The 144179-nt window shown below is 45.2% G+C and overlaps 2 protein-coding genes and 2 pseudogenes across 2 annotated transcripts in view; 1 reads left to right on the top strand and 3 right to left on the bottom strand.

The window, feature by feature from the left end:
- Positions 1–46757: 46757 nt before the first annotated feature.
- Positions 46758–112383, top strand: PRR5L (proline rich 5 like). The gene is made up of 9 exons (XM_090262571.1): positions 46758–46930; positions 65743–66033; positions 67432–67512; positions 81041–81089; positions 92431–92488; positions 96853–96944; positions 100805–100945; positions 105883–106009; positions 111586–112383. The coding sequence occupies exons 2-9, from the start codon at positions 65870–65872 to the stop codon at positions 111978–111980; spliced, it is 1107 nt and encodes a 368-aa protein (XP_090118697.1). The 5' UTR covers positions 46758–46930; positions 65743–65869; the 3' UTR covers positions 111981–112383.
- On the bottom strand, positions 99065–100274 carry LOC150017960 (small ribosomal subunit protein eS1 pseudogene; annotated as a pseudogene).
- A 20918-nt stretch (positions 112384–133301) lies between the features above and the next one.
- Positions 133302–134555, bottom strand: LOC150017958 (NADH dehydrogenase [ubiquinone] 1 alpha subcomplex subunit 1 pseudogene; annotated as a pseudogene).
- Positions 134556–134981: 426 nt separating this feature from the next.
- TRAF6 (TNF receptor associated factor 6) overlaps positions 134982–144179 on the bottom strand; it is a 10709-nt gene continuing 1511 nt past the window's right edge. Inside the window, exons 2-6 of the mRNA XM_090262536.1 lie at positions 142194–142344; positions 141338–141496; positions 139690–139761; positions 137645–137722; positions 134982–136052 (exon numbers count right to left, since the gene is read on the bottom strand). Of these exons, the coding sequence (XP_090118662.1) occupies positions 135183–136052; positions 137645–137722; positions 139690–139761; positions 141338–141496; positions 142194–142344 (1330 nt within the window). The 3' untranslated portion in view covers positions 134982–135182. The remainder of the gene's footprint in view (positions 136053–137644; positions 137723–139689; positions 139762–141337; positions 141497–142193; positions 142345–144179) is intronic.

Genomic DNA, 144179 nt, shown 5'->3' with positions numbered 1-144179 from the left:
CACCTGTGAAAGAAGTTTTAGGCTGCACCAATGTCCAAGGTTCAAAGAGTTAAGTGTGTCTCAGGTTTTAGAAACGTTTAATACATCAAAGATAGTTTTGTCCTGGTCGCCACGTTTTGGTCAGAGACAAGCTTTGCTTTGTAGTGTTGCCAAATGCTGCCTCTTTTTGAAGCAGCAGGTGAGCCAAGGACAGACAAGCCTACCCTTCAGATGTAATCAGACAGAGAAGGCTGTGCTCAAAGCAGGGAGGGGTCTGGGGACCAGACATCTGGCTCAAGTCCCATCTCATCCCCAGTGTCTTTTCCTGTATTAAAAAGCCAAACACCTCAAAATAGGGGCCCAGTAGCAGCCAAGCGTCCCTGCCCTTACCTGCATTGCCAGTTACATCTACCTTGAAGAGACGAGATGGAGTATGGATACCGTGAGTGCAGGAGCTGCAGATTGGAGGTTCGAGGGTCCTGCAGTGACTAGCGTTGCCAAATCCTCCTAGTGCTACCTGCATGGGTGACGAAGTGCATAGGCACACCTCAGAGGTAGTGCAGGCTCCGATCCAGGCCACCGCAGTAAACGGAGTTGTCATCTTTGTGCTGGCGGAGGGTCTTACCTTCAATTGGTAGAAAAATGTTAACATCTGTGGAGCACAATAACGTGAGGTGTGCCTGTAGAGGTTCCGATCATAACCACTGAAGCAGACCGAGCTGAAGTCCCGCTCTGCTTCTCACCAGTGCTGTGTGGTTTTTATCCAGTTACCTACCTTCTCTGTGCATCAGTTTCTCTTCCATAAAATGATCATAACAGCACCTACATTATAGGGTTGTCATGAGGGGTTAATGTGTTGATATGGATAAAGTGACTGTTTCATAGTGAGTGATAGTGAAGTTTCATCTCAAATACCCTGTAATGAGTCTTTTTTTTTCTTTGCTTAGCACCTAGTACTATAGAATACTTTATTCTGTCGAATCGTGTGGTTGGCAAGAAGGAATTGAAATAAGCTCCCTGTCAATGATTTATGGAACTTGGATAGAGGTCATTTGGTCCCTTGAGCTTGGGCTCTGTGTCCACACAAATAGTCTCTGTCTTTGCTTTGTAACACTCTAGACCTTGGCACCTCATTGAGTTACCCTGAAAGCGTCTCCTCGCACCTCAGTGAGAGTGGTGGACTCTGCTAACAACCTCCCAGTGAGGTCTGAGGAAGGGGTGCCCGGTGGGTACTGCAGTGTGTACACAGGCACACACCTGCGTGCACAGCCCTGTCAACTTTAACATCTTCTTCAGGATTTCTTCCCTCCCAAGTCCCTGCTTGGCTATGCTTGGAGGGCTTCCTTCGGTGCCCTTTCCCCCACCCTGCCTCTAATGTTGTTCTCTTCTGTCTGCCCCTTGGGAACTTCAAGTTCCATACTGCTGCTAAGCACAGCCACTTGGCCCCGTCCCAGCTCCAGCGCACAAACTTACCCAATCAGACGCATCATCGCCAACGTCTCCAGCTTGAGTCATTTGACGTACCAAGATGGTGCTTTCCTGAGGGGCACCCAAGCACTTTGCAGTGCCCCTGCCTCTACTGAGTCCTTGCGCTCTGTCATTGACTCCCTCTGTGACAATGGGCAAGTTACTCAACCTCTCTGAGTCCCAGGTTACTCATCTGAAAAATGAAGAGTGATAGAACGGGCGGGGCTGTGGGGAAGACGAAGTGCGCTCCTGCCCACAGAACAGAGAACAGTGCCCAGTGTTCCATAGGAATGCCATCTGTGCTTTTCAAATAAATAATAGCTGGATCTCTCACAAAGCATGAATGGGATTTCTCCCAGTTGGTAACGTTTTATGAGACGTGTAGAAGGCACCATGCAGCACAAAGGCATGAACACTTACATCTGTCTAGATGTCAATGGGAACTTCTGCATGTTAACTAATCATTCTTCACCTTAGTTTCCTCCATTGTAAAATGGGGATGATAATAATACTTATATGGATGTTGGGAAGATTAAATGAGATGATGCATGTGAAAACTGAGCCTTGTCCAATATAAGTGTTTAGAAAACTGTAGCTATTATTATTAAAACCTTATGCCTTGCCTTGAACTATTAGGGTAGGAAAGTGTATTTGCCTCCTTTCCTGGTATAAAATTCAAATTTGCAAAGTTCAGATGAATTTAGGAAACCTCACTGCTATTTTACTGAAGGCTTTAGTCAAGACAGAAATTACTTAATCTGATAGCTTTAACTCTAGAAATTTTAAATCACTACACAGTTCATAAGCTTACTAATGATTCTCTCTTGACATTCGGTTTAGGGAATCTTCCCTTTTTTGGTGCTGTTAGCTTTGTAGAAGCTTCCTTTCATCACCTATACAGTAAGAATTAATTTGGGGCATGAACTAATAGGTCAGCATTCCTGACCAGTGTTTCCTTTGATGTCGTGTCAATTGTGAGCAAATGACGATATTCCATGAGCAACTAGTTATGAAGATGGAACATGCATGAGTAGAGTTTAGTGTTGGGATCAAATAAGGCTTGTAACAAATTTAATATGACATTATAAAGGATGTGCAAAATCAATACAGTGCCAAGGGGTGGCTCAGCCTGAATGCAATTCACACCGATGACAGTAGTTACCTTGCCCCAAACATGTCCTTCCAGGATTAGCTACTAGAGGAAGCCGTGGGTCCATTAGGAACAGAAAGCATCCAGGGTTTCTCTTTGGGGATGGAGCCTACATGACCAGGAAACTTGTCTTAGGACCAGAACATGATGAAACCCACCTCTTGCTGGTCCTTATTGGGGTCTGACTGCAGGCATTTTATTAGTCTAGGCCAGGGGTCAGCAATCTTTTACTAAAAAGAGCCAAATAGTAAATATTTTAGGCATTGAGGGCCATATGATCTGCGTTGCAGCTCCTCAACTCTGCCATTGTAGGGCAAAAGCAGCCATAGACTATATGTAGACTAATGTTCTAATAAAACTTTATTTCAAAAACAGGTGCTGGGCAGGGTTTGGCCCATAGGCTGTAACTTACAGTGCCCTGGTCTAGGCTGAGGCTCTGAGTGGGAAACTGGAGAAGAGGAGAACCCAAAGCAACATTTTCCTGAGGTAGGTTAGCATCTGGGTTGATGGGTGAAATAGGAGTGAGGGAAGTTGGGGCACAGGGAAGCTTCAGATCCCCTTTTCTCTTCCCCTCCTTTACCGGGTTGCCTAGCTTTATGAAGACAACCATCCAGGAAGGCAGTACAAAATGGGTACGAGTGTGGGGACTGACTGGGATCAAGTTGAAATCCTAGTGCTTTCTGGGCTTAGCTGTGTGACCTTGGGCAAGTTTTTCTACCCCACTGAGCCCATCTGTAACACAGGATGATAGAACCTGTCTCATAGAGCTGTGAGGATAAATGAACTTAGTTATAGACAATTTTTAGCGTACATTGGATGGTACAGGCAGTGTGTTATGGGCATTTTTAAGGAACTTTCGAGGGTAATTTTGCCTTTTGAGGATTTTTTTTTTAACCTCTCTTACAATTGGGTCTATGTTATTTGACTAGTTCCATGATGTACCCAGGAGTGGAATGGTTGAGTCACAGGTTTTACACATTCAGCTTTAGCAGGTACTAAACTGCTTAGTAGACAGTGACTGGTTTTCCAGAACGGTCACACCTATATGCATTCCCACGAGTTGTGTTATGAGAGTTCCGTGATGATTCTGGTTTCTGGTGATTTTCACCTGTTTCTTGCAAGGGAGGTAATGACCTTGTGCACATCTTTATGTGCTTATTAGCCATTGGAATATCCTTTTTGGGGAAGGGCTTGTTTAAGTACCAAGTTTTCTTATTGATTTGTAGCAATTACAGGTGTTTTCTGATAAACACATGTCCCTGATTATATTCTAGTGCCATTTATCAATCCTTGCTCTACTTTTTTAAGGTCAATGATTTAGTAAATTATTTGATACTATTTACACCACACCGCTTGTAACATATCACACAGCTGCTCAATACACACCAGTTAGATCCCTGGATAAACTAGCTAATTTCCCTTCAATCCTAAGATTTGATGAATTCACGAAAACTGGCCCATTGGTGTTCACTTGGGTTCAGTTTCAATACAGCTCAAAAGGATGGATATGGATGTGTGGAGCTACTGATAACTACGAATCATTATGTAGCACTAAAGGTGGAAATTTGGGGGTGCATAGCCTACACTAGGACAGGATTTCAGGGGTGACGTAAGTGGTATAGTGACATGGAGGTGTGAGAAACCATGCGGTATAGCCAGTGAAGGGTCCTGGATAGCTGCAGAATTGAACATTTATTAAGAGGGGGTAGGTCACAGGATAGGTCAGGGGGAAGGGAGAGAGGAAGAAAGGCAGAAAAGAAGGTTTAAAAATTCGCAAACAAATGTCAGAAACACAAATGTAAAAAAAGAAGGCGTTCATAGAACTTTGGCCTGATGACAGCTAGTTTCCTTGACTTTCCCCATTTTTTACTAAAAAGCCTCTCATAGGCCAAATCACATACCAACATTTTTCTTTATAATAGAAGCACTTAATACCCTCCATATTTTTCTCTCCTGATGGGAAATAAAATGGATTATTAGCTTCTGAATAAGTACTACATGAAATAAAGGGAATAAAGAAAATTTAGAATCAGAAGCAAGCACTGTGAAGAGTATATATGCCATGTCAAGATTATAGAATTGGTCCAGCCTGAATTTTTCCTTTCCCTTTAGGGCTCCGTGTAGGTCATATTGGAAGGCTGATTTTATCAGACAGAAATCTTGCTTTTAAGGGACTGAAAACCCAACTTGGAGGCCTCAGCGGTAAAAGAGTTTTTGATTCTCATAACTAAAAAATCTCCAGAGAGCCCTGACCTGTGTGGCTCAGGGGGTTGGGTGTTGTCCCACAAACCAAAAGGTTGCTGGTTTGATTCCCAGTCAGGGCACATGCCTGGGTTGCAGGCCAGGTCCCTGGTTGGGGGTGTGGGAGAAGTAACCGATCCATATTTCTCTCGTATATTGATCTTTCTCTCCCTTTCTTTCTTTCTCGCTCCCTTCCCTCTCTCTAAAAATAAGTAAATAAAATCTCTTTTAAAAAGAGAGGAATATCTAGAGAGACTGTTGGCCTCAGGGTAGGCTTTTTTCAGCAGCTCAAATGATATCACCAAGGACTGGGATTTTCTCCATCTCTTCATTCTGCCTTCATTACTGTTTACTTCATCCTTTGTTTATATGTATGGTACACCTCTATTCCGCGGTAGCTTCTCACTCCCCTTTCATGGGAGCTAAGTATCTATAGCAGTTGCAGTCCTCACCCACACTGGAAACAGGAATATAGGGAATCTCTTCTACTGTCTCCTGCTGAAAACCTGGGATTCACAACCTCTCACTGGCCCATATTGGGTCATATGCCTGTACCTCACCCAAGAGTCTAAGGTAGGCTAAGTGTATTAGAGAGTCAGGATCCAATAGGAAACTGGGTGTGGAATTGGTTTTGCCCAATCCACATGACTAAGAATAAATTATTAAATTAAAGGAAGGGTGCTGAAGCTGGAGAGGCATCAAACATCAAGAGATCTTGGAAGCTGGAACATCGGGGAAGCTTTCATGAACAAAGAACAGCCAAAACACTAACACAGTGCAGCTTCTGGAGGTAACTGCTGGAGTCAGAAAACCTGGCTGGATTGTGGCTCCAACACTTATTAAGTTAGCCAAATGTTCTGAGTTTCAGATTCCTTATCTGTCCAGTGTGAAAATGATTTCAGTCCTATTGTTATTGGAGGAGTAAATGGGAGAATATTTTCAGAAAGGCTTTGGACAATATAAAAAATATGGACATGAACGTATATTGTTTTTACTACTAAAGACCATAGCAGGAATAAACAAATCCAAAATGCACCATTTCCATTTGAAGTTTGATTTCTGAAGCTAATACTCATGCAAAGTAAAATTTTGATTGGGCCATCAATAATAATGATCAGGATTACAGTGTTGAGTATAATAAAAGTACTAACCACTAACATCTATCAAGGGCTTATTACATGCCAAGCACTGTTCTAAGCATTTTTCATATATAATTTCATTTAATCTTCAAACAACTTTATGAGTTAAGCACCATAATTATACCAATTTTATAGTTGAGTAAACTAAGCTACAGAGAGGTTAAGCAACTTGCCCAATGGCAGAGCTGAAGTTCAACTCCAGGCAGCCTGTTTCTACAACCTGAACTCTAAGGCACTATATGATCCATAGCTAAGAGTGTTGAAATCTACCACTTTGCAAGTTAAATGATGGAGCCAAATTTACCTCCACCATGTTGTGCATTAACATATCAATTATGCAAAATACATTAATGGACTCATTAGCCTGTGAAAATAAACACGTAAATAAAAGCACTTATTATGTTGGTAATTTTTCTTGTGGTGACTTGGTTCTTTAGCTTTGATCTGTGGGTATGTGGACACATCCCAAGGCAAAAGCCTATTTGTGGGATTACAGTCTATAGAATAGGAAGAGTTTGGAATCAAAAGATGAGAATTACAGACACAACCCAATTACCAGCTATAACCGTGTCATATTTCTATTTTCTAATTTGTAAAGTAGAGATGGTGTCTACTCTAGAGTGAGTGTGAGGCCAAAATCAGATAATATGTAGGACTGTCCTTTGAGAGCTGTCAAGCACTATATGATCTAAGACATTTATTTTCTTATTAATAATGCTCCCAGGGACCATTTGTGTTATCAGTAAGTTATGTTCCATAGGAACAGCTTTCATATTATCTGTATTTTCATGGGATCACGCTTCTGAATTTCCTTGGAGTCCGGCCCTCCTCAGTGGCCTGACTTCTGTCTATGGAGATGTATGGTCCAGCTGTCCGTATGAGGTAATATGTTCCCTTCCCTGCTCTTGAGAATATTATCTATGCTCTTGAGAATATTTATGTCTATTTTCTCTGGTGGAAATACTATATAGGTGTACTACTGTGTAATTTCGTCTTCAGTGACATATGGATGGCTTGAAATCAGCCGTGGTAAGAGTATTGACACTAGAGAATCGAGAAAGTGGAGCAAATCAGAGCTTTGCTTCCCAGGATCCTGGTTTAGACCTCTCTCAGCTCCGGGGGGGGGGGGGGGGGGGGTAGTTCCGATTTACTAAAAGCAATCAGTAAGTTTCACCTAAGTCAGGAATGGGCAAACTTTTCCTGTAAAGGGCCAGGTAGTAAAGGTTTTCAGCTTTGTAGGTCACATTGTGTGTCATGGTTACTCATCTCTACCACTGCAGCACAAAAGCCATAGATGATACATAAACCAATGGGCTGTGCTCCAAAAAAACTATTTACAAAGGCAGACAGTGGGCAGGATTTGGCCCAAGAGTAATAGTTTATGGATTCCCCATCTAAGGCACTAAATTCCACCCCACTTTTTTTTTTTCTTTTTTTTTTCTTTTTTTTTATGCTAAAGCATATTTAGCTTGAGTTTTCTAATGCTTGTAACTGAAAAAGCCTTAACCGATTCAGGTTCTTGGGTCAAGAACAATTGACTCTGAATTCCTTAAGGAAAAACAGATCTATTATCAAAATAAAGGCTAACTCATATTTAGAATCCAAGGAGAGAGAGCTTCAGGTCACATGTCCAGGAGAGGGCCATTTACCTGACCTTCCAAGGCCAAAGATTGGGAGCAGGGGTTATTTCTATAGGGAAAATTAGGGAACACTGGGGTCCGGATCTACTCCATTAAGACAGGAAAGAGTTCCCAAATCAAGCATAGTAAGCAGGCACACTATACATGAAGCTCATCAAAGGCAGTTTTGTGTGTGAGATAAAAGCTTTCTTTGACAGAAGACCTGCATCCTAGCTGTACCTCTGCACTAACATGCTATGTTGCCCTGGGCAAGATAAGAAACTTCTCTGGGCCTTAGTTCTTCAAGTTCAAAAAGAAGGTGATGAATGAGGGGTCTTTAAGGCCTCTTAGAGTGCCCAGTGTTGAAGGTTCTTTCCATATATCAATTCCCTTGCCTATGAATCTCTAAGATGTAATGCTCTGTGCCCTGTGTGAGGTTCACCTTTCTGCATAATCGCTAGCTGTGGGAGCTCCCTGCTGTTACCTAATTTCTGTGGGTATGGATTTCCACATCTGCTATTGGTCCTACCCTGGAAAGTGGTGTGAGGGTTAGAATTATGTCCCCTACTTACTTAGAAAGGCAGTTGCATACTGGTTCAGAGAGGGGGTTTCAGAGTTAGATCAGCAGCACTCGATTCTTGTTTAGCCTGTTTCTTACTGTACCATTGAGCAGATTATTTAAACTCTTGGAAATCTGTTTCCCCATCTGTAACATGGGGATATTTATGGAACGATCTCTGTGGGATCATTGTGTAGATTAATTGAGATACTGCATATAATATGCTTAGTACAGGGCTTGGTATGTGGTAGATAATCTGTAAAGGGTAATTGTTATTATAATTGCTTGTAATAATTTTACTTGGCTTTTAGAAATAGGTTCCTGATAGAAAGATGCTCCTGTTTTTTACTGTTCAAAAGAAATTCTTTGGGTTTTGATGCTGTTGGTCTCTTTTAGTTATTTCTCTAAAACTCTAAGAGTAATACATGCCTATATTTAAAATATTTGATTTTCACCCTGGCTGGTGTGGCTCAGTGGATTGAGCACCAGCCTGTGAAACAAAGTGTCACTAGTTCAATTCCCAATCAGGGCACATGCCTGGGTTGCAGGCCAGGTCCCCAGTTGGGGATGCATGAGAGACAACCACACATTGATGTTTCTCTTCCTCTCTTTCTCACTCTCTTCCCCTCTCTCTAAAAAAGAATAAATAAAATCTTAAAAATAAATAAATAGGTTAAGAACTCTATTTAAATATATATGTATATATTTGTCCCCTGGCTGCTGTGGCTCAGTGGATTGAGCGTTGGCCTGCGAGCCAAGTGTTGCTGGTTTGATTCCCAGTCAGGGCACATGACTAGGTTGCACGTCAGGTCCCCAGATGAGGGCGCGAGTGAGAGGCAACCACACAGTGATGTTTCTCTCCCTCTCTTTCTCCTTTCCCTTCTCTCTACAAATAAATAAATAAACAAATTAATTAATTTATATATATATATATTTGATTTTCTAACCTGCAAAGTAGGATGCTTTCAGTTAAAATAACAGATTTATATTAGAAAGGGTATTTATTGGCTCATTGATTGCAAAGTCATCTAAAATTTAACACAGCACTAAAAGTGTCACCAAAGATTGTTTTCTTCCTCTCTCTACACTCTGCCTTCTGTGGGGACCATTTCATGATGAAACAATCCCAAGACATGGCCATAGGTGGTTGCTGACAGAGTCAGGACTAAGTGGTTTTTCTTCCACATTCCAGAGAGAGAAAGGTCTTTCCCAGTGGTCCTCAGAAGAGCAAGAACGTTTCTTCCCCATAGTCTTCTAACAAATGTCTTTCCAAGACTAATTTGCCTCGATGAGGCCATGAACTCATTCCTGAAAGAAACTGTACCCATAGAGGCTGGGCATCACCAATGTGATGAACTCTCCGAGAAACCCACACTACCTCAGAGAGCCATGGAGAGGACCGTGGCAGGCACTCTTGGCTACAGGCTTCTGATGACATTACCTAAATAAGACCATACCACTGGACTGGGTAAGGATTTCCAGAACTAATGGAGAAACTGACAGAGTTGCTGCAGCTGAAGCTGAAGTTGAAATTGGAGCAGTTCTCTTTCATGTGACTTTAACATCTAGGGGCAAAGAGAACAGTGATTGACAAAATCCTCTGGCATTACATGAGCCTGGGTCTGAGACCCAGCCCCTTGGCTGTGTAACCCGAGTGATTTTCTTAACCCTCCATACTTAATTCATTACTGGCTCTAAGTCCATTACCTCCTAGAAAATCTTGCCAATCCATTCATTTCTCTCCAGTTCCCCGGCCCTCCCTTACTTCGACTCACTATCTCTTATCTAAACCACAGGAGTCTTCTAACTGGTCTTCCTCCTTCCATTCCTGCTCTCTGTGTCCAATAGGATTAGCTTTGGCTGAGAGTTACAGAAAATCCTAAATAATGTGGCCTACACAAAACTACAAATGTAATTTCCCCCCTCATATAAAACTCCAAGTAGCCCACTGTATACCCATTAGAATATCTAAATTTTTAAAGACTAACTACTGGCAAGGATGTGGAGCAACTGGCACTCTCATTCACGGCTCGTGGGAGGATAAAATGCTGCACTCACTTTGAAAAATGGCTGTTTCTTATATTGTTAAACAGACATCTACCATGTGACTCAGCCATTCCGCTCCTAGGTATCTACCCAGAGAAATGAATCATATGTCTACAAAAATATTTGTACATAAATTTCCACAGCATCTTCGTTCACAACAGCCCAAACAGCGAACAACCCAAATATCCATCAACTGGTGAGTGGATTAAACAATCTGTGATATCGTCGTCGTCGTCGTCGGCAGCCGTCCGTCTCGAGAGACGATGGTGTAGCTTCTTAAGAGTCTATCTGCACCGCCGAGAATGGCTGTGCAGTCCGACTCGGGAGTGACACAGTATCTGTCTCCTCCCGTGTTGAATCGACATCTTGCGATGACGCTGAAGCTACAGAGCCTGGGCAGGGTAATATGGAGGGTCTGCTGTTGCCCATGCAGCAGACGCCCCCTCTCTTCGCAGCTGAAGGGTCCAAGGGAAAGACGGAGTCAATACAGCTTGGCTTCAGGTGCACCGCAGGAGTTGCCGGTGTTGACTATAACGTCAAACCGCCTTAGGGACTCCGGCTCCGGATTTTCTGTCGGGGTTTACTCCCTTAGCCTTTCCCCTGAAGAGGTATGCCGCAAGGCAGCGGAGGTTTTTTGGAGTCAGAGTTTTCCTTCTCTGATGTACCCTGACTGGAAGATCGAACCAGCGACACTTAGCTCGCAGGCCGACGCTCAATCCACTGAGCTAAACCAGCCAGGGCAGAATCTGTGATATATCCGTAGGATAAAATGCTACTCAGTAATAAAAAAGAAAGAATTGTTGGCACAACAACATAGAGGAATCTCTAAATACTTATACTGCATGAAAGAAGCTAGAGAAAAAGAGTATATACTGTATGATTCCATTTATATGAAGTTCTAGAAGATTAAAACTAGTCTATAGGGACAGAAAGCAGGTCAGTGGTTGTCTCGTGCTGGGAGTACAGGGAGGGGTGAATTGCAAAGGAGCAGGAAAATCTTTCCAGGAGGACAAACATTCTGAATCTTCATTATGTTGGTAGTTATGTGGATGTATTCAATTGTCAGAACACACCAAACTGTATACTTTAAATGAATGCTGGAGGGGGGGCATGTAGAGAAAAACTGTATAAAAATTATACTTCAATTAATTAAAAAGTTGAAGGGGCAGTCCAGGGCTGGATCTTTTTTTCTTATTACTCCATACATGACTTCTTCCTCCTGGTCTAAGACGACAGCATATGGTTTCTAGATTGTAGGGTGAAGGAAAGGACAAAGAAAAGGGCAAAGTATACAAGCCATTGACCTTTTAAAAGAGGGTCTTAAAAGCCCCTCCCACCTGACAATTCTACTTGTATGTCACTGACCATAATTTAGTCACATGGACAGATCTAGCGTAGCCTTTGTCCCAGATGGGCAGTGTCCATTGACCAAGGGGAAAATAGATATTGAGAGACAATTAGCTGACTTAAAGCTCTTCAATGGCTTTTCATTGCTGAGAATGAAGTCCAAACTCACTCCCTGCCATGGCCTCCAAAATCCGCCTCATTTGGCCCCAGCTTATATTGATACCTTACTCTCTTCAATTTCAGAACTGCAGCCTTTAGTTCCTCTGGTCCATCAGCAGGGGTTCACTCATTCTCTTCCCCTCTGCTTACAGCACTTTTCCTTCCCTCTTTATGTAGTAAATCATTCTTTACCCTTCAGCTCTCCATTCATCCTGACTCCTCACCTTAGGTCAGATCCCTTGTTTTACATTTACCTTCCCCATATAACGGTTCTTACAGCTTGGAATTTGGTACTTGTGTGACATTTGGATCCCTATCTTTCTCACATAGTAGACTGTAAGCTCCTCTTTGTTCACCTTTGTATGCCAGCATCTAACCCATTACCTAACAAGCAGAAGGAGCTAAATACACCTGTACTGGGTGAGTGAATGAATGAATGCATGTGCTTTACCTAGTGTCATGTCAGGGTGACAGTAGCCAGGATCCCTGCCTCCACACACATGTATTTTCATTTTCCTAGGTCACCCTTATCTAAGAGAATTTTTTAGTCCCTAAGTATTACGCAATCACACAGCTCAAGCTGGCCACATTCCACCATTGTTAACTTCATGTATATATACGGGCCCTGCCATTCAGTCGGTGCAGATGGTTTTGGCTCCCGTGACTCCCGATGTCTTCGTCTGCCACTGTGAGCCTAGACTGAAGGCAGATCCTGTTGCTGTGCTCGCCCGCTGCCACAAGACCGAAGGCAGATGATGCTTTGGCCCCTGTTCTTGCTAGCTGCCACAAGAATTGAAAGGCAGATTTGGTTCCTGTTCTCGCCCACTGCCGTGAGAAGAAACTTGGTATGAATTCCCTCTCCAATGCTCCACTGTCATTTTTTGGTCTCACCGAATCCAAAGTAAACTTGCCTGAAGCTGGGCTCCTGCACTACATCTAGTACTATTGATTGAAGAGAGGCTGCTAAGGAGCAGTTTTGTAGTTCCGCTGGGGCCTGACTGCAAAACAACTCACTAATTACCTTTGTTAGGCGTCAATTTTAAAAGAATAGTATTTTGTTTGATTGTTTGCTCTGTACCTCCACCTAAATTTTTATTTCAGTTATCATTTATGCCTTGAGGTCGCTTTATGAATATTGTCTGCTTAGATTGCAAGGGTGCAAGGGGTGGTGATAGAAGATGAATTAAGTTTGTGGAAATGAAAGTTACTGTACAGTTCATTAACTCTTGTTTCCCTATGGGGGAAATTTGAATTATTTAGGACAGGAACAGGAGTGGTATGCAGAAGCTCAGAGGAAGGCAGCAACATGCCATAATGTATTTATGTTGTTCATTTACCTTGGAGGTGAGGCTCTGTTAATCTACCTGAGGGACAGATTATTCTCAAGTACATGGCATTTTTCTTAGTTCCAGATACCGTGGTCTACTTAAGTGGGAGCTTCAACAGGATAATTACAGGATATTAGTAGATTCAGAAAAACAGGTTCTCCATAATGCAACCCATGGTTAGCCAAATAGATAATAAGCAAAAGCAAAAACCACTTTTCTTTATAAATATTTTCTCATCCGAAGTTTCCTTGATTTATAAAACATTGCCACAGTTGATCCAATCAGTAGGTTTCCTTGTAATTTCAGAGCGTAAAGACTATGCCCTTAGGTACATTTCAAAACATAGTCAAAGAAATAAATAGGAGACATGAGATATAAGCAGAGGAAGAGGTTGGGGTTGGCATGCACTCGAGCTGTTCTTGGTGAAAGCTCCAGTCTGGAAGCACCGTGCTGCGGGCTCTGAATGACCTGCCTCTGGCCCAGGGCATCCCGGATGCGGTTCATTTTGTACCACCCTCACCATTTTGGCCACGTTGGCCAACCAACCAGGCATTGTCTACTTTATAAGATGGATTCTTCAATGTACTTAGAAAGGCAAACTAACTTAATTGTAAAAGAAAATATCTAATGTCAGCTCCAGTGGGTCAGGGATTTTTCTGCTCTGCTCTGTTGTATTTCCTTAGTGCCTAATATAGTGCCTCATAGGGACTCAAAGAATGCTTGTTGGGTGAAGAAGTGTCGTTGTCCTCAAGGGAGAAGCAAGTATTTCTCTAAGATAAGTGGTCAATATACAGCTATTAAAAATATTTAAAAATGGTTATCTGTTTCCCACATAAAGTCCTCTTGCATGCCACTAGCCTCATATACCATGCACTGCACATTTCTAGGCCACAGAACAATTGTCACTGCAGAAATGACCTCACTTCATCATTTACTTACGTCTTTCTCACCCACTAGATAGGCAACTCCATTCCTAATGGTTTTGTCCATCCCTGTATCTCCAACACCTAGCACAGTATTTATTAAACTATATAATGGTATATATATCATTATTACTCCCCTGACTATAGGAATATATATATTACATAGTACTATAGAGAGAGTATATATACCGTGTATACCATGTATATATATAGTATTATGTAATATATATATGTATGTGTGTGTGTGTGTGTGTGTGTATGCATAGTATTATGTAATCTTGAATTTGCACATAGGACTTTCTCTTAAGCCCCATTGGTCTTATCTAAATCATAACTTAGTCACATGGCTGCACCCAGCTACCAGTGAGGCTGAGAGGAAGAGTCCATCCCGAGCAAATAAATTCTACGTTTTGTTAAAAAGGAAGAAGGAGAGACATCCCATAGTTTTACCACAGCCTGGCACTGAAGACCTTTTTAAGTCACGGTCAAGCCAGCTGTCCAGATTTCCTTCCCCTCAGAGCTCTTCTGAACACTCTGCTCTGTCCCCATTGAGCCCTTTTGTTCGTTGTCCCAAAACACACCTAGTGCTTTGCCACCATCTCTCGGTTTACTCAGCCTTCCTGGAATGCCTTCTTGCTTCAGGTCCAAGTCACACCTTTGTTTGCAGGAGACTCTCCCCTGACCCCTGGAATCTAAGATGATTTCTTCTGAAGCTGAACTGGCCCAGCCATGAACATGCATGTGATTCATTCCTATAGCCACACTCCTGCCTCAGAGAGCTCTTCTTCTGATGACTTGAACAGTGTTCCATCTTTTGTTGTTAATTTTTACACATTTAGGTCTTGTCCCTCACCCCTACTCTTCATTCTAAATTCCCTGAGGACAGGAGCCCCTTACTGATTCAGCATTCCTTGACCTCCTGCCTCTCATCTGGCCCTGTGCATCATGTTGGGGACTTAGTCGTGAATAAGACATAGGGCCTCCCCTCAAAATCCTAACAGTTCTCATGGAGTCTGGCTTTAAAACTTGAGCACATTAAGTGCTTTATAAATTTCTGTTGTTTTGTAGAGCAATAAGAGCTGACATTTATTTAAATGATTATTACTTATATTCATAATATTTATTGAGTAATTACTATGTGCTAGGCGCTATGTTAGCCTTTCATGTGTATCACTTGATTTCTTTCTTATGACAGCTATGAGATTGGCACTATTCATTTTTACAAATAAAAAATGATGCACAGAAAGGTTAAGTTACTTGTTCAAAGTCACACAGCCGGTAAGGCGTGGAGCCAAGATTTAGTCCATGCAACTTAATTCCTGAACTTTTAGCTCCTATGTTTAAGAAGGTGACTGACAAGTAAGAGGGATCTCATGATTCTAAGATTTAGTGGCATCATTTAAAATAGCCATCCACAATTTGGACATTGTCTGCACCCTGTCCCAACAGGAAGCTTTCCTGGGCTGGGGTCCCCTTTTCCTGTGGAGTACCCTAAGGCTGGGCACTGCCAATCTATGGCTCCCCACCTGAGTCTCAGCTCCCCATCCTGTGTCCCTTCTCATCCCTTTTAATTACCAAATCCTACTTTGCAAACCATAAAAAACAATTCGAGCCCTGGCTGCTGTGGCTCAGTGGATTGAGTGTCGGCCTGCGAAACAAGTGTCGCTGGTTCGATTCCCAGTCAGGGCACATGACTGGGTTGCACGTCAGGTCCCCAGTAGTTGGGGGCATGAGTGAGAGGCAACCACACAGTGATGTTTCTCTCCGTCTCTTTCTCCTTTCCCCTCTTTCTAAAAAAAATTTAAATAAATAAAAAAACAAACAAATAAATAAATAAAAACTCAACAACAATTCACCCACTGCTGTGTGTTGCGGCTGCCTAGCTCTGACCTCGCACATGCTGCAGTGACAGGAGAGAGTCACTGAGCAGGTGCTGCTGTCCAGAGACACCTGGCTGAATCAAGACCACCCACGCATTTTGTTCTGCCTAGTGTCTAATAATGGTGGTTTTTTTTTTTTTCATTTTGTTGTCAGAATTAACAAATTAACAGATTTCATGCAAAAATCTGGATTTTTGGCTTCTTATGAAAAACTAAAAGATTTGGGTCTGTATGTCCGTTGGCTCAGGCTGCCAAGTTCAGATGGAGCATGTTCTGGCTGAATTGACACAGTGCCCTCCTGCCTGTTACCCAGACACCCACAGCCACATTCAGAAAGAAAAATAATAATAATACAAGATGTGTATGAATATAGCACTAGCTGTCAGACACCATCCTAAGTGCTTCTATCGCCTTTCACTGCCACAGTCACCTTTGGAAGCGGTACTGTTACTATCCCACTTTACAGATGAGAAAATTAAGGCCAGCACTAACACCAGGGGAAGGGCTGGGACTCACTCCCAGGTGCTGCGGCTCCTCAGTCTTTGCTTTTAAGTACTATTCTGCTACCTCTCAATGCAGTATTGGAATTTGTGTCCCTGGTATGAAGGGAGAAGGAAGCAGGGAGGGGACTTGCCCCTGGCCCTCGTGCTGCCTAAAGTTGACTCATAGAAAACACAAACCCAGAGCTGATTTCCTATACAAATGGCATGCAAGCAGGGAAAGGCTGTGTTTTCTCATTGCTCTCGTCAAAGTTGAACCTGTACCAAAGGAAATCAGGGCAGTGGAAGAAACCTGGGTGACTACCTGGTGGTGACTTTGGAGCCATCTCAGAGCCAGTCATGGTGGAGTGTTTTCCCTTATCTCTCTTCCCTCTTGGAACAGAGGGAATTAATTCTACTGAGTCTCCATCCAACTCTCGCTTGAAACATTAGCCCATAAACAAGTGTAATCCATCTCAATCCTGATTCTCTCCCAGGGCAGGGGGTGGGGATGAAATAGGATGCCAGGCTGAGCAAACGTCCCAGACTTCACCCCGGTGTCCAAGGTGGTCGCCCAGCCTGCCTGACCCCCTCCCAGGGCTGCAGCGTGAGCCCACAGGGAGATCCATGGATCCTGCAGCACAGAGAGATCCATTTGGTGGGGCAACCTGCCTGCGCCTCAGGAAGCTGAGCCCTCTTCACACACCCCAGGGAAGAGGCAGGGGGAGTATATAGTCAGTGCAGGTATAGTCACTCAGCTGTCCCAGGACCCACTGAGGAGAAGTAAGTGTCTCTGAAGCTATTCACTGAGCACTTACGTGTACCAGGTGCTGTAGATGCAACGATGAACATAGTCAGGGTGGTCATCAGGTTCCAGACCAGGGTGCTTTGGAGAATGAGGGACACAGACTTAAACTGACTATCTGGGCTTAACTGGGACCTTTGCTCACAGTGAGACCACTTATGGCTCTGGGCCTCCTGACCCTGAACCTGGCCAAATGACCATAAGCAAGTTCAGATGTGAGCCTGTTTCTTGCTTATAAAATGGGGATGCTAACAGTTCTGAGTTCTTATCTCTCAAGAATGTCATGAAGATTGTATCAGACAATGCAGTGGCTGGAAGGAGCTGAGAACCCCCTCCCCGCAGGGACTAACCTGGCTTCATGAGCTGAGGTGCCTGGTGTGCTTTGTAAGGTGAGAGGTGGCGCCCAATGGCCCTGGGAAATCAAGGGAATTATACAGGCTTAGTTCTCTTGATTTAGGGTGGGGAAGAGAAGGAGGAGAAATGAAGAGACAACTGGGAGAAGAAAGAGAATTTGGGGTAGTAATGGAAGGAGACAACTAATGGAAAAAATTTTAAGTCACCGCTGAGCGGTATACACTGACTCGAGTCTACACATCCATCTCTGCATAAGGCCTTCAGTGGAAGAGCCATTGCTCATGGATGCCTTCCAGAGGTCTTGGAGGGTGCAACAGACTCCAGGTGGGTCAGTGGTGAGAGCTGAGACCCCCTGGTGAAAGCTCATTCTGTGGAGTCCCTAGATGCTAAGTGCTTAGCTTCCTGCGGGTCCCCAGGGAAGGCTCCATAAATGTTAGTTCCTGCTCTTATTTCCCAGTTGTTCTTACATCGGCCAGGCTCCCTCCATCTACACCAACCTGAAATATCATACAAAGCTGAAAACCAGTGGGGCAGACAGGATGGAAAAAACACCCCGTGAAGAGAAGGGGGAGTGCTGTTATAACACAGCATTCCCAGAGAAGAAGCCTGCCATTCGGCAGAACTGATTCAGGAAACCCCAGGCCAGCCGTGGGCAGCTCCAGGACTGGCCAGGCCTACCTCAGTGAGAGGAGGGTGGCACCCCCTCCGGATCGGTTGTTTGCGGCATGAGAGGAATGTTAATTAATCCTGTTATCTGAGCTGAACACTTTCTGGTTTAATTTCTCTGATAAAACCACCCTGAATGGAGAGTTCTCAGAATACCAAAGGAGGCCTTTCTTTGGAATTCCTGAGGTGCAGTGAGACCTGGAAAGGGTGGGGGTGGGAAGGGTAACATTTCTGGTTCCAGAAACCTTGGATTCAACACTGACTCTTTCTTCTCAGTTTTCTGACTGCAGACCCTTTACCATCCAGTCTTCTTGCCCCATTAAACATGGCTACATTTCAGAAAGGAATGGGAAGTTATAAATTCTTAGGAAGGAAGGAAGGGAGGAAGGAAGAAAGGAAGGGAGAAGAAAGAGAAAGAAAGAAAGAAAGAAAGAAAGAAAGAAAGAAAGAAAGAAAGAAAGAAAGAAAGAAAGAAAGAAAGAAAGAAAGAAAGAAAGAAAGAAAGAAAGAAAGAAAGAAAGAAAGAAAGAAAAAGAAAAAGGAAGGAAGGAAGGAAGGAAGGAAGGAAGGGGAAGGAAGGAAGGAAGAAACCCTATTTCAAAATCTGTGAGGGAGTACACATAGGAAATTCAAAATTCAGAGTATGGAGTTACCTAGAATTTTTGCACCAGATTTAATAACCATGCAATTGTATAAGCTTGCATGCACTTCATTGCTTCACAGGTACTGTGTTTGCAATCCACTCTGCAACACTTCGGCAGAGACCGTGATATTTAGGTATGTTATTTGAAGTGACAGCACTGAGCAGCCAATTAGTCTTTTGTTCTCAGGGGTGGTCAGCTAGAATCGTCGCAGAAAAGTCTCACTCCGGAAGAGACCGTTTTAAGTGCTTTGGCTGTCTTAACCTTTGAGAAACACCAAATGTTTTGCCAATGCGCAAACTAAGTGTCAGAAATGGGTTTTCATTTGGTGAATTAATAGCATGCTGATAGGTGTAATGAATATTAGAAAAGGGCTCTCAGTTACTCTCAATTACTGTTGCTGAGTGGTATTCAAGATCTGTAGATTGGCTAAAATGTTTTATTATTGATATCCCTACCCTTGTGTGAAAAGTATATAAGAATTCAAGTCTTGATTGTAAGTGGCCCTTTATCTAGCAATTTGGAGAATTTCTTGGTTGTTTGAGGCTGACTATAAGGGTTGCACAGTCCTACCTTTGAACTACTGGGGACCCTTTCATGTGTTAAAAACAAGACAACAGGCTCCAAATTGAATTGTCACCAAACGAAAACTTAATTACAGTTTTAGCTCTCCCAGAAATGGAATCTTAAATCAGTCAGTCAGGAATCGCTTGGTCAGCCCTAGTGAGGAAGCGTGCCTGATAAACCCCCACCAGCCCCTGAGGGAAAGTAACAGGGAAATAACCCGCTGTGCTTTTTTACCCAGTATTACTTCCTTATTCCTGCATGAACCCTTTTGCCTGTGGAAGTTATTCATTTTACACAACTCCTCACAGCTCCTTTCTCTCTGCTAGATGGGACTCTAATTTGAGTCCATTTTTGCTCAAATAAACTCTCAACATTTTTAATATGCCTCAGTTTATCTTTTAACACATGCAAGGTGGTTGGTCTGAGCAGCTAAAAAGACAATGAGAAGGAACTTCAACTGAGCAGATAGCACAGGTTGCAGACGTTCTATTATTCCTGTTTACTCATTAGAATCCAGCCAACGTTGACAGTGTAGGTTCAGTATCTGCCGTATGTGAATTAAACTGGTCAAAGACAAATTGACAGGAAAAATGGTTTATTTTGTATGCATATAGGAGGTTTCACACAAAAAAGAAGCAAAAACGCCTCCAAAGTGGTTGGGCCTGAGAGCATAGATACCATTTTAACAATGGGTCATAAACTGTGCAGAAGTGACAAGACCGATGGATTTGGGCTTCTACAGGTGGTGACTTGTGAAAAGGTAGATATGTAGGGGGGACTAACGGAAGAGAAGGGATGTTATGCAGATGCAAGTCTTACTATAATTTTGTGATGCAGGCATTATTTCTCCCTCCGCTTGCTGCCTAGGAAACAGGTCTGGAGAGACTGAGACACCTGTCCAAGGACAGAGTCAGAACATAAATGTAGCTCATTTGATTATAACGCTTTTTCACCACGCAGAAATAAGTTTCATGATTTTTTCCCCTTAATTTCAAAAATATCACATGCTCATAGAAAAATTGGAAAACCTGACTATATAAAAAAGCCTAATTCTACTACTTTGAGAAAACCATATTCAACTTCAGTGTATTGCGTCCAGACTTTTTAAATGCATATTTAGTTGAGATTGTACAGTGCTTATGGTTTTGTCTTGCTTATTTAATGTTGTAAATACTTCTTTATATCCTTAACAATTCTTCATTACCATCTTTCTTTTTAGTTTTAAGAATTTTTTATTTTAAATTTATTGATTTTTAGAAAGAGAGAGACAGAGAGAGACATTGATTTATTGTTCCATTTATTGATACATTCACTGGTTGATTCTTGTATGTGCCCTTACCAGAAATTGAACCCCAAAATGTGACATATGGGGACAATGCCCTAACAACTGAGCAACATGATCAGGGTGTTCATTAACATCATTTTAAGGTGAACACAATATTTCATCTTATGGCTGTATCATACCCCTTGTTGTCAGACATTTAACTTTGTTCTGATTTTTTTACTACCTTAAATAACAAGATGGCCATCTCTGAAGGTAATTTCTTGTTTACATTTCTTAGGATTTCTTCTGGACAGATTCCTAGAAAGGAAATTTCTGGGTCAAAAGGCAAGAACGTTTAATGGACATAATGAAACATTAAACTAGACCACAGTGTACTCTGCCTTTGTAAGTAACAAAGACCAACATTACTTTCTAAGATTTAAAACCAAGATAAATTGAAACCGAGCATTTTGACTAAGAATAGACTGACCAGCTCTTTCTTCAGTGGTTTATTTACTGCTATGTTTCCAACCGGTAGGGGGCAGCACAAACAAATACCATCAGAAATCGTCCTTAGTGGTGAAACTTGACATTTTTGTAGCTTTTTTTTTTTTTACCAAACTTCCTTTGTTCAAATTTAGTAACAACAAAGTCATCAAATTTACAGGCAAGAGCCAGAGAGGAAAATCTAGTTGGTTTGAAAGATTTAGACTTTTCAGGAATGTTCTGGAAAACGGATACAGAGGGCAAAGGGCTAGAGAGAAAAAGGTCTTTCCAATGCGGCTTGCACCAGAGGCTAGGTAAGCGGGTCAGGGTGAGAGAACAGCAGGGGAAAGACTGGGGCTGGTCAGGGCGTGCTGTGCCCAGGGAGAGGTGTCTGAGGGCTGGGAAGTGAGTTTATCATCCCAAACAGGATCCCCAGAGGAAGGAGTCACATGACAGCCAGCCTGAGGAAGACCTTTGGAACGGCAGGCGGCAGGCGCAAGGTCAATGATGCGAGGTCAATGATGCAAGGAAGGGAGGCGTTAATGACTCACAGAGGAATATGCTGTGTCTAAACTAATAACAAAGGGCTGGTAAGCCTCCATAAGGAGCATGGTTGCAAAGTACCTGGAGCTGGGGTCACTGACCTAAGATCTGTGTGCCAGGAACAGTATTTTCAAGATGTCTGTACATACCCTGACTTTATGCAAAATTCATACAGAAAATATCGCTTTCAGGAGTCTATGACCCCAAAGAGATCAGGAACAGGTCATCTGTGTATATTCCCTCCTTATCCAAGATCAAAAGCACTCTCTCCCTGCCCTAACTGGTATGGCAGAGTGGGTTGGCCATTGTCCCACAAACTGAAAGGTCACCGGTTCGATTCCTGGTCAGGGCCCATGCCTGTGTTATGGGCCAGGTCCTCGGTTGGAGCTGTATTAGAGAACCAAATGATGTTTCTCGGCCACATTGATGTTCCTCTCCCTCTCTTTCACCCTCCCTTCTCCTTTCTCTAAAAATAAATTTAAAATATCCTTTTTAATAAGCCAGACCCCTTCTGCCCTCTTTCTCTGAAAGTGGCAGAGGACCTTGCCTTGATGGAGTGGTGGGCACACCAGCCTAATGCCTGGGTGATGGAGGGCTTAGTCAGAGGAGTGGGTGGGGCAGGGGACGGAGACTGGCTGCCCAGGGACACGCTCCATGGCACAGCAGAAAGCTGGAAAGCATGCAGGTGCACCTCTCAGCACATGATTTCCACTTGGAGACACACTTTCTTTTCTAAAAGTTTAATTCCTCCCCCAGGAGCCCGGCAAACGCCAGGCTAGCTATAACTGTGGTTGATGAGGCCTATTGGCACAGTGGGGGCATCACGTTTAAACCCTCTTCATTATTTCCAATTTCTTCTGAAGGATTTAGAAAATAGGCATTTATTACAGCATTGAGTGTAGTGGCAGAAACCTGAAAAACAATTGGAGGATTGTTTGTTACCCACACTCTGCTTCTGACAGCAACGGTGTGGCGTTTCCACACCAAGCAAGCTCTTCTCCTGTTCTCTGCAGACAGCAACCAGTGTCCTACAAATCAATGCAATTCAGACACTAATTACCTGGAGTTAGCCCAGCCTCACAGGTTAAGGGTTCAGTCCCACAAGAATACACCCCTCACTTCAGATAAAAAACACAAGAACCTACTGGGTTCCCAGGTTATCCCCACTTCTGTCTGAGCTGACTACAAATTGAGGGTTTTCACAACCCCCTCCTTAGGTTCAGTAATTTGCTATAAAGGATTATAGAACCCAAGGGATCTTTACTTGCTATTACCATCTCATTATAAAGGAATGGCCAGATGAAGAGGTATACAGGGTCTGGAAGGAACCTGAATATAGGAAAGATACTATCCCTGCGGAATGTGGGCTGGGCCATCCTCTCAGAATGGGGTCTACTTACCAGTCTGATGTTCTCCCAACCCCTTCATTTTGTTTCTGTTTGTTAATGAAGGTTCCATTGCATAGGCATGATTGATGAAAGCATTGGCCATTGGCGATTAAACTTAATTCCCAGCCCCCCTTCCCTTCCTTGGAGGTCAAGGGGTGGGCTTGAACGTTCCAACCTTCTAATCACATGGTTGGTTCTCTGGGCAGCCAGTCCCCACCCTGAAGCTACCTAGGGGCCCACCTATGGTGATTAAGGGCCTGAGCTTTGGGGGGGACAGATTTGGGTTTGCATCTTGCCCTGCCAACCTTGGGGAAACTTTCTGAACCAGTCCAAACCCCTATTTTTCCTCTGTAAAGGAAAATATGATGATGATGACAATACCACCTGTTGTATAAGGTAATTCTGAGAACCAAATAAGTCAATACGCATTTAACACTTTCCATGATGCCTGGCACAATAAATAAGTGCTTAGTAAATGTTAATAGCCTGTCATCATGGTTATTATTACAGTGGTTGTTACTGCAATAACTTCCAGATTACTCTTTTGGATATTCCTGAAGTTGTGTTTGCCAGGCCTGCCCCTTGACCTTACAACTTTTTGCCTCATGGTCTTTTTTTGACAAAATCAAGCTGATACTGGCTTGGCTGCACAGATTTCTCTGGGTCTCAGTTTTCACATCTATAAAGCAGACTTCATCGTACCTGTTTTCCTGATCTAATTTGGTGGATGATGCATGAAAGACCCCAGGCTGGGCACTGGGAGAGTTCCCTGCAGGACACCAATGGAAGGAAGGTGGCATGATTCTCAGGGCCTGGTGCCCCCTCACCTCACCTTTCTTTGTACCCACATTCTGCTCCTCCTTCAACCCACTCAGGTCCTGCCTCTTCTGACCTCTCAGATCTCTCTGCTCTCAGGACTTCAGGGCATTTCTGCTATCGTTGCCCATTGAGCTGGCAGTGCTATGCCGTACTGCCTTGCTTCATAAACGAATCATTTCACATGTATGTGTTGCAGCCACTGTTGAAAGTGCGACCTCAGAGACTTGGGCTTTGTTTTCTGTATGTTCAAGTGAATAATTATTCATAAGAAATCAGTTGAAAACCAATAATAGTTGCTAAATTCAAACAGATTGCTGTGTGTCAGATATGGTGCTAGACGCCTTCACATAGAATTAAAATTTAATAATCTCACAACATCCTTGTAAAGTAGGCACCAATGTTCCCAGTTTACTGGTGAAAAATGGGGTTCAGGAAGGTAATTAACTAGCTCTAGTAATGAAATAATTCAGTGCCACTCAAATGTATTAAAGGGCTGATTCTTTCTTATTCTCTCGGGCCAAGGACACACTAAGTACAGGGTAAGTATGAAGTAAAATACCTTTGGCAACCCTCTCTGATTAATCTGAGGTTTTAAAAATTTTTATATCTAAAAGCAACTAAGTTAAAGTTAAAAACAAAACAAAACAAAGCAAAAACAAAAAACAAACAAACTAAAAAACCCTCCAACCAACCGTATGAACTTGCACTAAACCCTTTCTGGCATCTATTTACCAAACAGGCAGAAAACTCACCTGGAGCTGAACTGGGGCCAGCCAGGGAGGGGGAAGCAGGAGGCCCTGGTTGGCTGAGTTTCCTGCAGGGAAATCCAGGGTGTCCCACTTCCTTCTGGTCTATTGTTCATAGGAAGGAAGGAAAGGGGCCTTCAGTTCTTTCTCCAGAATCCTGTGATGCTCACTCATTAAGCAAGCAAGAATATGATTCCTGTCCCCACCCCCCAAAAGCTCTCCACATCTTCTCCCTCCTGGGGGGCTTCTGTAGCAAATTATGGGGTTGTGGTGGGGGTGCAGCTTCCTTTATTTCCTCCTTGATGACAACTACATGCAGTTTTAGCTTATCACTTTAAAAAACTCATCATCCTTGAACCCTACTCTACATAAGGCATCTTGGGGTAGTCCAGATGTAAGGGGCTCACTCTTTCATTTAATAACAAGGAAAAAATACAGTAAGACCTGCCCATCCCCACAGAGGGTTCAGCAAAAAAGAGAGAGACAAAACCATTTCCGGCTCTGACCTCCTGCCACCTGCTTTCTCACCGTCCTCACTAGCCCATCCTCACTGACACTGGGGGGTACTTTCAGCTCTCTGCACCATTTAGCCCCCTGGTAATGAGGTTATATGCAGTTCTCTCAATGTTATTTCCCATACTTTGGAAGGCTAACAGAATTAGTTGCATCATAGAGCAAACACACTCACCTGCAATATAGTAAAGTAGTTAAAAGCACAGATTTTCAGAGGTTCAAATCCCGGTTGTGCCTCCTACCAGCTGTGTGGTATTAATTAAGTCACTTAACTTCTCTGTGCCCCAGTGTCCTCATCTTTAAAATGGAGATAATAAATAACACCAATGGGGTTGTTGTAGGGATTGAGTGGCCTTGGTGTAAAGTGCTTAGAAGCATGCCTGGCACCTAGTAAGCACTAGATAATCAGTTATTAAATAACTACCATAGAATCTAGGACATCTCTGCCTTTGACCTGGTCACCTTCTGGGTTGCTAGAGCCTGTGCCGGCCTTACCTTGAAGAGCAACTATTTTCATTTTCTTCCTGTATGTGATTCCTGGGCCTCTTCAAAATGCATATGGCTCAGGATGCAAAGGAAAAATGGAGAATTCTTGTTACTCAATGATGGAAAACACTTTAAGCTTCCTTTATAGCTGCTTCCTCGTACCAGAGTGAGGCAGAAAAAATTTTATACTTAAAGGCTTATCACCATGTTTTTCTAAACAAAAGATCAGTCCACTGCTCCCTACTCCCCCATTGCTGGAACAATAGACAATGCTCCTAACTGTGCTCATAATGCAGAAAGAGCTGTGGTCAGTCCTGTTTTAATGATACTTCTGTATCTGTAGGGGAGGAAAAACTTTCTCTGCCCTCTTAGGTCCTGAGACTCAGGACTGTAAATTTAGCTGATACAGGACAGAATAACAGGAGAAAAGCGTACAAGTTTTATTTGATAGTGATATTTTTACATGGCAGGGGCTTTATAGAAAAGAAGTGATCATCTCAAAGAGGCAGATTCAGGGGTTGACATACCATTTTAACAAAGGTGAGAAATTGTTCAGGGACGCTAGACAGAGGAAAGGGGCATAGGCTTCTAGGTGGTACATTGTGAGAAAATGACCAGGAAATGCATGGGGCGCGAATGGAAGGTCAGGGTGATATTATTAAGGGTTATTTGTGCAGTCACATTTCATCGTCAACTCCTTGCCTTGGGTAATAAGAATGTTCATTTCTTCCTGGTACCAGGAGGGCCCCTTGCCCATGGTAAATTTGTGCCCTGCTTCTAGGCAGAAAAGGGTAGTAGAGGGTGAGCAAAGTAGAGGCAATTCTGCTGACTTCAGGGGAAACACCTTGAAGGAGGATTCTGAAGCCCCATCTGCTCTCCCAGGAAGATGGGGAGAGTGTGAAGAGGAGAGAAAACAGGCCTCAGGTCACATATTAGGGGCTGCTGGGAATCCGGGTCAAGCTCCTGAATCTCTCAAGGATTCAGCCCTGGAGAAAAGGAAGTGAATTAGGAATTTCAGACTAATTCAGGTGGCGATAAGAAAGAGGACCTGGGTGGAGAAAGTGTGTTTGTGTGTGTGTGTGTGTGTGTGTGTGTGTGTGTGTGTGTGTGGTGTGAAGAGAAGGAGATCGCAGAGGAGTAAAAAGAGGCAATTGCAAGAGATTTTTGGAAGTAAACACAAAGTTCTACCTGGGATTGGATATGAATCAGAAGGATAAGAAAGGAAGGAGAGAAAGAGAGAGAGGGAGAGAGAGAGAGAGAGAGAGAGAAATCAACTTCCAGAATTTGTTAAAACTAGAGAATTGTAGAGCTACCAGAGCTGCTCATGCCACCCCTCGCCCAAACACAGCTCTTTTACAGATGAAGAGCTGAGCCCAATCACTTGCATACACCAGTAAACCACGTTAGTTCCAGGTTTCAGGGGCGGAAATTACATCTCTGGATCCCTAAGCCGCATCCCCAGTTTTTGCCTGTTCCTTCCATTCAAATAACAGAGCAGTGCTAACAGTATAATTTATTGTCCCTGGCCCATTTCAGCCACTAAGAAAGAGGTCAATTTTAGGAAGAACAAATCCTTAGATCAGGTTTCTCAACCTCAGTGTTATCGACATTTTGGGCCAGGTGTTATTTGTTGTGGGTCGCTGTCCTGTGTGCTGTAGGATGTTTAGCAGCATCCTTGCTACTAGACGTATAGTGTCGTTGGCACCCCCCACCCCCGGTTATAAGAATTAAAAATGTTTCTGGACATTGCTAAACGTCCCCAGTGGGGTAGGGGTGGGTATACCAAATCATCCCTGGTTGAGAACCAGTGTCTTATATTAATGTGCTTACTATGAGTTTCACTAAGAGCACATAAAATCTTAAAGGTTGAAGGCCTTAGATCATTCATCAAGAATTAAATAATTAATATTTTCCAAATACTCTTTAGAAAGGTGATTTGTTCATTCACTCGACAAACATGCATTGTTTAAGAACTATGTGCCAGGAGCTGTGGAAGTCTTTAGAGAGATGGGCGAACGAGATGGCTTTCAAGTGTTTATAAAGCACATGATGTGAAAATGAATGAATGATCATCCCTAAGATTTAGTCTCACAGGGAATGGGAGAAGTCAGAGCAGGATTCAACACTTAGACGAGGTAGACAGAAAACCAGAGAACATTCTGCCACAGAAGTTCCTCTAGAGTTGAGCTGCTCAGAGCATGGACTTCAAAGTCGGATGCACCTGGGTCTGAATGTTGGCTTAATGTGACTTGGGCAAATGATTTTCTTAACCTCAGTTTCCTTATCTGTAGAATGAAGATAATAGCAATACTCAGCTCATGGCTGTTTTGAAGATTCAGTAAGATAACACATGTAAAGCTCTTTGCACAGAGCCTGGGACCTGGTAAACACCCAACACTCTTACAGAAGCTTTTCTAATCATCTTTCAGCTTACTCTACTATTTTATAGTTAGGAACAAACTCATGCTCTAGGCGAAAGCACACCCACCGCCGCCAAGGAGAGGAATAAGTCATGGGGGTAGTTATTTTCGTTTCAGCCATTTGATTGTCCCTTATTTATGGCTTGCTGGTGGTGTCTGTTCTTGGTTTTGAGGTGTCTTATGAATACTACTAAGTCCTTTCCTATGTGCACAAAAGCAATGAGAGTTTGAACATGTTATTTATGAGCGATATTTGCTCATAATGGAAATGAAAGTAGAGGCCATTTTTAAAAAATAAAAAGTCAGAACATGCAGAATTTTGCACGTGTATTTGAGGCACAGTACTGGACAGTGGGAATAATGATACATATAGAGTGATTAGAAATAAGCCTGGCACATAGTGGGCACTATCATCATCACCATCATCATCATCATCATCATCATCATTATCATCATCATCATCATCATGCAGAACAAAGAGGGAATCCTAGGGTATGAGAAAAACATGGAGCTAATGCACTCTATACAGTTACCAGTCAGAGGCAAGGGAAAGTGACAAGCAAATTGGAAAAAATCTCAAATATGTGGCTGGAGCTGAGCATCAACCTCAGAAACCTCATGCAAATTTAGGAGCTGGCTGGGGATTGGCGCTGCAGAAAGTGGAAACTGCCGTTGGAGATGTTTGTTGCAAGCCATGGGTGTTCCACAAATTTAAGGTTCATTTTAATCTGTTCCTCATTAAAATGAATCTCTGAGACCCTTATGGAAACCATCTGGGAAGGGAGTGTCATTTGCCTCAACAGATTTCCAAACTGATCTATTTTAAGGAAATATGTCCGAGAAAGGGCTGTAGGACCACAGCAAGGAGAAACGTTGACTTCAGAGCATAAACTGACACCTTCTATTCCATGGATATGTGGAGTGGTACTGCAGACTTCACTTGGTGACCTTAGATTTACAACAACTCACATTTATTGACCATGTAATATGTGCCAGACAGCGTTCTTAACATATTTCATGGACTTTCATCAAAACCCTATGAGCGGGGGGGGGGGTGGGGGGGGGACCCTATGAGCTGGGTACTGTTACGTTCCCATTTAATACATACGGAAGCTGAGGTACAGCTTGCTTAAGGGACCCATCTAGTCAGTTGTGCAAGTAAGAGGAGAACAAAGCAGTCTGGCTCCAAAGCCCATGCTGTTAACAACTGAACTCACAAATGGCCTTTTAACACTTGACCTATTTTTAAGTATAAAAGCTCCTGTAATTACATCATCCTGTTGCTCTCAGAGAAGTATGGTCATTGATGTCAAGAAGAATTACAACCAAGTCAGAGCCATTTGATTTAGAAACTAGCACATCACTGATCCTTGAGTGGGTGATTTCTGCAAAGCTCTGGGATGGCTTATGGGAACCAAGGGAGGTGAGAAAAGGGAGGCCTTTGTATACATAGCACTTCCAGAATATTGGTAGTGACAGGTGAGAAAGAAATAGAATTGTAACTATTGAGTTGGCCAAAAATTTTGTTTGTTTCTTTTCCGTAAGATGGTTCTAGTAGCGCTTAGTTGTCTTTAACGTCATTAGAAACAATTTTGTTAGATTGTATTGTGACAGCTGTCATATCAGCGTGCATTTTTAAAAAACATTTAAAAAATTGTGAATTTTTGTGTAGCCATTTTCATATTGAAGGTGGAAGAAAATACGCAACATTTGCTGCATCTCACGCTTTATTATTTCAAGAAAGGTGAAAACACAACTGAAACGCAAAAAAAAGATCTGTGCAGTGTATGGAGAAGGTGCTGTGACAGATCGAATGTGGCCAAAGTGGTTTGCGAAGTTCCGTGCTGGACGGTGCGTCATGGTCGGGCAGACCAGTTGAGGCTGATAGTGATCAAATCGAGACATTAATCGAGAACAATCAACATAATACCATGTGGGAGAGAGCCAACATACTGAAAATACCCAAATCAATAAAGTTATTGTTAAAAATAAAAAACGTTTCTTACGTTACGAATGAAACTAAACAGACTTTTTGGCCAACCTGAACAGCCAGCCATCTGACTGTTTTCTTCTCCCCAGGATGAAGGACACACGTTGGAAGGAAGGAAAGGGGGCAGGTAGAGGGGAGGAGGATGAAGATGCTGTAAAGGAAGGGAAGATGGTTCACAGGAACACCTGGGGAGGGGTGGTGCTCAGGGCACCAGTGGGAGGTTTGACATTGGCTAGATTTGAAGATATTTTGGGCTTTACTTGGTGATGATCCACCGATGAATCAGTCATTACATTTTTGGTGATCTGGACCCACACTGAACAGAAAGCTCATATTCTCCCAGTGTGGATGCTTCATTATCTAATTATGAGAAGAACTGGGTGTGCCTGGCCACCAGAACTATACAGTTCAACCCAGCAAATGCCTAAAGTGCCTACTATGTGTCAGATGCTAAGCAGGAAAGTGGGGACTCTAGATATCAGTTTTGCTGATTAGAACCTGTAACCACAATAAAAACCCAAAACAAGAAACCATGACAAGTATCTGACCATCTGGTGTGTGACCATGAGGGACCCAAGGGGTGCCTCCCATCAGCTAGAGGGGTGTGTGTGTATGTACGCATATGTGGTATGTGGTCAGTGTGAACTCAAAGGCTGAAGAAGGTAGGTTTTGTGGTAAGCGCCCACAGAGAAAAGGTGCACAAGTTATAAGTTATGCTTTTCTCTTATTATGGATATGCTGTTACCCAAGACCATTTATATGCAGTGCTCCAGCAGCTCCAGCACACACACACACACATACACACACACACACACACACACACACGCCCGCGCGCGCATTGCTACCTCTATTGTGCCTTGGTGTGTACTAATGGCCCTAAGCCAGGCATTTGATTCAAGATGCAGGTAGTAACTACAGTAGCACTTTGAAGCCTCAGGCAGGAGCCTTTGAAGTTGCCCTTGGGACATGGGCAGTCACACACAGGGTCCCATGCTCAGTTCGGTGCTCTGCTGCAGCTGTCCTGAAATGCTGAAAAACTTTTGAGCAAGGCACCCCACATTTTCAGTTTGCACTGCAAATCACACAGCTGATCTTGGTTGCTTGATACCCTTTCATGGGGTCCGTGAGCTCAAAACTACGTTAATGATAATAATCACACACAGTAATAACACACAATTTGCGATTTCCACTTTCATTCTCACACAAGGACACAGTGGGGTTTTGCAGAGGCTGCATGACATTGGTATTGCAACAGGTTGGATATAGAAGCAGATGTGAGAACCCAGCTGTTTTCTCTTCGGCCAGCCATTAGAGAGATTTCCAAAAAGAAAAAAACAAAGCTACTCTTCTCACTGTATATACTTTGCGCTTAGAAAATATAGTCAGTTTTCACAAAAATATATTATTTATGTTCTTAGATTGTTGTCACATAAATTAAATAATTTTAAATACTTCTTCAGTTTTTAATGTATTAAATATAATAGATACAATTAACAAAAACTGAAGTTTTGGGGGAGGTCATCAATAAATTTTAAGAGTATAAAGGGGTACTGAGTCCAAAAATTTGAGAGCCACAGTTTCATAGATATTTACTATTTCTACTAGAAGAAAAGAAGTGTTAGAGAATGTGATCAAAAGATACAGTGTTTTTGTTTATACTTGTTGTATTGGTCAGGATTCTCCCGAGAAACAGAACCAATGGGATATGAATATAAATGGGGATTTATTATAGGAATCAGCTCTGTGATTACAGAGGCTGAGAAGTCCCACGATCTGACCGGTACCAGCTGGAGACCCAGGAAAGCAGGCGGTGTAATTCGGGTTGAGTCCTGAGGTTGAGATCCTGAAGCACCATGTCCAAAGGCAGGGAAGGTGGCCGTCCCACATCAAGCAGAGAACAAATGGCAAATTCGCCCTTCCTCTGTTTTATTTTTGTTGCTGTTTTGTTTTGTTTTGCTTTGTTTTTGTTGTTCTATTCATACCTTCAATCAATTGGGTGATACCCACCCATCTTGGGGGAGGGGATTTTCTTTACTCAGTGTACCAATGCAAAGGCGTATCTCTTCCAGAAACATACATCCTCACAGACACACCCAGAAATGATGTTTTTCAGCTATCTGGGCATCCTTTAGCCCAGTTGAAGTGACACATAAAATTAACCACCATTCTTGTTCTTTTATGGAGATAAAGATATGTCTATTAAAAAATGAAGCAAAGATGTAATCTTCCCTGTCCCCTTGAACTTCTGCACAACTTCCCAAAGTGTCATCTAACACAATTCCATTGTTTCTCCTTCGTGGACATTTCGGAGTGGCAGATTTGGGGTTATGTCTGGCCATTGGAGCTTTCCAACATGGAATGGCTGCTACGAGAGGCAGTGAGTACCTCTGCCTATTTCAGAAGTGGGTGCTGGAGAGGATTCCATCATGAGGCAGAGAATTGGAAGTAGTGACCTAAGAGGTCCTTGGCATGTCTGGAATGTTAGTAAATGAGGGAGTGCTTTCCCTTACCCTACCCAAACTCACAGGGCTGAAGTAGTAATGAGTGGATACATATAAGGAAAACAAGGAAGAGAGAAAGAGAGAGAGAGAGAGGAAAGATACTCTGTTAGCACCAAAGCGGTGGAGTAGACACTGGAGATTCTGGTCTTGCACAGGACAATGGGGCCCCAGCTGGAGGCTGCAAAGAGAACTTTCCCCACGAGATGTGCGAGGGAGAACGGGGCGGGCAGGGCAGGACAGGACTCGGTGGTGATGGCAATGGCATGTTCTCCTTAGGACTCTGTCTCACTGAGATGAACATTTTTTAAAGTCACCAGTCCCTCCCTTTCCTTTTAGGGGCTCCTTTCCTCTACTTTTAGCACCAAAGTGTTGACATGCTTTCTCTCCACTTGCCTTTTGAAAATTCAGCTTGTACAGGAATGCTCAGAGGCTGGCTGTTGATAGTTGAATACATTATCCTTGGGAGGGAAACCAGGAGATCCTGGAGACAGTATCTTACTGCGAGGATCATCTCCCACGGGGGAAATTTTGGACACTGAATAGGCATTTGGATGGGGGGGGGGGTGTAGGAGTTTTCTAGCATTTCTCCAACCACACCTATGGTTTTAAAGAGGTAATTAATTACGTCTGCCTTCCCTTACTCTCTGCATCCGTCTATCCTTCTTCATTCCCACGTTTCCTCTTTTCTTCTGCGAACTCTGTTTAGGAGCCTCTTGTACTATCCCAGGCATTGCCGAGGTATTGGGGATTCCAAGATCAATAACATGGCATCACTGATTTCGTAATTTGTGAGCGGGAACTGTCAGGTGAACTGATCACTGTCACAGATGGAGGCAAATGCTGTAGGGGGAGGTGTGCCAAGTCTAGGGCAGCCTGCCTGAGAGAGAGGGGAAGGTCACTGTGGTCCTGGCTTCTGGAGGGGAAGTGGGTGTTTATCTGGGGAAACAAGAGAACCAGGTGCTCCATGCCCAGAGAGGTTAAGTCAGGTACCCAAGTTCACACTGGTATGTTGCTGAACCAGAGCTGATAGTTGGTTTCATAACCTGTATCCTTGAGCAAAAAAACATAAGCATCTCACCTGGCATAGGGTGAGGTGGACGAAAAGAAAGAGTGACCGGGAAGGAGTCAAGACTTCACATAGCATCCCTTTAGTCATATGGTCAACAGAAAGGGAGGCAAACACGCATGGACCAGAGAAGAATAAAGTTCATTTCTTTGAGGTGCTGTTAACTTATCTTCACTCCCCCGGCTATTTGACACATATCCATTGAGTAGCCTGCCCTGTGCCGGGACACGCATCACTCCCTTCACTCTTGGAGCTCACGTCTCCCCAGAGTAGCTGGGAACAGATACTGGACCCACTGTCAATGGCTCTACGTCATTTCTGTAGATATTGTGGTTGCAGCTTCTTACCACTTCCTTAGAAGACCTTCTGCCCCTCCTCCTAACAAAAAACCCGGACTCACATCTTTTTGTCCCCCTCCTTTCCTTCTTCCTGCCTGCTCTGTCAGAGGTGCAGAAAAGCTGTGAACTGACCCCACAGCAGGTTTCCTGCAAAAAGGGAAGGAAGGGGCCCAGCAGAATAGGCAAGAATTGACCTATCTCTGCCAACTCAGCTTGCTTGACAAAGGGATTTGGTCCCCTTTACCTGCCTGATGTTGGCTGAGAACTTACTGCTCTAGAAACAGCGGGCCCAGGGGGAATGGCCCACCCCTCCCACAAGAATGCAAACTAACAATTGGCTATTAATTTCAAGAAGGAAGAACAGGAACCCATTCAGCAAGGAAATCTAAATTGAAGAGTGATTAAGTAATTCAAGCTCCCTGGCCCCTTTAACTTCCAGGATGGCAGATGGTTCTGCATTCCTTTTAGAGACCATTTTAGCCACAGGTCTTGGGAGGGGACTTGACTTTTAAATGAGGTGACTCCTTGTTCTCTGAGGTGGTTAAGCCAGACTGCTTGGTTTGGAATCCTGCTCTGCCACTTGCTGTGTGACTTAGGGTGGATTCCGTCTCTGTGCCTCAACTAAAAAATGGAAATAACAATGGAACCAGTCTCATACTATTGTTTTGTGGTATTATGGGAATTGTATTAGTTGATGTTTGCAATGTGCTTAGAACAATATAAACACTTTTAAGGGTTAAACCAATGTAATAAATATATTATCCCGCTGCAGGCAGTACTTGCTTCTGTCTTTTCCTTCTCTCATGGACAGAAGGAAAGGATTTAGTAAGAAGGCTTCAGAGCAGGAGTTTTGGAGTCAAACAGCCTCAGTTCAAATCCTGACACCACCATTTAATTAGAGGTTGTCGGCTAATCTCTCTGGTCCTCAGCTTCCTCATCCGTAAAATGGGGTTGTGATTGTACATATTTCTCAGAATGGTCATGGGGAAGGAGCTGTGTCAAGTTCTCACTGTAGTGCGTGGAACATAGGAAGTACACACTAAATTTAGCTCTTATTATCAGGCGTTCTGAAAAACAAAAAGGGCTGTATAAACACAGCAATTTTGATTGCATAAGTTCTAATAATGCCAAAGCTAATGTATGGAGCAAGTGTGGCCGGAGTCTCAAGCTCACTCCTACAAGTTACCAAAATCTTGGCCGCGTGGCGAGGTGTGGAAGAGCTTGGCTCTTCTGCCTTTGAGGCCCGGCTCTCCTTGCTAGAGGCGCGATGTTGGGCAAGTCAGCATCATCAAATCTCAATGTGTTTCCTTCCTCCCACCCTTCCTTCCTTTCATAAAGATTTATTTGAGTGTCTCCTTGGGGGAGGCACAGTGCCAGGCTCTGGGTCTTCCCCTAAGGGACAAGGTGGTGAGGCTTCCCAGGGAGCCGGGAGAGTTAAAGGAGTCTCTGTCGGCTGGGAGCCTAGCCTGGGACCTGGGACCCAGTGTGTCCTGCTCATGTTAGTGTGCTATCAGATGTCCTCAGATCATATCTACAGATGGTTTCAGCATCCCTTCTTGTGGCTGGTTCTTGTTCTTTTCTCCAGCCCAGATGAGGTGCTTGGGCAGGTCAGAGGAAATCATTGTTCAAGGTTCCTCATTCTGTTTCTGCAGTGGAAAGTGAGCAGGGATATTTTTTCCCAGTAAAATTAGGATACTATCAGTAGGGTAGTCATCCAAGAAATTAAAAAGCAGAAAGCACAGTCCACTGAGGAGACTCAATTAAGATTTCCCCTTGATCTTCTTTAGTCCTGGGCTTTTTCCAAAACAAATCTGACCAATACGCAATTCTTCTGTCTAGGATACCATTTCCCCATGTGTAGTCTGTGGAACACTAGATCCTTAACTGTTAATAGGATTCCATGGGAAGAAATGAAATTATTGAATGTTTCTTTCCTGCAGACCCCCTCCAAGTTCTTAATATATGAATGCATACTATGCTAGTGTATGCAGTATTTCCAGAAATTATTTGACGAAGAAACCTTTCTCCAGGAAGACTAACCACATCCTGTGGTGTTACCCTTCCTCAGAGAACAGTTTAGGAAACAGTAACAGGAGTATCATGTTTATAAGGAGGGAAACAGGTGTTGAGTAAGGGGTTGGTCTGTGTTCTTGTTGGACCAGAACTGCCCCAGTTAATGCTTTAGAACAGACAGAGAGTTCTTTGTGAAGGGCAACCGTTGACATGCTGGCTTGGCTCCTTTTGACTAGGGGAGAGACTCAGTTGTCCTATGGGACAGGGCATGTTTGCTCTGCCCACTTTCTACTGCTACAGAATTCTCCTCATCTCTCACATCCAGCAGGAAGCTTCTATACAATTGGTGGTTTGGGTGAGAATATTTATCTTCCCCCAAACAGCTCTGCAACTTCCTTTTCTTAAGTTGGGAGGTCAAGATGACTAAAAGTTGGGAAGAACTTAAAATGCGAAATAAAACCTTGTAATTTGTGGTTATTTCTACCTCTAAAGGGCTATGTGACCCTGGGAAAGGTCTAAACCATTGATTTTAGCCTCATCTGTAAAATGGGGATAATAACAGTGTGAATATTGTGGTGTTGTCTGAGGAGTGAGATATTGCTTGCAAAACACCTGGCATGGTATCAGCACTTTGTATGTCTGCAGTTAATACTGATGTCAGCCATACTTGTCATTATAGAGTCCATATGTGTGTGTGTGTGAGAGAGAGAGAGAGAGAGAGAGAGAGAGAGAGAGAGAGAGAGAGAAGGGAGGGAGGAAAGAGGAGTGAGGCACATGTAATGCTTAGGGCATCATGAAAATTCTATCTTGCAAAGGAAGATTTAGGTTAAAATGGAAAATGAATAAATTTCCTACTAATACTGACTCTGTCACCTAAAAGGATAGTTTATAAATGTGATGCTAGGCAAGTCCCAGAGACCCATATTATTAATTATATACTAAGCTTAGTTATACATCAATCTCTGGAGAATTTAGCTAGTATGAGTCAATCCCCAAAAGCTTACTTTACATGGGAAACATCTCATGGGGGTATCATGGTACCCAGGAGACTGAGTTAGTGGTTAGAAAGTTGCTTGGCGGTTATTGACTCTGAGGAAGGAGGCCCAGGTTGCTGCAAGGGATTTTTCATCCAACCTTTTGACCATAGTTTTTTCATCTGACCTCTTGGCCATAGTCTAGATGAACTATCTGGGCCAGAACCCTTTTGTGGTTGCAAACTGCCTATCTCTTTCTTTCTCCTTTTTTCTCCTTTTTCATTCTGTCACCTCCCCACTTCCCCCTCCCCTGGCTCAACAAGAATGAATAAGCATAAACACATCTTGCTTATTCCACTTGCCTTTGTATACATCCAATGCATGTCATTGTATTTATAGGATTATGTTTCTTATTTTTATTTTATCTGTTTTTGAAGTGGGGAGTGTAAATGTCATGCCTTTACTTTCAGAATTATCACTGTATTTCCATTATTCTTGGACCACTTATTGAAGTCTCCTTTATTTTCAACACTATTTTTGAATACAAAAATACTTTTGTATATTTGTATCACAGTAATACAATGAATATTAGAGTGTTAAAAAAAAAAAAAAGCTAAAACATATATGAACCCAACTGAGAATCAAGCACAATACTAAGCTTTACCATAAGGAATTGGGGTTCATTATCCAGGAAAACAAACATTATAGAAATAAACACACAAAAACCTCTTATTTTTTAAATCTCGTACTCATTATTTTCTATTGCCACTTAAAAATAAAAAGTACAGTGTGCCAAGCACTATGTCAAATATTTCACATAATTCCCATAAACCTCACTGAGACCTTATAAAGTCCCTGAACATCAGGTCATGTCTGCAACCGAGATTCCGATGGATCAAGAAGCTGCCCACTAGGTCTAAACCAGAGTTTAGTCTTCTTCCCCACAAGAAAATATTTCTTGGCTTTTACGAAAAGAGAGAACTATTCTGGTCAAGATACCTGCGGGGCAAAGGACAGCCTTACGTGTACCCGGTACTCCACTATCTCAAATAAAAGGGACCTCGCGGCCTCTCACAGAAACCAGGCCAAGCTGGGCTTCATGACAGCTGGGGCCTGGAAGAAGACTCTCCCTCTCCCTCAGTCTCTCTGTGTGCATCTGTGTGTGCGTGTGCACACACATGCAACTCTTCTGTTGTGAGGATCATTCCTTCCTTCCTTCAACAAGTGTTTGTTGAGTTTCTGTGTGACATGGGGTCATGGGCAACGCTGACAAGTAGTTTCAGCAGGATGAAGATGATGCAAGCCTGATGGAGAGGGTCTGAGAGGGAAAAAGAGAAGAAATATTAGGGACAATGCAAACTCTTTCAAGGTGTTTGCATCACAATAAACCGGAAGGGTGGGGTGGGGAGGGGAGAGGACAGGATCTGGTGCCCAGTGGAAGGTACAGCCCCAGCTTGGGCACTGGCAGTTCATCCCCAGCAACAGGAGGGAGGCAGAAAAATGGCTACAAATTCTAGCAGGTGGGTGGGCACAGCAGGGCTGGTCTTCATGTCTCAGCTCCTGGGCCGCTGCAACAAATATCACAGATAGGAGGCCAACATGACAGATGTTTCTTTTCTCACAGTTGTGGAGGCTGGGAAGTCCAAGATCAAGGTACCAGCAGATTTAATTCTTTGTGAGGACCCTCTTCATGGCTTGTAGATGCCACTTTCTTGTTCTGTGTTCATATGACCTCTCCTTGGTATGGGAGGGGGAGGAGAGAGGGAGAGAGAGAGAGATCAATATTGTGTCTCTTTCTTTTTATACAGGGGCACTAATCCCATCTGAAGGCCCCATCCTCATGACCTCATCTAGCTCTAATTACCTCCCAAAGCTCCCACTTCCAAATGCCTATCCCACTGGGGACTAAGGGCTCAACATATCAATTTGGGGAGGGACCATCAACATTCAGTTGATATCATTATGGACGTTTTATTAGCCATTCCTATTTCTCATGTAAAGGAGGGTAGTTTCTCAGGTGAGAGTGAGGATGTGGGAGTTTTGGAGTGTGGGGGCCAGTGGGAGAGTGAAGAGACTAGAGACCTTTATTTGATGTGCGTGCCGAGCAGCGTGGCTGTGTGCACATCTCCAGCCATGTTTAGACTGATGCAGGCACTGAGTAGGGCAGTTGGACTGAACGACTTTGACTTAGCAAAGCAAATACAGCGAAGTGGGAAAGGGGCAAGGAAGTCCAGGATGTTCACAAGGAAGTTAACATCATAACAGAATCTACTCTGGCTGAAGAAAGAAGTGAGGATGTGAAAGGAATGAGAGGCCATAAAAGGGCAGTATGTATATATCAGTATGTATATGTCAACGACTTCACTTACCTTGGGTCCACCATCTCGAGCTCTCTGTCAGTTGACTTGGAGGTCAACCGGAGAATCGCCAGGGCAGCCACAGTTATGGCCAAACTGAACCGGCGAGTGTGGAACAATTCCAGCCTCACTGAGAAAACCAGACTGCGCATCTACCAAGCCTGTGTACTCAGCACTCTCCTCTATGGCAGCGAGACGTGGACCACCTACGCAAGGCACGAAAGGAAACTCAACAGCTTCCACATGAGGTGCCTGCGACGCGTCCTGCATGTCGCCTGGCAGGATAAGGTTCCCAACACCGAGGTGCTGAAGCGAGCCAACATGAGCAGTTTGCATGCAGTTCTTAGTGAGAGACGCCTCAGGTGGCTCGGCCATGTCAAAAGAATGGATGCAGGCCGTATTCCCAAAGACCTCCTCTACGGCGAGCTAGCAGAAGGCCAGAGGATGACAGGGCGCCCAAAACTGCGGTTCAAAGACATCTGCAAAAAGGACATGACACAATGCTCCATCAATCTCAACACATGGGAAGTTCAAGCAGACGACCGCCTAGCCTGGAGGCTCGCGGTCAGGCAAGGTACGTCCCGCGCAGAGGCTGCGTGCAACGAGGAGGCGGTCCAGAAAAGATCGAGGCGGAAGCAGCGTCAACAGCAGCAACAAAGGCCATCTGCCTTCACCTGTAACAAGTGCGGCAGGGATTGTCACTCCCGAGTCGGACTGCACAGCCATTCTCGGCGGTGCAGATAGACTCAAGAAGCTACGCCATCGTCTCTCGAGACGGACGGCTGCCGATGCCGATGACGATGTATATATCAAGGAGTTGAAGAATTACTGGAGTCAGAGTCCCAGAGGGAGTGAACTGGAAAGTTAGAGAGTGGGATAGGGTGACAATAGGAAATGACAAGGTCAAGGCTGACCATGCAAGTGAAAAGCAGTGGTGAGCGTGGAAGAAAAGGTCACTGGGGCAGAGGTTAAGGAACTGAGATGCCATGATATTAAATAGGATTCTTTCTATGGATATTGAAATTACCAAAAATTACGACAGGAGCAGTAACCAAGAGAGTGACAATGAACCAGGCGTTAAAGCTTCAAGGAAAGAGGGGGCTAACCCGAAAGTCTGCAATGGCCATGACCAGGAGGGGAAATGAGAAGAGTAGCCTGGTGTTTTGAGGAACTGTGGTCTTGAAGCTGTACGGGGAGCAATGAAAACAACCACTCTTCCTCATAGTCCAGTAATATAGGAGTGTTAGGGAGGAACTACCACCATCCAAGATATGGGGGAGGTTAAACCAGGGTTCACTTAGATTCACTTAGAACAGTGATTCTCAAAGTGTGGTTTGGGAAGCTCAGGGAGTCTCTGAAACCTGTCAGAGACCCACATATCCCAAATCATTTGCACAGCAATACTAGGATATTATTTGTCTTTCACTCTCATTCTCTCACAAATGTAAGTGGAATTTTCCAGAGGCTATATGATGTGTGATAACACAACAGATTGAACACAGAAGTGGCTGGGAGAATCCAGCTGTCTTCTATTAAGCCAGAAGTTAAAGAGAGTTGCAGAAATGTAAAACAATGCCATTCTTCCCATGACTTTGAAAAATACATAGTTATTTTTCATAAAATATGTTGTGATAGTTTTATTATAGTTATTTTAAAATTAATAAATTAATTTTAATGGTTAATTTCAAATGCAGTAAGTATTGGTAGATATAATCTGCACAAGCAAAAGCTCTTTGGGGTCCCCAATAATTTTTAAGAGTATCCTGAGACCAAAATGTGTGAGAACCATTGAGTTAAGGCATAAAGGCTAATGAAATATTCAGAAGAAAAGGTGAAGATATAGGGTATTTTGCTGATGATGGACTATGAGTTGCAGAGCACATACAGCTGAAGGTTTTGGAGAATGGGGAAGGGCTAGGAGACAGATAAGAAATAGGAATGAAAAACGCCATGTGGTGACGAAAGGTAACCTTGAGCCTTGGCTTCTTGTGTTGCCAGGAAGTCAGGAGTACACTGAGCCAGCTCATGCTGGGGGAGGTATGAACCAGGAGTCTGGCCAACCTACACAGTCACTAGGTCCCTTAGTTTCAGTTCATAAAGGGTGTCTGCTGATGCTCCTCTCCTGCCGACTGCCAGGATCAGTCACCTGTCACAAGTTACACGATAATGTGCTACCCGATTCTGCAGACTCTGAGGCGTGTGATGGTTCCTAAACAAGAGGGTATAATCTGGTCAGGCATTCCCAAATGCCTGCTCCAATGATGAAGGAATGTGAAAAAAGTGTTTTTGGAACAACTTTGAGTATTTCTTTGGAATGTTTCCCATTCAGTCCTGCCTTAGGTGTGGAGATGGATTGAGTGTGGGCTGATCTTACACTGCGACTTAAAAACTGTGATACATACGGTTTGCCATGAATATCTTTCATCATCTGGATGCAGGGCCTTCTGAGAGATGAATTGGGCAATACAACGTCAGCATATTTGGATGTGTATAGCCAGACTCCTACATCACTGGAGAAAGGATGAAGATGAATCTGCACCAATGGTTGGCTGGTGAAGGAGCTACCCGAGAGAATCTTTAGGTTAAGTCTGCCATATTGCGGAACTCCAGGAGACACCATTCACACTGTAGTTCAAGTCACTGATACTTCTTGCAGTTCTGTAATGCAGAAGCCCTGGTATGTCAGCCTGGTATGTCAGCCTTGCCTGGGTCCGTCCAAATCTTACTTACACACTGTTTCCTCCACCATTGTTCCACCATAGTCTCAACAGGACAATTAATTTATTTATATTGACTTATTTATCAATAGGTCAATATATTGTCTTTAAAAGTGTGTTTCAATGTGCCACATTTGAAGCATGTATTCAAGAGGCATTTATGTCCTCTCTCTCCTCCCACAAGCTGAGTAGGATTCATAAATCAGTTTCCCTCTTTACTGGATAATTCCCACCAGCCTTCAAAGCATGTCTTTCTATTTATCATCCAACTAAAAAGAATCAGTCAAATTATCAAGCCAACAGACTTTCTCTTGACCCTGCACCCCCCCTCCAGGTATGGCTTTCCTTTTACAGCAAAACTCTTGAAAGTGTTGTTTAGCATTCTCTGTCTCCATTTCTTCAATGCTCTTTCTCTCCTCAGCCCACTCTGACAGGATTTCCTCCCACACCGCTTCCCTGGAAGGACTTTTATCAAGGTCACCAACGACCCACATTTTGCCAAAGAAAAGTTAATTCTCATTTTGCCTGAACTTCGGACAGCACTGGACATGCCTAACCAATCCTTCCTTCTCCAAACACCTCCCCTCAGCTTCTATATCCCCTCCCTCTGGGATTTCCTGATCTTGTTAGTAACTTACTTCTTTTTATTCCTCTATTGGTTCCTTTTGTTTTACTTGACTTCTCTATTCTTTCTGACATCTCTTCTCCATCCATACTTATTCTCCAAGGCATCCCACCTACTGCCTTGGTCTTCAATGCATGTGTAGGTTGAGAGGTCTGAAATGTATCTCTCTGGCCCTCGGTGTCATCTCTCCTTGGCTCTCAGCCAGACACTTCAGACTTAACACAGCTAAAGTAGAGCTATTGATTCTCCTAACTTCACTCTCCACCCTATCTTTCCCATCCCAGTAAATGGCACCCCCATACATACCATTGCTCAAACAAAAGAAGCATCATGCATGACCGCTATCTTTTCCTCGCACATGCAACCCATCAGAAAGTCCCATCATTTCCAGTTCCATAATGTTCTACAAATGTAATTGCTGCAAGCATTATCATCCCTTCCTTTATTTACTGTGGCCATCTTCTTAAAAGAACTGCAAGCCCTCACTTTTTCCCTTTTTAGTTCATCCACCACATATCAGCCAGAGGGATCGTTCTAATACAGAAATCAGTCACATTACTTCCTCCTCAAAACCCTCTGGTTACTTCTCACTGTGACCAAACGTTTACCATGACTTATCAGGTCTTATATGATCTGGCCCTAATCTGTTTCTTGGATCTCATCTCAAGTTCCCTTCTTCAGCCCTCCTGGCCTTCTTTTTTTTCAGTCTAATTTACCAAGCTTCTTGACTCCAGCCCTCTGTACTGGTCGTTTACTCTGTTTGGAATGTGCTTCTGTTCCAAAGGAATGCCTCTTTTCTTTTATTTAAATCTCAACGCCAAAGCTGTCTTCTCTGAGGGACTGTCTTGATGATTTTAAATAAAGCCCTTCGTCCCTCCTGTCACTCTAGTATTCCCCTCTGTCTTGGTCATGCACAGAACAATACTTCAGACGGTCTCCTTTATGTGTTTGTTTCCATGTTTATTGTTTGCTTTCTGCCCGTTGTCGGTTGAGACTTTGTGTTTCTTGTTCACTGTGGCACTTCCAGTACTTGACACTGATAAGTGGCCAGTCAGTATTTGTCAACCAATGGACTGAGTCAGAATTGTGGAAGGGAATAATTGAAATCTGGATAATCCAGGGGAAATTTGTGTAAGATGGCTGAAATTCTTTTAACTTTTAAGATTTGCTCATTCAAGGCATTCTCAAAATACAATCAGATCAAATTAAATTACCAGCCCCTTTAGAGTGGATGACAGATACTTCCCAATGCCAAAGACAAAAAAAGAGTAAAAGCCAACATACCAGAAATACCCCACTGCTATCAAGAAGAGGATAAAACCTCTGTTTTGTTTGTATCCTCCAAAATTCTTCCAAAAACCACACTTCAAGGTTCTCAGTGTTTCTACTGTGGAAGTTAAAAAGAGAGCAAAAGGAGGGTAATCCAGTTTTCATTTATGTTTTACGTTTTCCTGTTGTACCAAAGGTCACTGATTTTACACCCTGGTGTTAGACCAGATGCTGAGCTGATTTCTCAAATGGTCCTGTTTTTATGGACGGTGCAATATATTGTTGATGTATATTGAGTGCTTGTGCAAGCTCTATATTTAGATGAGTATTTCTCATGAGTAATTACATTAACTTATTTTATGACTGGAGCTCTTAGGACCTGAAAAACTGTGTGTTTTAACACTGCACAGCCTCTGTCCAGGCATCAGCAAAGGCTCTTTTCAGGGTCTCCGTTTTTCCATCTCTATAGAGGAGGTAACTTATGGAAGGGTCTGATGTTTCCTTCACTGGAGTAATTTTCTGACATGGTATGAGACATTGAAGTGTCATGAAAGGAGGCTCAAACTGGAGATCAGACCTCGAACACCTTAATTAACCAGACATTTATTTCCTACCTATTGTAGGTCAGATCCTAAGGCATTACATGCTATGGTTCTATAAAACTGAAGGGTTGTTCACTACTACTCAGAGATGGAAGTAGTTAATCAGACCAAGAGGGAGTATAGTGTAGTTCAAGGGCCCTGAATTGGGCTTAGGGATCCCTGCCCTGTCTTTCCTTGTCTGTGTGTTACTTTGGACAAGCACACAATCCTTCCTGAACTCAGTCTGATAAGGCTTTGGGGACAGAAATGAGCAATGGGGGATGGAGTGGGCAGACATTGTTATGGGAACAAAGGAAAAATAGAAGAACAGGCTTCTGGAAGAGCAGGAAATGGATGGTGGTTTTGATCCCAGGGCAGCCATTAGGGAGGGCCTCTGCTTCTTCTCCCTGTCTTGATGCCCACTGGCCTCCATTTCTGCCCCATAGCTTCTTTTACTTCAGTATTGTTCAAATTATATGAGTCCAAGCAAATTTTGGTTAAAAAACCTTGTTGCCATGGAGCTGGGGAGAGAAATGGTATCAGCCCATGCCATCCTATAACATAATTTCTGCTTACTCATACCTCTGGGCCCTCCTGATAGGTGCCAGCATCCCTTCTGTAGCTGCTTCAGGGTGACAGGGAAATGGGTGAGCAGGCCGGGAACAAGAGAAGCAGGGATTAGGGAGTGCCTGGGCTTGTGGCAAACTGGAAACTGCATGCCCCTGGCTACAGGGAAGGGAGGTACTTCAGCTCTAGCTAATTGTGGCTGTGCAGGCCTGCAGCTTGATCAATGCCAGGTTTTCCAGATTTTGCAAGGCAAGCTGAAAAACCATATTTTTGCGTGAAGTTTTCTGATTTTTACGTGTGAGCAATTAAATAATAATGTGGACACAATGACGATCAAACAGTACGCATCTAACATACATCTTGCTGATCCTCCCAGACCTGCAGGATAATTATATTAATAATAATATCTGTTGAATCCCAGCAAGGATTCTAAGCACTTTCTCTGTAGGAATTCATTAAAGCCTCATAGGAACGCTAGAACTTAGCTACTGCGTCATCCCCATTTTCATGATTGCAAGCTGAAGGGTAGCAAAATTAAGTAACTTGGTTCTGATCCTGCAGCTAGTAAGAGGAGATGGTACACAAACCTTGACCTTCTGACTCCAGACTTTGACCCTTAAGCCTTGAAGACCTAGCTCAACTCCCCTTCCAAGCTTTTCTTTCTTCAGCACTTACCTAGGGCCAAGTTCCTTTCACTGTATGTGATTCCTAGGGTAAGATTGAAAGACTCTCCATCATCCTGGGGTTCGTAGGGAGAAAACTTCAGCTTTCACTAATGTCATTGGACAAGTGGGGCACTCAGAGCTTCCTCAATTCCCTCTCCCCTTTGGACACACCCTGACCAGCAACCCTTCCACGGGTTTTGTAAGGTCACAGTGATCGAAATAAACACAATTTTTTTTTTCTGTTTTGACTTAAAAAGACATATCTTTTCTTTAGCAAATGTCATTGTGGTTTCGAAGCCTAAGTGTGATGTGTAAGTCGGCAGCATTTTAAAAGTATTTCCTGCTCAACCATAGGGTGAAATTATGCAAGCCAGTGCATCCTGAAAACAGCTGCATCAAATTCTTAACACCTGCAAAAAAAAAAAAAGTTTTGAAAATAATTTTACGTTGTTTTTAATGTGGGGATTGGTTGGCTTTCTGTTGTTTCAAACTCTGAAGGACCACCCAATCTATGAAACCTCCAGTTGAGAATTTGGAAGCTTTAAAAGAGGTTTGCGAATCTAAGGGAGAGGCTTCACTAATATTGTATTTTCACGAATGCACTTAAAACAACTTCTGGAAGGGGCCTGGGGTCTGTTCCTTGAAACAAGAGAAGTGCCAGGCTCTAGTTCCCTAGTGAGCCTTGGAATCACCCCCTGGACTTCTTGCTAGTGTTTCCTGTCATGGGGGAGGGGAGGATGGGGAGATCCCGTCGCGGGGGGTGGGGGGTCTCATCATCTTGTGTGAGGGAAACGCAGCACTGAGCTCCCTTGACCTGTTGCATCCTCACCGGCTTTTCAAGTTAAAGAGTTGGATTTCCTGAAATTGTTGAACTGGGTGTAAGTGCAGGCTCCCCCTGTCCCCTTCTCCCCCCTCTCTAGCAGGGTGCGAGTTGCGGCTGGGAGGAGTGGGATGGAGGGCGGTGGGAGCCCTTGGAGAGAAACTGAAGCGATGAACCCAGGGCAGGAAAAGTGGGAGGAGGAGGAGGCGGGGGTGGAAGGAGGGGGTGGAGGCCGTAAGCTGAGAGAGGAGGGAAACGTGTCACCAGCTCGGCTCCGGGAGCTCTGCGGCCGCCTGGTTTGTTGACTGGCGCTGGAGAGAAAGGACTGGAGTCTGGACGGGACACCGCGGAGGAAGAGCGGGGAGAGGACAGAGCAGGGCGAGCTGCGCAGAGCGCGGCGGGGAGAGCCATCCAAGTCGCTCGTTTCTCTCGGGTGAGAAAACTTTCTCGAGAAGACCGGAAACTTTTTCCTGGGCTGGTGGAGTCTGGGGAGGAGGTTAGCCGCGGGTGTGCACAACTCGAAATGACTCACTCCTGGGACCCCAAGGGGGTGAGTGGGGAAGTCTCCGGGAGGGGCAGCCTTTGGCTCAGCAGTGGTACACGATTGAGAACAAAATCTCCGGGCACAACCCGGTGGGGCACGGGGAAACGAGACTTGAGGGAAGGCGTCGCATTTGGGGGCAACCTGCTAGGGACACCCCACGAGGTTAAGTATCTTCGGATCGGACTCTGCGGACCAACGTAAAGGACTGGACTCGAGAACTGGTGGGGAGGGGGAAGGCGAGCCCCGCATCCGAGACTTGCGGTGGGCGAGGCACCATTGTGGACTGGAATGGGGGATGCCGCTGATCGTGGGACCCAGGCTAAGTCAAGAGATCGAAAAAGAAAGTTTGCTTGTTTCTCTCTCATTCTCCATCTGCCTGCGGGGCAGCCCCCAAACAGTCCATCTTTTCCTGCCGTTCCCTTTTTCCGGAGGGAGGCTTGGGAGGCGAGGGCAGGGAAGGCAGCCGCTTTGTCCCGCGCGTCGCTGGACATGCGCCGACTGGGGGCCCGGGCGCAGCCTGCGGGACACACGACTGGGGCGGGCGGTTCTCTCTCATTTCATCTTTGCCGCCTGCTCTCTATTTGGCTATATTTGCCCCTGCGCGCCTACTGTGTGCGCGCGGCGTGCTCACTGCGCACAGAGGGCGCTCTGGAGTCCCTGCCCCGGCGGCTGCGGATCCTTCCTTCCCAGCCCTCCTCCTAGGGGCGGCCGCCTGGGGTCAGAACTGGTTGTGTATTTGCAAATTGTACTCCAGAAGTTGGGTCTGGGGTGCCTCCCAAGTTGACAGTAGGGTTTTCCCCTGTTCTACCCGGCCCCTGCCCTCGGTCACATGCCGCCGCCTCTCTCCCCTTGGTGCCAGGAGCCCGCGTTTTGTTAGTCAGCAGTGAGGCGGTGAGTATTTATAGATGCACTGCAATTCTGCGGTACGCAAGGTTTCAATTACTGCGATGCGCCCTGTAAGATCGAGGGCTCACGCGCCGCCGCTCAGCGGCTCATCTGCCCTATCTGCCCTGAAGGTCCGCGCGGAAAAAGCTCCTGGGCTGCAGTCTCCAGTCGTCCCTGCTGAGGCGCAGCTCTGGACCGGACTAGACGTGCAAGTTCAAATGCCCCGTGCAGATTCAAATGCCCCATGCAAAGGACCAAAGCAGTCAGAGACGCTAAGGGTCCAGATTGTCCCCATCTTCTGACCCCCCACCCCCACCAAAAGTGCTTGTTGATCAAGCCTTGGGAGACTGCCCTTTTTGACCTCCTTTTGGTGATCCTGACCACACTGCGTTGCGGACTTGACATTTCATTGACCTAAAGCTGCAAAATGTCACCGTGCTGCGCTCTGGTGAATTGTTTTGGGTGGGAGGCTTTGCTGATGACACGCAACAGCAAGTGAGTCAGGAGGGGAAATAGAGCTCGCAGAAACTACTTTAGCCACGTTTTGAATTTAGCTTGTGGTGTGAGGTTCCTAGTGCGACAATGGTGCAGCGCTCCCCTGTGGAACCTGGCTGGCCTGTCTTTGGTTGCAGGATTGAGCCCTAGCATCTGAGCTAGGGTGCTGTGCAGAGCTCAGAATGTAGCAGATAAGGGAAACCATGCCTGGTCAGTTCACAAAGTTGTCTTCGTTTTTTCCAGCCGCAGCCATTGTGCTTTCAGCATTTTATTGATGCTTCTAACAGCCAGAACCATTAATGGTATACAAAAGAAAGGCAGTAGATAATAAGTTAGTTAGTCCAACTGGCTTATTTCTCAAGGGCTCAGTTTAGACTAGCTTGTTTCTCAATGAGGAGACCTCATTTCTTTCAGATCCAGAGGGTCATAGATTTATATTTATTTCGGTGTATAAGAGTTTGATAATGGTCTGTGTTTAAACATTACAAAAATGCCCCCTATTTGAAAAAAAGGTCCAAAGTCACTCACACAGAGTAGAGCTGAGAATGTGTTCCAGATCTGTTACTCCAGGTGTATAGTGCTAGCCGGTACTGGGGATGGCTTTCCCTTCCATTCCTCAGTTGTTAATTAGATTATAATTGATTGACTTGGTGGCTTCTTCCTTTCCTCCCTTCCTCCCTTCCTTCCTTCCTTTCTTCCTTCCTTCCTTCCTTCCTTCCTTCTTTCCTTCCTTCCATTCTTCCTTCATAATACGCAGAGTGGCTCAACTATTGGGGGAAAAATCCTAATCTTGTCTTTAGAACCCTGTTAAACTGCTATGTGAAAACTTCATGCTGGTCATGAAATCATAATCATAATCTTTTTTGTTCATTGATGATGTATGTGCAATATTTAACTATTTATCAATAGGAAATTGAATTTAGTAAGGACTTTGTGGATTTCTTAATTACTTCTCTAGCCTAAGGGTTTGCGGTATGCATGTGGTCCTTCCTTTTGTATTGCCCTAGTACAAGGTACAGTATACCAAAATCTTGAATTGCAACCTTTTCCCTTTTAATCTTTTTTGCAGAGCTAGATCAATACAGAATTGATTTGAGAAATGGAGTTCGAGCCCCTCTGAAAGTTCCCTACTGTGTTTAACATCTGTCATTAAAAGTTTGTTCCCTAGAGTTGCCTTTTTCTACACAGAATGCAAATACTTTTTAAAAGCAATGCTTATAGAAACTATCATTTGTTAACCCCTTAGTGGTAATTAATATCTCAGTTTGCTAAAATATGGGAATCAAATTATTTTGTGAGTTTTATATAGGGGATAGGATTGAGATCTGGGGACAGAGAGAGTGTGACCCTCTTTACAAGGGAAGATTTCACTTGGAACCAGGAGGGAGGATGGGGACATAGATGACGCCAAATGGTGATGGGGCATTAGAGGGGACCTTGAGTTAATTCACATTTTTGTTAAGGGCTGGGGATTTAAGGTAGGCTTTGAAACTTGTACAGTTAAATGAGCCAACTTATGCATTGGGCAAATACTATGAGCCAGGTACAATCACGGTAACGTTATTGGAGTCTTCCAACGACCTGAGCAGGTAGATAGTCTATTCTCTAGTTTAAGATGTAAAAATGGAGGCTTAGAGAGGCTCCTTCCTTTACTGATGCGACGCAGCCATTAACTCAAGCTCCTTGTTCTTTCCAGTACATTCTGATATCTAGCCTTGAAGGCCTTCCATGAAGAACCCAGGGTCAAAGGACTCAAGAAGGTCTTAGTGGTTCCCGTAGAAGTTTCTGGATTGGAAGTTGGTACCAGAGCAGTGCAGGAACTCTGAAATAAGGGGATGGGACAGGAGGTGGGTGAAGAATGGAGAAACTGAAGGGACAGTCTGGATAATGCTGACAGTAGTTATTCCACAGAAGAAGGGTCTATATAGGTAGTGTGACCTGGCAGGGGATGGCTGTTGCATTGCAGAGCAAGATCTGGCGACTGGTCTGGCACACAGGACAGGGCCAGGTACTCAGAGGAGAAGAGCCAGGGAGGAAGTGCCTTGACCTCCCTTGGTCTGCCTCTGTGGTGAATGCTCAGGTTAGAGTCGATATCAATTAGGGAGCCAGTGACACTTGTTTTCATTTTAATTGGACTTCGCCCTTGGAGGTGACATTTGTCCACTCATTCTCTTTAAATATTCTTTTCTGTTGTTTTGCCAGTTTATGGCCTTTATAGATCAATTCTTGCATTTTATTTAGAGGATTAGAGGAGCGTGGAGGGAGAAAGAGAGAGAGGGGAAAAAAGCAAAGGTTAGTGATTACCTAAATTGGATTAAGTTCTGTCTAGCAGGGTTTAAAGAAATACTGTTTGCTCTGTAATTACCATCAACTAGGAATTTAAATGGTCTATTAAATTTGTCTTTTTTTTTTTTTTTAAACTCTGGATTGTTCCAGCTGTAACATATTCGGGGACTTTGGAGGCTTTTTCTATTTTTCAAATGTGTAGAGGATATTCTCAGCCTCTTCCCCACCCCTTTAAAAAATATTACATTTCTGTAACAGAATAATAAATATATATACTGGCTTCATTAAAAAGCAGAAGCTCATAGGCACTTTCAGCTGGCCCTGACGGCCTCTGGAGAGCAAGCCAGTTAACCAGGTTCTTTGTCAGAAATTTAAGGATACTTATATGCAGCTTTTTGGATAGAGTATGACTTGTTCATTTTTTTTCCCTCTAATAAAAGGACAGGCCTAGAATCAAAAGCAGCCACCTTTACTCTGTGTTTGAGCTTTGAAAAAAACAAAACAGAACATGAGTGTTCCTTATCAAAGTGGGTGGTGTGTGCGCATTGGGAATGGGACGAGGCTGCGGCAAGTTGAAGCATCAATGGTGTAAACCTTAGGACCTGACCCCGAGAGAATGCCTCACTGGCCTGACCCTGTTCTCGGCCCTGGTGTGCTTAAGGCTCAACTGTGCCCAGAAGGGTTTTGGTTTTGGAGCGCAATGAAACTCACCAAAAGATCTCTCTCTCTCTCTCTCTCTCTCTCTCTCTCTCCCTCCCTCCCCCCTTCTTTTGTTCATGGGCCTAAGGGAAAACCTAGTCAACATCTACCCCTGCTACTGCCCTAGCAACCTATTGTAATTATCGGCACGGTTTGTTTTGTGTTTAAGCATATATTACATAAAGGCATGCCTTGACCTCTCTAGGGTTTCATTCTCTTAGCCTCGCCTCAAGCTTGAGGTGTGGAGGTTTCTGCCACGCACCCACCAGCATTCTGGCTCCACTTAAGCTGCTTGCCAGTCACCGGTAACACCTTCAGTTTCTTGCTTCTCTCCTCTCTGGTTCCAGACCTTTCTCCCGTTTTGTTGGTTCTTTTTGACACAGGCCAGGTTCTGTGCTTTGTGGAAGGCCTCTGTGTCAGCAGGTAGGTTTCTAGCAAATACTAGGATTGAGTGACCAGTTTGGGCCCTGTCAGCTGTTCAGGAACTAGACTATATGTCAGCTTAAGCTGAGCCTGGGAGAATACCTGAGATAATTTGTTTTTGTCTTTTTCCCAAGGACTGGGGCACAGATCCAGCACGGGCTGTGACGTGTGTCTGCATTATTGTGAACTAAGCTGCCTCAAACCCTGCTACAACCTGTTCATGACCTCAGCTGTGTAAATCCTCCATGTAAACCCTTTTACACTTGCGGGTTCATTCTAAACACTGCTTTGGAACTGGCTCAGGATCACTCCCCAGATGTCTCTGGGGGAGACCATGCCAACTGCTGTTGTCAGTTTGGGGAACTCGGCTCCAGCATGCTGGCCACTAGAGTCCACCTCTGTGGGGGTGGCATGGTCACTTCCATTGTAAAGTACCTGGAGGAAAAAATAGTGGGCAAACATGGTACTCCTTTGTGGTGTTCTGAGATAGTTTAATAAAAAATTCTTGACCAATGGAACAATCATTTTCTTTTAGGCTTCACAAAAGCCTCCCAAACACCCAAAAGGTTGACATCAACTTTGCAGAGAGGAGAGCTGCTGTAAGAGTTTACATGTTGGTCCCAAGTGGCATCTGGGAGATAACGCAGGTCACGGAATTGAGATCTGCAATCTGATCTTGGCTCTGCCATGGCCAAGCTGAGGGACCAGGGGCTGGTTGCTTTGTTGTTCTGGGCCTCAGTTTTCCTCTCTGCGGAATAATGAGATTGGCTCACCGCTGAAATTCCTTTCTGTTCTGAAATTGGGATGGCCAAGGAAGTGTTGTCTGCAGCAGTGCTCAAACTGCGTACGAATCACCTTGGGATCTTGTTAAACCAAGAATCTGACTCAGTGGCTCTGGGTTGGGGCCTGAATTTCTAACAAGCTCTGAGCTGGTGTTGATTCTTCTGATTCTCAGATCACAGTTTAAGAAGCCAGCCCCAAGAGTACAAATCAGGGTGGCCATCGTGACATTTCTAGCTGGATAGTTTGTTGTGGGGCACTGTCCTGTGCGTTGTAGGACATTTAACAGCATCCCTGACCTCTACCCATAGATGCCTGTAGCATCATCTGTCTCCACTCCCTACAGTTATGACAACCCTAAATGCTTCCAGACATGGCTGAATGTCTCCTGGGGAAAGGGAGGGGACAGCAAAATCATCCCAGTTGAGAATGTTGGTCTAGACCAGTGTTGTATACCAGAATCACTTAGAAGATGTCTAGAAAGTGCACTAGCCTGGAGTTCTTCTCTTTGAAATGCTGAAAAAGTACAAGTTCTACACTTGAGTCCCAGTGCATCCCTCCATAGCTGTGGGACCAGAGTTCATGTGTTCTGATCCAGAAATTCTTCACTTCTGAAGTGCGGGTACTAATGATGCCTGCTTCATAGGGCTTTTGGGGAGATCAGACTAGATAACCTGATCGTGAACTTGGAAACTATAAAGTACTGTGCAGATGTTAGTGCTGTGTGTTCCACCATAAGCCTCTGGAGTTTTATTTTATTGGTTTAATTACTTTGTTTATTTTTCCCAGGACTGGATTCATCTTCCTTCTGGCCTGCCTCAGTGCCCTTCACACTGTCCCTCCTCATCATTCCTCCTTGTTTGGATTGAGTGGTGTTTTTCGTTTGTTGCAGCCCAGCCTTGGCCCTCTAACCATGACTGTGTTCCCTGCCTTGACACCCCACCTCCCGCCCCCAGGCCTTAAGTTAGCCATCCCTGCCTTTGGCGTTCCTGTCCTTTATCTTTAATCAAGACCAGTTATTCTACCCTTTTCTTCATTATTGGTAGGACCATATCTGGCTCACCTTGGTGCCCAGGGTCGTAGGTGCTTACCAGATATATGTAGAAATGTATATTCTTCCCATCCTTGCCTGTCACAGATAAAAAGCATATTCATTGCACTTTACTTATGGAAGCTTGTTTTGCCTTCCCCCCAAATTTCTTTTCCAGTCTCTAGTGCCCATGTTCTTTAGCAGACCAGGACAAGGAAATGAGAACTTGTATTTTTCAATTGGCCTATGGTTAGTTTTGCCTTGTAACTGGAGAAGGTGATTTAACCTTTCTGTCTCAATCTCGTTTGGACTGCCCATCTTCCATTACAGTCTTGGTGTCCAGTTGCATTTCTAACATTACTTTGGAGTATTTCCTGCAAGACCCTGAGCCCCTGGGGGGCAGCTACTCCATTCTCCTTTCCTCTGGTGTTGAGTGCACGTGTGTTGAACTCATGACCTCCGTGAAATGATCAGACCTGAGAGCCCATTTGGCTGTCTGACCCCCTATTCAAGGCTCCTATCCCTGACTACATGACTTGGGGAGACGTTTCCTTTCTCTTCATCTCCTTATGAAAAAGCGTTCATCCACTTCCTGCAGTTGAGAGAGTGCAAGCTAATTTTTAATAAGTAGCACATGTTAGTCTAGAGCATATTTCCCCACAGTTCAAACTCGTGTTGGCTGCCAGACAGTAGCTTTGGACTGCCCTGTCTCCCACCAGGGTTTTAAATAATGTTACATGTCAGAAATGCAATTGCTCACGTAATGGTCAGTCAAGCTCCCGCTTGCTTGCGTCTAGACATTTCAGTTTATGACCCAGTATAGGGACTGCAGAAGCACCCTAGATGGCATTTATGGTCCACGCCCAAAAAAATTTCACTCCAAGAAACTTGATACCTACCAGTGGGGTGTATAGATGAGTAAATAAGATGTGTGGTTATTCCCCACAGTTTTGCTTGACTGGTACCAAAGCAGGGGATTTTTCTGGTGATTACACAGTGGTTTTCAGGCCAGGGTGGTGGTGATGATGTGTTGAAATAATTACTGTTAGATGGGTCTAAATTGTCAGTGCTCTGAGTCCTGTGGACATTTAGCAAATAGAGATAAATGCTTGAGCTTGCATCCTGTTGGCGCTGATGTTCACTATGGCACAAATTCCGACTTCCAGACTCTTCTGTCTGCCCTTCAGCGGAGTGCAGAGAAAGTGGCCTCATTCTTCCTGTTGAGCCTTTTCCATAGTCCAAACTTGACCTTTATCATTTTCTGCTTTGTAGCAGTGAGTGTCTGTCCCTTGGCTGGCTTTTGTCTCCTAAGAGTTGCAAGGATGGTCCTCAGTCAAAACAAACATATTGTGCTATGCAGAAGGTGCCTCCCCTCTGCCACGTTCATAAGCTCTACTGACTAGCAACCAGACCCAGGGTTCCTGTTCAGTAATGCTTAGGTGGACCCAAGTTCAGTCAACTGAAGGGGATTTTTCTGGTCCCTCGGAAATGGGAAGGCTATTCTTTGTGGTGGCCTGAAAGTCCACATTTCATCCCATCATTCAAGAATATTTACAGGGTACCTTTCATGTGGCCAGCCCTATGCTTACAGCAGGATACTGCAGGGAACCAGACAGGCGAGGTCTTTGACTTTGAGGAACTTACATGCTACCAGGGATAGTCAGACAGTGAATGAGTAAACAAACATGATGACTTCAGCTTGCTTGGGAAGTGCCACACAGAAACAAAGCCTCCTTCCTGTAAGGGACAGAGTGCGCTTGCTGCCTGGACAAGGTAAGAAGCTGTTGGTGATGTTCAAGATCGGAAGCCATGGGTGGCATTCAGCTCTCACCTCTGTGTGTGCAGACGTGAGTGTTGCCTGACAGAGGGATTAGGGGCTCTGGCCCTGGAATCAAATAGGATCTGACTCTGGGTCCCTCTTACGTGTCTTCTGCCTTTGGGTGAGTTAATTCCCATCTCCAGTCTCTTCATCTGCAAAATGCGAATGATAAAACCTACCTCATTGGTTTAGGGTAGGAATGAACTGAGGTGACAGTTGCCCATAGAGCCTTGGTACCATCTTGACAATCATAGATAAGCAGCCTCAGTTCATAGATATTGTAAATAAGAGTCGTGATAGGCAACTGATTTGCAAAATGGCCTCACTGCTCTTGAAAACCTACTTCTGACTTGGTTTCCATCCAGTGGGCAAGGGCTGGTATGTGTTCAGATCCAGTGTCCCAGGCTGGCTTACTGGGTTCTGTTTGCTGTGTGGTTCTTTTAGCCATTCCCTGGGTGCTTCTGGCTTGCACTGTTTGAAGAGTGGATCCGGGTGTGTGTATGATACAAAAAGGACTTGAGCACTCAGTGGTTGGGTAAGAGTGAGATAAGACAGAGAGCTGGTTAGTTAAAGAGCCTGGCCAGCCAGGCCATGTGGTAGATGGGAGTAGAAGCATCAGCTGAAGGTTCTCTGTTTGTGCTGTGCTGCCTACCCCCTCAGAGGTGCCCAGGGCTCTCAGGTAGGGGCTGAATGCATACCTGGCGATGCTGAGAGATCACCATGGCCCCCAACGGGGCCAGACTTCATTAACTGGTAAGCCAGAAGCTCTTGGGAAGGGAAGGGACTTGCCCATGCCCACAGTGGCTGGTTCATGCAGGCTTTCATCATACCTGACTTAGGCCATGGGTCAAAGGTGGGACAAGACAGACCGTAGCTGTGATGGGATGAAATAAAGGTCACAAACCTGTATGTCAGGCTCCTAAAGTGCTAGTCGGCTTGGAGAATTAGGCGCCAACATGGAAATCTGGTGATTTTTCCATTTAAAAAAAATCTTTGATTTCTGGCTTTTCTTGGAAAATTCATATCTGGCAAAACTGGGCTTATATCCCGAGATGGTAAAAACCAGATTGGACTGAGCTGTGGTGTGGCTGCCTCCTTTAGCCTGGTCAGGTCTTGCCCGCTCTCTATGATGTTCCAGGCCTGGACCTTTTGGCAGGCATGTATTACATGGTACAGACGAGATCGGGCACGTTCAGCGTGGCGGTGCAAAAGGGAAAGAAAGTGGTTCTTCCTTTTAGCTTCTTTTCTTAGCAGGGTTCATTTGCTGGCCCATGTGTCCTTACACAAGGCAGCTCCTTTATAGAATAATTGCTGAATGAATGAATGAACTGTAATTGATAGAGCGCTGAACCTGGGATCAGAAGCCAAGTTTGAATCCCAACTTTCTCAAAACAGCTGAGTGACTTTGAACAAATCCAATAACATGTATTTTTGTCTTTCTTTTTTATGGGGCAGGGGAGGGGGTTCACTCTTGTTTATTCTTCCTTATTTGAATAAGTAATACATTTTCATGTTTAAAAATCCAAAGGTACAAGAAGGTTTATAGAGGAAAGTCTTCCCCACTGTGTTCCCACCACCCAGCTCCCTTCCCTGCGGGAGACGAGGGTTAGCAGTTTCTGGTTTGTCCTTTCAAAGGTATTTTATGCACATATAATAAAATTTGGAAATGCTCTTTTCATCTTTTATTTATTTATTTATTTTTTATGTAGATGGTAGTATGATATGTCCACTCAGGAGTCTGCGTTTAGCTTTTTTAGCACACTTTCATGTTAAGTGTCCCTGGGAGAGCACCCCAATCAATGCACGAAGAGTTTTCACCTTCTGTAGAGCTGCATAGGGTTCCTGCACACGGGACCCCACAGACTACACAGCCAGTCCTCTGCTGCTGAGCATTTAGGTTCTTTCCAACCCATTGCCATTACAAACAAGGCTGAAGTGAAATCCCTTGTTATTTAAGTCACTTGCCATGCCTGGAGTAAAATTCCTGGAAGTAGAATTGCTGGGTCAGAGGCTATATAGCCTTTGTCATTTTGGCAGGTTGGGTCAAGTCTCCCTCCATCACACTGCGCTCCTTCCAGCAGTGTGTGAGAGGGCCCGTTGCCCCATACCCTGGCCCTGCGTCACCTTTTGGAGCCTGCGAGGGTTTATTGAAGAACACAGTGTTTTATAAAAAATATTACTGCTGGCAACAGTATTTTTGTTTTTGTTTTTGTTTTGACCCTTACTATGGGCCAGGCCGCAGGTCATCTTATTTCACCTTAACAATGTTGAGAGAAATCTCATACTCACTGGACACAGGAGGAAACAGATGCAAAGAGTTTGAGCCATTTGCCCAGGTGACCCAGCTAATACATTGTAGAGGCTGGACTTAAACCTAGGATGATCTGATTTCAGTACCAGGATGTTTTCATATGGTAAAGCCCTACATAGTTTTAGGTGCTGGTGTTCTCAGGTGACACTTACTTATTGTTCCTGTGTCCCTCCCAGCAATGGCACCCCTCACATGGCAGTTCATTTGCTCATTTATGAAGTATCTGTGAATTCCTGCATTATACTAAGCCCTGAGGATGCATCTGGGAACAAGATAGATACATTCCCTGCCTTAATGGATAGCACAAAAACAATAAGAAATAGTTTCATAGTCATTTATTGTGGTAGCTTGTGACAGGACAACAAAGAAGGGGAAGAGGGTGGTCTGTGGGGTGATGTGACCAAATCAGGGGTAGGGGTAAAGGAAGAAGGGAGGAACAGGTGATAAAAGGTGTGGTTTTGAACTCGGAGAAGTGAGTGGGTAGTATTTCATACAGAGGGCACAGCATGTGTAAAGGTCCTGGGGTAGGTGTTGGAGGAAATAAAGAAAGGCCAGTGGGCTGGCCCACAGTGGTGGGCAGTAAGGACGTGAAGATGGAGTTTGGGGGTTTATTCTAAGACCTCAGCAGAACCTTTGAAGGCACTGAAGCTACAGGGTGATGTGAGTGTGGTAGGCCCAGGACTGTTGGGTACCTGCCACAAGCCATGTGACCTCAGGGCAAGTTAAACACTTGGCACTCAATTTCCTTCTCTATAAAATGGGGACAGTAATAGCATCCTGGCGGTTGTGAAGATCAGACACGGGCTTCCACACATTTTGACTGCTCCATACATTATGAAATATATGGTACATTTTGACTTGATACACACATGTAAAACATGTTTCCCCAAAATGCAAAAGGTGCAAGAAGATACAAGAAAGGTACAATGCACTTGGATGTTTTCTGTGCTCACCTATGTCATTAAAGACGTTTAGTCAAGCCCCCCCTGTGGTCATTTTAAAACCACTGAGATAATACATGTTAAGTGGCTATTCCACAGTTGGAACTCACTAAATGGTGCTGTCATTTTCACATCATTGTCATTACAAAGAGAATTCTGGCTGCAGCTGGAGAGTAGATCGGTACCGTAAAATGACAGTATCTAAGTCCAGACGGGGCTGAAGGGCGTTGGCTCTCCGTTCCTGTGTTCCCATCCCAGGGAAGAGGTCCAGGCTGGGCATCCTGACGGGAGCCTGTAAAACGTGCTGTCTGCCTGGTTCCCCCGAGAACTGGCTTTTCCTCATTTTCAGGCGGTCACATCAGACTGTGCTCCGTTTTCTTTGACTTCTTTGTTATTTACACGCAGAATGGCTTTTTCCTGGAAGCCTCAGAGTCAGCATCGCCGCCCACTTCTTTATTTTAAGTTGTGCCATGAATCTACTTCCCTTTTCAGCCTCAAGGTTGGTGCCTTAGTGGAATTCATTTGCATTTTCCACTAAGGGTTCCACCTTCTTCTGCCCGTGGGCCCCGCCTGATGGCTGTGCCCCTCCCCGTGCACTGGCCAAGGTGACGGGGACCAGAAACCAACATTCCACCTTCTTTTTCTCCAGGAAGCACATCCTGGATTCTGAGCAGGGAGGTTCTCAGACACCCCTGCCAGGTAAGCCTGGGAGAGGGGGGCAGTGATAAGGCCCTGTAACTGCCACAGCGCGTCACGAATCCAGGACCCAGCTTCCCAGATAATGGAAGCAAACCCTTGAAGCACCAAAAACTTAGCCTTTAAATCATTCTAGAAGCACATTTTCTAAATGTTAACTGCACATTGGTCCTTCAGAAGAGAGCACCTACCAAAACACCATGTTTTGTTTTGTTTTTAACTCAGAGACATTAGGCAAAGAACTTTTTGTGATGATTTTGGTGATGATGATGTTGGTGGTAGTGGTAGTTGTGGCTGAACTGTATCCCCCCAAAATTTATATGTTTGTTGGAGACTTAGCCAGGACCTCAGAATGTGACTGTATTCGGAGACAAGGCCTTTAAAGAGGGGAGTATGTTAAAGCGAGGTTGTTAGGGTGGGCCCCAATCCAATCTTCTGGTGTCCTCATGAGCAGAGGAAATTTGGACTGACAGAGATACACCAAGGATGCTCACACACAGAGGAAAGACCATGTGAGGAGGACACGGTGAGATGGTGGCCATCTGCAAGCCGGGGCAAGAGGCCCAAACCAGCTGACACCTTGAGCTTGAGCTTCTAACCTCCAAAACTGTGAGCAAATTAATGTCTGTTGTTGAAGCCTTTCAGTCTGTGGTATTTGGTTATGGAAGCCCTAGGAGACTAATATGGTGTTGATGGTGGTAATAAAAATAAATAACTGGTAACACGTATCAAGTACTTACCACCTACCAGGACAATTTTAAACCTTAGTTGAGTCATTTCATTCAACTCCGTACCAATGCTAAGTTCCCTGCCTGAGTCACACGTAAGCCTGACTCAGCACCTTTGCCTAAACCTCCACTGCACCTGTGTCTAGAACCTGCATGGTCCCAGGAATCATGCCAGGCACTGCATAGACAGTCTTTCTCATCCTCATCACAACGCTGCAAGGTAGCTCTTGCTATTCCCTTTTTTCAAATGTAGAGAGAGACTTCAGTTCGGAGTGACCCCGGGCCACATAGGGAGCGTATTCATTTCTTGTGGCCGCACTAACAAATTCCCACAACTTGGGTGGCTTAAAACAATAGAAATTTATTCTCACGGTTTATGGAGGTGAAAAGTCCAGAATCAAGGTGTCACGGGGCCATATTCCCTCCAGAGGCTCTATGCAACAATCTCTCTCTTTCTTTTTTCCCACAGCATAGCAATTTCTAGCTGACATTGGGGAATCTGTTTCTTTTCTCCTTCGGCTTCAGTGGCTGCCAGCATCCCTTGGCTTGGGGCTGCATCCCTCCAATTTCACATCACCTTCTTCTCTTTGTAAATGTCTGTTTTTCCTCTTCTGTCTCCAATCTCCTGCATCCTTCTTACCAGGATACAGGTAATTGTATTTATGGGCCCATTATGGATCATTCAGGACAAACTCCTTCTCTCAAGATCCTTAGCTTAATCCCATCTTTTGCTATTTAAAGTAATACTCAGAGGTTCTGGGGACTAAGAAGTGACTATATCTTCGGGGCACCGATTTTCCTGCCCACCCCGTCAGTGAGTGGCAGAATGAGCACTGATGCCAGGGTTTGTCAGATGCCGTAGCCTTTAGTGAACACTCATGCTTCTGAGTTCCAGGCCTGGTGCCCTTTCTGGGCTGTGGTGGGGGCGGGTGTTAGTCACAGTGTGGACCTAGCTACGAATCACAGGCCCTTTGATCCAGCAGTTCCACTTCTGGGAACGTACCCCACACAGATGGTCACGTGGTTGCTAAGAATGGCAAATATGCTCATTCTCTGCAGTAACGAAAAAACTGGAAACTACTGAAATATCTACCTGTAGGGGACTGGTTAAATCAAGTATGATACCCCTAAATGAAATAGTTAAGAAAACATTAAAAATAATGAAGTCGATCAGTATATAGTGATATGGGAAGATGTCCATGATGTATTGTTAAAAGAACAAATTACCCATTTTTTATTAAACTATTATGTGTGAACATATGTATGGCTCTTGAAAGTTAAATTAAATTAAAATTCAGTTCCTCTGCCGTGAAATCATATTTCAAGGGCTCAATAACCAGGCGCATATGGCTTGTGGCCTTCACAGTAGACAGCACAGATGGAGAACATTTCTGTCATCTCAGAAGGCTCTGGGCTGAGCTTTCCTACATGAGTAAATGGCCAGAGGGAAGCCTTTCATTTTTATGTTACAGGCTTCTGTGAGTGTTTACACTTTTTATAGTAAATAAGCAGGTTTGCTGTTACAAGGAAAATGGAAGCACATGGGATTTCTAAGATAACATTCCATTTCCTCAGTTGGCGGTAGTTATTTTGTCATCATTTAAGGTGTATGTGTTTGTGTGTGTATAAACTCCTTTCTAAGTATGTGGCATCATGAAAATATTTAAAAATCTACAGGAGGGGAAAAGAGGTTTGCCTGACAGGGCACACATGGCAGGCCGGGCTTGAGGCTGGAAGACGTTCAGCCGGGTCTGGTTCCTGGACCCAGAGCTATCCAGCCTTGGCCACGTCACTTAGCCTGTTTGAACCTCAGTTTCCTAATTTGACAGAATTCTTGCTCGCCCTGCTTTATAGGATTAGAGTAAGATTTAGAATGTGATGTTGTGTGGAAAGACTCTGAAACTGAGGAGTGCTCTACACAGGTGAAGGGTCAGTAAATACCTCTGTGAGTTACCAAAGGCCTGAGGAGGTGAGGCCCCAGTGCACTGTGACCAGCAGTGGGACTAGAGTTTCCAGGTGTTGCTGAGGTCACTACCGTAAGCAGGAGGATGTGTTGTCATATTCCCCCTAATGTCCTTGCTTCGAGGTTTAAAAATAATTTATTTTATTTATTTAACAAGCAGTGACGTAGCATTTGCTGTTTGCCATGCACTGTTCTAAGTGCTTTTTCATCCTCATACAACCCTGAGGTCGTCACTGTTAGCATGCTCATTTCATGCAGGAGGAAACAGAGGCTCAGAGAGGTCAAGTAACTTGCCCCAGGTCACACAGCTTGTAAGGAGTGGGTGTCTAACTAAGATAGTCCATCCTTTCTCCTTTCATCTTGCTCCTTTTGCCCCCATCCAATGTGGTCGTAGAGTCCCTATGTCAGTTTATCTGTCACAGGGGCATGAGATTTAAATTTTGATAGGAAATGTCGCGACTGAGTGTTGCCTGACTCAGTCGGTTCTGTTCTGTTTTCATGGCTGAGTTTGGTAGCATGACTAAGTGGGAATGGGCTGTAGTGTTAGGCCAGTCTGGGCACCTGCCAGTGATTTGCCACATATTAGCTGTGTGACTTCTGGCAGGTTACTTAACTTCTCTGGTCTTCCCATGGGGTTTTGTGAGGGTTGAATAAGTATACCTTCCGCAACAGTGCTTGTCACCCATCAGGCAGGCAGGCAATCTCATTAGCTGCCGTCCTTTCCTTCATTTTTACCTTAAGCAGTATGCTTCAGCTTGAGGATACAGAGATGAGTATGTCCCCATGCCCGTCTTCAAGGAGTTTACAGAATGGCCTAGTTAGGTGCTGGGGAGCTTCCTAGATTAGGAGTCCAGGAACTTGCCTTCTAGCCCCTGCTGGCTCTCTCCTATCTTGGTGACATTGGACAGGTTTCTCTGCTCCTCTGGGCTTCACCTATAAATGGGGGCCTGGGCTGACAGCACTCCAAGGCCCCATCTGTCTTGTCGCTTTCTGATTTGTCACAGTTAAGTCAGGACAGGCCTGTGCCTGCAGGGCCAGCGCCACAGCAGGTGGATGTAGGGCGTCAGCTTTTCCCTTGAGGCCACTTTTGTCAACGCTACCAGCAGCTTCCTCCCCCTGGTGTCTGCAGAGGCCTGTTGCCTCTGTCCAGAAGTCGGAAGGGTGGGCTTTGGGTTGTTTTCAGGATCTGAGGGTGGCAGGTTTCAGGTGAAAAGTGACAGTGGGAGGCTGTGGGAGCGGCAGTCTCGTCCCTGGTGGCTGAAAATTACCCTTATTTAAAAAGGGTCGCCCATGGCTTGGAATGGGAGGCCTGGGGGACACCAACTGAGAAGTGGCGGGACAGGAGCCAGCCCTGTGATCCCCAGTGTCACACAGCCTCCTGGAGAAGTGGTTGTCTTGGCAGGCAGCTGGAAGGTAAACACCTGGAACGAGTCATTCAGCTCGCCTTCCTACTTTCCTGTACAACTGCCACTGCGTGGGAGGCAGCTCCAGCACCTCAAGTTTAAGGTGCTTGTAAAAGGAGTTAATATCCTGTAATTACTCAGATGAATTACACTTAGCAGGCTCATTTAAAGAAGGGCAGCAGAATGGATTCTCTCTTTATAGGGTGACCTTTGCTGGGCAAGTCAGATCCCCAAACCAGACAGGGCAAGTCAGATCCCCAAACCAGGCAATTTAAGGATTCTGACGGGGAGTCTGTGGTCTTATGACCTCTTTGTCTCTTTCACTGATTTGTATAGAACTTTCCAAATTCCAGTGGCACTTGTGGAGTTACTGAGACGCTCTGAAACTTGAGCAGGCATACTATGACTTCCCCAGCATTCGCTGATACATGTGTGTCATTATTGACTCATTCTGGGAATGGAGTGGAGGGACAGAAGACTAGAAGAAAATGGTGCACAACTCTGCTTTCCTTTAAATGTCACAGGTATAGGACAAGCCATTTCTTTTTTGGCTCTTGGTCTTACAAGTTCATTGTCACTATGTCCATTGCCTATAGACAGCTGCTAACCCCTCCCATGCTCTCTGATTGGATGGTATCAGTGCCTGTCTCACAGCCTCATTCTTCTGACCAGAGTAGCATTTAATTGGGAGGTGACACCTCCGTTTCTCCTTCAAACGCTATAGCTGGGGCTGCAAAACCTGTACCCCCTCTCAACCCAAAGGCAGACATTTATCTTGCAGCATTGGTTTTTGGGACGTAGCAGAGTTAGCTGGTGAGAGAGGTGCCAGTGAGAATACTTCTGGGCAAAGCTGTACACCCTGGGGAAAAAAGTGAGTCTCCCCTCCATAGTGTTTCCTTTGTCCTTCACTCTGATCAGCTCCAAAACTCACTTTCAGTCATCAATTGAGCCTTTGGGTTCGTTAAAGAAGGAGATGGAAATGACAGGTCCAGAGGTGCCGAGGAAGAAAGTGATTGGTCTGGCAGATTGGCAGTTACAAAATAGTCATGGCGGTGTAAAGTACAGCGCACGAGCAACATAGTCAATAGTATTGTAATAACTGTATAAGAGCCAGAGGGTACTGGAAATACCAAGGGGATCACTATGTCAAGTATATGACTATCTGACCACGAAGCTGTATACCTGAAACCAACACAAAATAAAATTGAAAGTAAAAAAAAGGAAAAAGTGAAAGCAGTCTGTCAGAATGGAAATAGACAACCCTTGGGGGGTTTGTCACCCGATCTCATTTCGTGTCTCATCAGTCCTGTGAGGTTGGCAGCGATGCCGGCTGAGGACTCTGAGACTCAGTGTGGCCCAGGGCTCACAACCTGGGAGTGGCCTCGTTAAGCCTCGAGCCAAGGTTCACTCCCAAGTCATTGCCATTCACCAGGAAGCCATAAAGTCTCCGCTCAGAGGACAGTATCCTTGAACCCAGCCCTGTAAGGTGAGTTAGATTTAGATAAGCGGAGAGAAAAGGGAAGGGGATTCTGGGCAAGAGGAGCAGCAGATACAATCAGAAAGCCTGGGGGAGGGAGTGAGAATGACAGCCTGGGACAGTGCCTGCTGGCTGTAAGCTTACAGGGCAGGGACCATGGTCTCCATGGCCACCGTTACATGTCTAGTGCCTGAGTGAGCGCCAGCTGCATAGTAGGTAGGTGCTCAATAAATATTTATTGTATGAATAAATACACAAACAGTTATCTTCCTTGTAGACCATGAACCTTTCGAGGGCAGGGACTAAGTGGTTAATAAATAAAAATACTCAATAAATCAGTTCTGATGGGACGAATGAATAAGTGTCAGGAAGGGGTGGTGGCAGTTTTGCCCAAATGAAGAGGCACGGATACTTTAGGAAATCCCGAGCAGTGCACGTGGGCTGTGTTTTAAGGCACAGCGTCGTGGGTTCCACAGAAACCCACAGACTCGGATAGGTGTGCACGGGAACACAGTCAAGCATAGCTTAGCACTTTTCTGTAGGACTGGCCTCAACCTGGCCCTCTTGGCACTGCCTTCCTACTTTGGGGTAACCACACTGTTTAAACCCAAAGCTTGTGACTGGGAACCTGCAGGGTACAGAGGTTACTTGGGGGGTCCCAGATTGTTTTTAGGAGAGTTTCGCTGGAAAGTCCCAGCTAACTTCCGCTAAGAGATGGTCTGCTCAGCCTAGGATTTTTCAATAAAAGCTGTCTTCTCTTTTCAGGTGTTGGCTACATTTGTGGTTTTAAGAAAACCTGAGAGCCTGAAGGCAGCAGCCCTGGGATAAGCCCTTTCTGTGGGCAGCCGGAACGTGCTGGTGCAGAAGAGAAGCTGTCCCTTTACCTGGACTTATGACCCGCGGCTTCGCCCCCGGCCTCCCCATTGAGTTCCACAAGATGGGCTCCTTCCGCAGGCCCAGGCCGCGCTTCATGAGCTCCCCGGTGCTCAGCGACCTGCCCCGATTCCAAGCCACCCGGCAGGCCCTGCAGCTGAGCTCCAACTCGGCTTGGAACAGGTAAAGGAGGCTGCCAGGGGTGGAGTGGGGGGCTGCCAAGGGCCAGAGCAGGTCTGGGGATGGGCTTTAGCTTCTGCTGCTTCTGAGATCTCTGCTTCAGAAGGTCATGTTTATAGAAGCAATTCATGAAGAGAGGGATGTTTTCCTACGGAGAATAGATCCATGAACTTTTCGTTTTAGTACAGGCAGAGTAGATCCCTGGGGGCCTCTGGCCTAGCAGAGTCAGTTAATCAGCTTGGGACAGTTGGGTTGGAACTTTAGTTACTGTTCATACTCATTTGTCACATCCCCAACTCTGAGGACCCAAGGGTGGGACCATATAAGTAGCCTCAGGTCACCTTCTACCTATTTTGGGAAGGTAAGACAGCTATCTGTGAAAAGCTGAGCGGCATAAGCCATCAATCATCACCTACCAATGAGTCACAGGTGGTTGGGAGGTGGTACTGGCTTTTTTTGTAAGGTGTCTAGCTGACCTTTGACACACCGAACACTGAATAGAGAATCGATCTGCTGTCTTGTGCTTCCAGGGGCCACTGTTTTTCAAATCTGTAAACACTTACTCTTTGGATAAATGAAATGCATCATTATTTGAAAGCATTACTGACTTCTTTTGGATCAGAAGTTTGGATCATTATGGGTTTTTTTCAATGAATGCACAATGAATGGTGGGAAGGGAGAGGGGGCTCTGAAATATTTTGATGTTACGTGGATCCTTGTTTTGTAAAAAAAAAAATACGCCTGGGACCCTTGGTAAAGACAAGATTGTAATCAGCTCCTTGCTGAGATATTGGGCTGGGGTCCCAGAGAAGGTGGAGCTGAGACTTCCCCGTGGCCCCTCAAGGGGTTAACTCACAGGGGTGGGAACGGAAGGGGCACCTGAGGCCAGTACCAGTTGAGAACTTTCTAAGGAAAGTACTGTTTTTGTTTTTGTTTTTTTAAAAAAGGCAAGGAATTTTCATTTCTTATTAGCTCGGGGCTGCCCTCGGGAGACAGGGTGAAGGATCCCTAGGCCGGGCCAGCTGCTGGTTGCAGAAAAGACCATTTCAGAACCTGTAGGCCCAGGGGTGCTGGCCACGCAGCTTCCTGAGCCCGATCACACTGCCCGCCCTTTATCATCGCCACTGCCTAGCGGTGCCGCCTGGGAGGCGAGTGGGGAGGACTGGCAGCCTGCGAGAAAGTCGGGGGACGGGCCCCTTTTGGGTCCTCGTGACTCCAGTCTTCCTTCCTCTCCAGGTCCCCTGGAGGGAAAGTGATGGGCTGCAGGGGTGGAAAATGGGGCTGTGTTTATGCCACGGGTTTTTGGCCCCTTCCGCCCCCTTCACCCCTGAGCTCGCTGCTTGTTGAGATGGCCCTGGGGAGGCAGATCCCCTGACCAGGAGTTGTTTCTATTCCCTGCAGCGTCCAGACGGCTGTGATCAACGTCTTCAAAGGCGGAGGCTTGCAAAGCAACGAGCTCTATGCACTGAACGAAAACATCAGGTGCGTGCAGCCCAGGTCAGGCCAGGGGCCATTTCCTGTGGCCTGAGCTGGGGCAGGGGGGCTGCCCACCCTGGGGGCCTCCGCTTCAGTTTTATTTTCTGCTTGGTTCTTGCGGCTGCTTCTGTTCTCTGTTATGGCTGTGATGTTCTGAGACCCTTATCCACCTAGATGTCTACTCCAGAAGGGGTTCATCTATTTGTTCATGTATGTTGTGTGTGTGTGTGTGTGTGTGTGTGTGTGTGTGTGTGGCCAGGGACAGAGGGCTCATAGAGGGTAGCTGTCTCTTTCCTATAAACATTGACTATGTTCTGCCTGCTTAACCATTAGGCACCATGTTAGGCAAGATGCTAGCAGTTGGAACCAGACGGCTTGGGATTATTGCTGTTCTTTTCACTAAGTGACATACCAACTTGTTGTGCCTCAGTTTCCTCTCATGTGAAACAGGGATAGAAAATATGTCTAGTTCCATAGGATTCTTGCGTAGGTTAAATTGAGTTGTTATGTAAATAATCTGTTAGAACAGGGTTGGATCGCACTAAGTACTTGGTCCTTGTAGCTCTAAACATCAGTATCAGTTCTGTCATTGCTGTTAGGTTTTGGCAATACAACCCTCAACAAGACATGGTCCTTGAAGGTTTTTTTTTTTTTTTTTTTAATATTTTGTTTATTTATCTTTAGGGAGAGGGAAAGGGAGGGAGGAAGAGGGAGAGAAACATTGATGTTAGAGAGAAACATTGCTCGGTTGCCTCTCATATGCGTTCCGACTGGGGATCTGAACTCGCAGCCCAGGCGTGTGCTCTGACTGGGAATCGAACCAGCGACCTTTTACTTTGTGGGATGATGCCCAACCCACAAAGCCACACTAGTCAGGGCAGGTCCTTGAGGACTTTAATTGTCTTCCAGAATCTTCTCAGTAGACTAGTATCAGCTTTTCATTCATTCATTCATCCATCAAACATTTGAGTGCCTCCCTATTGGCCGGACACTGGAGAGAAAACAATGAGTAAAGACAGACACGAACCTTGCTCTCCTGGAATTTACATTCAGTCGGGGAGATAATCGCTATTCCACCATTCACACCTATGAAATGTAGATGTGCAGCTGTGACAGCTGCTACCACACAGCTGAGTGATGAAAGCACAAGTCGCGGCAACCTGATCCTGCCGGGAAGGCCAGGAATGGTGAGGCGATGCCTGTGCTGGGAGCTGAAGCATCGGGGGGAGTGAACAGGGCTCCAAGTGGCGGGACCTGCAGGTGCAAAGGTCCTGTGGTAGCAGTGAGCAAGGAATTGAAAGAAGACCCACATGCAGAGAGCACCAGAGGTTGGATAGTGGTGTGTAGTGAGGGCAGAGAGGCAGGCAGTTCTGGGGTCAGGAGGTTAAATATCAGGTCTTTTAACGCCTGGGTGTTCATTCCTCCCTGGTGCCTTAAGTATAACACATAGCGAAAGACCCACCCCTGGAGTGGGCAGAACAATAAACAAGACCATTATTCAGGTCCTGTTTGCATTTAGCCAAGACCTGTGTTAAGGGTCAATGAGGTGTTTTAAGAGCTCTGCTTTCATTAAAACCTTTAGAGCTCAGAAGTAAACAGAGTTGTGTTAAATTTCTACCCAGGTGCTTGAATTTCACATAATAATTACACAAATGTGAAACCGGTCAATAAATATCATCTAGCCCAAGGCCTCCTTTCCTGCAGGAGGAAACTGAGGCCCCAAGAAGGTGAGTGACAGAGGCAAAGCTGGGTTACAACAACTCATTTTTTTTTACTCTAAGAACTAAGACCCTGGCCTCTCCGGGAGGGCTTTTCAGCTCACAATAGATTCAACTCACAATAGAAGTATAAATAAAAAAACAGTAACTCAGGAACGCGCTGATTGTTCCTCACTTCAGGAGACCAATCCTGAAATTGTATTTAAAATCCTTGTTGGTGGGCAGCTAGGAAAAATAAAGACCTCCTCATATTTCACCAGCCCCGTTAGCTCAGGGGCTGCGGACTCAGAAGCCTTCAAGCGCCAAGCGCATCTTGTGTTCTCAATGGGTGGGGCCCACCTGACCGAGGAGGTGAGAGCTCACCCCCTACCCAAAGGGGATCACCCTAGCCAAACACAGGTTCAGTGGCATATGATCTTATTTCTCAAGAACAGGAAATTGGGATTTTCATGTGAAATTTCCTGGCCTTTAAATGTTGATAAATAATCCGCAGTTCCTCAAACACTGGTCCAGGCCAAACAAAACACATCCGTGGGCTGAATTTTGACCAACAGACTACCTGTTTATAAGGTCAGCTGTGGCATGCATGGGGGAGGCATGGCTGATGGGGGGTTGTTGCATCCCAGAGTCTAGTACTAAGGCCATGTGAGGAGGGAGAAGGGACCAGGAAAAGCTCTGGGTGCCTTTCGCCGACATCATCATCGCATTTACCCCTCCTCACAGCCCTGTGGGGCAACCATTGTCATCAGTGGTATATCCACAAAACTGTGGAGAAGAAAACAAAATAGGCCCTGGCTGGGTAACTCAGGGGGTTAGAGCATCGTCCTGATATGCCAAGGTTGCGAGTTCAATCCCCAGTCAGGGCACATACCACAAGCATCCAATTCAATGAATGCATCAATAAGCGGAATAACAAATTGATGTCTCTCTCTCTCTCTCTCCTCCCTTCCTCTCTCTCTAAAAATCAAAAAAATAAAGACAAATGTCAAAAACAACAAAATCGCTTTTCTAACATCATGCAGCCATAAGGGTAGAGTCAGGATTTGATCTCCTGTCTGACTTAGACACCTACATTAATTTTCTCAGGTTGTCGTAATAAAATGCCATAGACTGGGTGCTTAAATAATAGACATTTCTCACTGTTCTGGAATCTGGGAATTGTGATGTCAAGGTCCTAACAGGTTTGATTCTGGTGAGAGCTGTCTTCCTGGCTGTCATCTTGCTGTGTCCACGTGACTTCTTTTTTATGCATACTAGGGGAGAGAGAGCTCGTTCTCTAGTGTCCCTGCTTAGAAGGGCATTAATCCCATCATGGGGCCCCACCCTCCTGGCCTCATAGAAACCTAATTACTCCCCCCAAAGGCCCCATCTCCAAATACCATCCTATTTGGCAGGGCTCAGTGCAGGGCTTCAATATATGAATTTGTGGGACAACACAATTCAGTTTCTAGCAACACCTATGCTCTTTGCACTACATTGTAGTATCAGGGAGAGGTACATATATATATACATGTACACACACACACACACACACACATATATATATATATATATATATATATATATATATATATATATATATAAATGATTACCACAGTAGGTTTAGTTACATATCCAGCACCTCAGTTACAATTTTTTTAAGTGGTGAGAATTTTCAAGAGCTAGTTTCTTAGCAACTTTCAAATGTACAATACGTTATGTAGTCACCATGCTGTATATTACATCCTGGGCCTTAATTGTCTGTTGACTGGAAGTTTGTACCCTTTGGCCACCTTGACTTATTCCCAACCTCCCCCCACCTGTCATGGTTAGGTTATTTTTTATAATGAACAAAATAAAGAATTATGAGTTCAATATTTTTGAAAGTTAGGAAAAAAGAGAAGCAAATGATTAGCAAAACTCTTGATAGATGCCCTTATTGCAGTAATTAAAATGCCAAGGGAGACATGCTATTCTCTAGTTACATTCAAATAGGCAGTTGGGTTTTGCTTTTCCTTTTCTCTTCTTTTCCTTTGTGAAAAACCTGTTTGCGGGATAGATCCAGAAACTACAATGTTGAGATGTGACAAGTGGGGAGGGTGTGTGCATGAAGGCGGGGATCACAGGATGGTAGGAATATAGGGACGAAGATGTGGAAGGAGAGAAGGTAAATTATTCTCAAGCCCATTTTTCAATCGGTTGTGATGGTTCTCTGTGCAAGAAGATCTGTGCCAGGTTTGGAAGAATTTTTTAATGTGTTAAGAGAGGAGCTTTTGGATTCAGAGAGACTAGGGCTCACGATTAGACTAGCTGTGGGACCTCGGGCAAAGCACTTTGTTTTTCTAAGCTTCTTTTTTTCTCTTTCATATAATGGGCTAATAATAGCATTACCTCATGGTGGCTGGGCGGACTGAGATAATGCTAAAAATGTCATTAGGACAGCACTCAGCGCCTAATATTACCCTGATCTTGTGAAAATTTAGCAATATGAAAGGGATAAATGATGGCGAGGGCCGCCCACAGGCGCACAGGGCGATGTGATGAGCTTGCCCGTGCCCAGAATGAAGATTTCTCTTGCAGTCTGGATGAGGTGAGCTCACTTTGAACTACACAGGTCTTGGATGGGCTCCTCCAAGAATGTGCTGGACTTGATGTTTGGGTGAGGCTCGGTTCTCCCAAGGAGATCCAGCTGTGTCTGTCTGCTTTCCGCAGAGAAAAGAGCAGAGGAAATGACTCTCTCAGTTCTCCATTCTACTCGAGCCAAACAGGGATAAATTTTGTTGGATTGGTCAAGTCCAGTGTCAAAGCCTCCATTAGTCAGCTTCCCCAGGCCTCCCCAGCCAGCCCTGACCATCTTTCTAACTGTTAATAATATTCCCTGGGAAAAGTGCATTCCTTTAAATACAGGGTGGGGCAAAAGGAGGTGTACAGTTGTTTGTATGGAAAATAATATAAGAATTAATAACTGATACTACAAGAACAAATTCTGTGTTTTGTGTACTCACAACTAGAAACCTACTTTTGCCCCACGTTGTAATAGCCAATGCAAAGGATGACCAGGAACGTAGAAGTTTCATGTAACTGGGTCCTTAAATGCAGGCATTACAAACACTTGGTCCTTTCTTTTAAGACATGTCATCAAAAATGAACTCCAGTATAAATTTTAACAGGTAGACTTTGGGGTAGCTACGAGGAAGAACTTTGCACTCAGGATGGTCAAATTCTAAAACACATGACGAGATCAAGAGAAGTGTGTGGAGATCTTTTAAGAACAAATTCATCAGCATTGTCACACCTCGATAAAGCAGCAAATTTTCCCCTTGTAAAAGTCAGGGCATGTGCTCTGTCAATAGGAAGACCATAAATCCAAGTAGTTTCTATTGAAACTGCCTTAGAAAGCAGGATGTACATATTTGTTATATCCCTAAAGGCAAGAAAACAAATGACCTTTCAGAATAGATATATTCTAGTGAAACAATTGATGTAGTCTGGTCTTCACAGCCTTCTGTCCACCCTGGCCTGGTCTGATCCTGTGTGTCTTCTTCCTGGTTTAAATTCTCTACGGGACATTGATGTGGTTAGAGGTTTGGGTTTCAAGAACTCTTCCAGGAACAAGAGTGGCCAAACTCTACAACACAGGAGCACGCTCTTCCTGAATGTTCTTTTCAGCCAACTGTTTTACTGATTATATGTGACAAAGAAGAATTAGAAAAATGTGAGAAATGTACAATTTATGTGTACTGTTTCCTATAAGAACCTGTGCAAGGAGGTTCTTTAAAGTACTTTCACTTTTTGATTGGCTGGAGTATGTGAGTGTAGGGAGAGAAGGGTCATGATTTTCTCATTCATGTCTTTAAAAAAATTTATTTTTATCCTCACCCCAAAACATGTTTTCATTGCTGAGAGAGAGAGAGAGAGAGAGAGAGAGAGAGAGAGAGAGAGAGAGATGTGAGAGAGAAACATCGATTGGTTGTCTTCCCATATGTTCCCTAACCTGGGTATGTGCCAACTGGGAATCTAACCCACGACTTTGGTCTGGGATGATGCTCCACCCTGCTGAGCCACACCAGCCAGGGCAGCTTATTCATGTGTTCAATGAATTTCTGTGGAGTGCTCTGCCAGGTACTGGGCCAGGTTCTGGGGGGGCCATTGAGGTAGGTGGTTGTTGTCCTTGGAGGGCTTACTGCAGAGTGAGAGAGGAAAACTGAGCAGGCAGTTGCTGTACGATGTTCGAAGTGGGGTGACGGCTGAATCCAGAGGGCTGGGGAGGAGCAGAGGACGCGCACATAATTAGATTTGGGAGAACGGGATGCCTCAGTTGACATCTGGAGGATGAGCAGGTAGGAGTCCAGTGGAAACCGTCTTGCCACCACTCTCTCCCTCCATGCCCTCCCACCCCCTCTTTCTCCCTCACATGATTTTGTTTCTCTGCAGAAATAAAAATGCTCAGAGATGAGGTTTTCCGGAAACCAGAGATGAGTTATCTGCAGCTGGCCTGAGGCAGGAAACTGACATTTTCCTTCTCTGTCCAACCACCCTGCTTCAGTTCTTGCTGGGAGGGAGTTGTCGCAAAGGAAACCCCAGAGGTTTTCAAGAAAAGAGGAGGTTCCAAGAATTGTCTTTGATTGTTGACAGGTCTGCGTTGAAATGTCCTCCTTCAGCATCAGTTGGCTGCCTGACTCCTTGAAGGGAAATCCACCTCCAGTTTTTCCATCTCTGTAAGGGAGTCTTTGGGACCCACAGCTAGGGGAAGGCCTGGGAGGAGAGGAGAAGGCGAAGTAGACCAGTCTGGGTGAGATTCCGTGAGGAAATGAAGGATAATAGTGGATATTTGTGTAGTGTTTAGTAGAAAGCATGCTTTAGATATGGTCCCTCTTTTAAAACTCACCACATTCCTAGGAGACAGATATTATATCCCTGTCTTACAGGCGGGGAAATCGAGGAACAGAGTGGAGGACTAACTTGCCCCGAACTGTATCGCTGGTTAGTTGCAGAGCTGGGATTTGAACCCCAGCCTCCTGTGTTCTTAAAAACATTATGTAGGCTGCAAGAGGTACACAGAGCTAGCACTGCCCGTATTTAGCCCTGACGATCTGGGGCATAGATGCATTAATAGATCATAGTTTGGGAGGGCCCTTGTTTGGACCCCAGTTTGTGAGAGTGTAAGTAAAGTCTTCTCTTATTTTGGTCCAGGTGACTGTGCCTATGTCTTGACACATTTTGTCTGCTCTGGCTAAGAAACAGACTGGCCTTAAGGGGCAGGATGAAGAGAGGGAAGTAGTAAATCCAAAATCTGTAGAGCTGGCCCGTAAGGTGGTTGTCCTGCACCGTATTTAGAAATACAGACATCTCCCCTAAAAAATCCAGGGCTCTAGGAAGTTCACATCAGGCCGTGCTGGACCCCAGTCTGTCCTCGTCCTGGTCAGGGGGGTCTGGAGACTGGCTGCTGCCCATGGGGGAGTTTGCTGCAGCCCCCACTGCCCGTGCCCACCGGCCTCGAGGGTGTGGGAGTTACCGCTGGCTACGCTGCGGGTGCCTTAGTTTGAGGTGGGATCTCCCAGTGTACAGTCCAGACAAGACTCAGCATCGCTCTTCTCAACTGCAAAATGAGGATAAGTCCCTACCTCAGAGGCTGTTGAAGAACTCGAGATGCCGAGTGCCAATGACCTGGCATCCCGTGTGCACCCGTGGTTAGGAGCTCAGTCAGCGCTCTTTGTTCATTTTCTCTCACGTTCCCGCTGTCACCGTGGGGGTGCAGAAAGCAGGGAGGTGTGGGATACTAGCATCTTACCTGAGTCGTGGGCCCCACCTCTGATGGGCCCCCCTTGAACGGACCCAAGGAGGAAAGTGGTGTTTCCATATGGTGTTTCTTGAAACGTGTCCTATTGCAGAAGTGAGGAGGGTCATCCTCAGCGGATTTAACAGTCAGGTTCGACAGGTACTGACCAGCTATGGTGTTGAGTGGGCGTGGGATCCCGGACGCCCCCTGCTGTTCCCAGATTGGGAGGCCCAGCGGGATCCCACCGAGGGGTCGGGGCAGAGGATCTGGGAACTTGGGGCAGCCCCTGATTGCCAAACATCACAGAAGTATTTAACGTGCTGACTGAACTTGAGCCCCGTGGCACCTGTCTCTAAGGAGCTTCATCATGCTTTGGGATTTTGCTGCCTTGGGTCTTGGCCTGTGTGCAAGGGAGACTGTCTCGTATCGAGATGATTTCTCTACGTCATTTCTGCTGCTCTCCCCTCTTCTGCCACCCTGTTGTGCCCCTGCCTCTCAGCCAGCTGGACTCCAGCTTCAGCAATGCTGCCTTGACCTTCAAGCCCACAGAAGTGAGAACTTGGGTTGACGAGCCTGTAAGGGCCAAGATGGTTTAAAAACAGGAAGTCCTGTCATCTGGGGTGGTATTTTACCCAGTCAGCCTGGGATAAACAGGGGATGAGATAATACAGACCAGTGAGTGGTTCCCCAATTTTTTCTATTGTGGTCCTTTTGGTTTCTGACTGACCTCCATGCCCCGCTTCCCTTTAGAGTTGGGTCCCACATAAGAGTTCCTTTCCCATTCGTCTTGGGTCCCCACTTCCTTCTCCTTCTAGCTCAGTGGCTGCTGCCGGTGGTGGAGGTTAGTGGCAGAATTCTGGTTCCACATGAAACCTGGCATGGAAGTCCAAGGTGTGAAATAGATGAACTGAGAGCCGCTGAAGCTGGGATGTTGCTTCCACCGCAGTCTCCCCAAGTCCCTGCAAGATTTACCCCAAGCTCTGCCTTGATTGTCTTAAGTCTGCCTTTTATCGGAGTGGGCTGGCCCCTACCTTGTGCCCCCTGCATGCGTTTCACCTGGGTCCTTAAGGCCAGGTTAATTGCTAGCCTGGCGATACTTTGAGGAAGATGCTGACAAGCAGGAGAATGGAGTTCTTAGAGGGGTGTGGGCTTCGGGGTCAGGCGAACTGGGCAATCGTCGTAGCTGACACTTGCCGAGCCAGGCGCTGCTCTAGGAACTAACCATTCTAGGAGTAATTCCAACAATCCTGTGAGGTAGGTATCTTGTTATCCCTAAATTCCAGCCGAGGGAACAGGCCCGAGGGACTCACTTGGGAACTGAACCTGCACACAGCAGCCACGAAGCAACAATAGCCAGGCTGCAGACCCAGGCGGCTGCGTCCAGACCCTTGCGCTCAGGGAGGCCTGTTGCCCGCCCTCCTCGGTGACCTCCGAGGGTTTGTTGCCTTGTGGACGAAAAGTGGAGCTATTACTATTACCGTGTAGTTCTGTTTCGGGCTTAAATGAGGAAACACAGGTACCCTGTTGACAACGGTGCCTGCTACTTAGTGAGTGCTCAGTCAACTTTAACTGGGAAAAAGAAGTCAGACCCCGTCCTAGGAGCAGTTTGGTTTTTATTTCTGAGTCATTTATCTCTCTGTCACCTAGTTTTGCTCCAAGAACTCATTGCTTTCCTGTTCCCCAGAAAGAAACCTGAGGAAAGGGCGGAAGAGTGGAAGGGAGACTGCGGGAGGCCAGGCCTCTGTGCCCGGGGGGAACATATGTCCTAGAATTGGGATTTTCATCTCTTTGCATCCAGGGAACCGCACACCACAGGCTCTTCAATTCTGTTGTTTTTCTCTGGTTTCTCTCTTCTTTTTCGTGCTTTGCAAACTGAGCTGGCTAACTCAGTGAGGGAGGTTGCAGGACGAGTTGTCCCTCTGGTTGTCCGTCTGCGCATCCCTAATGTCTGGACACTCTGACCCCCAGTGTTTGGAGAAGAAGGTGCTCCTGAGAGAGTGGCCCCGATGGGAAGAAGTCACTGTCCGAGCTCTGTCGCGTCCTTTCCTTCTAGCACCTGGCACCACGCCTAACCCCTCGTGGGTTTTCAGTGGGGACTTATGATTCAGTGCATTCATTCACAGAGTCCCTATTTATTCTCTGTCAGCTGCCCTTTCCTTTTTTGGAGGGAAGCCACTGCCGAGTTCCCCTGGAGGCTGTGCGTCGAGTCAGAGGGGTGGAAAATCCCTCTTTCTCTCAGTTCAGCTAAGACCAGGGTCGTTTTTCAGAAGTGCTCTTATCTTGTAAACCAAGTGCAAGCAGAATCAACACGGGGTATAGAAACAGAAAGTGGATTTTGCAGTATGATTCAGCTGCAGTCTGTTCCCAGGTTGGGGGGGCCAGCTCTGCTCCCCCCTCAGGCCTTCTCTCTCTGAGTGAGGTTCTTGGGCTACCAGCCTGAGGGGGGCTTGGGCTGGCAGGTTCTCAGGCCTGCGGGAGTCTCTGACACCCTTGGACAGCCTGCTTCCTGATGTTGTGCCCTTTGTGGGAACTCCCTCCCACAATTTCGTCCCTGCCTGAAGCCATCCAGGTAACCTTGGTGGCAGTTATTGTTAATTTTAAAAAAATAGTTTAATGGTTTTGTACAGGATTGTGTTCCTAGGGTAGAAAAATGTAAATATATAATGAGCTATATGGTGAAGAATCTCCCTTTCTGGGACCCCAGAAACTCAGTTCCCATTTGCCTCCCCCCCAAAGATGATATTATAACAGTAGTTTATTCTCTAGTCTTCCAGAGCTTTTTGATGTCTGTATAAGGACAGTTCATGGAAAAGCAGGTGGGGATACTCAACCCTTTAGACAAGGTCCATGGACAACGTGGTGTGGCGTCTGCAAGCCAGCGCCTCCTAACTTAAGAGAATGAAGCTTCCTAAGGGTTCTTTTCTTTTTGCCCGCTCTAATTTCCAGCAACAGCTCTGACCTTCTCCAACCTCGTACTTGGGGAGATGGAGAGGAGGAGACAAAACCCAGTGCACTTATACATAGTTTTTTAAAGGTATGTGTGTTGTGTGTGTTTAAAAATCACAGTGCTATATATTTCAGTGCCGAGGCCCTCTTGGAAAGCAAATCACAAAGCCGTTTCAGAATAGCAAGTGAGAACCGTTTTGACAGATGCTTTTGTTGGTCTTGTGGTAATAAGCATGTGTATTTTTCTCTTTCACACTGTTCTGTATCTTGCACTTTTCCTTTTACTTCATGAAACTTAGATCTTTTCATAGCATTATTTAGAGCACTTCTTCGTTCCCCTTTGTTTTCTTCCAGTTGTGTAGAATTCCATTGTCTGAACGAACCATAATTTTTCTGCGAGCACTTCAGTGATGCACATTTATGTTGATTCCTGTATTTTGCTGCAGTGAAAACTGTAGTCAGTAACAAGGTCATATGCAGTGACCTTATCTAACTCCTAACCTGCTCAGACAGAAATAAGACAGGATTTTGTAAGGGGCAGAGCAACCTACTGATTTGCCTCCCCAGGATAAGAGAATGTTGACTTAAATGACCAGATGTGGTCAACTCTGTTCAGATAAGTCTGTGTGACGAGACCAAGTGGAGGAGGTTTTGAACTTGGGACTTGATAAAAGGACAAATGTGTGGTCCTCTTGCCAAACTTAGTTGTAGTCCTCTACATCTAAAGTATATAAGGCAGATCCCCACACCCGAGTCTGGTCCCTTCTCGGCAAAGGGCGAGGATCCCCTTAGCAGTGTGGTGGAAGCCCTCTGTATTCTGCTGCTTTATTCTTATCTGTCACCATCTCGCCACCCCTTGGGGTGGCTGCTTCTCATTTCAGAGTTGTTTGTGCTAAGCCTTTGTCTAGGCACCTGCATCAAGTTCACTCCCGAGCCTCTGCTCCATCATCAGTTGATTCCTACCTCAGGGTTTGTCTTCCTGTGATGCTCTGCAGAATTCCGTAAGGAGCCAGGCCTTCCCCCTCCCTGCAGGCTGTAGCCTCTTGCCATCCCTAAGAGGTAGGGGAGGAGACCTCTTGGATTTCTTAGTTGGGTAGCATCATGGTACTCCTGGGACACCACTGTGAAATGTCCCTGCAGGCATCATCTTCAGCCCCAGATAACAATTATTGCACTTCCCTCTTTCACCTTGGTCCAGGAAGGTCTCCATTGTTCTTGACCTTGACGCCTACCCTGCTGCTGTCCTCTTTCTCTTTCCATTTTACCTGAAGCATCTTCATGAGCCCAGAGTTTTCCTGGCATGGGCTTCTTTGGACACCAATTCCAGATCTCTTGGTCCCAGAATCACGTTAGTCCCCCAGCATCATGATTGCCAAGATATGCCCGGGAAACTGTTTGAAGAAGTAGCCCATTAATGGGACTAGTTTTTCCACATCTTGATGAAGCTTCTTCATCTGTGGTTTGGAGACTTCCAAATGGCCATGAAGACTTAGTTGGGAGGTGGTTTCCCTCAGAAGCAGCCTCTCTGCCTTCCTGTTTCAAAGCCTCCATCAGGGGCTGCCCGCTGGGTTTCTGTTTCTCATCTGGGAGACTCCTCTAGCCTCGAAAAGCCCTGATGACCTACCTGCTCTTGGTCCCATGACTGATGCAGCCTTTGTCTCTGTCAGACCGGCCCTCATCTGGGCGAACCCCTGGGCTCTGTGGATGGGGTGGCCTTTCAGGAGCTTGCCATTAAATTGGATCTCAAAATGCAGAATCTGCCACAGACACATTTTCTGTTCTGGGAAAAAGAAGGTATTTTCCTTGCTCAATGCATATCTGCAGCTGTCCAGGGCTCTTTCTTGCCCAGAAATTTAGATTGTGGGTGTCTTTTTTTCTCTGTCTCAACCCTACCTTTGTCTGTGTTCTGCCCAGAATGATATCTCACTGTAACTTCCTGCTTATCCTACACGTGGGAATGCGTTTGGGGGGAGTTAATACCCAGCAGGTGTTGTCAGAAGTGTTTTGCAGTGGGTAGGATGAGTAAATGAAATCATTTGAAGTCATGAAGAGTCTACACCCAGGGAACTCACTGGATCTGGGAACCAGTTACTCTTGTTTTTAGCTCCTTCACCTGGTTTGGATCAAATTAAAGAAAGAGCAGTAGGGAGGGTCCCATGAATTGTCCCAAGGAGAAGATCTGGTGCCAATATGTGTATTTTTAATTTTTTTCATGGTACTTAAGACTCTTTGGATTTATCTTGTGATCGTATTTATTAACATGCTATCTACCCACACCCCTACCCCTAGAATGGAAGCTCCGTGGGAGCAGAGACTATACCTATCTTGTGCACATGTCTGTGTACCTGGTGCCAGTATATAAAGGGCAGCTCAGTGGCTGTTGCTTGGATGAATAAGCTCTGCCCTCCCCATTGTGGTCCCCTTTGAATCTCTGCCTCAGTCCCTCAGGGATGGGCAGTGAGTACCCCCAAACCGTGGCACCAGGTTGAACGTCTTCAGTGGATTTGGAGGAGGGCAGGGGTGGGGATTATGAGAAAAGATGTTGAATTTTCAGAAGGTCTGGATTTAAATCTTAACTGTGCCACTGACTTATTTAGAGGGCTTCTCTGAGCCTCAAGTTCTTTATCTGCATAGGAGGGGTAATGATTGCCCCTCCCTCCATACACACATACTTTATCATCTTCAGTTGAAGAATGCATGAAAAATGCATTTTAAACCATAAAGTCTGCCCATATGGGGGCTTGTAAAATCGTGTTCTTTCTCTTCCTCGGTTTTCTGTTTTCTGGTTTGTTTGTTTTTGTTTGTTTCACACGAAGCCAGGGGCCCTGGCCTGCCTTCACCAACTCTACTGGTTGGGATCTCCGATAGCTGCCTTCTTGAGAAGGTTGTCTTTGTGAAGTAAGAAGTGGATCCCCCGGGAGGATTTTCATCACCCCAATTCTCTCATAACATGGGTGGGGCGGTATTACCAGGGCCAAGGAGAGTGTGCCCCTCCGAGGCCTGGCCCTGGTCCCTGTCATTGGATGGCCCTCCATCCTTGTCATGTGTCTGCGACCTGGACAGCAGGAGCCGTACCTTCAAGGGCTGCTTGACGGTGTGTCTCTTTCCCCAGGCGGCTGCTGAAGAGTGAACTTGGATCGTTCATTACAGACTATTTCCAGGTAAGCTGGGTGGGTCTGAGCACCTGTCATTACTGTGCATGTGGGAATGTGTACCTAAAGGGATGGCCGATATTGTACACGTGGGCATTTGTTCAACATCCAAAATTACGTATCCCGAGTTCCTCCTATGCCCTGGGAGGCAAGTGTGGTCCCTGCTCTTACAGAGATTATAATCTTGGGCAGTGGTTTTTGGGCTTTTTGGTCTCAGAACCCCTTTATGCTCTTAAAACATTGTGTTTGGATGGCGAGAATTCTCGTCATTTGATCATGTAATTTTAAACAATTAAATAAGGTTATTTAGATATTCAGTAGTAATTTTTCATTTGCTTTTTAAAATTAAGGATAGTAGTAGCTAATTGTTAATTTCATGAAGTCATTTAATTAATATTAGCCATATAACCATATTTAAATCTTAAAAACCTGCTGGAACAGAGGATTAAAAGGCATATAAATACCCCGGTACGCAACGTGTTAAAAGTTATACTTACTTAGATTATCCCTACCTGTCTTCACCATATTAGAAATTAAACCTGAGAAACTTTACACTATGCCTTAATTCACTTAAACAATAAACCTATTGCATTTTAGCATGAACAACATTTTTATGAAAAGTAACTTTCGTAATAAAGAATAGAAGAGTGGCCTTGTTTTATATGTGTACAAATTTCTGCCCTGTGTGGCTTTTTGGAAGATAGCTGGATCCTCCTACCTTCTTCCCGTTCAATCTCTTATGATATTGTATGTCGTGCTGTTTCTGAACAACTCTACGGTACACTCATGGAGGATGCAAGGTAAATAACAGTCTGGCGTTATTAAGGAAATAGTTTTGACCATGTGGAAAAGGTCGGTGGGGGCAGGGAGGGGGACCCCCCCAGGTAATCCAAACCACACTTTGAAAATTGCTTTTCTAGTGAAATTCTGTCCCACGCCTATGTATGGTATCTAATTGGGTTAATTACATGTACTCTGTAGCCAAGTTACTTCTTGTCAGACTAAGCCTCTTAGTCTGTTCTGTTAAAAGACAGAGTTGTATCAGATGATCTGACATTTCTCCTGCCTAAACACTGCTGTTATGTGGCAAATGAGCTCAAGTTTCCAGGTTTAAATAGAGGATGGTTTCTAATCCACTGACACACCTGCTGCCTTCCTGACTCCACCCTAAGGCACATGGAGGAACGTGCAGCGTAACACCTTAATGAAGTCAGAATGCCCACTTATTGGCTAACAGTGGCCGTGGGCAAAGTGCTTTGCCTCTCTGTGCCGCAGTTTCCTCATCTCTAAAGTAAGAATAAAAATATGACCTGTTTTATTGGTCATTCTATGGTTTACATGAAATAACATGTGTAAAGCACTCAGCACTAGTGTGTGTGTGGGGGGAGCATATTGAGAGTGGCCAGAGCATGGCCCTCAGAGTCAGGCTTCCTGGGTTCAACACCCACCATGGCCACTTACTAGCTGCGTGACCTGGAGCAAGTTGCTTTACCTTTCTGTGTTTTAGTTTTCTGTTCTGTAAAAACAGGGGTTATTGAACCTAACCTTATAGAGTTGTTTTGAGGAATAAATAAATTACTATTTGTTAAGTGCTTGGAATGGTGACTAGCACAGAGTAAGGCAGTAATAAGTATTCATTAAATTTCTATATGTTCATATTTCTTATTCTAAAGTGTAATCCACCTCTTTGAATGGGAAAAGTGACAGAAATTTGTAACATCTTGGTTTCAGGTTGGTGCTATTCTGTATCCAAGGAGAACATACTTCTAAGACAGTTTAAAGAGTTTTTAGGTTTTAAAAACAACATAGGCATGCTTTTGTTAATTTTTTTTCACAAGTCAAGAAGCTTAAACTTTCATATGTGCTCTCTCTCTCTCTCTCTCTCTCTCTCACACACACACACACACACACACACACACACACACACAGATACAGTGGAAAACGGCCACCCTAAAAGGGGACAAAGAAAGACCCTCCAGAAGCCTGGAATTCAGTTGGGTCAGATGGCTTGGTTGCTTGAAACTGAGAGCCCCTGCCCTGGGAGAGATGAACAGAAAGATTAAGAACGAGATAATTAGTCACAAATGTGAATCATTTCAGTTGCCCTTGACTCAGAGGTCAGCCTTGTCCTCAACTCCCTTCTCTTGCTTCCTCTAATGATTGATTTTTAAATCCAACTACAGAGAAGTGGTTTTTCAATCAGTCTTGGAGAAGCCTGCTGCCCCAGCTGCCTTCCTCGTTGACATTTAAATTAGACAGGGTTTGGTGTGGTTTTGATCAGGTTTTAAATGTCAAAGTCGCCTTTTGGCTTTGGGGGCCACCCTTAGGACGGTGCGGAAGGGCATTTGGGTGGGGACTTGTTTATCTGAGGAGGCCCTGAGGTTTTCTGGGTGGTGAATGCTGCTTGCAGCACCCAGACACTTAACAGCTAATAACCACATGTCATTTTCTATTGAGAGCTTAATCAGAGAAACTGCTGGGTGAATCTTGAGTGCCTGGGGGTGGGGCATGGGCGCTCGTTTTCAGAGTTCCGAATCCAGGTTTCCCCTTAGCTTAAGGTGCTGAACTGGGGAGAAGGCTATCCTAGACACTGTTTATTTAAGTGGAAGTTTTGAGTCTCCTGTGAGCACAGAGCCTTTTTTATTTTTAAATGTGTTCACTCCTCTAGTCCTTAGGAAGTACCCGGTACATGGTAGATAGTCAATGAACCGTTTTACGGTGGGGGGAGGGGGGGGATGGAGTTGTCCACCACCACTGATCTCACTGATCTGTGAGACGTTTTAGGTGGTCCGCGCAGTGACATTAAATAACATTAGCCCATGTGGTTAGAAAGTGTTTCCCTCCCTTATTTTCCTTCAGCGCTTCTGATTGTGCCAAGGAGAGCCTTGGTTTGTGGCACTGTCTCAGACACTTGTGTAAGCCTGGTGACCTCCCTTGTTTAAGGAAGAGAGAGCAGGCCTCCAGCTTCGTGTCTTCAGCCGGGGACACTGTTTAATGAGGATTTTATCACACCCTTTTGTTTGCGTTGAGTTGCTCATTGAGTTGCACTCTATTTATGGCAAATGATGTTGCTGTTGTTTCCTTTTTAAACATTAACACTCTTTAAAAGTGGGTCCATTTTTAAATATAGTACACAAAGAATAATAGTGTAGGCGGCCCTGGCTCTGGCCAAATTGCGAGTGTGGTTTAAGAGACTCAGGTTTGGAAAGCTCCATGCTGGGCACCGCTTGCAAACAGGCTGTTTCCAAAGCCGTGCAAAGAAGAACTGTGCCTACGAGCAGGGGAATCCAGGAGGGAAGGCTTACAGAGGCCAGCCTTTGCACTCACCTAGCAGATGTAGGTTCAAGAGGAAAAGTCAGTTCCTCTGGCAAGGAGGTGGGAGGAAGGTCTGGGAAAGGTGAGGAACAGAACCCAGGGGTGGACAGGTAAGACCCCAAAGCCATGTGTGTGGCTGTTGGGGAGAGTCATGAACGGGCTGCTTGGCACTGGGCTTGACAGTGTGGAACAGGCTCATATGGTGGCCTCCTGGCCGTCTGCATTCAGCAGCGACGTCCATCTTCTCCCAGACCCCCGGCCTGATATCACCTGCCACTTGTAAAGGCAACTCTGCGGCTCTGCTTTTGAAGGTGAACATGTTCATGTTGCAGCTTTAAAGAAAGACTCACAGGAGGAATATCTTCAGTGGAGAATAATGAAAATGCCCCGAGGTGAGGGCAGAGGGAGAGCATGTGGGAAACAGAGCTTATTTTCTGTCTGCACGCAGAGAATACAGACCGCTCTATCTGCCACAGCGCAGGGAGGTTTCCGTAAGGCACTGGCCGGAAGACTCGCTGACATTTCCAGTATGGAGTTTTATTTTTCCTCCGTTTGTTTTAAATTGCGCCCGGAAGGAAAATTGGGGTTTCTGAGAGGAGCTCTATATCTATCCTAGAGACAGCTTGGAGGGATAATTGGTTCCTTATAACTTTGGAAACTGCTGATATGAAATGCTCTGCCTTTTTCTGTCATGTAATCAGGTACCTGGGTGGTTCAGGCCATGGGGGTGGGAGGGTTTGCACTTGGGTCTTTCTGCATCTGCTGGCTGCATTGTGTTTGCAAAAAGCTTTTCCCCAAGCCCAGAAAGTTCCGTTCCTTTGGATTGGAACTAGTTTCGCTTGATATACAAACTCAGTCTGTAGTCAGTGTCTCTGAGCAACGTAGCACTTGGGGAAGGGGACAATGAGTCACCACAATTGCCAGTAGGTCACGGGCCTGGTGAAATTTGATATAAAAATTTCCATTTGCTGCTCATACCTGCCAGAGTCTCAAGGCCCATTTCCCTTTAGCTCATTATTATCAGAGAAGATTCAGTGGGCTCATGGGACATGACCGAAAGCCGGAGGAGGGGACCCAGTATCCCTGTCACCATGAAGTTTGAAAGTGAAGACAGTGCAGAGATAACGAAGCATCCACACGGGGTGACACACAGCAGAGTGTTAACTGAAAACCCGAATGGGTGGTAAGAGCCTAGAAACAGTCCCAGAAGAAATATATTTTGTAGCGACAAAGATGGGACTTGGGGGAATTTATAGTAAATTGCGTAGAGAGATGATCAAGAGTGGGGAATTGTTTTTTGATGATTTTCAAACCCTCTTTAAATAGGGAGGAAAAACTTTAGCCCTTCTTTGCTCCGCCTGGGAAGGCTCCTAAAAATGAGCGAAGTTCCCAAAGTAGAAAAGAGATAATTAGATGGAGAGAGGGTAGTCAGGGACAATTCACATGTACTCTGCTTTGAAGGTACCCGTGAGGCCAGTAGACAAAAGGGCTTTGAGCAAGAGGAGCTGGCTCCAGGGGGAAGACAAGAAAGGTGAGAAGGTCACTAGAGGTTGCATTTGGGGTTTGGCCAGTACTTGGAAGAGAGGCATTGTGGAGGGAGAATGGGGTGGCGCCAGTCAGGGTACTCTCTGGGGGGAGGGGGGCTGCCCGCCAGGCAGTGATTGCCTTTCAGCAGCTTTATGCTGCTTAATCTCCCTGGCAATTACTTGAGTTTTATGCAATTATTTGAATATTTTTATTATACGCTTCTCAAATTTCATAAAGATAAATGGAAAGATGAATCTTGAAACTGATCACTATAGGGCTTCATATAATTGAGATAAAGATGAAAATCAGTAGGCGTGCTGAAATGGCAAATCTTTAGCCTCATTGGACTGAGGTTATTGCACATTCGGTTGTTAAGGAAGGAACATGTAGGTACAAAATGCTGAAAATACATCGCTCAAAGATGAGCTTCGAATATGAGGTCAATTAGGGGTTTTATCATCCTTTTTAGCTTTATGGGAACAGAATGCCTCCTTATATCCTGGTAGCATCTTGTTCCACACCGGTACATGTTTTCAGGAACCCATAACGTATGAAATCAGGTGACTTCCTATAGACTAAGCGAGGAATCCAGGAGCCACTGTGGGCAGGGTATGGTAGGCAGGGATAGGTACCGGAAACGGCGTGTTTAAACAAGTGGAAACGTTCAGCAATTCAGGGGTCGTGAGAAGTGAAGACTGAGAGTTGTTGGAAGAGCGGAGAAATACGGGTTAGAGAGGACAGCCTTCTCTGAGGCTGTTTAGGAGCTACAAGGAGGACAAAAATAACGGTATTAGTAACAACGGCTAACCCTTCAAGATTTATGTACCCAGCATTGTTCTCAGCTGGTTAGTCTCAAAGTGAGGTCCCTGGACCAGTGTTTTCAGCATCACCTTGAAAAGCACAGTCTCAGGCCTCACCTCAGATTAACTGACTCAGAAAGGGGGGGTGGGGGCAGGGCACAGCAGTCTGTTGTAGCAAGGCCACCATGATTGCCATGCGCACTCAAGTCTGAGGACGGCTCCAAGCATCTCTCCTGTTCCAAGTCCTTTATTTCTCCTGACAGTCGGTGGGGAAGATGCCATTACTGGTTTGCAGATCCTGCAGCGGAAGCTCAGAGAACGAAGGTTGTCCAAGATCATGCAGCTAGTAAAACGCAGGGCAAAGATCAAACCCTGGCCACCTGGCTACCAATGAAAAGAATTTGGATTATACTTTAAATATGCAAATGCCCTTAAGACATCCCTTGAAAACTCCAGAGAGGAGAAATTTCAGTGGACTTTTTTTTTTGGAGCGGGCAGGTGTCCAACAAAACAGACATAGACTGTTTTCCTGCTTCCTTGTAAAATAACTTTTAAAAAAGCCCACATTCACCTTTTAATAACCACTGACAAAGTGCTGAATGAAGAATTAGCATTTGTACCAAGTTTTTAATCATCTTCCTTCTCCATCTGGGGATTTCTCTCTGGTCTCATCACACCCCCACACACCAGAACTGATTTATTAGGGACTCTCTGGGCCTGGGGGTGAGTCGTGTTTATAAGACATTTTGTGGCTTACCTAGGAAGGCATGGGAGTTCACAGGAAATGTAGGCATCCTTAGAGATGATGGCTGTACTTTCAAAGTCACAGGGGAAAAAATGGAGGTGGCCCGTGATTTCCATCACTGGCCAACAACAGGAACTTCTGTAGACATTGACATCCCTCAAAACAAATGCCTGGAGTGGAATTGTTGGTTAATACAAGTTCTCGGTAGGCAGAATGATGCACTCACTGCCTAAACCCCTCTGGGGTAGGACAAAAATAATCTTATTTGGGAATCAAATCCACCCGGAGCCAGGTACTCACCTTATTAAATATCAGCTGTGGGTGGTAGAGAGGAAGGCCCTTGAAGAGGTGGAAGCCGGGAAGCTGGGTAGCAGCAGAAATGACCCAGCTGGATGGGAGCTTTGTGGTGGAACCTAGTCACATGGCCAGAGATTGTCAAGCCAACTGCCCTCAGGATCTGTGAATCTGAAATGGATCTCTTCTACTTTGTCTTGTGGGCAAGGACCTAAGAACCTTCTCTAATGGACAGGGCAGGAGAGTGTGATGGCTAAAAGCACCAGCCCTTCTGCCAGGTAGGTCTGGATTCCAGTTATTCCAATGCTTGCAAGAATACTTACTGGCTGTGTGACTCCAGGCAAGTTACTTAAACTCTCTGAGCCTCGGTTTTCTTAGTAATGTAGGTGTAATCCTGGTACCTAATTCAAAAGGTTGATGTGGTTACTAGATGAGATGACATATGCGAAGTGCTTGGTACACAGCAGTCAACAAATGATGGCTATTTGTACCTCAGTATTTTTTATATTATCACTGCTAAAGTAAATCAGAGGAATATACTGGGAAAAAATAAATGGGCTTTGGACCCAGACTGACCAGGGTGCAAATTCTGGTCTCTCATGTGCTAGTTGCTTCTCTGAGCCTCAGTTTGTCACCTGTTAAAAGGGGATAGGATCGTGGCAAAGGTAAATGAAACATGGATAAATAGGGTATACCACAGTGGCTGGCAAAGAGGAAAAACCAATAAATAAATCTGTCCTCATACCTGTTATCATTGCCATCATCACTGCTAAAAGCATCAGGAGTGATGGAGGGCTAGCGGCCTTAGCATTCACAGAATTTCTACTGTGTGTAAAGTTCTTTCTTCTGGGAAGATGCGGGCAGCATCCATCCCCCTGCCCCTGGTCTTGTTCTCCGTTTGCTTGACTCCCTGTGGCTGCTTTGCAGAGGTGTCTGCTTGACCAGAGGCGCACAGTTGACTAGCCCCTGCCCCCTTTGCTGCCCTCCCCTGCTGCCTCCTGCCCGCCCTCTGTGATTACCCAGGATGGGCTGGGTCTTTCCCACCCTCTGAAGGCTGGAAGGCTTCGGATGCCTTTCCCCAGGTATCTTTGTTTTGTGCATTCTTCCTAGCTCAGCCACATTTTTTTGTTGTTGTTGGCAGCCCATTTTTCAATGCCTTAGTAGAAATAGGTACGCCTGCTGTTTTTCATTTCCAGGCTTGTCTGCCACTTCATTAAAGTCCTGTGTATCCCATGTCTAAGTTCATTTATGGTGTGGATGCATTAAGTAACAACGGGCCCCGTTCCAAGTCCCAGATCATGTCCTAGGTGGATGCTCCTTAATGTTCCCATGTTCTGGCTTGAAGCCTCCCGGCTGAGGAAGTGTGGGTTTGGTGCTGGCGGGCAGGGAGGAGGACCGGAGAAAAAAGCTGGCTTTTCTCCAGCCCCATCGGCCACAGCAAACATTGCCGGGCGCCTTCCAGAGTCAGGTATCTGTCAGAGGCTGGGCATACTATAGAGGTCTGGGGAGAACAGATGCTTAGAAAGACGAATAACGCAAGATAGCTGCTGGAGTCAAGGCTGGTTTTCTTTTCTTTTTTCTTTATTATTTGTAGGTCTCAGCAGCCTTAAGGCCCCCACCCCACCCCCCGCCCCAGATGTCCAGTTGGCGAGTCATTAGGTGAAGGAACCAGCAGACTGGCTTCATAGCTGGCAGGGCCCAGTGCAAAATGAAAATGTGGCTGCTTCCCATGGGCCTGTGAATGGGTGACCTCCCAAGAGACTGTCACCTCCACACTCTGGGTCCATAGATCAGGGGGTCAAGAGTCCCCTGCCGAGTCACCAGCAGATGCATCATTGAGTTCCCTGTCTAGGTTGGGGAGGGCTGCACCAACCCCGCTCTCCCCACACCAGTGCCTGGGCCCCCACCACATGACCCTGTCACCACCTTGGGGGTAGGATGACAGTGCTGGGGAGACCCTCCTGGGCCAGGCTCTAGGAGGTGGGGGTGGGCAGGTGCCTAAAAACCCCTATTGGGGAGGTGGTAGAAGGCAGGTCCACGAGTGAGCTGAGGCCCCAAGCCCCCGGTGTATGCTCCATCGCCCCATCGGACTTCACTTACAGAACACAAAGTCAAAGGTAAGAATACTAAGACGTGTAGGTGGCAACTGCAGAACATTAAACTCCAAGCGCAGGGCCCTTAGGGATGCAAGACCCACTGGGGCATAGGGGCCTGGTGACTGTAGCTTCCCAGGAGAGATTATCAGCTCGGTTTGAGACCAGGTGGGGTAGGGGGCAGGAACAAGGCCAGTCCGCTAAGAAGGAGCATGGGTGATGGAGCAGGGCTCCCCCCCGGTAGGCGGCAGGGCTATGGGCTAAGCTGACCCAAAATATCCTTCTCTAATAGCATGTGCTCCATCCGTAAGAGATGGAGACCCTACTTCTAGCCTCAGTTTATTCTACTGTGAAATAAGAAACTTTACAAAATCCCAGGAGTCTAAGCATTTTCAAGATGCTTTTGAAAAGGTGCTTTGACTCTCTGGGAAATGGATCTGCTCACGTATCATCAAAATCGTGTGTGACCATTGGATTTGACCACAGCACTGGCGAGAAGGAAGAAAGATCAGGGGTCCCCAACCTCCGGGCCTTGGACTGATACCGGTCCGGGCCTATTGGTATCTCGGCTGCATAGCAGGGAGGTGAGCTTAAACATAATGGGCTTGAATCATCCCCAAACCACCCCCTGACGCCCCAGTCTGCGGAAAAATTTTCTTCCACGAAATCTGTCCCTGTGCCAAAAGGGCTGGGGACTGCTGCCTTAGATCATCTTTAAGGCTCCATTAACCCCAAGTTGTTGTTACTCTTATTTCGGTCTAAACTACAGAATTTCCACGCCGTGTATCGTAAGAATTTTTAAAAGAACGTGTTCTTGTCCATTTCCCTATACTATACAAATACGTTCTTCTCCTTGAGAAAATTTCTTCCCCCAAATATCTTTCTGAAAGGGGAAGAACTGGGAAGAAAGAAAGGAGAATCTAGACCATTTAAAAAAAAATTTATTCCTTAAGGTACAATGTGGTTTTTATCAAATGAAGTAAATGTCAACAGATTTAAGGGCTGTCTATCACGAAGTCGTGATTCTGGTCGTCTAAATTTGGTGCTGTGATGTTTTCTTGCTTTCTGACCCAGAAGCTGCTGGAATTTGTTTGCTTGACTGGAAGGTAGAGAACACGGTGACAGTTTTACCTTAATTTTCTGTCTGTTCCATAATTCTTTTTGTAAATCACTTTGATTTAGGGTTTCAGCTGCCATCTTGAAACTAACTGGTGACCAGTTTTTTTATGTTAGGCCATATCTTGTCAATATTAGCAGGACCTATGAAATACTAGTCCCAAATGTGATAATACCTTTGATAAAACATTTTGATATTTTTAAATGTAGATCTATTTATTACACACTCTCTTTCCTTCCCACTCCTTGTGTGAAGGTAGTTGGACTGAGAGAGCAACTATTATCACTACCCACCACTGATTACTAAGGACATAAAATACTCTGTGTGTATGTGTCTATTTGTAATAATTCTTATAAGAACTTTATGATATTGCTGGTACGATGCCATTTTACAGATGAGAAACTCAAGACGCGGGGAAATGAAGTCTAAGATCACACAGCTAGAATGTGGCTGAGCTAGGACTCCAACCCCTGTCTGATACACAGTTCTTACCACTCTGCCATTCATGCCCTCACTGTAACAGGGCTTTAGGGTTCTATGAAGCAGAATACTAAGAAATGCATTAAGTTTTGTTGTAGGAGACATGCTACCTTGGGCCCTCCCACCCCATAAGAAGAGGCACCAGCCCACTGTTGTTCTCTGAACTTCTGTGACTTGCAGAGAAGATGTTTTGTGTCTTACGGGACCAGCTGGAGCCTTTGAAGGGAAGCGAGGGGTCTGGGTGGGAAACCTTTGCTGGAAGGCAGCAAAGTGGGGTGGAAAGAACGTAGCTTCTGGAGCCAGGAAGACCAGCTCTGTCTCCTGTGGCAGGTCTTTCCTGCAAGCACCAGGGAAGTAAGGCTAAGGGCACCCACCTGGTAGGATTATTGGGAGGATTGGAAATAAACGAGATGAAGCATGTGAACCCCCTGATATACACAGAATGTTTAACTATTGTTAGTTGCAATTGCAAAAAGGATTAAATCTACTCTCATTCCATAACTTGCCCGTGCACACACCCATTGGCAGACACGTATTGCTATTAAGATTTTGCATACAGTTTCTTTCATGCCTGCAGGGGGATACCCTCAATTAATCTTTTTAAAAATCTGTTGTTTCTGCATCATTTCCCATTGCCTCAGTGTTCTTTTCTTCTGAGTTTAGATGAAGGGGTTGAAGGACATTGGGTATCCACGTCCACCCATAGAGTTCAGCCAAGCTTTGTGGCTTGCCTCTTCCACGGTTGAGGGGGGTGGGGAAGGGTGTTGGGTTTGGCTCCTGTCTTACTCTTTTGCTGTGGGATGTGTCACTGTCTTCTTCTGAAGCCTTAACTTTCCAAGGGGACAAAAGGCGTCTCAAACTCGGAGTCGCAATGAGCTCACAAGTGCCCAGAGCGCGGTGCCCTCGCCCGTTGGAAGTGGACCGGGTTGTCATGCTGCAAAGTGGCTCAACTCTTGTGTTCTTTGTTCTCTTTTGGCAGAACCAGCTTCTTGCAAAAGGACTTTTGTTTGTGGAAGAGAAGATTAAACTGTGCGAAGGCAAGTACAAGACCGCCCTCATAGAGCAGGGTCCCTGGGACTCAACCTGTGGTGTGTGGGCAGCTGACGTGCTTCTGTTCCAAAGTGGCAGAGGCTCCGAGTGAGTGATTCACCCCGGCCTCGCTTCTCCAGCTAGGCGGCAGCATTTCCATTTGAGTCAGCCGCTCCGGGCCACGCAAGCTAGAACTGCATTTTGAAAAATGAAGTGGAGTTGGGGGTGGTCTTCTTTGGAGACCTTGTTTAAGGGGATTTTCTCGGGATGTGTGCCGGTGGTCTCCTTTGATAGGATGGATTATACTATAGATCCTGTCACGCTTCTCTCTCATCTGATCCAGGCTATTTCCTATCAGCCTCTGTTGTATTTCTTGTGGTTATATGTGACCAGAGGCCTGTCCATTTGGGAAATAGTACATTAAGCAGACACCCACTTAAAGGGGGGTGGTTTGATAGGCAAAGGACAGAATGGAATTAGAAGATGGGTCCAGAGGCAAGAATCAGTCAACCCCATGACTCCACAGGGACTACGGTTAGCTCCCACCTGTGTGGACCCTGATCTTAGCTGCCACCTACTTCTTGGCTGACTTTTGGCAAGGTTCTAATTTCTCTGAGTCTTGGTTTTTATTATCTTTAAACTGATAAAATGGTGGTAGGGATGGTAGGGAGGATAAAGTGCATAACCGGAGTAGCACCATACCCAGCACATAGTAGGTACACAAACTGGTTCCTTCCTTTTTTTTTTTTCTTTCCTACTTCAGTCTAAAGACCTCTATCTGTAGGACGAACTTCTTTCTAGACCCAGACATATCAGGCATTGAATCATCCCCTTTTTTCTCCTATTCCCTGGGAAGGAGACTGGCATCTAGTGATGTGTCAGCTAGAAAGACAAAGTGGGAAGAAAAATGAGGAGCCAACACTGGACAATTCAGTGTCTGGCACATAGTAAGTGCTCACCAAACCTTTGGAAGAATAGAGGTTAGAAATTTACCTCTTTGAGAGTTGACTGAACCTGTAGCCTTGTCTCCATGCTAAGACTTCACCCTTTTAAATGCCCACTAACTCAAGGCCTTATTTGTAAGTGACTTGCTTTGACAAGAACTTAGGGGACCTTTTGCCTTTTGGTGGCAGGCTAGTACACCCGTGTAGAAGGTGGCTGCCTAGGAAAGAGAGGGAGGAGAAGCATGCTCTCTTATTTGTCTGTAAGTCATCTGGGGAGTTACTACATGCCCCTGTAGATATGGAAAAATACCAGCTTTCTGAAAAAGATACTGAGCAAAACTGAAGATCTGAGTGCCCTTCAAAAGCAAAGTTGACTGTCTGTCTCTCGTGCCAAGTAACACTCAGCAGGTACATTCAGAGTGAAAGCCCAGAAATGGAGCTAGATGGGTAAACAGGGGTCACCCAGGGTTCTGTGCTTCTGCCTCACGGCTTGGCCCTTAGTCCTGGGGTCTGGGTGTCACGCTCCTTCCTGCACAGTGAAGGGGCAGGAGGGGAGCCTTGAAGGGGTCTTCCTATCTTCAGCTAGAACATCTCACCTTTATTTATGTTTTATGACTCCAGGAAAGGTTTTGTTTGGATAACGAGATTCTCTTGCTATAAAATAATAGTTTGGAAATGACTGATAGGATCCACCCTGTCGCTGAATAAACTTCACTGGCTGCTTATATACGTACACCCTGCCTTACGGCTGCAGAAAGGGCAGAGGCAGCCCCTCCCCATGTGCTGTTCGTTTGTAGGATATGGCATGGGACTCTCCGTCATCCGTTTTAGGGCTTTGGTGATCTTAACTCTTAAGAACTTCTTCATACCTGTTCTCCATACCTCTGGTGATCTAAACTCCCATGGTACATTAGAGGAGAATTTTCTAAGAGAAGCATCTAGAACCTTCTATCCAAACCCTGTTCACCTTTGCAGGGAGCTAAGGGACCAGTGGGCTGTTTCTGCAGGTGCCCCCTCATCCTTCCTTTAACTCTTTCTTCCCCAGGGCTACCCTGTTTGGTTAGTCTGATGTTCTTTTCTGAACACGTTCCAAAACCTCCATTACTCTCTGAAGTTTGCAGCCAGCAATTAGACCCAGGTTCCAGGACAAGTGCTTTTCTGCTGCTGGGTTGAAGGATTACCTCATGTGCCCAGTGAGCTTTCCGTCTTGGGGAGAAGGGGAGCAGATAGGCACCAGCACTGGCCTGAAGGATGCTGCTTTCCTTCCTCCAGGTCAGGGGGGCCTCTGCTTTTGTCTTTGTAATGGAAGGCTTAGGGTAAGTGCTGTCAGTAAAGGACCTGGAGTAGCCTTTTCTCCTTTGAGGTCCATTAATCCAGGTGTTAAGCTTAACCTCGATTTTAGGACGACTTAACATTTCAGATGGTCCTCTTGACTTCCCTGACTCCTTCCTGCAGAGAACTAGCATAGCCTACATTTGCAAAGAGGATGCCGGTTGATTGATTCAAACATTTATTAATTACGTATATATATACCAGGCACTTTCCTAGGTGCTGGGGATACAGTGGTGAACAAAACCATCATAGGATGACAGGCCCATATGGAGCTCACCACCTGGTAGCAAGACAGATACTAATCAAATCATCACCAAATACAAAACTGCAACCAGGACGAAGAATACCATCCCATCCATGCTGGGGAGGTTTGACCGCTTTCCTACGGAAGTGATGCTGGAGCTGAAACTACAAAGATAAAAAGATGTAGATTAGGCAAAGAGGAGGGAAAGGACAGTCTGGGCAAAGGGACTAGCACATGCAAAGGCCCTGCGGCATGAAGGAACATGGTGAGTGTGAGGGGCTAAAATAAAATCCACATAGTGAGGGCCCGAAGGCTGAGGGGATATAGAAGAGATGAAGACACAGAAGGAAACAGACTCTCCCTGGCCACGTTGCCCGCATTATGGATGTTTTCTTCAAGCAAAGGAGAGTGTTGGAGCTAACCATAGAGTCCTGTTCTGTCCTGTCCCCTATTCGGGTTAAATGCTAACCTCCTTTCCCTCACCAGCCCTGGCATCTGCCAAAAAAAAAAAAAAAACAAACCCTGTTCACTTCATACTCGCCATTCATTCATTCATTCAAAGATTTCTAGAAATTGATTTATCGATGTGTCTGGCACATGCTAAGCACTAGAAACAATGGTGAGCAGGACGGAAAGGACCCATGCACTCACTCCTGTTCTAGTGGAGAGAGAGAAGTAACATAAGCAATTCCAACAATGGTGATTAGTGCTTTGTGAGGCCAAGAAGAGGGTGTCATGGGTTTGCATTTCCCCTGAATACGTTTGACCTTTCCAGATCTGCACGTCTCTGGCCTTGCTAGCTACTAGCCATACTCTTCTCTCCCCGCCACTGCTCTCCTCTCCCAGCCACTGCTTTTATTGTCCATTAAATTAATAGATGGAAGATACTAAAACGAATCTTTCTGTATCACTTGAGTGGAACTGGCAGTGTTTTGCCAAACGCGGCTCTCAGCGTCTAATCTTGACTGACCCAGTTTCTCTGCCTCGGATGAGCAAAGACAGTGGCCCAATCAGCTCTGTTATCTAGGTCATTAAACAGCAGCCACTGTGTAGCCCCCTCTCCTGCAGAGGCAGAGTTCCTCACACAGCCTTCCGGTGGCATTGGGTGACCCATGTACATCTGGCCTGGGGGTGGCGGTTGCCCACAGCTCAGGCTTCCTGATCCTAGGGGTGGGAGCAGGCACCGCATCAGGATATGGGTCCTGTGTCTTATAGGTGACCACTTAGAAATGCTGCCTTCCTGGTTACTACAAAGCAGTGGGTGGAGGTGACAGTTTCCAGGCTCTCTTTCTACCTCCCTCAATTGACAGCTGAAATCCAGAGTAAAAAGTCTATGTCTTAGTGAGTAAAACACCACCATCAACAGCAACAAAAAAGCAACATAGAACTGCACGTGGTCTACCCAGGTCACATGTGCCAAGAGCATGGGTCCTGGAACCCCAGCTCTGCTTTCTTGCTGTGTGACTTTGAGGCAGACACGTGGCCCCTCTGAGCCTGTAGCACGGGGTAATAGAATCTACTCATGAGATGCCATAGATAAGTAGCTTAGCACAGTGACTGATAATGCTGTAGCCATTCTCATGATAACAATTATTATATGATCTTCAAAATTCAGCTCCCTTTTCTAGTTTGGGGATAGAAGGCGTACGTGTATTTGCATATTTTCAGTTGAGTCTTTCCCCTCCATCCCATGTTTACTGTGGTCACACCTTACAGATCAAATGTAGGAAGTGAGCTTTCATACCTGCACCGCCTGCTCCATTAAACATGGAACTGTCTTCTAGCCTCTCCTACAAGTAATGACAAGCTCTTTTCTTTCTTCCTCCCCTCCCATCTTCTCGCCCTCGTGTAGGTGAAAATCGCATTGAGGTTCTGGCTGAAGTCTGGGACCACTTCTTCACTGAGACTCTCCCCACCCTGCAGGCAATATTTTATCCAGTTCAGGTCAGTCTCACTGGGACAGCCTGGAACCTCCTGGTGGATGGGGGAGAACCAGGAGGTCGGGGCCCAAGTTGGCCAAGGACCTTGGAAGTCTTTGCAGGGGGCTCTGGTTCTAATATGTAGCATCTACCCTCAAGTAAAGAAGAGGCTCCGCAGAAGTAGTAGCAATTTGTAGGCCCTCAACACCCTCTTGGTCTGGAGCATGTCTGTATATTCTTGGAGTGGTTTGCTTCTTCTTAGTTTTCAGATGTAGAAAAGATGCAGAAAAGAGACTTCTCCTTTGATTTCCCTTTCTCCCCACTTTCTTTGTAGCATGATTTTAAGGCAGTTTTCTATTGCTCCCAGCTGGTGGGAAAGGAGTAATCTTCCTTGCCCCCCACAAGGGATTCCTGAAGATAATGTAGCAGAAGGAACACTGGACTTGGAATCTGGTTGGGTTTGGGAAAATGCTGTTCCCTTCTCTGAGCATAGCTCCATTTCACATCCTGCAAAGGGAAGAATGTAAATTATAAGGTGCGTGGCATCTCTTTCATGTTCTTATTCTGTGACCTCAGCTCATTGTACCATTTGATTTTCTCCTACCCTCCTGCAGGACGGGTCAGTGGCAGGTCAGAGTGGACATCCCCTAAGGCAGTCGAGTAAGAGACCATCCTACACTGCCATGTGCTTGCTGTCTCACTCCTGTCCCTGGGGTAGGGCCCCGTGTCTAATCGGGCTTGTGGAAGTGAGGGCTGGGGTGCAGCCATAGCATCGGTCGGAACAACCTTGTGCCAGAGGTAGTGATCCACATGCTTTGTTCGCTCTGAATGCTGTTTTAAAGGGATTTGAACTGTTCTTTGAACTGTTTCTCAAATATTTAAACATGGGGAGGGTGTGCCTAAAGAGTCCATTTCCCATTCTGGGCCTGCCCCTAATAATTGCGGAAGAAGCCTGCAGCCTGCAGCCACTACTCCCTTCCCCTCATTCTCAGCTCGTCCTGCGGCCCATGAGAGGATGGGTAGCCTTTGTGTGGGCTGTTCAGCTCCCCGTGCCCACAAGCTTCTCCCTTCCCTGCAGGAGTCACTCCTCGGCCAGCAGTGAGTCTTAAGATGACAGTCCTGGAAGGGAGGGTTGATGGATTTAGCCAACAAAAATACAGGATGCTGAGTTAAATGTGGATTTCAGATCAACATGAATAATGCAATGTTTGAGACGTGTACTAAAAAAACGATTCGAATTTAACCAGGCATCTTGTGTTTTATTCGGCAACCGCACGGAAGGGAGTTCATAGTCCTGGGTGTCTCTTAGGACCCTTTGGGCGTGGTATTCCCACGTGCAGGTGCCCAGGTGGGTTTAGAATGGAGAGTGTAGTATCTCGGTGGGCGTGGTCCTGGGACAGTCATCGGAGGGCCAAGGGCCCTCTTAGGCTCTGACACAGGCAGGAGCCCAGTTGGGCGGGTCTGAGGCTACTACTGCCCTGCTTTTCTTGAAAAATGCTAAGATTTGGTGACAGTTGGTTTTGCCCCTGTCCACCTCCCCCTAATTTCCCTAGCAATGCTGCCACTGGTCCAGACACCCTACTTTGAGAACCCCTGGCTGAGGGGCTCTCACTGCCATTAGTAGCACCCCCAGAGGTGTCTGCGGGTCTAGCCAGATCCTTCTCACAACTCCTTATTGGACAAGTGTGGTTTTGAGTGTCTACTGTGTGCAAGGCTGTGGAACTTTATCTGCACTTTTCTGCCTTGTAAAATGGAAGGGCTCCTGGAGGTAAAGTGAGGGCACAGATCCATATGAGATAAGTAGTCAGTGCCAAGTGCTGGGACGTGGTGCAAAAAATAGAAATGGTTGGACCTCGGAAAAGATGGAGGAGTGGTTGTGGACCACTGCCCACAGAGGCGGTCCGGGAAGGCGATCTGGAAGCGGAGGTTGAAGTGAGCCTGTAAGGTGGGGGTGGCGTTGTGTATGTCTCTTGGGACTGGAGTATGGGGGATGCAGAGATGGCCACACCACTCTCATCCATGTTTCTATAAAACCTTCTTAAGGTGTTATAGGACGTGTAGAACTTTTCTTCAACCTTGGTAGTCTTTTTAAAATTTTTCAAAATTTTTAAAAAGTATCACAAATAGGCCTTTTTATTTGTCACCATTAAATGTCTGTATTTTAAACAGACTCTTGAACTGGGGGCTCATATCCATCTGCTCGCTCAACTTTAGCACCTGTCTCATCCCCAGTAGTTTTCCCAGAACTGCTGCCTTCACCGTGAAGCTCCATGCGTTTTCCCAATTCAAACTTGGGCTTCTTCAGCATCTTGACTTTTCTAACAAAGACATCATGAAGCGGATAAATAGATTGGCAAGCCTCTTCTATGTCTTTTCCAATGCTATCTGGAATCAGTTTATTGACCACTTCTTTCAAGTCATTTGTCTGCACCTCTCGGGTCATGATTTCCATCATCTTCTTCCGGATTTGGCGGACCTGTTGATGCTGAACATAAGAGGTCTTCCGAATCTGATTGTTGCGCTTTTTAGTAAAACCAACACAGAAGAGACGAAGCAAATACCCGCCGGTAGTCTTAATGTCAACATGAGCTTCAGTCATAGCCTGCCACTTTTTGACCATGGAGCACATTTTGTCACGGGTAAGATCCGTGCCATGGAAATGAGTCAGGCAGTGTTTGCCCTGAACATCCTCAGTAATTAGCTTGAGTTTTCTAAATGCATCTTCATCATTCTGCAGATCAGCGAGGCTCACTTCAAAAACATGACCCTTCAGATCATCAGAGGCCATTTTGGTTCCTTGCGTTCTTGTGACTAGTGTTTTTCCAGTATTTCTTATGTGGAATGTAGCTGGTGCTTTCACATCAGACCAACCTTTCTTAGAAAATGGATCAACCACTTTCTTCTTTGCTCCCTTTTTGCCGCCTTTCATAAGCCGCTTGTTCTTGCCCCCCACCATGGTGCTGCACAGAGAGCCAAAAGGGCCAACCTTGGTCATCTTGAAGGGTGGAAACCTATTCCTATTTGGTAGGGCATACATGAATGATATTTTTGTCTCTACCAAGAGCGATCAATTTTTGGTGTGTTCTGTGTATATGCATGCAAAGGAGAGCCTTGGAAATGGGCCCCTTTCCCCCTTTCTGTCTTGGCAGATGTCGGGAGCTCTAAAATCAAATAGTTCAGGATTGCAATCTAGCTCTCCAATGGGTAAATTACTGTCACTATGGGCTTTAGGATTTTTCTCCTGTGAAGAGGGTTTTATAATAAATAGTACCTCTCTCAAAGGGTGATCATGGGCAATAAATGAATTATTTACATTAAGACTATTTAGAATCGTGCCTAGTCCATAGTCAGAGCTCAGGAAGTGTCAGTTCTTAGGATTATTAGCTCTTATTTTTCTCTGCACCCGCCCCACCTGGTTGAACAAATCCCTTTCTCCTTTCCCAGTTACTTTCCTTCCTGAGTTACTTGCATGTATATAAGAGTCTGAACAGGTCCCAAGTTTTCCTCCTTTGCCTGGCATATGATCAGTGCTCAAACATTCAATGGCTGAAGTGGAGGAAGCAGCCTTGGATGTGGGGAGGAGGTGGTGGTCTTTTCTCTTGTTTCTCCCCATTGCCCTCTCTTCTTTTCCTTCCTGACCACTCCTGGCGCCTGTGACAGGCATGGTCCCCCTTCTGTGTATCATCTCTGGGTTACTGAGGCAGGTTGAGCCACACCTTACCTTACACAGAGCTTTCATTCCAAAGGGTGAGGGCCGAGTCTCCCACCTCTTTGACAGCTCTCCCCGGCCTTGTCCTCTCCCATCCTGGGTGCTCTGTACCCCATGTGGTTGGTGGCAGGTACCATGAGCTCTCCCCTCCCGACACTGCCTCTTCTCTCCTCCAGGGCCAGGAGCTGACCATCCGCCAGATCTCCCTGCTGGGCTTCCGTGACCTGGTCTTGCTCAAGGTGAAGCTGGGCGACCTGCTGCTGCTGGCCCAGCCTCAGCTGCCCTCATCTGTTGTCCAGATGTTGCTTGTCCTGCAGGTGAGGCCCTGGTGGGGACGTAGCCCCAAGGCTGAGAGAAAAAAAGAAGGGATAAGGGGGAAGCAACCACGTGACCAGAGCGCCTTCGCTTAGTGTAGTGTCTTCGAGTCACTTATGTTCATTTGTTCATTTGCTGTCCGGTCACTGAGCATCTTTACAGTCCCTGGCTCTGTGCCCTGTGCTGGGATCCCAGTGGGGAGTGAGAAGCACGGTCCTGTCATTCGGGCAGTGGACACCCTTCTCTCCTGTCCTGTCAGGGAGTCACAAGTTACAAATAACAATAAGAACCCACTGCTGCCTAGCTCAAGCCAGACTAGGACTCACTGGAAGGTTCTGGGGGCAGATGGGCTTCCTAAAAAACTGCAACCAGAGGGAGATGACAGTCAGGCCACAGAGCCACCAGTCTTCTACATACTGGTCTCTACTTCTGTCTGGTCCACCTTGGTTCTCTCTGACTCTTCTTCTCCTGGCCTTGCCTGGCCTCTCTTGGACTGGCCTTTCTTTCTGCAGAGTTGCGTTCTGTGCTTTGGTTCACATCTGATCAAATGTGACATCTCCTAGCTCATGTGTTTCCACCAAGAGACAACCCCAGATGGTTGTCTAGTATCTTCCTCCCAGTTCTAAATCAACAATAGGAAGATGAGCTAACATTGCTTCCTGACAGGCACAGGCCAAAGACTTGATTCAGTGTGTTGCTCTCTGAATCACATAATCCAAATGACCACACAATGAGGGGGCACGATTGTTATTCCCATTTTACAGGTGAGGACAGTGAAGCTCAGGAAGTTTATGTGCTTGCCTGAGGTCCCTCAGCAAGGTGGCAAGATTCAGAATGGTATACACTTGGGGAAGGCTGTGATTGGTCCAGCTCCATGACTCCCCTCTGCCCAGCCAGCTATGACCTTGAGTGGGATTCCTTCCTCTTCTGCCTTCAGAACATGGCCCTGGGTCCCAGTCAAGTATGGATGGGGGTGCATACTTCTCAAGAAACAGGGCTTGTGGGCTAAGGGCACCCCCCAAAGGAGGCTGCTAACCATTCTTCACCTCTGTACCTGTATTCATAGGGAACACAATTCTATCGTTGGTCAGGCAGCGTGTGACCCCAGGCTGTCCTCTCAGCAGGGGTGGGACCTCGGGGCCCTGATAGCTCCCTTCCCCTTTGGCCATTCTCTTCCTGTTTTCTGGTTAGACCATCCTTCTGGGCATTCTCCCCCTTTCCTGACATCAGAGCAGAGGAAGAGTTGCCTCATAGGATGAGAGTGGGCGTCACTGGCTGGAATGCCAGGTCCGGTATTGTTGTGGCCGGGAAGGAGAAGGAAGGAGGTGGGAAAGTGTGTGCAGTTCGTGTCTGAGAAACAGAAGACAGAGCTTGGATCCCAAATACGGAATCTAGAAAATGAGCTCTTTGGGATTCGAATAGGAAGGTTAGGAAATATCATTTCTGTGTATGATATTTTAGGGATGAGAGGTGATTCCTTTTTTGGTTGGTTGTTTTGTTTTGAGGGGGAAGGAGAATTGAAGGAAGGGCTCAGTAGACCACGGGGCCTTTATAAATTTCAGTCTTCAGGGCCCTGTGCCCGGCAACCCAGCAACCAAATGAGAAAGCTGCCATCGTCCCCCATGAAGCCCCTAAAAATGGCTAGGCTGCTTTCCCAGGAGAATCTTCCTTCATCCACCCTGCCTCCCCTACCCCCCAATTTGTCCTCCATGGGACAGCTTCAACTCTTCAGCGGTCCACGGTGATCTTAAGATAACAGCCCAAGTCTGTACCCTGGCCTCACCTGGGACCTGACTTCCCTGCTGGCTATTCAGTTCTCCAGCCACACTGGCCTTCTTAGCCTTTCGCTGTTCTGCTGGGACCTTTGTGATCCTGTCCCCTCTGCATGGAATGCTGGGTTTCCGGTGGCCCACCAGCCCTCTCTGGTCAAGGTGGGCCTATATGTCTTCTCCTTCCTCTTCTGCCTTCAGCACCCAGCACAGTCTCTGGCACACAGTAGGTGTTAATTAAACATGTGTTCAGTGAATGATGGTACCAGGTAGTAAGAGCTGGAGTAGGACTGAACCCAGGTCTCTGGCCTCAGTCCTCCTGGTGGTGACTGTCACGCAGGGTTTCCAACCTTGGCTGGGGAATTCTATTTGGAGAAACTCTGATCATGACAAATTTCTGGGAACTTGAGCAAGGAATCAGTCCCTGTTTTCCCATTTCACAGATGAGGTAGAGGTTCAGAGAAATGGCTAAGTAGCCCAAGGTCACATCTTAATTTACAGGAGATGCATTTGTCACTCCTTCCTCAGATCTTGCTTTTCTTACCTTTCCACTCAGCCTTTCTGGGCAACTACTGACTCCCCCACCCCCTGCAGCTTCTAGGGTACTTAGAAACACCCATCGGCTTTTAAGATGGTCCCACTTTAACACAGAGTGTTTGGCATCATTTCCCTGGGGCCCTCCTGGGACTAGCTCCACTGGCCTATGTCCTTCCTCACTCTGGGACCTACAGAGCCTGGGGCTGAGTGTGGGACAATGACATATGCAGGTCTTTCCCCAGTCAAGGTCCATCTTCCTGAGCAGAAGGACAGCTGCTTCTGGATCTGAATGGAACTTTCAAGTTGCACTGCCCTGGGACCATTCCTGCTGCAGGACACATGGGCCCCAGTAGTTGAGTTAGAATGGCCCCTTCTCTCCCCAGCGCCAGACAGTCTGGGCCGATTTTCCCTGCTTGACTCTCTTACAGGGCAAAGAGCCATTTCTCAGGCCTTGCGCTCTCCCTTTTCCAGTGCACTTCCAAAATGTCCCTGATCGAACCCCCTGCCTTTCCAAAATACACAAGGGGCTCCAGCTTTCCTGCCATGTACTGCATGTTTCCATGCTCAGGCTGTCCCAGGAAGAGGCTGAACTGGAGATTGGGACCAGCTTGGAGATCTGGTTCCTCCTGGCAGGTGCAGATGGGTCCTAAGATCCCCCTAGAATGGTGCCTTCTGAGGGGTCCCAGTCAGCCAGGCAGGGTGGGTGACCCAAGCAGTCGCCCAGGGCCCCATACTCAGCAGGGCCCCGTGCTTGGTTTAATTCTCTCCCAGTGCCATTTTGTAATTCTTAGTAAATTTTGAACAAGGGACCCTGCATTTTCATTGCGCACTGGGCTTTGCAAATACGTAGCCAGTCCGGCAACGAGGCTGAGGGTTTGGGGGCAGCTCCTTCCTCAAGGGCCATGGGCAAGTCACATCTCAGCAGCTACCCTGGCAGATCACCGTCCAGCTCCAAATCCTGTGCTTGGTTCCCATTTTATTCCTGTCTCTTGCGGCTTCTCCTTTCTTTCAGCTCTTTCTGGTGCCGATGAATTGTAGGAGGGGAAGGCTCAGGATCAGGAGGCGGGGGAGGGGTGGGAGTCAAATGAGCAATATCATGGAGGAAAAACAGTGGGGAAAAAGTTTCCTTGTCTCTAAACCCCCCTGCAGGTGGTTTTGGGGCTGAAACTGCTCAGCTTCGGAAGCCTGCGGTGGGTCCCGAGGCGCATGAATCTCTCCCTGCTCGGGGCTGGAGGATTCTCTTCCGTTTCTGCGGAAGTGTGTGTTCCTTCCTCAGAAAAGCACCTCCTTTGCTTTTCCCCTTTGTTTTCCCACTGCCAGCATTTCCAGTGCTTCAGCTCAGGCTGAGCGGAGCTGGAGCCAAGGGCGCAGGGAAAACCCTCATGCCTTCTGCCCCTCGCCACCTTCAAGTGCCAGGCAGCCTTCGCTGAAGCACCGAGGGTCTGAGGGCCACTCACATCGTCTCTGCATTTCCTCCCTTCCAACCCCCTCCCAGACCCAAGCGCCAGGTCTTGAAGTCTCCTGTGCCACAGCCCCCAGCTCAGCCTCCCCAGCTCAGTGTCTCTTTAAGCCGCCTTCTCCCACCCCCACCCCAAACATCCTGGAGCCAACAAGGGGCCACGTCAGCATGCTTCTCTGAGAGCTTCCACCTCACCTGGTGATCCCCAGCCCGCAGAAGTGGCCCCTCCGGCTTTGTTGCCCGACCCTCTTCCCCTGCCATCCCCGAAAACTTCAGCGCAATGGAGGGTGCTTACTTGAAAGAGAGGATGATTTAAAATCCATTCCGCTTTGAGAATTTGACGGAACTGCTCGCTGGGCTGGGCCCAGCCCCCATGGATCCTTGTCTCTGCGCCCCTGCGGCCTCTCAACACTAGAGCATGGCCTGGAGCCCTTTCCAGCGATCAGTTGAGTCCCCTAGGAGTCTGCTGGTTTTTTAAGAAAACCTTGGTTACTTCCTGGCTCCTTTCCGGACTTGACTGTTGTGGTCATTGTTTTAGTTGGTGTTTGCTCTGGCTTTGGCTCTGAGGACTCTGGTCATGCTGGGCTTTTGAACTGACTTCATCTTGCTGCTAAAGAGACATCTTGTTCCGCAGTGACTCTCCCTTTCTTCTACTGTTCTGGACATTTTCATATTCTGTCCCGCTTTCTTTTCTAGCCTGTTAACAAGTGTCAGTGAGTTGTGGGTTGGAGCCAGATAGCCTGGGTTCCCATTCTGGGTTTTTGCCAGTTACCAGCTGTGTTTTCCTGGGCAACTTGCTTAAACCCTCTGGGTCTTCATTTCCTCATCTGTAGAATGGAGATGAGGAGCATGTCCCCGTCCTTGGGTGGTTGGGAGGCCTCTGTGCTTGGGTACACGTCACGTGCCTGCAAGCTGAGTGTGAAGCAGTCATTGCGACAGCAAGGGTGGGATACTATGGTGGGATCCACTCCCTGCCCCACTGTGTTGGTGGGACCTGCAGGAGAGGCGCCACGGCACCAGTTCTGGTCCTAGTGACCCATGGCAAGTGACGTGGGCTTCAGGCCTCGGTTTCCTGCATTCTAGCCACAAGGATGCTGCCTTGAACATAGGAGGAGGGCCAGCTGGCTGTGGTGACTTTGACTGACCTTTGCTTCTCTTGGATGTTTTTTTCCAGAGTGTTCATGAGCCGACAGGCCCAAGTGAGGGTTATTTGCAGCTGGAGGAGCTGGTGAAGCAGGTGGTTTCTCCTTTCCTGGGCATCAGTGATGACCGCGGCATCTCAGGCCCCATGTGCACGCTGGGTAAGGGGCACAGCTCTCGCGCTGCCGGGAGCCTTGATGATAACACCACCAGCTACGTTATCCTGGGCCCCAGTGATGTGCCGAGACTTTGGCTTCCGATGCAGGCCCGTGCAAATGGGTGCACATGGATCCCTCACATTTTCCGGCTGGCCTGTGTGCCGGTAACCTTCTCCCCACTCTGTGATTCCTCCCCAGAGACCCACACTGTGCCTCTGTGGTGGTGCTTGTCTGATCCGCATCTTTGATCAGTGGCTTTGATCTCTGTCTTGTGCCTACCACGTTCATTTTTCCTGTATCTGACACCAGAAACTGTGTTCTTGCACCACTCCCCACTTGAGTGGAAAAACCGCCTGTGGTGGTTTGCCTTTGAAAGCAGCTGGAAACGGGAAGGCAGCTCTTGCACGCGTGGCCAGAGGAGGTGGGGCTGCTGCTCCCCACTCCATTTCTGGAGGTACCGCCAAAGCCTTCACACCAAGAAAGGGGGCTCCTGGATTTGGGAACCAGTCCTGCTGCAGACTTTTTTTGGTGTCTGGAAAGTTAGCGTTAGTGAGTGTCAGGCTTGGCACGAGGCACTCTGGAGATGCTAGAGATGACTCGGAGTAGTTTTTTTTATCTCAGTGAAACCTCAGTCTGGGTGTGGGGAAATAACTCTCTAATAAGGCTTACCATAAAAGACATTTCTCAGTTACCCTCTGAAACAAAAGCTCCCCAAATGTAGGAACTTTCTGTTGGCTGTTCTGTCTCCAGTAGCTGGTATGATGCCTGGTATACGGTAGGCACTCAGAAATGTACGATAGATGGGTGGCATCTATACCCAGAGGCCAGGGTGACCAGCACCCACAGAGAGGTGCAGAGATGGAAAGAGACTCCCCGAATTTAGATCCTTTGGTCCCCTCTCCTTGCTTGAATGGAGCTGGAGCTGAACCTCAAAGAGAAAAGGAGAGAAGCAGCCGGGCGAGGCTCCCGCCCCTTCCTGGGCCTCTCTGCTGCAGAGCAAGGCAGGGCTGGCTGCGATCTTCTCGGCCCTTCATGTTTCTCTGGATACATCAGCTTAACCACAGCCACCGCAAATCGGAGGGTGCTGGCCCCAGCCTGCTGCCTGCCAGGTTCAGCCTCTTCCCTTCCTCCCCACTTCCCTCCCTCCCTGCCTCATTCCACGCAGGAGCTGGAACCAGCCTGAGTAGGAGTAACAGCTGAAGGAAACCTGCCCTCCCAGCTATGACCGGGCACCATGTAGCTGTGTTCTCCCCAGAGCCCAGCTTCCAGCTCGAGTGCAGCCCACTGGTCACCCTGGTCCCCTGGCCAAGGCTCACTTACTAGGACAGGAGGATCCAAGCAGATGTCAGAACGCCAGCAGGTGGGGCCACAGCAGGGACTCCATCCATTGTCGCTAGGCCTAGAGCCAGGGACAAGGGTAGATGCAGAAGTTTGTTCAGTGAGGACTCACTCTAAGAGGGGTACCTTCAGTTTTCAAGCTAAAATAATAGTATATACTCTTGTCAAGTTGTGAAGCAAAGGCCTGAGGTTTCATTCTTGTGTCAAGACCAATCCTTGCCTTCTAGGGTATTATCTCAGTAGAAGTAGAGAGGGAAGGAAATGACCCTCTTTTGATTATTTTCTTTCATTATTATTTCAGCAAATGCGTACGAAAGCCCTGTTCCAGGCGCTTTGTGAGGTACTGCAGGTATATCCGTGAACAAAACTGACCCACCCGTGCCCTCTGTGAGGAAAGTCACAAACAATAGACAATGACTCATCAGGGCACAAGTGTTCTAAGTGGGGAAGTACAGGGGCCAGGGGCCCCACAACAGGGGAACTTTACCTGCATGGGAAATCAGGGAAGACTCCCTGGGGGAAGTGACATCTCTGATGGGACCTGTAGGATGACTGTGAGTTAGCTGAGTAAACAGGAAAGGCAGACTGTCCCCGAAGCAAAGGGAAGGATCTTCAGGAGGGCTCTGGGGTGGAGGTAGCGGTGAACAGGAGGTTGCAGCATTTGAGGAACTGAAAGAGCTTCAGAGCTGCAACGTGGCTGGTGGCAGGGGAGGTCCTAGACACAGGCAACATCCTGGGCACCATGCTGCATGGGCTGTGCACCAGGCCACAGAGCAGGCACTGTTGTTCCCATTTCACAGGCGAGGGGAACGAGGATGGGGGTCCCTGGGCTGTTGGAGCCAGGCTTCCAAGTCCCCCAAGCTGTCTGCACATTCCCAGCTTTCCCATGTGCTCCACCGCCCCGCGCCCACCCCCCCCCCCCGCCCCCCACCAGCTCCTAGGAGGTGATTGTGATCTTACCGAGGGCCCACCGAGGAGGTGGTCCTTCCCTCTCATCCTCAGTCCAAGAGGTATCTGAAACCAGACTTCTCCCCTCAAACCTCTGGGGACTAATAACCTAAAACGGCCACAGAGGTACCCTTCCTGAGTGGTCAAGGGCAGCTGGGATGGTCATCTGAGGAGCCACCACTTATCAAATGCCTGTCCCGTTCCAGGTGCTTGGCCAGGCGTTTGGCAGGTATTCATTTCATCCTGGCACAGCCTGCTGGGGGCAGCACTGTGGTTGCCTCCACTTCAGTGTCATTGAGACGCACGGGGGCGGAGGGGTGACCAGAGCCAGAGACGTGGATTTTCTAAGAAGCTCCTCGCATGTTTGATCCCAGGATTCATGGGAAGACTCCCTCTGCCAGCCAGACCCGTAGGCTTGAGGAATAAGCCCTGTTCCCTTGACCGGCAAGGCTTGCTTCAGGAGGAAAGATGAGTCTGGGGCCATGTGGAGTGAGGGTGTGTGTGTCTCCCCTCCGAAGCTGTCATTTTTTCTAGGGCAGTGGGAGAGAGGGGGAAGGTGATGAAATCTTAAACAGGCCTATTTGTCAAAACCCAGGTCCCCATCCTACCTTCCTACAGAAGTTCCCAAGTTTTCCAAGCCGCTGCCCCCCGCTGCTGACAGAGCCCTCCGAGCAAACACCCCCGTGCTCCATTTCTCCTGCACAAAAGCCGGGGCCTCCCACACATTCCCTCCCTCCCCACCCCCATTGTGTCTCCAGGGGGAGGGCCCTTTGCCTCCAGATACTGTGGCTTCTCTTCCTGACAAGTCGGCATTCATGGGCTTTCAGGTGCTGGGGCCTGGAGAGGGTTGGTCACAATGCCTGCATTATGGCTGCCACTCCGGTGGGGCCTGGCCGGTGAGCCATGGAGATCAAAGGCCTGGGAACTGAGTCCCCAACAAAGGGCCAGAGGACCGCCTCACCCAGGCTTTCTTCTCTCAGGGGGTGTGAAAGGAGCTGCCATTGCTGGCAGGGTGGTGAATGCCAGAGCTGGGGGCAGGGGGAGGGCCGGGGGAGCCTGGTACGTGAGGAAGGAAGAAAGGCTCCCCTCGCCCTACCGCCCTACCCCGTGTGAAAAGCAGGAGGAGGCCCGGGCGTAGGTGCCAGCAGAGGGGGCAGGTCCCGGCCTCGTTCTCTGCTCAAAGGGCACCATGGCAAGGGAGGGACCTGTTTTAGGCCCCAGGGGATACTGACAGCTTCATTCCTCCCTTAATGGGAGGTTTCCTTCTCTGAATGGCAAGACGCAGCCTTCCCTGGAGTGAAGAAGTGGGGAGAAAGCAGACAGCAGTGTAGGGAGCTGTCCGTCAGCTCCACGTCTGGCATCTGTTTTAAGGCCTCCCAAGGGCGCCCAGTGGGGGCTGACCCCACTGGGGACACAGCTGATGCCCTTGTCTGGGGGTTGCCTTTGGAATCTGGTGGGAATTTAACAAGGAAACACTGTCTGCCCAGGGCACTTGATACAGCCCAGTGGCCTCTGTGGTCTGGGCTCTGCCCACACCCAGTCTTGGGAACCAAAACATTTTGCCCGGAAAGCAGAAGGAAGAGCTGTAGACCTCTCCGGTGAGTCATCGCAGCAGTAAGGAGAGAGGTGGGGCCAGCTGCAGAAGGAGCCGGGCCTTGGGAACTGCAGGGGCTGTGCTTCAGCTCTGTGGCCTGGAGCAAGTTACTTAACGTCTCTGGGCTGCCAAGGGCTGAGCACAGAAGAGAAAGGAGCTGCCCTGTCTCAGGGCAGGATTTAGGCAGAGCTGCTGCCATAGTATGGGTCCCAGCTAGAGGTGGCCTGGCCCCCAGGGAACCATTCCAGATGAGGCGTTGTGTGTGCCTCCCCCTCCCTCTCCTGGACCCCAGACCACATCCTGGCCCCGGCCATACTGTGTAGTCATGGCCCTTAGACTATGAGCTCATTGAGGGCAGGGTGCATGTGGTTCCCCTTGTAACTCAGGCCCCAGCCTAGACTCTCCTCTCAGTGAGGTGGGGGATGGCCAGTCTGTCCGTCACTCGTAAAGGAGCAGGCCCACCTGCAACGGCCCCTCTGCATGACTTCTCTGCCTCCCCAGAGTGCTTTTGTCAGTTCCTCTGCCTGACGCTTGCCATGTTGACCTGCTTTAATAGTTGTGTACGGGCCACAAGCAGGGGCTCCGTTGTTGGCTCTGGGCCTGAGTGAGTCCTGCTTTCATTACTAATGTTTCTATAAAGTTGTAGCATCTTAGCTTCAGGTTCCTTTTCTGCAAAATGGTCTCAAGGAGATCATGGGGGTGAAGCACATCCTTTGTTGGTACAGTACCCAGCACATAATAGATGCTCAGTTAATGATTGCTGCTAAGACAGCTCCCTACCCCCCCCCCCCACACACGCACACACATTTGAGCATAGGGCTCAAGCCCCTTTGGCAGGCCTCATATCAGACTCACGCTTCTCTTTCTCCTGCAGTGAGCATAGCATTTACACTTTGTAGCTCAAGAAGTGTTTGTTGTGGGGCAGGGGGTGGGAGGGCAGGAGTCATGGGGACCCCACTTCTCCAGGTTGCCACCCTCACTGTGGCTCCAGCTCTCAGCAGCACCCCAGCTGGCCTCTCTTGTGAGTTTGCTGCCTGTCCAACCCTGTAAGGATCTTGGGCTGCTGGACTAACAATGTCAGAGAGGAGGACAACGTCCAGGCACCCGTCTGAGAGATGCCTCTCCTGGCTCATTCTACCAGGCTGAGGCCCATGGAAATCATCAGATGAAGTCCTGTTTCCCCTGGGGATGGTGCATGTGTCTGCCATGCACTCTGTCCCCCAGGCCCTCAACTTACCTGGGCCCTGGACCTGCACATAGAAACTGCTCGGCGAGCAGACTCAGCCCATCTGCAGCCAGGCTGGCTGGAGACCTGGGGCCACAACGTGGGTTTTGCAATTGCCAGTCTCAAATACTTGCTTTTAACAGCAGCGGGAGAGAAATGAATTGTTTTTAAGGGCATTTTTAAAGGATGGTTCTTTAATGGGGTCTGTGCTTCTTTGAACTCTTCCGGTGCTTCTGTTTTATAGGTATTGATTTTGTGATCATAAAAATAATACATGGTTATTGTAAAAACGTGGGAACATTATAGAAATGTGTGGCTTCAGAGAAAACCTCTGCCACAGGCTGGCATAGATTCTTCTGTCTTGGTTGCTCCCTGGCATTTTATCACCTAGTTTTTCATCCCCATTGATTAGGAGGTTGTGACCCCCCACTATTTCCTCCTCAATTACAGTCTTTGCTGATTTTTCTCTTACAGCCAGGCGCCACTCCCGGGTCCGGTCCAAGGTCACTGTCCTGAACTACACGTCCCCGATGACCACCAGCAGCCGGCCGCTGAATGAGATGGTCCTGACCCCTCTGACGGAGCAAGAGGGAGAGGCCTACCTGGAGAAGTGTGGCAGCGTCCGGCGGCACACGGTGGCCAATGCCCACTCGGACATCCAGCTGCTGGCTATGGCCTCCATGATGCACTCAGGCTTAGGGGAGGAGCCTGGTGCTGAGGACAAGGGCCTGCTCCTGCCGCCCCGCTTCTCCCCGCCTCACCGCCAGTGCTCCAGCGAGCCCAACATCACCGACAGCCCTGATGAGCTGGAGGAGGTGGCTGGGGACAGCCAGGAGGACTCCGAGGTGAACAGCGCTTCACTCGGCTGACTGCCGTCCTCGGGGACTTCCCAGCTCCTGCCTGGCCACCAGGATGAGGACGACTCCATCCTGTGAATCACCAAGGGGCTCCTCCTTTGGGCAAATGTTGCCTTCTGTCTTTTGGGGGACAGATCTAGTTGAAGTGCTCAAGGGGATACCCCTGTTGTAAACCTGTTATGGCCGTGACCCCTTCTTCACAGCCACAGACTTGGGCTGATGTTCACTTACTGACCTCCAGCCTTGCCTGCCTGACTGGGATCCTCATCTTTGGACTTTTCCCCCTAAGATATTGGACCTTCTGATGGTCCCAGCGACATATCCCCGTGCCCTTGGCATTGCCTTAGCAGAAGGTCATCTGAGCCACACACAAAGCTAGCAAGGATGTGTTGGCTTTTGGGGTTCCCCTTTAGGCCTAGTGGGTGAAAAGATACCTCTCCTCCCCTGCATTTGTTTTTGGAGAGTGAAAGTAGATAGTGGCCCCTACCTAGCAGGGCTCTGGGAACGTGCCTTCCTTATTTTAGTTTCAGATTTGCTAGGAAAGAGTTGCCCCCCCCCTGGTGGGGAGGGTCCATCCTCACCCACATCCAGATCCAGGAGGGGGCCACGAGGCTGGAGAAACCTGGCTTCGGTTAAGCCTCCACATTTCCCCCAGGCTTCCCGCTAAGCTCAAGGAGCTAACCTCCCCGGTGGAGCAGCCAGTGCTGCCATCCCTCTCTTACTTCAGAAACTGACTGTTGTTCTGTTTGTTGTGGATGAAGGGCCGGCTGATACCAACCAACTGTGTGTTCCTGGATTTGACTTGAATTTTTAAAACGTGTGCCATTTCAAAAACAATTGTTTGCAAATATTTGCACGTAAGCTCTTGCCCTGCTCCTTTCTGATGGGGTGTGTCTGCACAGTAAGAAATAAGCAACCCTCCAGGAAAGGAGACTAGAGGTGATTTCAGGTGTGAAAGTGATCCATGGAGAACAGGGTTCAGAGGCCGCAGAACTCCAGAAGCAGCTGATTTGAATGCAAAATGGCGTGTTTGTGAGTGTCGCGGTTTATAGGAGAAGCCACAGTGAGGTAGGGAGACAGCGTGCCTTGTGGGCAGAGGGTTGTAGCAAATGGAGTGTCTCAGTGCTATACAGAAGGGGGTGGGGGTGGGGGGGGATGTCCGAGGACCTTTTGGAGAGATGCTCATTCCCTGTGATTAAAGCAGTATCCAGTTGTGCCTGGAGTTTTTTAGCACGTGAGGTCTCAAAATGCTATTGGGGCAGCAGGCTTTGGTACCGTTCTGTCTCCTAACCCTGCTCCCTCCAGGTCTGGGCTTTTTATCCATCTTGAACTTCTGTTCTTCTCTTTGTATTCACCTGTTGTTGGCCCCACTCAGAACAGCTCCGGAAGAAAGGAGAAGGCTTCCCCTGGATCCTTCTGGCACCTTCTAGGTATCCTGTGAGGCTTTGTGCATAAAACCTCAGAGACGTGAGGCAGCCCTGGCTTCCCATGTGGCGGGAGGCGGCTTCGAGGCGATGAGGACAGTGTCAGCAGCTCATCGAAGCCTCGACCGCCTTTCCCTTCCGGGTGAAGATCTGAAATGTGACCGGAGTTGTGCTTTTGATGGCTTGTAATTTAGAAATTATGTTTAACAAGTTTCACAGGCATCCTTTGAGAGCGATGGATGGGAAAAGTCTGAAGGAGATCTGAGAATTTCAAACACAAGAATGATCCTGGGGTATGTGTTGGATCAAGTGCACAAATTGACTAACATGCAGTAGCAGATGGGACATCAGTAGGTACCAACACAACAATTCATTTAACTGATGGATGCTGTCCTTTGGTACACTAAGCACTTGGGACTGGTATTTATTGATCCAGGCAAACTAATTCATCATGCTTGGGTTTTTTGTTTTTTAGTTTAAGACATTAGCAATACATATGTTTTTAAAAGCCTTTTCCATACCGTAAATGACTCTGATGAGGAGAGCAGTCATTCAGTTACACACGTGAGGTCTTCGGTTGAGCGGGGAGTGCCGGTCCAGACCCAGTGAACTTAATTTTGCTGATGACTGTTAGCCAGTTTACAACTTCACCTTGATGTACGCACATGCCTGAGGTTTGTACAGTAACTATTTCACACTGTACCTAGAAAAATTTTGTTTGTGTTTATGGGCATTGTAGCTGTCAGGGCTGGTGCAAGAGTGATAGCTGTTGTGTTTTTAACCATGGCTTCTTCTCCTTTATCAGATAAAGATTCATTTTCGTTATTTAAGCTAGGATGTTCCCGCGGCTGAGGTTTAATGACAGGAAGCTATCATGACACTTAAACTCTGAGTGAGCTCACATACCAAAACCCTTTCACGTTGTCTGTTTCCAAAATGGATTCAATAAACATTGTTTTGTACCGCATTACCTACCCTGTTCCTAGGCGCTGTGCCTTGGTGGGATTTGGATTTGCAAGCACCGCAGTCCATGATGCTCCCTGTCCACACCCTCCCTGTCCCTGATTTTCCTGCTTCCGTGTCCCCGTTTCTGTTGCCTCCCCTCCCCTCCAGGGTTAGGCAGCCGCCTTACCCCAGCCAATCTCCCTGGGTTTCGTTTGCCATCCTCATTTGGATTGACAGGTTGTTTCCTGGAGAAACGGCCCGTTTGCGGAGCCTGGGAAACACCAAACAAAGTCTGAGAAGGCACAACCTTTTCTCCAACCAGCTCCGTCTCTTCCCAGAGTGTCTGAGCTAGAGCGGACACTTAACCATATTTACTCTTGGACTGGCTCCTATTCCTCTCCAGTTCTGTTTGGCAGAAAAAATATATACTACTTCACTCTCGGCATAACTTTTCCTAGAGGGGCTGGAGCAGCGAAGCCTGGGACCTCTGGAGGTTTAGTATGAGCCTCTAAAGAGGTATGCCCTGAACTGATTGACGGTCCTGGAGGACGTGAAGGGGAGTGTGTACATTTTGAGTCTTCAGAGGCTGTAACTATGGCACGGAGCCACTGAGCATTCTGCCTTGGTAGATTTCACGTCGTTGGTGCACTCATCTTCACGCATCCATCCGCTCGTTTACCCTTCACGGATTTGTGGACCCGCCCCTACATGTGGGCACTTTTCTTGGTGCTGGGGATGCAGGGATGGACATAACCAAGGTGTCTTTTTTTTTTTTTTTTTTTTTTTTTTTTTTTTTGAAGCGTACCCTCTAATGAGGGAAGGCTAGCTATCAGGTCAACACAAGGATTTCAAGTAATGGACAACACTGGATGAAATAAAATGGCAAAACGCAGGGACTGGAGGGTAACCTCAGGTGAGGAGGCTGGGCAAGGTCTCTCTGACATTGACCTGAACGGAGACCTGAATGATAAGAAGCCAGCCTTAGAGTCTGCTTTTATTTTCTATTACTGCCATAACAAATTAGAAGCTTACAACAACACACATTTATTATCTTACAGTGCTATAGGCTGCAAGTCTGACATGGGACTCACTGGGCTGAGATCGGGTGTGGGCAGGGCTGTGTTCCTTTCTGGAAACTCTCAGGGAGAGTCCACTCCTTCGCCTTTGCCAGCTTCCAGAGGCCGCCGTAGTCCTTGGCTCCTGGCCCTCTTCCTCTATCTCCAAAGCCAGCAATGGTGTGTTAAATCCCTCTTGCACCCATCATGCCAACCCATGTTCTGCATCCCTCTTCCACTTTTAAGGACTGTTATGGACGATCTTCATCTTAAGATTGCTGTGGGCACTGCCTCTGCTGCCCCCTTGGCTGATGTCACTCTTAGTAGGAGAAAGGCCAGCCACATGGTGTGCTGGGGACCTCAGGAAGATGAGGCTGCATCGGGCTGGGGGGTGTTGCTGTTCTCTGCATCCAGGGTAGACTGGCTGGCCTGGTCCAGAGGCATTGGAGCCTGGCCTCCACCCGCCAGGGCCTGGACTCACTCAATGACCATGACTCTGGAGTTCCTTGCTCAGATCTCTTACTTCCCATCTCATATGCCTGCCAGGCCCTCGCCACCCCATTTGGGCCTCTAGGAACTGGTACGAGTTTGCTCGCAGACTTCTCTCTCTGTGGACATCCCCAACTGATGTTTTCTAAAATGCAACCCCCACTTAAAACGTCGTCCTCACTTCCAATAAAATCCACACACCTGAACTTGACTTTAAGATTCTTCCCAAACTGACCCCTACCTGCCTTTCAAGTCTCCTAGGCTACTCTATTCACTGTCCTGGAAAGCTGCCTTCACCTTTACATCCTCCCTCCTTGCACCCACTGCTCCCTCCCTTCTCTGGGTATAAAGTGCCACATCTGTCTCTACACATTCTCAGGCACTGCCCCAGGAAGGCAAGGATGTGTAGGATTTGTGTTGGCATGACCAGGGCCTAGCACAACAAAGTTTGCAGTCAGTGTGTTGAATGAATGAATGGGAAGGCGATAATGCTGATCTTCACACCTTCCCTCCCAGGTATTTACAGAAAGGCCCTTCACCCTCTTTCTCCTCAGGCAGGGGCCTTCCCCATGCTGCTGTCCAGCTGAGGCTGTGTGGCCAGGTGACCCTGTGAGCATAAGTAGGGGCCAGGTGTGGTAAGCCCTTCCTGCTCCAGCCAGTGGCTGCCATGTCCCTGCAGAGAGCCAACTTGGGGCCCACAGGGCTGCTGCTTTGCTCCCGGGCTTGTCCTCTTTCTATCTAAGTTATGAAATTCCTTTGGGGCCTGAGACATGTGCCTGAGGGAGAGAGGGAGCCAGAGCCCCTGTGGCTTGTAGTTGGGCCATCTCCTTGAAGAAACCCTCCTGCCAAGAAGAGGAAGCCCTGACCGGCTTGCTCAGTTGGTTAGAGCATCGCCCAGATATGCCAAGTTTGTGGTTTTTGTCCTTGTCAGGGTAGTCAGCGCATGTACGAGAAACCACCAATCAATGCATAAATAAGTGGAACAACAAGGTGATGTCCAGCCTTCTTTCTCTCTGTCAATAAATTAAAAATTAAAAAAGAAAAAGAGGAAGTGTCCCAGGCCAGTGTTGCCCTAAACCTCCCTTCACTCAGGATCCAGCACAAAGAAGATCCAAATTCTGCTGCCCTAGGATGCCAAGGACTATGGGGATGATCCTCAAAACAGCCTTGTAAGGCAAGTAGCAACCCCATTTCACAGATGGGGAAACTGAGGCACAGGTTCTTTAAGTGATGGAGCTGGGACTCAACCCCAGGGTCTTTCACCCCACATCCGGTAGTCATCTCTGTTCCATGAGATCTCCTGGCTTGACAGGAAGTGAGGATGCAGAAAAGCTCAGGCCAGGGGCTCTAAGGTAAGCTGGTGTGAGAGAGGAACCCAGCTGCCACTTTTGTTTTTCTCCAGCCACTTCTAGAAAACCTCTTGGGGTAGGGAGTGGGGTGGGGGGGACTTTGGTGTCCTAGACAGCAGATTTCCTATGTGGAAAAGATTTCAATGTTTTTTTTTTGTTTGTTTTTTTTTTTATAATTTAGTTGAAATTTGACTTTAAAATATAATACTTTAATATATTAACTAATCACTTAAAATACAACTAATAATCTTATCTTTAGAATTAATACTCAATTTAAGGTACACATTTTAAAAATCTTTTAGTTTTTTAAGTTCAGCTTACAAATTTTATTGTTTTATAAGTCTAGCTGATTTTAGCAATAACATGGGCGGAGGCTTTGATTAGTGCTGGTCCTATTTACAAGCTTAGCTCAGGACCTCAAAATCACTTTTAAATGGATTTATAAATTTAATACTTCATTTCTTTTTTTAAGTACTGAGCATGCAATATCTTCCCAAATCCTAAATTCTTATAGAAACTAATAAACTTACAAATATGGAAAACTTCAAACATTCTTTTACTCCACTTAAACTTAGATGTCACCATAAACAAAATCACAAAGTCTAAATTAATTACTCAACTATACATTTTAAAGTGGAGTTATACAACGGTCACTCTAATAGGCCTTACTGGCTTAAATACCGCATGTATCTAAAACACCAAATAGGCACCGATTCCTTTCTCATTTAAAAATATCAGTTCTACGGTTTTGTTTCCCTTAAATCTTTCTACACTTGAGCCTTATCTCCCTGGTGTGTTGGTGATGGTTAAGCTATTGTCTCTCGGCTCCCAGCTTTTCCCGTATTTTGGGATGCTAGGCTGGCATGGCATCCTGCACACCGCGTTTTTGCTTTGTTAGCTAGTCCCTGTTAGCTCTGCCTGTGGGGGGCGCTAGAGGAAGGCTGTTGGAGTGGGAAGAGACCTGTCTTTGTCAGTATCGCCTGGCAGGGATCATTGGGTCCAGGTAGTTCTGTTTGCAGTTTTTCACAGTCCCAGAACCGGCCTCAACACCTGCCCTCAGAGAGAGAACCGCACGGCTGGCGGGTCCCTCCTTAGAGGTCTGAATTCCGGCTCTCAGGGCCACTCCCCCACCCTTTACACATCAATCACCCCCAACTCTTCCTTTTGTTTACTCACTTCCAAGGGTGGCAGTTCCTCTCTGTAGTTACCGCTTCCGGGATTCCTCTGTGTCCCCTCCAAAGACTGATGAGTAATTGTTGGTATTAAATGCTCTCTGTTAAAATGATGCGTGAAGCTTTTGACCCCTGAATAGACCCTGACGCACAGGGTTGAAAACTGCACACGCCCTAAAGAGGACAATAACCAGCTCAGTTAACTGAGGTGGCTCATTGCCAGAAATGTCCTTTGGATGTGAGACCCAGAGCTGCAGACATTCGGAGTGGTTTTTCTCACCCTCACCCATCTAAGGAAACTAATATGTCAAATAATGTTGGTAATTCATGAGATTACCGGTGAAGTGAACTCGGTTCTTGTCAGCGTCCCCAGCAGCACCTGGATGATATTTATGATAGCCAAGTCAATGACTTCATAACCTACAAGAAGTGCTCATGTAGGCAGTTGTCTAGGCAGATGTCTAGTTCTTCACTCTACCTTCAGAAGCACGCCTTTCTCACCAAGACATTAAATTGGTTCTCAATTGCCTTGGTCTTTTGTCCTGTGTTTGATGACTTTGAGAAGAATCCTAAGCAATCTAAATATCTTGAACCTTAATAGGCTTCTGAATTCTTTCATATTCTCAGGACCACATAAGTTTTTAGAAATACCTAAACTTCTGTTTTATATCAGTGAAATATCTCAGATAGTTCTGTCTGGAATCCATCTTATGAGGTCATTCCATTCTCTGTAGGCTGATGTAGGATCAAGTCAATTGCCTGTCAACAAAAACTTTTGCTGCCGATTCTAAGGTAGTTTGAAGACAGGCTCAATAAATGGAAATAGCATAAGGCTTCTGGTTCTGGCCATTGGGGAATGGTTTGTCTCAGATTAATCTTCCTGCCAAAATAATTATAAAAGCTGGACAAAATGTATAAAGCGACTGCTTGGAGGAATTGGAGAGTACCCAGTGCAGGCAGGATCTGAGAGGCTATGATCCCTAAGAGAAGGAAAATGTGTTAGGCAATCTTCACATTCATCCTGGTTTTCCCTGAGGGCATTTTGCCAAATCACTGGTGGGGTGGGGTTGGGGGGAAGAATGGTGATAGCAGAAGCAGCAGCCTTACTGGGCTGAGATCAGAATTTAAGGCTGTCGGAGTAGCTGGGACTTGAAGGGAGAATGATGGAGAGGGCTAAATGAGAAAGCTAACTCTTCAAGTTGTTGGCTGACTCCTGATCTGAGCACGCAGTGAGAATGCCAGGAAACCAGAAAATGGCAGCTGGGAAGCTAAAGAGGTGAATGTATTTCAGCTGTTGAGACAGAGGTTCAAGTCCCACTGAGGTACAGGGGCTTTGGTCAACAGCCTGGACTTCTGGTTAAGAGCCCAGAAAGGTCACACTCTAAGAGTAAAAGTCATGCTCAACAGAAAAATGGTGGGCTAAAACACAACGATATCAGTAATTACATTAAATGTAAATGGACTAAACATTCCAATGAAAAGACAAAGATGGTCAAACCAGATTAAAAAAATAATATGCTGTTTGTAAGAGACACTTTAAATGTTGGGACACAGAAAGATTGGAAATAAGATGGGAAAAGATATATATCATGTAAATGCTAGCAAAGAAATTTGGTGTTGCTAATTTAGAGTCATGCAAATTTCATAGTGATAAAGGTTGATTCAAAAGAAAGATATAGATGATAATACATAAATTATCATTTATTGGCCATCAATTATATGCCAAACACCACCCTAAGTACTTCACATTCATTGCTTTGTATGATCCTCTGATCAATTTTATGAAGTAATTTTATCATCCCCATTAGATGGGGAAGTTGAAGCTCCAAGAGACTGAGAAATTCGCCTAAGGTCACACCACTAGAAAATAATAGATAAGATTCAAACCTGGCTCTGTCTGACCTCTTGCCAAAGAGCTCTTAATCACTGCTCTGCTTTCTAAGCATCCTACTGCCAGTTGGAGAAGACCCCTGAGGGCACAGGAGGGGACATTCTCTGGGGATTCCTGGAACTCTGGACTGGAAACCCTTCAAGAACTAAGATTGTCTGACTTCCTTACACATGCACATGCATCACCCCCCCACACACACACACACCTGTGTAAATGCTCTGCTCATCCATATACATGATGCCCAAAGGTACAGAGACCTTCCAGTTTATGGACCACTGAAGCATGACTTCTTTGAATTTCCTCGTCCAAGTTCTCAAGAATCTGGTCTGGTTCAAGAATCATGTGTTTGTCCCTGATTCAGTCAATTGACCAAACTCCACAGAGAAACCAGGGGATGCTGTTTATAATTTAATCTTTCTCCTCTGTCCCTCTGCTGCCACTCTGGTCACTCAGATCCTTTTCCATGTCCAGTGACTGGGTGACCTTTGAAAAGCTACTGAACCTCTCATCTTTTCTTCTGCAAAATACAATTAACTATACCTACTTTGCAGAGAAAAAAAGACACAAATACACATATACATACACGTGTATGCATTTGCATACATATAGGTTACTTTAGGCTGTCTCTGGGTAGTACAATCATGAGTGTTCATAGCAGCATTATGTGTAACAGCCCCCAAATGGAAACAACCTAAACATCCATTGATGGATGATGGGTAGACAAAACAAGTTATGTCTACACGATGAAGTTGTATTTGGCAATAAAAAAGGAAAAGCCAACAACACATGCTATATCACGGACAGACTTCAAAACACTATGCTGAGTGAAAGAAGCCAGACACAGGAGACCATATGTATAATTCTATTCATATGAAATGTCAAGCAGAGGCAAATTTATCAAAAGACAGAAGATAGATTAGTGGTTACCTGGGGTGGGGGGTGGGGAATGGGGATGAACTGTAAATGGGCATCAGGGTTTTTACTGTAGGGATGCAACTGTTCTAAAACTGATTTATGATTTAATGTAACACAAGCTTACTAAAAGTCTTTGAACTGTACACCTAAAATTGCATTTTTTTACTATGGTAAAAAATACATAAAATTTGCCATTTTAATCATTTTTGGGTGTGTAGTTCGTGGCATTAAGCACATCGCATTTGCAGTGTTGTCAAGCATGGCCTCCATCCATCCCAGAATGTTTTAATTTTCCCAGCTGAATATTTATCCCACTTCCCCTCCCCTATCCCCTGGCACTCACCATTCTGTTTTCTATTTCTGTGGTTTTGACTATTCTAAGTACCTCATGTGAGTTAAATCATCAATATTTGTCCTTCTGTGCCTGGCTTAGTTTGCTTAGAATAATGTCTTCAAAGTTCATCTATGTTATAGCATGTGTGAAAATTTCCTTTTTTTAAAGGCTGAATAATATTCCACTGTAGGTATATATGAACTTTTGTTTATTCATTCATTCACTGATGGATAGTTGTGTTGTTTTCCATTTTTGGTTATCATGAAAAATATTGCTATAAATATGGGCATACACATATCTTGAAATTGGTGGATTTTATAATATGTAAAACATCTCAATAAAATTGTTTTAAAAGAAAACATTATTTTCAAGATTTAAAGAGTGCGTAAATGGTAGATGCTGTTATCAATAACTTAAAATTGGTAAATTTGATCAACAAAGTTAATTTTTAAAAATTAAGTTATTTAGTAAAAAAGACATGTTCATGGTTTTAAAAAAGGAAAAATGCAAAAAAGTATAAAGAAGAATGGAAGTATCTGTAATCTCACCTAGGGATAACACTGAAAGATTACTTTACAAAAATTGCTGAACTTGAGTTTTACTCTAAATTAATGGAAGAAACTGAAGTGAAATGAAGAAGTTGCTGAACTTAGGCTCTTTACTCACAGCAGAGCTATTCATTCCCTAACCAACCTCTCTAAAAACAAAATGAGTTATGAAAATATATTGAGGTCGGTTTTTCTATTTTTTTAAAGTATGTTTTATTGATTATGTTTTCCCAGTAGTCCCAATTTTTCCCCTTTGGTCCCCTCCGCTCAGTACCCACCTTCCCTCCAGCAATCCCACCCCCCTTAGTTCATGTCCATGGGTCGTGCATATAAGATCTTTGGCTTCACCCTTTCCTATATTATTCTTAACTTGCCCCTGTCTATTTTGTACCAAAAAATTATACTTTTTAATCTCTGCACCATTTCCTCGTTTCTCCCCTTCGCCCTCCCAGCTGATAACCCTCCAAATGATCCCCATACCTATGATTCTATCCCTATTCTGGTTTGCTTAGTTGGATTTTGTTTTTATTTTTTAGTTCAGTTGTTGATAGTTGTGAGTTTGTTGTCATTTTAGTGTTCATAGTTTTGATCTTCTTAAATAAGTCCCGTTGACATTTCATATAATAATGGCTTGATGATGATGAACTCCTTTAGCTTTACCTTGTCTGGGAAGCACTTTATCTACCCTTCCATTCTAAGTGATAGCTTTGCTGGATAGAGTAATCTTGGTTGTAGGTCCTTGCTTTTCATCACATTGAATACTTCTTGCCAGTCCCTTCCTGCCTGCAAAGTTTCTTTTGAGAAATCAGCTGATAGTTTTATAGGCACCCCTTTGTAGGTAACTCTCTGCTTTTCTCTTGCTGCTTTTAAGATTCTCTCTTTATCCTTAACCTTTGGCACTTTAATTTTGATGTGTCTTGATGTGGTCCTCTTTGGGTCTAGCTTGTTTGGGACTTTCTGTGCTTCCTGGACTTGTATGTCTATTTCCTTTGCCACATTTTGAAAATTCTCCTTCATTATTTTTTCACATAAGCGTTCAATTTCTTGCTCTTCCTCTTTTTCTTTCTCGCACCCCTATGATTCAGATGTTCGTATGTTTAAAGTTGTCCCAGAGATTCCTAAGCCTCTCCTCATTTTTTTCAATTCTTGTTTTCTCTTTCTGTACTGGTTGATTGTTTATTTCTTCCTTATGTTCCAAATCATTGATTTGAACCCTGGTTTCCTTCCCTTCACCATTGGTTTTGTATGGATTTTCCTTCATTTCATTTAGCATAGCCTTCACTTCTTCCCTTACACATTTGCCATACTTAAGCATATCTGTGAAGTCTGTGAGCATCTTAATCACCAGCGTTTTGAACTCTGCATCTGTTAGGTTGGCTAACTCCTTGTTTGTTATGTTGGCTATCTCCTCTTCACTTAGTTCTCCCACTAGAACCTTGATCCATTCCCCCTTTTAGGCCATAGTTTCCTGTCTCCTCATCTTGACAGGCTCCTGTGTTTGTTTGCCTCTGTGTCTTAGGTAGAGCTAATGCACCTGTTATATTGTAAGGGGCAGAGCCTTAGGTATCTGTCAGTATGGAGCAACCCATTTCACCACGTTGTGGTGCTGTATGTGGGGGAGGGGTCTGAGAGGGAACAGTGCTGCCTGCTCAGCACTTGCCCCTTTTCTGGGCACTTCTCCCACTTTTGTATGGGACTGGTGTCTCTCTAGCTGTTGCCCTGGTTGTCATTACCAGAGTGGGTGGCTCTGCAGATGTTCTAGGACCATGGGGGCCCTTTAAACAAGCAGACTCTCCTGAGAGGCCAGCAGTTTCTTCCTCTGCCCCAACCCCCACTGGTTTGCACAGTCAGAAGCAATGAGGCTCGATTTTCCGCGGCATTGGAAACCTGAACTGTGTGGTCTTGTCTGGTGCTGGGAGCATTCCCCAGGTGTCCCTCCCAACTTTTAAAAACTTTGACTGCACTTTCTGCCGGCCTGCCACCGCTGCTGCTTCCACCACACCGCATCCTCTCCGTCCCAGCTCCGCCCCTCTTGCCTCCCTGAGTGAGTATTTCTTCTTTATATCTTTGTTTGTTGGACTTCCATGCAGCTCGATTTTCTGGAACTTCTGGTTGTCTCTAGTTTTGAGGTAGTTATATTCCTTCTTAGTTGTGGAGGGAGATGCAGCCTGTCTGTCTAGGCCTCCATCTTGGCTGGAAGTCTGGTTTTTCTATTTAAATATGTGTTTCTTGATGGTCAAAGTTTAATTCCCACATGTGGGCAGTTCCATAAAAATCAGAGGATATTTCTGATGTTTAAGCAACTGAATTGCCTGAATTTTTAGATTAAAAACAAAAGAACAAATTTGAAAATCTTAGCAAACTTTTAGATAAACTTCAAAGAGAAATTATTAGGGAATGACTAGTTTGTGAGCCAAATATCTACAAAGATGAAAGATCACTTATTTAAAAAGCAGGAAGAAGTGATTTTAACTAGTGTCTAAAATAAATCTAAGAAGGCCACACATGAATTCTGAATTTCAGTCAGTTTTTTCCTCCCTCTGAATTAATTAGTTCTTGGTTTTGAATATATCACTTAGAGGTGTAAACACATTCTACGTTCAGCTTTCACTCGCTGCAAAAAAAGAATTATTTAAAACTTGGAAACAAGGCAAAAAGTTAGGCTGCATATTGAAGGATTATTTAATTTCCCAGGAGAATGTATCTGTGTTTCATTTTGCCATTTATTATTTGATTATAGTCCAGATACTGTAAAGTTACATGTTAATTTGTATTTTTCTATCTGGTAGGAAAGATAACCCCAAAGGTTATAATTTTATTAGCCTGTAGAACATTGGCCAGTTTCTTCTTTAACTTAACAATCTTATTCTAATATTCTTTCTTGTTGTGAAATACCTTTCCTGGTGGATTACATAAACATGTTTTCCTTAAATGCTCTTGGAATCAGCTTTACCATCTAATGGTTCCATTATAAATTTATGAGCTAAATAAAACCTGTGACACATGTCCCCTCTCTATCTGAATGAGAACTATGCTTTTGACATATCAACAATTAGACTTAGTTGACAGACTTCCGATGGTACTTTCTCACCCCATCTTCTGTAACTGTAACTGATGGGGTCAGTCAGTCCCTTTCCTACTTGGTCTTCCTCTTTTCCTCCTGCCATGTCTTTTCCCAGCATTATTGTCTTTTCCAAGGAATCCTGCCATCTCATGATGCGCCTAAAGTAGGACTGCTTCAGTCCTGGGATTATTTCCTCTGTTTTGCAGAAGAGTCACCTGGGGGGACCCATTTAGAATCCAGGTTCCCCAGCCTGCCCCTCAGCAAGTCTAACTCTGGGAGTTTGGTGTGAGGCCTCATGGTGTGCATTTCCCGAGGCAGCCCAGGAGGTCCTGAGGCTGTGGTCCTCAGGCCAGGCACCTTGAGAAGCCCTGCAGGGAACTGCCTGGTGGTGAGGTCCTGATGCCCATGTGGTTCTCACTGCCCAGCCTGGTCAGAGACAAGGTTAAACGTTGATGCCTTGGGACGGACTATAGTCCAACGGTCTGTTTCCCTAAACTTCAGTTTGGCGATGGCAGTTGATCTCATATGTTCACCCACCAATTGGCTGTATCAGAACAGGGGTAGGGGAGAGGGGGCACCCAGGAATCTGTATGTTTAGGTTGAAATTGCTGATATTCAATGCTTTCTGACCTTACAAAAGTGGCGGTTTTGTATGGGTGGACCTAATAATCCTCAGGTATTTCCAATTTGAAGCTAATTTGGCAACCAACTTGTGACTCTGACAATGGGAACAGGGAATTTCCAGTATCTGGGGAAAGTGTTTTGTGGCTTTCATCAGACTTAAAGCAAAAGAAAAAAAATGCTCTTCCCAGAAAAATGCACAAAGTACAACTTTTGGCATACAAGCTCAGGAAGGTTTATGGACTCATCAGGCCACGGACTCCAGGTTAACCCTGTTTTGCTCATTTCTTTCTGTAGGTTGCATCTTGTAGGGATGGAGCTTTGCTGCCCCCTACCGCCACAGGGTTCTCAAATTGGGTTGGCAGTATTCTCGCTTGTCTTCCAGTTCGAGTCCTGCAGGAGCTAGAAGGGGCTGTCATTTCACACCCACTGACAGTGGTCCCACCTAGGCAGGAATGGGCACCACAGACGTATTGTTTGATAATTCACGCATTATATTGAACTACTACTGTTAGTCGAGGCTGCGGGGAAAGTGAGTGCTTTGATGTGCTATGCATTGTCTAGTCTAGAGCACACCCTTCAGGGTTATCAGATTCTGATGCTAAGGAAGCTCTTTCGGCCTGTAGACAGCTGAAAGCAAAGCAAACTAATTCTGGTTTCTACACATCTTGACTTCTCTCCCCTACTGAGAAGGAAGCTAAGTCTTGCCTTCACTTGGGCATTCATTTAAACATTCCTGGTCAGGGTGTCTGTTCTTTGGGTTCTCTTTGAATGGGTTATAACGCCTGCCTGGTTCCTTCGGTAAGCGTTAATAGAATCTTTAACACCTGCCTATTTGATATCTGGGTAAGAGTTATAATTTGACTCTTTTTGGAAAATTATGCTTTAACAAAAGCCCAGATCATATTAGGTATCTCTGATTGCCCTCTGAGACATGAACAAGCTGGCCCTGTCCTTGAAACTCATAGTTCAATTAAGGAGACACTCAATGTTGCCAGTAACTCTTTGAGACTTAAAGAAATCGCCCCTCTTCTCCCCACCCACTCCCTTTTCAAACAGGGAATGCACTACCTACCCTGTCATTGCTTCAGGGGATGTACATTGGCAAAAACAGAACAGAGAAAAACAAAAAACCAAAGGAGTTTGTAAATCTTTCTAAATTTTGTTTTCCTGAAGCTGGGTGAATTGAGAGGAGCAGGGCAGGGGAAGACCCACATGCTGGGGAACCAGAGGAGGGGTGCTCTCCCTTCAATAAAACACGGGTGTTATTACTCCCGGAGGGGCAGGAGCAGCAGGACCAGAAAACGTCAGGACGCATCAGATGTGTGGTAAAAGCAAGTGTCCCGTAAACCTGTTGTTCCCCTTGAGTCGGTGTATATTATCTATCATCTCTCTAATTCACTGTAGGTAGTGAGCAAAACAAATTGCAAAACACGGACCCTAAAGGCGTTTTCAAAAGCCAAATTCGGCTCTGTTAGCCTAGGTGTATTCAGAAAAGCTGCTTTCTTTCCTTTTCCTCTATAACAATGGCTCCAAAGGATTATCAGATCAGATTTGGAATACATTTTACTTTCAGGCCCCTAGCCATTCTAAAGAGAATGACGGTAACCTTCTTTAAGGACTTTTGGTGGAGCTTTGTCTATTTTATCTGGACACCTCAAGTGACATCACCAGCTGGGGGAAAGGGAACCTGGGGTTAAGACAGATTAAGACAGAGGCCAGACCTCCTCAGACAGACAGCACCCCGTCATCCTGTTGTCTTGTCCTTCCGTCTCTCTCTCTCTCTCTCTCTCTCTCTCTCTCTCTCTCTCTCTCTCTCTCTCTCTCTCTCTCGGTACAACAAGATGGGAAGGATAATTTTTTCAGGATTTTGGGATCAACTTTTCAGTGTGGTTTTATTATTAAGCTTTCAGAAGCATAAATTCTGTGAAGATCAGATTCCCCAACTCATATTTTTATTAAAATGTATAAATCCCTTACCCAGAACAAGTAAAAAATTTGTGATTATGCACCATCTTCCGACAGGGCTACAATTGTTACTTTATAAGGCAATCCTGCCCCTGCTGGTCCCTGCACAAAGGTTAATTTAAAAAATGTGACAAAAAAAAAAAAGTGTCAGCTGTATAACAGACATTCACAAGAATGAATCAGAAGTGTCAAGAAGCTACTCTAAAAATAGAGGTGGAATGTTTTAAAAAATTTCTGGCTTATTCTGGGATTATTACTAGTATTTCCCTTTTGGAACTTTAATTTAAAAATTAAGGTGGAGTTTTGTAAAGTATTTACACGTCTTCCCAATGTTTCCACCCCATTTAGGGAAATATAGAGTCTGTTTGAGAAGAGACAGGGGCTGATGTGTAGAAAGCTGACAAATGATTTTAACTGCCCCACAATAGAGGCAGCCATCCCTTAAAAACTCATCCAGGGAGTAGGCTAAGGAGAGGCAGCCAAGCCCTGGAAGTGGGAGAACTGAGGCTCTCATTTATTAGTCGGAAGGAAGTTCATGCTGTCACCTGTCTGGTTTCACAATTCCTATTTACCTGTTGAGCATCCTCTCTCTTTGGGCCTAATTTTGTTTTGCAAAATGCATTTTTAGGGGCCCCAGGGCAGAAACCACAGCCCAGACCAAGGACTGGAATGAATCCCCATTTACTATTACTTGAAAGTGCAAGATATTACTTTTGTTTATTTCAAGTAAAAATGAGTGCCTGGAATTGTTCTTCCCTCCCACTATAGAGGTACAGTCTCCAAAATAGAACAAAGATAAAGCAAAAATCGAAGCAGTCTAGTTATTTTATTTTAAAAATCTGGAAAATCACTTACATTTTAATATATACATATTTCATTTTGATTCAGAGTACTTTTTGGGTAAAGACATGAGTGCAATATACAGGCCAATAAGAGAATATCAACAACAAACAGGAGGAATGAGGCATGTCAGTCTAGCATTTGATTTCTTTATATATTCAGTAAGGTCCCATTCAAGGAACACTGCTTGGGTCATATCCTTGCAACCACACTAAGATGTGGTCTACAGTAAAAACTCCACTGTGCCTTTGTGAGAGAAATGGGACTCTACATAATCTGGGTTTAGAAAGAACAGGTGACGCATCTACTAAATGGAATACAGAGACCCTGCTCATCCCTCGGTCAGCCCGGCAATTCAATCCTAGGGCCCTGATGGAGACCAGCTGAGGCTCAGCCGCAGGTTGGCAGGCCCAGAGCGTGATGGTCGGGGAGCCGGCGGAGGGTGTGTTGCAGTCAACCTGGATAATTCCTTTAAGCTCCCCGCCCCTTCCATACAACCCGATTTTCAGTCTGTGTGATTAGTGCCCCTCTCCTCCCAAATTTGCATTCACTCCCTCTCACAAAACACATTAATTTCAGAGTCCAGATGGATTAGGAAAACCACTCCCAAATTCTGCAGTGATAATTAAGTTCGAAGCAACAGCAGGTTTTTTTTGATAAAACTCTCTCACCATATGCTTTGATTTCTCAAAAGTCAGGTTTCATTGCACAGCTTGTCACAGTTATAAAATTGGAAGAGGCTCCCTGGATTTATGAAGTGTCTTTCTTAATAGAATCACACATTAATAAGTGATACCCATTACTTAACAATATCTAAATTTCAAACTTTAGTCCCCACTTTACAGGTAAATGGACACAAAGACAAAGAGAACTGATTGGCCCATGGTCAGTCAGGAGCAAAATCTGAATCTTGGCTCCTAATCTAATGGTTTATAAGCTAAATTACACTGCCTCTTTAGTCCTCTGGGAAGATAATCCTGGAACCTTGTATATGCAAAATGGAGCCGAAATTATATACATTCCCACCAGGGAAATTAATTGGATAGTTTATCAAGCATGAAAATAACATTAGAATACTCTGCACAATTCATAATGACTTTCAGATAAATCCATTATAAAAAGCACCCCTTCAGGTGAAATAAATAAGATTAAAATTCAGCATAACAGATTTACAGGTTTAAAACTAGCTGGAAGTGTGGACTACAATTCCACCTACAACACATATCACAAGTTTTCCCAAAGAGTTTAAGACAGCTCCATTAAAAGTGTTCCATCACCTTTGCCGTGAGAGTTTTATTTAAGAGATACCAAGCTTCAAGAAGTTGCAGTACAAGGAGCATCTGCTAGGTGACAAGACAGACGTAACGAAATGTTATCTGTAGATTCTAGGTGACGGATGTTCACTGTACAATTCTTTCAACATTTCTGCATGTTTGGAAAATTTCACAGTCAAGTGCTGGGGGAAAAAAAGCAAAAAAGATAACATCTATGCCTTACGACCTAAAACTGACACGACAAACTATCAGGAACTGGTCAGCTTTAACCAGTCTTTTCACCAGATGTTCATTATTCAATACCTGAGTGTGTTCTACATGCCAGGCACTGCGCTAAGTACAGGCTTTCAGCAGTGGACAGCGTCCCTGTCCCTCAGTGTTGTATTTATCATTTATCCCAACATTCTCCCGAGGCCTGCAGTAGAAAACTGTTATTAGGAGCTTCTAGGGCCTTCGTGGAATACAGGATTCCATGTGCCCTTCTCTCTACCAGCACTCTAGCTTCTTCCAAAAATCTACCTGGAAGAACGTGGGGATAAATGCAATTGGTCAGCAGAGGCAAGAAAGCTCTAAAGGGAGGTCCTTCTTTTCAGAGGAAGTGGCTCCGAAGCGGCATCCCAGATGTGTGTCGGTGACATCCCAGGAGCCAAAGTGCACCTATGTTCAGAGCCTCCAGTTTGAGAGCAGAGAACACCCTCCTTCCCTGTTGTCCTGAAGGATGGGTTAGCAACCTGCTGAGAAAGCCCTTTGGGAGAGAAAAAGAAGCGCCCACCTCCTCATTCCACAAAATGTTTCCCCCTGCTTAGAACTATTTTTCAGTATTTTATAATTTTATACTATCCACCCAGATTTTCAGGGAGCAGAGAGCTTTAAAACATGAAAGGCTGAGGAGACATTTAGCGAAAACAACGAGGCATGTCCTCGCAAGCGTCTGCCGTCCATCAACAGTGAAGGTTGAATTCCGTGTTACGATCTGCAGACGCCCATCCCATTTACGCTCATCGGATCCTCTCTCTGGACACGCTGGGAATTGGCAAGTGCCCACTCTGTTCTAGGTGCAACAGCGCAACTGTGACACTAGGTACCACTCATCATGTGAGCCTGAGAATTTAAAAAAATACGTATTTCAAAAGAAAAATACAAATGACTCTTCCCTTTTTCATTTCCTGAAGGCATTGCACTGCTTAGGAAGCAGGCGTCACAAAGACCCCTGATGATATTTTATAGAAAACAATGAGGTCAGCCAAGAAAAGGGCAGCAGTAACTGAATAAAGGGAGAGTACTTCAAAGTCTTAAGTTAGGGAAATCTCCCAAATAATTAAAAATGTTCTGGTTATCAGGGACTGGAGGAGTCTCTGGATAAAGGAATGAGAAGCAATTGCCCCTCCCTGAGAATGTATCCTAATCGCGTGCCTCGTTCACAAATATGCGCTTAGTTTATCTAAGACTCTCTGGCGTAAACACTCATGGAGGACAGTTTTATAATTTTATACCTACCACACAACTAACTGGGACAGATCATCCTGCATCTCCAGATGAGTCTAGCATTAAGGGGAAAATCTCACCTTTCATTCTATTTCACTTTTCTCTCTTCTATTTTTATTCCCCCAAATAAAAGGTGGTATTACAGCAGCGATTTTCCACCTTTTCCATCTCATGGCACAGATAAACTAATTACTAAAGTTCTGTGGAACACCAAAAACTGTATCTATATCTACTTTTTGCCAATCTGACCAAAAAATATGATATAATTTTGATTCATTCACACTGGATGGCTATTGTGCTGGCTATTATCATTTTTTAATTGGACAATCTGCCCTTGACTACTCCGGTGTTGCATGCTTTAAAAATTCTGTGGCACACCGTTGCGAACTGCTGTATGATGGTGCAGCCAGGAACTGTGACCGCTCCAGCACCACAGGAGAGAAGTACCAAACTGCACATCGACATCCTGACTCATTCTCCAACGGAAAAATATGTCTTGGGGAAAGTTTCATCCAACATTGGGTTGCATATGTCTGGGAAATGAGGAAATAATTTATTTTCAATTAAGCAATGTCCAACAATGATGTCAAGTGATAACTATGTTAAAAGGTTGATAAAATATAAATACATGGCCCAAATATTTGTAGGCAAACTGAATGAAAACCAGTATATTTCAGAGAGTGGGGCAGCAGATTTGAAAAACAGACCAGCTTTCCAGGAGAGACTTGTTTCTGAGTGGAAGTCTTTTAACAAATGTTTTTATTTGGAACGACAATTTGGTTGTTACAGTGTATGACTAGTATAAAATAAGTGACTGGTTTACTACAAAATGCCAAATGTTGAGGGTTAAAAAACTTGCTTATTAATATTAAGATGAGACCCGGCTGACAGACACTAAATTGAAGTAAAGTATTATGTCAGCAAAAAAGAAGTTAAAGCAATTTTCCACTAGCAAAAATCCTTTCGTGAGTATTGTTGACCTGCTGCTGGTTAGAACTTAATTTCTTAAAACAGTTTTATGGTTGGAGTGGGCCTTAGACACATCTAATCTAACTCCTTATTTTACAAATAGGAAACCTGAAGCTAAACAAAAAACTTTTCATTTGGATTAAGATTCCTGAGTAGGACAAAAAAGAAAAAGTAAAAAATCAAGCAGGAAATGACTCTTCAGTACTTAATACACAGCCATGCTTTTAATAGAAATTCAATGAGACTAGGAAGCTTTTAAATGTCATTTCCTTTTTTGATGGGGTTGAATGTTTTGTGGCCACTCTTAATTTTTTCTGATAAAAGTACATTTTTTAAAAATAGAAAATGTAAAACATACAAGAAAGCACAAAGAAAAGAAGTCATCAAATATTGTTTGCTTCTGGCTTTCTTCTAGCTACAAAAATAACTACCACTGACTTTGTAAATGGAATTCAACACCTAGTCCTTCATTGACACACAACGCTGGGGACCGCAGCGATACCGCTGCAATGGTTCTCAGGAGTGAGTGGGAAAGCAGGTGGCAGAGGGACACAAACCGCCAGCTGGTCCGTCGGTGGTACTGACAGAGGCACTGGGTACTCTGCATGACCTTTTCACTTTAGACATAAACCCACCAGAGCAGGAGCCTAAACGTGGGGGTAGGGAGGGAGGATAGAGAGGTAAGTAAAGGGGAAGGTCAAAGTGATCTTTCCAGGCTGGGTCTGCCTGAGACCGAAAGCATTCTTCCCCACAGTCTCTTGAGTTCCTCTTAAGATTAAGGTTTATCTTTTCTTTTTAAAAAAATTTGTATTAAATTTATCGGGGTGACATTCATTAGCAAGAGTATACAGTTTTCAAGTGTACTTTCTATAACACATGATCTGTATGTTGCATTGTGTGGGCAACACTCGAAGTCAAATCCTCTGCCATCACCATGGATCTCGCCCCCGTAACTACCATTGCCTCTGGCATCCACCCTACTGTTGTACCTATGAGTTTCAGTTTTATATCCCACTTATGTGTGAGATCACATGGTTCTTAGATTTTTTTGAGGCTGATCTTTAACTGGTCAGGGGGCTGTGATCTGGCTTCTCTGGAGATACAGTACCGTCTTTCATGACCACACAACTTTAAACAGCCTTGTGTAAACAGCATAGTGTAGGGGTCCTCCTAGATGCTTAAAATTTTTTTTATTACACACTACATAATACACTGCATGCCCTTCAAGCAGGGGTAGATGAGCATAACTGAGTTATTTTTCATCAATCAGGAAAATGCTTCCTTAATCAATGTTCTCTAAATCCCTTGACACATAGTAACGATAAGCTCCAGAGACGAGGCTATCTCTTTCCATCACAGTCCATTGATATGAATAATAGGCAACCCCCTTTCTCCCTGCCCCCATTAGTGAACCTGGGGTGTGCGCAGTGGCAACTCCAGGGATGAGTAAACACATGCCTGTGCCAGTGACCCCTAGGAGAATCTCGAACCACATCGTGGCAAGGTTACCAAAGCCCTTAGATTCTTGGTAAGAGCCCATCCTAGGTGGGGGCACCCCGAGAACTAGATTTCACCATATTTAATACCTGTAGGCCTTTAACAAATACATAATGGCACAGAAATCATCTCTATTAGGAACATTTTGTCACTTCAATAAATTCGACATGATCCACCTCGGTTATGACCTGTTGAACTGCAGCAACTGCTCGAGCTAAGTCCGGATGTCACCACTGTGACTTCCAACCCTAGTCTGGTGGCCTCTCAGGTATCACCAATGATCTCTCATGTATTAAGAAATTGTGCTTTTAGAAAATCAATTTTGTTCTACTTAACTGAATGAAACCAGAGGGTGTTCCAAAGAGCTGACAATTTCTGGCTCAAACAGCCTTTGCTACCACCCATTAGAGGACTAGTTGAGCCCATTTCAGTTTTTAGGTTGGGGATTATATGTGTGCGTCTCCTTGTCCTACAAGTATTCAGCACCAGAGAACATAAGCAGGGCTGTGGAGTTCTCTCTGCATTGAACAGACAAAAAGGGATTTATATAATAGTGTAAGACTGAGCCGTTGGTACTCACGATTGCATTCTAAATTCTGAAGATGCTACTTTGTAGCCTCAAAGAAATATGTAGGCAAGGTAGAATGAAACACTTGAACGAGAATTATTCAACAGACAACATGTTCACACTAAGTACGTAAGGTTGTATTTAGGGTTTAAAGTAGGTCCTGAGTATCCCTAGTAACACCCCAGGGTGGGGGGGGGGGGGGCAGGGGAAGGGTGGAGGGAAATGGGGTGAATGAGAACTTACACTTCCCAAGGATTAAAGTTCAAATCCTCTGACATCTACTGGAGGTCAAATAAAATGAGAACTCAACTTTATAGCAGTAACTTCTTGCTGGAACCAGCACAAGGCAGTAGTGATTCTCAAATTTAATATATTACATATAATACTATAAAAATAAGCTGAAGTTTTAAGGAATGTCCATTACTATTAAAAGGTTTGAGTTCTACTACTCCAACCCTGGGCTTCTGACAGTAGAACATTCTGGAGCAAACGCCCCTGAAAACACAACAGAGAGGTATACTAACTGACAAAGAGCTGCTGTGATATCCCGCAGGCACTTCGGGTGTAACAATTGTGAAAAAGCGTGGAACACGTAAGATGGAGGAGAAACTGCGGTAGGTATGTATGACAGACACAAGTGGCACGTGACCTCCCACGCCACATTCACTGGGGGGTAGTCCACCTTTCTCATATATATATTGTTTTGGATTGTTTGTTTGTTTACATATTATTATTGAAAACAAGGCAAGGCACTGCTTTCTCCAGACAAGCTTTTAAACACCAACAAACAAACAAATGAGGGGATGCTATACCCCCGCATCAGTGCTCCGTGGCTGGAAACCCTCCCTTCGGAGACTACCCATGTCGAAACGAGTAGTGACCTCACAGCGTACTAATAAAGTGTCATCCTTAATGAAGGTCCTCTGTCTGAGGGCTTCCAGATGCATAAAAGTCACATAGCCAAAACCTTTCGGGTTCCGTGGGATTGTGGGTCTCTGGAAGGCAAGCAGCTCTGGCTTGGCATCCATGATCTCCTCATGGTTTTGCCTTACAGGCGCTTCCGACTGGTCGAGAATTGTAAGGCGTATTGTACCCTGGAAGGGCCAAGGGAGGTGGCTGTCATACTCGCCCTGCATCGTGTGGACAAAGAGGGATATGTAGTTCGCACAGCGCTGAGCAGTCGGTAACTGAAGGTGCAGGCGCATGCAGAGCTTGTACCCAGGTTTGCCTGTGTAGAAGCCGGGGCTATGAATGACAACAGGTTTCTCCTCTTCTTGAGATTTCAAGTGCATCCCAAAATTCCCAATCTTCCAGATGTAAATCCCATTGCACTGCTGTGCTTCTATTTCAGCAACTTTGTCCTCAAGGGTTCGAATGGTGCGTTTGAGCTCACTTACGTACATGCTCTGAGTTTCCATTTTGGCAGTCAGCTCCCGGATTTGATGATCTTGTCTTACAAGGCGACTCTCTAATTGCTGAATGGTTTCTTGGAAATTCTGGACCTCTGGGTGACACCCAGAGGAGACCCGGGACAGAGAGGCAGAATCGTATGGCAGCATGTCGCGCTGAGGCCTGGGAGCTACGGCAAGGTTTAAACTCTGAACAGCCTGGGCCAACATTCTCATGTGTGACTGAGTATTCTCTTGTAGGTGGCGTGCCAAGTGAATCCTCTGCATCTAAAAATCAAGCACAAGCTTAAATGCTGGGAATAGATGCTTTGAGGACTAGGAAAGGGACCCAGCCAAGCCCAGTGAAAGGTTTCTAAGTAGCATCACCATTTCCCTCAATCTCCTGCAACCTCTCTGTCTCCATCAGATTCTCCATCCAATGACATGATCTCGCCTCTTAATTTGCTGGAAAATCTGAGGCCAACTGCTGAGTATGCTCCCATCTTTCATTCAGATCAACTTCCCTCCCACGTATAGAAGTATCAGGATCCGCACCCATCCTTCTCTTCTGACTCAGAGGGGACTCTCTTCTTGTCCAAGATCAATGCCTCACCTGGTCTCTTAAATGGCACCCACCCCTTTCAACACCTCAGGTGCTGCTCAGTTATCTCCTTCTTTATCTTCAAACATTCTCTCCCCCTAAATCTCTCCCTCAGAATATAATTATTAGTAAGACTTTCCCATTAAAAAAAGGCAAACCTCTCTATTGATCTCGTGTCTCCCTCTAGCTAATACCATTTTATCCTTCTTCCCTTTATAACCAAGAGTAGTCTACCTGCACTGTCCCCAATTACTCATTTATTTCACAGATCCATTGCCAATTAGAATCTTTCCTGTCTTCATACTCTTCTCAGGTCATCAAGAACACTGTAATTATTATATAAAAAACTCTTGGTGTAACAATTTCTATTATAAGAATAATTCATGTATATTATATAAAAAAGAAAATATAGATGATCAAAAAGAAAATAAGTTACCTATTATATCTCACTTAACTATTATTGTTCTGATAGATTTCATTCAAGTCTTTTTCCTTATGCACACAAATACAGAATTTGCCCACAAAATGAAATCATACTATATACAATTTGCTCCTTCTATTCTTTAAAATTATTAACACATTGTATGCGGGCATTTTGTGCCGACGCATCATGGTGGGAGCAGGAGATTTTTTGACATATGTGTGCAAATTTTGTTGTTACGTAAAATCACTATAAACTGAAAACTACTCTGAATTTTTTCTATGAAACTTTTGATTTTCTTACCTTAGAATGTATTCTTCATTGTTATTATAAAAGATAAAGGCAGTCTATGCACAGTTTGCAAAAAATGTAATTTTCCGTGTCCCGCATACAATGTGTTAAATGCATGCTTATTGTAAAAAAAGTCAGATAAAAAAACATAACGGAAAAGCAAAAGTGTAATTGTACTCTCCAGAAAGAACGACTTTTAATAAATAATGATCTATCGGACAGCTGACACAAATGATCACTAGTCTTGAAATGACTTTTGCAGACTACCGCAAGACCTTCTCCTTGCCTGGGTCATCAAATTCTAAGACGGTTCACCATAGCTCATTCCCGGGTTAACTTCTCTTTCCTGGGCACACTCACCCTATGATCTCAATCATATACCTTCCATTCCTCATTAAGTACTTCCACAGATCAATATTCTGAGTTGCAATTTCTCTTTGGAGCTTAACACTATACACAATGCGTGTCAGCCACCTCCATTTGCACTGCTCTTCTCTGCTGCACCCTATGACTGCATTTGCTTGATCTATATTTAAGAAGTAAAAGAAAAGCAAAGAAACACCTCACCTTTTCATGGCAACCAAAAGTACTAAATGTGCATGGAATTGGGGCTGTAGGACAGTCTAGATCAAAATGGTTAGGCATCTGCAAACAAAAACAAAGGTTGAAAATGTTTTCCCCTGAATATCATGTTCTAGTTTGATGAGACCACACTTGAAATAAAGGTCTGTGTTTCATTTCAATGAAATCATGTATTATCTGTGGCACCATCACAATAGGAGAGTCAAATAGTTGCAACAGAAACCAGGTAGCCCCAAAATATTAAAAATATATTTACTTCTAAAGTCACAGAGAAAGAAAATATCAACATCTCATTTCACCCCTCCATATCACACAAAATTTATTTCAGGAAAATGGATTTGTTCCCATTGCTGGAAATTGGAACCCTCTAGTGGCATTTTAAAGAAAAAGCACCTTCTAATGTCAGCCTCAACTACAAACTTAACCAAGGGCTCTCACTGTGGACCAGGCCAGTAATAGGGACCAGTCAATGGTATGCATTAAAGCCACAGGCTATAACCAGTACCTCCCTCATGACCACCTTTCCTAAATCTCTTTAACTTTTGTTAACCAGGGCATATTTTGGCTATCACAGGGAGGCTCAGATGTTAGAAGACATTTTAAGCATGTTAATAAAAGTTCTAAAGAAATGTCTCAGCTTCTGCTTGGGAGACTCTAAAACAGTCTTTAAGGAGAGATCCATTATGGAGAGTAACATTCTTTGAAACTAGTAGCAAATTCCCTTTAGAAATTTAAGTTAGCTATAGTCATAGATATTTTAAGCAAAAATGACATTAGAGGCCATTCAACCCAATCCTTCGATTTTGCATAATCCAGAACAGTGGTAGGCAAAATTTTTTGTAAAGGTCTGAGAGTAAATGTTTTCAGCTTTGCAGGTGCTATGGTCTCTGTCCCAAGTACTCAACTCTTCTACCGTGGCAGAAAACCAGCCACATATGGGCATGGCTGAGTCCCAATACAACTCATTTATAACAACAGGCAGTAAGCCAGATTTGACTGGCAGGCTGGTTTGCTGATCCCTTATCTAGAATGTCAGCATTCTTGCCAGAGATCAAGCAGGCAAGTCATTGGCACAACCAGGGTCAAAACCTAGGTTTTCTGACTCTTGACTTACGATTTTTTCCTACATTAAGTTTTATTTTTGTTGGGTTTTCTATGTGCTGAATGGTTTCATTTAAATATTACAATAGAGTAAAAAGAAAAACCAGGGAGGTGAGGCCTCATAAGCAAAAGAAAATGTTTGACACCTTCAAATTAATGCTTTGTTGGAAAAACAAAACAAAACTATAGGACTCCGTTAAGATAAACGGGGAAGTTGAGTTGAGTGACAGGTTTTGCATAATTGCAGCTAGTAAGGTAATCAATCATGATCTCTGGGTTTGCAGATTTCATGGGTGTATAAATAGTGACTAATATTCAAATTTTGTGGGTAAGTTCCCCAAATGTCATAAGAGAGCAATCTGATGGAGTTTTCCTATCTCTATTAATAACACGAATGTAGTTTTCTACTGTCCCTGATGCTGCCGCCGCCGCCCTCAGTGGCCTACAGGATGGCTGGTCAGCGGGCTACGGGTCCTGGGAGGCTCAGGACCTCCCAGTAGGTCTCGGGGCCCATGAGGACAAATAAGGTTCTGCTGCTGAGCAGACCTTCCTTCACTATCCCTTCAGCTAGTCTCTGGATACCTAAGATCCTTATTTCACGGTGTGTAAATATGTGTTCCTTAAGGTGGTTTTCTCTTTAAATGGGGATTTTGACTATTTTGTATCTTAAAATTACCTGGCTTTGTCTGGAATTTTTATAAATATACATACACATGGGTATTAAGTTAATGACTTTAAGTACTTAGAGAAGGCTAAGTATTTTGTTCTTTCTGAAAGTATGTATTATATTAATTTATATGACACATTTTCACATAGTTCTAACACTTCTTCAACCTGTATTCATTTGCCTTATTGATTTAATTAAAATCCTAACTCATTTCTTTAATCTCTTTATGGAAATACTCATTTATGAAAGGGCATCATTATACCTGCTCTCTGATGAGTATGGTACTGCAGTATTCACAGATGACATTGGCCAAAGGACAGCTCTGGTCATGGACCTGAATTTTATTAGAGAAATAAAAGCAAAGCATGAGAAAATCTGAAAAAGTAAAAACCTATTTTTATAAAAGTAATTCTTTCACTATAAACAAATTGAGGACATTGGTGTGTGTAAAAAAAAAAAAAAAAGTGAGAATAATATATAAAAGTTATTCTCTCTCCTTTTGCCAGTATAGTAATGAGATAAATCTCTCATTTCAGCTCTTTAAAAAAATATAGCAATACACAAAAGAGACTCTATTTTATATCGCTTCTTTTACCCTGAGGCAGCATTTGTGACTAGTTTGGGCACCATTTACCAACACTGTAGTTCTCCAAAGGCATTCTTCCAAAAACTTCCAGCAGCATCACACTGAGTTCAATAAAACTCTTAGCAGGAGTGTTAAGGGACAGAAGCAGTATTAGGGCAGGAGGTTTCGGTGCCTGGTTCTCACAGGCCCTGGAAGGGGAAACCCTGTTTTCTAAAATACAATGGATTTAAGAAATAATTCACCCTCCAGGTTAAGTCTATTTACTTTATTTAAGTTTAGGAAGACATCAATTCTAATGATGCGTTAGACTTCTCCCATTTATAGCAAATTAGCTGTTTTTGACTATTTCATCAGCTGAATGAGTATAATATGCTTGATTTCATAAGAAAGTAGGAAAAATTACCAAAATAAACTGAAATAAAATTTAAGGAAGTATTTTCATAGCTATAAAAGTATATAAGTTATATGGAGGTTATTTTAATAAAGAACACAGGATGGGTATCCAGGACTAGGACCTCAGCCCTAGCTTTCCCATTACGATAGTAATATAAAATTACTTAACTTCTTTACACCTAGGTTTCTGAATGAAAAAAACTGCTCTATCATCAGGATGCTGCCTGGTGCCATGAAGTTTCTTTTTAAAGGTAAATATTTTAATTGAAGTATAACATGTTTACAGAAAAGTGAATTTATTATATGTATATAACTCAGTGAATTATCACCAAAAAACACACACCATGGGATTTAAAATATTTTCCATAAAAATCTTAACAAGCCCTTCTTGTTCAAAGAGTAAAGCATATGTCTTACACAGCAATCATTCTACTTGTTTTCTCTAATCCAAGACTGGCAATTAAATACCGCACAGGAAAGTAGATCAGCACATGTCTGTCCTGGAAGGTTTTGCTATTTGCAGATCTACTGCAGTGGTAAGCAGTATAAACAATGTTTTCTAAGACAGACAGACAAATATAAACCCTACATTTATTTTATTTACTAAAATAGTTTAGTGAACTTAGTTTCTTAAAAATCAACCTTTCCACAACTGATAATATCGACTCACATTTGGAGTAACATCCTCATCTACGGCAAAACCCCTCAAATGTACATTAAAAAATAATCTAATGCCCTTGGCTCGGTAGCTCAGTTGGTTAGAGCATTGTCCTGATACGCCAAGTCTGCAGGTTCAATCCCCAGTCAGAGCACATACATCAACCAATGAAAGTATAAGTGAAACAACAAATTGATGTCCTTCTCTCCCTCTCTAATATCAATAAAAACAAAATTTAAGTAGTGGAATTAACAAATCCATGTTAGTACATGCCTCTTTATCTTCAAATGCCATCGACATAGCACAATTTATACAAGAAACCTGTCTCCTTGGACACTCCTTGAGAATGTGAATATTAAGGTGGCACTTTTGGAAGAGATGCTGGCATTGGGGACAGTTCATAAGAGCAAACTCACAATGTACTTGATGATCCTATAATAAGGAAAAAAAAATTGATTAGTACCTGCCAATCCTTAAGAAATCTCCTAAATATAAATATAATCTCTTCTGAGTATACACTGTTCCCTCTCAAAACAGTCACTCCTTCACCAGGAGATAAATAAAGGGGGCAAATATGTTTTAAACAATTTTGAATAGATGACAAACAATATTTAATTTCTCATAAAACCACCAAGGCAAAAACAAATTTACTCAATTAAAAAGGAAATTCTTTTACCTGACTGCTTCAGTTAACCTCAAGGTTTAGAAGGATATCATTTAGTTCATACTAAAATGCACAATTTAGAAAAAGAGAAAAATATAATGCGGGTACTAAGATGACTACACGAGACTTGTTGCTTATTTCAAAATGTGAGAAATGAAGTTATGGGATTAAAATGTGACATCTGTATTTAAAAATGCTCTTCAGTTTTATAGCAAATAATGTACCCCCCCCAATAAAACTTGAAGAATACTGATTTCTTTATTATCATTCAGCAAAGCCAGAGTAGCTGGTTTGAGAAATTTATAGTTTCTACTTATATTTATATCCAATAGTGAAAGGGTTGAGACCTTATTAAGCAGTTATTATATGCTAGGCACCGGCAATACAGAGATGGACACAGCAAAGTCTCTGTTCTCTAGGTACTGCCTTGTCTATATGCTGATGGCTAGAACATAACTTGAATACCTCAAGATGTCTCAGTTCCATCTTGTGCAAACAGCCTCCATTTGGACACTTCACCATCAGAGAGAGAATCTCTCGTTTTGCAAAATTGTCAGGAAACAGTTGACTTTCCAGGAGTGTTTCATTATCAACTGGACATTTGTGACCTGCATCCCTAAGAGAAACAAGTAAGATACATACATTTAGTAGATTTAAACAAACATTAACATAAAAAAATGCAAACAACTTTAATTCACTGCATATAAATTCTCCATTTACTATTTCCGATGGAAAATAATTTAACACATTACATTTCATAATATTATGGGGCAGGGGTGGAGGTGCGTGGCCCTTGTCCTTTTATGGACAGTCCATGAGCTGTTCTTTTACACAATGTATACAACTAGTGCCATATTGGTTACCTATCAAAAACGATGGGATTTGAGATTGTGGAATAGGTTTCAACCAAAAAAATTAGAAAAATTAACTGAATAAAGTCATACTTTGATTGTCATAAAGTGCAGTAAAGGTCAAGGATGGACATTTTGCAGTCTGGCAGGCCTCGTTCTGTGAGCAGCTGTACAACATGCTAGTGAGAGAAACTAAGTATGCTGCTCACAATACCAGTAACATGTCTACAGTGTATTCCTCAGTCATAAGTAAAGTTAAACCAATTAGAAGTACCTACAAGCCCACATTTTAAGGTTTACTCTGAATAGTCATCCTAACTCTCTGGGTCATGAACAATGAAAGTTTTCCTTTATTTTTATGTCAAGGGTACATCTGAGTGGGGAGTTAAAGGACCTCTATTTTCTCCTCCCAGTGGTGTGGTGGTTATCTCATCTTATGATGAGAAAAACCATGCTTAGGAGGTTTGGGAGTCTGTTCACTTCCCTTCACTTTTTGGGAGGTCTCCATCTTCACTCACAAAATGTGGGAGGTCAGGTGGGCTACAGAAGCGTGCGCCTGTCACGCAAGCACGTGCTGAGACCTGTGTGGCAGCCAACAGCGGTGACTGCTGTGGTAGGTAAATGGGGGCTGGAAATGGGGTCTGCCGTCAGGTGCCTCAGAGCTCAGACAGGTGAGAGGCTCAGTCGAGCTCTAATGTTATTAGTACTCTGCCAAATATTTGATGAGAAGAAGAGAAAACTATAAACAAATTTATTGAAATATGTACCCAAAACCTAAGTGACAGATGTCTAAGAGAAAATAAATGTATAAAGTCAACTGGAACCATTATCTAGAACAAATGGAATTAGATTAACATGTATTTTGATTTTCTGCATGACTATCTGGGTAAGAAATTTCTAAGCTATTCCTTTAAGAACATCAGAGTCAAAGTACTAGTTATTTGTTGCCAAGAGGGAGGTGGAAAAAAATGCCTCAGATTTCCTTTCATGGGTTTTACTTCCTTTTCAGACCACTGTCCATTACTTTCATGAATACCTTGCTATTAAAAAACTGCAAAAGATTAGCTACATTCTTGGGCACAGTGACACTTGGTAAAATATTGTACCTCTCTCTGTCTACAAAAAATCCACAATCCATAATATTGTATGTACAACCTACTAAGACTGAAACATAAAGAAATAGAAAATCTGAACATGCTGATTACTGATGAGAGTAAATCAGTAATCAAAAACCTTCTAATATAAAACAGTGCAAGAGCAGATGGCTTCACTGCCGAATTCCACCAAACATTTAGTGAAGAATTAACTCCTTCCTAAACTCTTTCAAAAAATGGAAGAGGAGGGAACATTTCCTGACTCGTTTTATGACATTAGCATTACCCTGATACCAAAACCAGACAAGGACACAAGAAAAGAAAGTCAATCTAAAAGTACAAAGAGAAAAATTTATAAAATAGGGAGTAGCCAGCTTAACTAACTTACAAATGATTTCACCAACATAACGATGCTTATTTATTAAAGAACATAAAATCCTCCCACTTCTTCCAATGTTTTTTTGTTTTTGTTTTTGTTCTGTACAGAACTCCTTAGCCACCTAAAA

The sequence above is a fragment of the Furipterus horrens genome, unplaced genomic scaffold, assembly GCF_987537825.1.
Source record: "Furipterus horrens unplaced genomic scaffold, mFurHor1.1.pri manual_scaffold_2, whole genome shotgun sequence".
In the NCBI taxonomy this organism is placed as follows: Eukaryota; Metazoa; Chordata; class Mammalia; order Chiroptera; family Furipteridae; genus Furipterus; species Furipterus horrens.
The sequence above is the reverse complement of the archived record's forward strand: the minus strand, read 5'-3'. Positions and strand labels throughout refer to the sequence as shown.

Coding starts and splice junctions, on each gene's coding strand:
- PRR5L (XM_090262571.1), top strand. CDS start 65,870: ATGACCCGCGGCTTCGCCCCCGGCCTCCCCATTGAGTTCCACAAGATG. Junction 67,513..81,040: donor GCACTGAACGAAAACATCAG/GTGCGTGCAGCC, acceptor CTCTTTCCCCAG/GCGGCTGCTGAAGAGTGAAC. Junction 100,946..105,882: donor AGATGTTGCTTGTCCTGCAG/GTGAGGCCCTGG, acceptor GTTTTTTTCCAG/AGTGTTCATGAGCCGACAGG.